General features: G+C 41.9%; 2 protein-coding genes across 6 annotated transcripts in view; both read right to left on the bottom strand.

The window, feature by feature from the left end:
- The window catches only part of FADD (Fas associated via death domain), a 3,915-nt gene extending 3,047 nt beyond the window's left edge, over positions 1-868 (bottom strand). Inside the window, exon 1 of the mRNA XM_009500275.2 lies at positions 316-868. Coding sequence (XP_009498570.2) covers positions 316-616 — 301 coding nt within the window. The 5' untranslated portion in view covers positions 617-868. The remainder of the gene's footprint in view (positions 1-315) is intronic.
- An 11,660-nt stretch (positions 869-12,528) lies between these two features.
- Positions 12,529-95,825, bottom strand: ANO1 (anoctamin 1). 5 transcript variants are annotated; one of them, XM_064452893.1, is made up of 28 exons: positions 95,769-95,825; positions 60,418-60,596; positions 56,470-56,796; positions 54,090-54,188; positions 52,415-52,566; positions 51,010-51,064; positions 48,112-48,163; positions 45,374-45,439; positions 44,820-44,875; positions 43,246-43,287; positions 39,691-39,755; positions 38,998-39,132; positions 37,504-37,664; positions 33,718-33,800; positions 31,890-31,901; positions 31,021-31,092; positions 29,043-29,090; positions 27,839-27,913; positions 26,313-26,514; positions 25,472-25,583; positions 24,781-24,838; positions 24,570-24,670; positions 23,985-24,130; positions 22,352-22,504; positions 20,080-20,132; positions 18,205-18,389; positions 16,305-16,410; positions 12,529-15,287 (listed from the first exon to the last, which is right to left on the bottom strand). In XM_064452893.1, the coding sequence occupies exons 2-28, from the start codon at positions 60,523-60,525 to the stop codon at positions 15,027-15,029; spliced, it is 2,985 nt and encodes a 994-aa protein (XP_064308963.1). In that variant the 5' UTR covers positions 60,526-60,596; positions 95,769-95,825; the 3' UTR covers positions 12,529-15,026. The 5 variants fall into 5 exon arrangements, with proteins under 5 accessions (XP_064308963.1, XP_064308959.1, XP_064308960.1 ...); XM_064452889.1 differs by lacking the exon at positions 95,769-95,825 and adding an exon at positions 95,568-95,699; XM_064452890.1 differs by lacking the exons at positions 29,043-29,090; positions 95,769-95,825 and adding an exon at positions 95,568-95,699.
- Between the last annotated feature and the right edge of the window lie 37,739 nt (positions 95,826-133,564).

Below are 133,564 nucleotides of genomic sequence, written 5' to 3'. Positions count from 1 at the left end.
TGTCTGAAGAGCTGCTGGATATACTTAGAATCCAAGGTACATAGCAAGATTTCCAAGTGACCGTTTGATTAAAAAAGGGTAGAAATTTCTGCTCAGGAAAGCTGTTTGCAGCATATGCTGCCCTCATGGTACTCTTCCAGGGTACAACACAGTCCTGTGCAGCAGTTAGTAGCGGAAACACCCTTAGCAGCAGGCTCTGCTACAGCAGGCAACTGAGGGCAGCCGTGCTGTTTGCTCTAAGCGTACCCACAGCTAGAGAATGTGTACAGACTTACCGGGGGTGGGGGAATGGGATTAAAAAAATAATCCACTTACGTTTTTCATGCGGATCTGGTTGATCATCAGCAGAACTAACTTCCCTTCCCTCTGCGAACTGCTTTAGCAGCGAGATCAAATCTTCTCTTTTGATGCCCTCAAGCAAGCCTTCAAGAAACGACACGTTGTCGCTCGCAATCAGCTGCTGCTCGAGAAGGATGCTGAAGAGCTCCCCGCCGCTTTGGACAGCCTCAAGCTTCCTTTTCCCAATTTTGTCCCGGCAGAGAAACTTCAGGGAAGCAAGCTCATTGCCCGACAACCTCTGGGAGAACGAGTGCAGCAGACTCAAGAACGGGTCCATGGTGCCGAGGCCTACACCGCAACCCCCGCCGGGCCCGCGGCGAGGCGCAGGCCGCGCGGAAAGGCTGCCGGAGCCCCGTCCCCGCCCTCCGGGGCTGGGCTGCGTTCCTGCTTTCACAGAGCGACTTTCCGGGAGGCCGAGAGGGCGGGGAGGCGGGGGCAGACCGACCCGACCTGCCGCTCCCGGCGCCGCCACGATGGCGGACCGCTGGCCCTGGCCGCGACCCCGCCCGCGGCCCTGCCCTGCCCGGAAGTCACGTGACGGGGGCGGCGGGCCCGGCTTCCCGCCCTAAAATGGCGGCCGCGCCCGGAGGCCCGTCAGGGCAGAGCCCGACCTTCGCCCCCAGTTAGCCTGGTTTTAGGAACCGCGCAGTGCTCAAAAAACCCTGCGGAGGCGAATGGGCTTGTGATGCTGAGTAGAAAATGTGTGTGGGAGCCGAGCTCGGCACGGCCGGTCTTCTGGAGGAGGAGGGGGGCTGGGTCCCAGTGCTCAGCCTTGGCCAAGCCCTAAGTTGGGGGAACTGTAGGTTCCCCATTTAATACAGAATTACTGGGCTTCTTGAGAGCTTGTGTACCTACAAGGGTTACTTTTTGGGGTTTTTTGTTTGGTTGTGTTTTTTTTTTTGTGGAAGGGGAAAAGGAGAGCAGTACAGGCTGAACAGAACTGGCTCAACAAAGAGCAAGAAAGGCCACATCCTAGAAAGCTTTTGGTTGGAAGGGACTTTTAGAGGCCATCCAGTCCAACCCCCCTGCAGTGAGCAGCGACATCTTCAACTAGATCAAGTCGATCAGAGCCCTGTTCAACCTGACCTTGAGTGTTTCCAGGGATGGGGCCTCCGCATCAGGGCCCCCCTTCTCCAAAGACACTATCTCCATGGTGTCCGTCCTGGGCAGATGCCCAGGAAAATAGCCTTTGCCCTCCCTTTGTGGCCTTGGCGGCCACCCCACCTTTCGCTGGAAACATGGGGCTTGCAGCCTGGGCTTTATTCCTCACAAACACTAATCGTGACATAACTCCTGACCTTTAAAAGGGAAAAAAATAGGGCAAATGTTAAATCCCTGTATTTTAAAGGCAGTTTTTGTACAAGGTGAGAGTTTGTGACCTTTTATTAAATGGGAAAGTTCAAGTTCACTGCATTGCTTGTAGGCCCAAAGTTCAGAAGAAACATAATGGTTTTTCTTCACAGCATGTGTAGGTAGTTCAGAGATTTCCTTCTTCCTTCTGTGAACACTGGCATGTTGATTCCCCAAGCTACCGTGTTACTAAATTGTTTCTCGTACAGTCTTTGATTTATTATTGTTGCAACACACGAATAGACCTATGGTCCTTGTCATAGAAAGGTTGCCATCTCAGAAACGTGAGCCAGAACGTGTTACCATTTTCTGCATTTCCTTCTCCAGTCTCACATTCTGATGTGAGGAGCAACTCCTAATCCCAAAACATTTCTAAAACTCCTACAGGCACAAGCCCTTCTTAGATAAAACCCCTAGATTTTCAGCATTCTGTTTTAGTGTGTTACACAGAACTAGTCTTACACATGATCAAGAAAGCCAATATATGGAACTGGCTACGTGCATGGAGCCCATCTGTGCATCCACAGTGGTGGGCACAATGATACAAGAAGATACCTATTTCATACTGAATACAAGATTTGTTTCGCATATAATCCTCCCAAGTTATACAAACACTGGGCGACCTTGTCTCCTCCAAGTAAGCATTCCCTTCGAATTGTTTCCTTTGCTATAGTATTAGCAGTATTTTCTGTGATTTTTAACCATCTGGTTATTCACAATAGCTGGTAATTCACAATAAGTTTGAGACTTCCATCAGCTGCCTTTTTATTTTTTTTCCTCCCTTATGTTCCTCATCCAGGAAAGATGACAGGTCATCTGATCACCCCAGCCTTAAAAAGCAGCTAACGCACATATTCCAGTAAATAGTGAGAGGAACTGGCACTAAGAATTTGAGGTGGGATGAGATGTGCCTGAATTAAGAGGTCCATTTTCTTTCTGCAGCCCTGAATATACTTGAAACTGAAGGAGAGAACTTTAATAAGAATGCTAGTGTGATGCCAAGGAGAAATATATTTGCAGTGTGTGCATTAATTTAGAAAGCAGATATAAACCCTAGTAACAATATAAGTAAAAAATCCAGTTAAATAAAAAAAATCTCATTTTAATTTTGCTGAGGAAGATGACTCTACAAAACAAGAGGAACCAAATCACATGGTACAGTTTGTGCCTGGTGATGGCAGGCGGCCGAATTCAGAGACAAGTCTACGTGAAGAAAGTCTAAATAGTGTAATTTATACCTCTAGTCTCTATCCCTTGACATGGAATTAAAAGCAATATCAGCTGAGATTTTAATAGGTTTATAGGAACTTAGCGGTCAGATTCAGCAATGATATACAAGAAGGCGTGAACGTGATTCCATATATCAGTGTAATTCTAAGGGAGTCTAAGCTAGTAACAGACATGGAACTAAAAGAAACAAATCATAATTTAATTAAGATATAAATCATCACTTAAATGCTTTTAAACTCACTCCTGATGTCTAGCTTAGTGATTTAGTAGTCCCTTTTGTTATGTCTGAATCTGACCCGTTAACTCTACTTTTACACATTCACAGATGAAAATACCCAAGCAACTTGTTTTCCTCCAGTTATTTCCTTTGAAAGCAATTCACGGGGCTTTAGCACAGAAAATATTTGCCAAGGTCAACAGATCATAACCGCTCCACATCAGAATAAAACTTAATAGAAATGATTTATTAGGCCAGCTCAGATTTCAGTGGAAGTTTCCCAGAAATTTAAGTGCTATGAATGATCCAGTTCCTAAACAAATAGTTTAGAGGTTTCTTGAGGCAAGACGATTCCTTGCAAAATACTGCAGAGGGAGCTCGAAGCCTGGGAGTACTTCAAACTGAGCCTTTTGACTTCACGGTCTTCGCTGGAGGAGCAGGGCAAAGCGAGCCAAAAAAGATTCATTTCTGCCGAGCCTTCAGTGAGGTGTCGGTCGCCAGGACATTGAGGCAACAAACACCCATTTAGAGACTGCGAAGCGCGTGGGTGCCCTTTGCAGGGTCTGTGCACTGTCACGTTGCGTGAATAAACGTGGGGTGGCTGAAAGGTTGCTTGGGAGGGGTCCTGACTTATTAAACAGCTGCTTTAAAAAGCAGGATAGGAATCCATGTGTCCTGAATAGTAAATGTTTTGGTAAAATGTATGCGGCTGTACTGAACCACGGGTGCCTGAGATGAGCTGGCATGGAAACTCTGGAAGATGCTTTGTGTTTTCAGGCCAAGGCAACCTACATTTCTGGCTGTCTCCTCTTTGCTCTTGCAACGTACTCTGATCTGCTATGGGGCTGTGGAAATGTCTGACAGTTTCTGCAGGAGCTGCAATTCCTCTGGTGTAATCGGCTGTGCTATTAGTGCTCATTAACAAGTATACGAGTCACTGAGTGCACCTGTGATTACTGTTTTCTCTATTACTGTCATGCAACTTATTCTTGGTATGACAAATAGCTTTCTGTAAGCATTAATTGCTTGCTTTCTCAGCCAGCCCCTCTTCTCTAACAAGGGATGTGCTTGCAGCATGCTGTTGGCACACCAGAACTAATTTTAATCTAGCTATTTCCAATGCTGGTTGCAACATAGCTACTTCAGCACAGTACATGGCATGCTCAAAACAGAGATAGTAATGCAGATATTGAAAGACATCTCTCTCCTTTCTGAGGCCCACAGCAAGGGCTACACACAGGTAGAGTTTCTAGTGTTAATACATGTATTTTTCTTCTTTGCTTTTGTTCTGGGCTACATTCCTCCTGCTTTGCACATGCTTTGCTTACCTTCGATAAGTTTACAGCTTAAATCAGCGCTGTTAGTTCAGTCCTGCTGTATGAGGTTAAAGCTTGGCTCCCACGCTTTTAAGGTGCAAAGGATGGGCTTCTGTAGGAACTCCTGTCTGGTTTTACAGAGCAGAGAGAGGTGAAGGACTCAGATGATCAGGACTGTATCTTGATAGACTTGATGGTGTAGCTGCTTTAAATAATATGCAGGATGAAGAGATAGTCAATAGGTGTCTTCAGAGGCAGAAACGAGTCATGTCAAGGAGAGCGTGCTGGTCTACTGCTGTTTCTTTACAAGCTGCTTAATGGTACTTAATAGATTGGTTGGGCTGATGGTCAAGGGGAAGTAGAATTTTCAAAGGGGTATTTTTTCCTTTTTTTTCAGCAAGTGGAAGCAAAAAGGGGAATATCCATACAGTGGAGATGGCATCAAAATTGAAAGCCTTCCGTTGTAGTAAGAGAAATCTGTATGCTGAGGCACACCCTCCAGGTGGACCACGTGGTGCTTTCAAAAGCCCTGCAGCTAGAGAGGGGGGTGCTCTTGCCTCTTTTGGTAGAGGAATGAGAAACACAGTGGGATGCGGTTTCTAGTTGCCTGAGTTCACAGAAACTGGAGTATTTAAGAGCTACAGTATTTTTAAATGAAGCAGCTTTGATAACTTTTCTATCTTATCAGACAATTCAATAGCAAGTAACCCAGGGCGAACTGAAGATTCTCATCCCTGACAGTTCTGAGACACAGGTTGGACAAACTTCTTTGCATTGACTAGATATATTTAATCCTGTCTCAGTGCTGAGGAGTTATTTATTTGCTGAGGTCCACTCAATTGTACACTTCTGTTATTATAACTGCCATTCTGTCTCAAGGGATTAGGAACATCTCAGTTTTTTCTTTGTTGTCTTCAAGAGAAAAGCAGTATTAAAAAACTACAACCCCTTCCCTACTAGCTGAACTGGGCCGTAACAGGTTTTTTGTTTGCTTCCTTACTTCCTTGTGTTTTTTTACACGCATGGTGAATAAACTGATTTCCATACAATTTCTTAATACACTCATTCAGTGCCTCTCATTCATCATTTGCAAAATCCTAAAATGCACATTTTCAGCAAAGAAATGACAGTTTTTCCATTTTATTTTGTGAATGAATTGATCCGTCCTTGTTTCTTTTGTCAGATATTACCTCTGTTGCTATAACACCTGGCGTAGAAAGAAGTGCTCTAGTAAAGAAACTATTTGTGAAGAGACGTAGGCCCCTAGGAGAAAACCGTCTGTGACAAAAGGGCCTCCAAGAAATGTTAAATTATTGTGGGCTGAAAGAGAGACAATTAGAAGTGGAGTGTGGGAAAAGCAAATAAGTATTGAAAAGAAAGTGAACTCTGGCACAAATAGGTTGTATACAGATAAAAGATCTGGCCAAGTAACAACAACAACAAGCAATAAGTTGTTAACAGATGCTTGAACTTAATATTGAAACAGAAGAAGTGTTGATATAGTTGTGTTGATGTAGTTCTGTTTTGTTATTGTTGGCAGAAGAAGTTAGTTTAACTTTAGGGGAAGGGTAAATTGTAGACTTTTGTTTATTTTCTCCAGATAAAAACCTCTGACTTGACTTTTTACCTATTTTTGTAGTGAATTTTCATCATACCATGTAAGTCTGAAATCATTCAGACAAACATTTCACATGTCAATAAAGCTTTGTGTATATATTAGACCAGCACATTTCATTCCTCTCAACCATATTTATTACTTGAGCTCTGCAACATCAATTTTGCACTTGGAAAAACAGAAGAACAGAGAAAACAGAAAACGAGGGTTGTCTGCAGAGGAATGTCATTGTGAAATAAGCCAGGGAGGAAACAAAAAAACTCCTCAAATAGCAGTGAATGATCATTAGATCTCTTTTTGGGCCCTTTCCATTTCTATTCTATTCTGTCCTTGCTGGAACTAGGCTAAGGTGACCTGTAGAGCATCGGAAGTGTCTGCTCTCTGAGGGTTACCTTAGACTTGCCACATGAGGCAGCTGTTCTGAGCAATTGCCTCCTGAAGATAAACCTATGGCAGAATATGGTAGATGCCAAATCTCATGTTAACTTATGCCGAGGCACGTCCATCCACATTCCTGTCTTTGGTGGTGCCACACAGAGATACCGGCGTGGTCTGAAGGCAAAATATCTCCCTTAGGGTGGTCAAGAGCCACTGTACTTAAGTAATTTGTGAGTCCAACACTTGCTCCAACACACTGACTCCCAGATCCATCCTGGGGCCTGTACCTCACTGTGCAGGGGTGGGCTCTGCGACTGGTTGAGAACGAAGCAAATGAAGTTAAGACATGAGCTGGACATTGCTGTGCATCCAGGAAAATAATCCAGTGGTTCTGGTTGCCAGGCTTGAAAGCCAATACTGATTAATTTCTGAAGAGTATGTAGTTTTGTTCTTTATTTTTCTAAGCTGCTTATTGCCAGTTCCCAAGCCCAATAAAAACATGAAAAGGTAAATACTTACCATATTAAGATTTATTTTCATGGATGGAAAATAAATGGAGCTGTTTTTCTTCAGTCCCCTTCTTTGCATTGGAAAATAACAATATTCTGAGCAGCTATAAAAAAGTCTAGGGTAACTTAGAATTAATTGTTTTGCAGAAAATGGATCAAATTTGGCACAAGTTTGCACCACTTGGAAATGTTTCTTACAAGCAGGCGAATAGGTCTATACCACAGGACTTCATCCTCTCACCTAAGGAAAGGGTTTTCTTCCCCTTTCCTCACTGAGGACGGCAGCACTCGGTAGCCTGCTACACAGCATTGCAGTTGAAAAAGTAGCGGCAGGGATTGGTTTTTTTTTGTCTGTGAATATTCCAGCTCTAATCTCTTCTGCATGAACAGACTCTGCTTTGGACCTGGTGATCGTCACAGAAGTGGTGTGAAAAATGTAACCTTTTTCCCAGCCACGTCTCTGCACCCAGCCTGCAGAACGGTCTCGTCACAGACCAGAAAATATCTTGGGTAAATGTCTCCCAGAGCTACTAAAATTTCACTTTGATAAATATATATGAATGAGCCTGGCCACACTTGCTCGATTTCTGAGTTAAACTCAGGTGTTGTGAGCTCGCTACTGGAGACAGTGAGAAGGCAAGAGGTGGACACAGACACACACACACACAGACACACACCTTACGATGGCAGTGGCATTACCTATTAGAGGAAAGATAACTGGATTTTTGTTCTTCCCTTTGAGAATGTGCCAATACAGTGTTTTTCCAGCTGAGTCATTATGTCGCCGTCACTGAAGTTGGAAGGTGTAAGTTTTTTTTCAAATCCGATTAGAGAGGGAGTGCTTTGTCTGCTCGAACACAGTACGGTTATTATCCGGAGTGCTAATTTCCTTTTAAAACATGAATAGTTTTATGCAACCATTAAGTGACACAGGATATGACTAGGTTAGTTACTCATAGGGGTTTAGATATAGTAAATAACAAAGCAAATCTGGTTTCATCATGTCCCTCCCTTGATTCCTGGCCGGGTGAGGGAAGCAGTATTCTCTGCTCTCTAAAGAAACACTTTAATTTGAGCTAGTCCTCAGCGTTGTAGTCAGAACCAGTTACAAGTTAGTCTTAAGCCACAATTTGGAGTTCATTTACATATACAAAGACGGTGGAAAGTTGTTGCATTTGTTCCCAGAGATGAAAAGTCTATGAAAGAGCATGACTTACTGAGAGAAGAATGGATTAATATAACACTATATAGAGAGAATTTATATATTTTCCTTACAGTCTGTTTACTTTAGAAGAAGGAAGGAAGTCATACACACCACAGCTTTGTCTGCCTACCCTAAAAAAAAAATTCACGTACTGCATTTTCTTTTTTCTTGAGAAGCTCTTCTTCAGAGATACAACCAAAATTAAGTGACTTGCAATGTAAGATCAGACCCAAGCTCACCCTCTCTTGTCTCTCAAACATACACATAAACACAGGGCTTTGCTGTTATTCACTGATTTTGGAGCAAGGCTTTTTAAAGCAGAAGTAGCCTGTGTTACATCTTTGCCAAGTACCTGAACCTGGAAGTGGTTTACTGTCATTTCTTACCCACAAGACCCAGAGATGATTACCAGCTTAGCTCTACAGCTCTTTGGTGAGAGCTAAAAGACAAGCATCATAAAGATGCGGAGAAATTTGGTTTCAGAAGTAAAATTCAAACAGACAAAAGTGAAGATGTTCAGTAGGATTTCACAGCTGACTCTTGGTTTTACTTCTTTTGCTCTTTGAAGCCAGGAACAAGAGGCAGCAGAAATTCACATTGATTTACTCTAAGTACTTTCACTGTTCCTTCCCTCCTCCCAACTCCCTCCCACTGCCAACAGCACCTGAGTAGAGTAAAATACCTAAATAACTCTGTGTGTGGCCCAGAATCCACCAGGTCTTAGAGACCTGAGAGGTTGTGCAGTAAACCTGGAGTAGTCTAGCCTGCTAAGATTTATTACTTTCCCACTTAATGATTATTTACTTGTAATTACCTACCTTCTTTACCTACAGATATATTCTGAAGATTAATACATTAAGAAATGTGAGCTGCTCAGCTAATCGCGTGCTCCTGCCAGGACAGATGGGAATTCCATGCTCGTGAGCACCATGCCGGGATGACGCAACGCTGCCGTCTCGGTTCAAGGCAGGCAGCGCAGGCAGATCAGGCACTTACCTGCACATCAGCTTTGCGGCTTGAGAGGCTTACTGACTGCAGAACCGAAGCGCTTGTACCACCTGAGGCCTGACTTCAAAGTTGGAAGCTGTGTGGGAGTTTATAAATCATTCTGATCAACATTAAAAATAAGTGTTCCTAGAGGAACTGTTTATTTTTGGTTGCTGAGGATCACGGTATTATTTGCAACTCAGTACATCAGTGGAGAAAGCATAGTCACTGAGGCCTCACTGATGCTGGAGAGGCCTTCCCGTTCTTACTCCACTTTCATCCACTTCTTTCCAAAGGACCAAAGCCTTCCAGCTTTCAGCTGAACCAAGATCAACAGCATTGCACTGCTGGGCAGGATGAGATTGCGTACTGCTACAGGAACATTGGCAAAGGCTACCTGATAACCTACCTACAAGATGGCCTCACCTTAGGAAGTGATTTTCTTTCCAGAAAAACAACTCTGTGGCTGGTCTGCCAGCTAACTTGGAGCTGAGAACATCAGTTGAAAGCCTTTTCTTCCTCCTTTCCCTGTTTGCACCGTTTCCCTAGACTGTGTCTCATATTTCAGCTGGAGAAGATGGCCACTCTGTTTTCATTTAGAAGTAAAAACAGGGAGCAACCTTTTCTTCTGCTCTAAGAAAGATTGCTTAACTACCTGCATTTAACTCTTGCTCTGAAAAATGGACTTTGTTATGCTTTTAAGTTTGTTCAGCACAAGCACTCTGCTAAATATTTTGTGTTTTGATTCTTTTTCCCATGAGCATTGTGATGGATGCATTCCCCATTTTGGCATGAGTTTTGTCACGCAGGTGGTACTAAGCAAGACGAAAGCTATGACCTCAAAACCTTCAAACTTTTATAACTAAGCTCACATGGCCGTTGATTCTCTGAGCCCTTTACCTCGTGGAAACTAACACAATGGTGTGCAGACCTCTGCTACTTGCACAACTCTGCTACTTGCACAACTCATCTGTATCCGTATATTTTGGCTTTAGCTGACACTCTGGGTTCTAAAAGTACCATAGAGTAAGTGTCAAGAATTTTTATTGTAAGTGGAACCTTAATTCAATAAGCAACGCTTAGTCTCATGCAAAGTACGCTGTGGTCAAAGGGAGTCAAAGGAAATATTTTCTTTGGCTTCAGCTGGCCTCGCATCAGGCAGCATGCATGATTTGAAAAATTAAAGAAATAGCTTAAAATTAAAAAGAAGCCACATTGAGTTTCTTCTTCAGAAAGGCCTGTTGGGCTAAAAAAAAGAGGAGGTTAAGAAAACCTTGGTTTTTCTCTGCTGTACTAAAAATGGCATATTGCGTTTGGTCATGGAATAAATAGTACTCAAATGTGAAAAGAATTGAACCAGAGTTTGAATGGAATCCATATAAATTTTACGACGCAGTTTCTTCAGGGGCAAGAGGAAAGGAGTTGTTTACTCTGAAAACTTCGTGGGAAAATATAAATGGACTCAAGTGATCTACGAAACTTCATGAGAGTTCAGGCTCCTGAGGTAACAAGATGAAAAGTAAATTGTTTTGTTATTGCTTATTGGAAATCACAACAGCCAAAAAGATCATTAACAGCTCAGGACCAGAGAGCACTGAGGTTTTAAAAATAGAAATGTGCCTGTGCCTTGACTTGAGGCTTATTCACCCTTAAGCTATTTAAGACTGCAAAATATTTGTAAGACAGTATCTTAGAAACACAATGACATGGAAAGCCAGAAGATTCAGACTGGTACTGTCAACACAATACGGTGGGTATGATTTCCTCCTCAGATGCACCAACTGAAGTTGTGTCTTTGCCACACACTTTGGGCAGCGAAAAACAATCGGCGTGTTTTAGCAATGGCTCAGAAACGGTCTACACAGCCACTGCCAGCTGTAATCTTTCCTACTATTGTCTGCATTCGCTCTGGGACCGAGTAAACCAGTATAATGATTTTCCTGTTTAAGACATTGATACATTGGGTTTTCTTTTGTTGTTGTGTTTGGTTTTTTTTCTATTCCTTTGGTCAAAGTGGGGCTGGGAAATGGGGTTTCACACTTACAATTCTGTGGCAGAAGCATGCCCAAGAAGAGGTTGAATGCACGTCATGGAGATACTGTCAAATCAATACAGAATTCAGCTGTATTTCTACAAATACAAATATTGCTATCTTTTGCCAAACCTGGCCCATATGGTAGCTGTGAGTCACATCAAGGTATGTGCAGTTATTTCTTGGTCACTTCCAGATCCCTGCTTCTCTGTATTAACTTTTCTTTTTTTCCCCCTTTTTTCAAGGAATCCCTATTAGCATAATCCTGCCTCTAATTTGCTATTGGCAAAACAAAAACCTGTTTCTACTTGCATCATGTATATTAACAAAAACTTTCATGAAAAGTACCACAAGCGCAGTGCAAATCTCTTTCTGGAAGGCATTGTCTTATATTTAATGAGCTCGTATCTACTATTTTGTCTTTAAGAACTGACAAAACCAAACCAGTTACCAGCTAGGCAGTGATTGACCTGCTTCTGGTTTTCATATCCGTTATCTTGGAATGGAATTCCCACCTTCTAACTATGTTTCCATTAGTTAGAGCATTCATATTCTCTAGCTAGAAAGGGAGAATTGGTATGAAGCCTCATGCTTTGCCTTCTCACAGAACAGTTAAATGGAAGAAGGAGAAAGAATTGGAATTGGCAAGTCAGGTTCTGAGCCCAGCTTTGCTTGTACAGGTCCCACAAGGCAATAAAAACGTGACGTCCACAGTGTATCCATTCTGCCTCCTCAGCTAATTCCCTTCAGAGCTGAACTCCACAAGACACAGCTGAAGAAGGAATCCCTGAGTTTCATTCCTTTGGTTTTACCATTTCATTTTTTTTTCTTAATAATGAATACATTTTTCAGTTTAAATGAACAAAATAAATAGCATTTTTCCTCGTTATGAGCCTATTTCAGACGTCTTAGTGACAGCTCTTACACATTACGTTTTGTTAAATGCCTAAGACTAAAATCAGTAGAAAATTAAAGCTCCCAGGCTAAGATCCATCACTGAATATTCAGTGTCCATGGTGCAGCCATCTACATCTGTGCTAGAAGCCAAACCTCCCTTTGTACTCACAGAGACAGACGCATCTTAGGTGGGGTTCATTTAACCTCGAAGTGGGTGTCTAAAGCAGCTAGAACACAAGATTTACCTGCTATGTTGTTAGGAAGATGCATAAATGAATGCAGACAAACCTCAGTTCTGGCCTCTGCTGTCTGAGCGCACAAGAAGCACTGGGAAGGGCATCGCAGATCCAGTTTTAGGCAAACTGTAACAAAAATTACTGTATTTCTCAAATCTAATAGTACTTATAGTTGCACACTCAGAGCACAAGGAGGATTGGGAACAGAACCTGTCCCACAGGAGAAACTCTTGTATATTTAAGTTTATTTCAAATAAGTGTTCAAAGAAAAAAAAAAAAAAGAACTAAAACAGATTTAGTATATATTTGCTTTTCTTAAAAAAATTATTCCATGAAAGAGTTTTATAGTTATCTAAGTAGTAATACAGTTTTTATATACAAAATTCCATTTCAAACAATTTACTGTACAAAAGAAAGTATAAGCAACTGTTACTATTCCATGATTTCAGCAAATAATGAAAAATTCTGATAAGTGTGAGTTCAGGATATAGTTCTACCATTTACAGGAATGTCAGTATTAAGTTGGGAATACTTTCGGCTAAGTATTTACAGATGAGATTCCCTTCGAGGACGTTCCCTAAGATTTCTCTTCAGAACAGGTAGTTCCTGTTTGGCTTTCTCGTGGATCTTTTGGGCTACCGAGGAATGAGAGGAAGAACACTTTTTCAACAAGATGGACGGACAGAATTCTGCTTGATTTATTCCCACTCTCGGTCCTATTGCAATCAGTGGGCCTGAGCTGGTAAAACACCTACTACCGCACATAATGCTCATTGTGTGAATAAATCAGGCAGGATTTGGCCCTGCAGCAGTAAGCTATCATAAGTTACACATTTTAAAAATAGTGACATTCCTGCAAGTCAAAATACAACAGAAACAAGAGTTAACAAAATATAAGCCCTTTATTAATAAAAATCTTTGGTTGGATCAATATTTTAAATAAGCTTCAAGAATATTTGGTTAATACCATTTTCATTCTTCCACATAATTTCTTTTCTGGTACCTTCTTTGGACAGACTACAGAAAAATATCAAGTTTATCACATACTTTAAAACAAATAAATACATCAAAAGCTAAATATGGCAAATTTTTTTTTAAGTTCTAGCATCCATCTTTAAATTAGTTTGGCAAAGAAAAAAGGAAAAAAGAAATAACTAACTTCTCTTGAAAACAGTCTTTTGACGTTTGGTTTTGTAACAAACCATACAGTAGTTAGACTTTAAAGAAATCTTTCATTTTTGTTTTATTTTTCAGTTTTATATTTGTAATGCAAGTGCCATGGACAAGACAAAGCGATAAAAGAAATGAGGCTAATTGCACCAATATTATTTGGAAGTGCAGTTTATCATTTGACAGAGCAAAACTAAAATGTACTATTCTTAAAAAGAGTCGTAGTGATGGGATTGAGCTAGGCTTCGTAAGTATGGAATTTAGACTTATACTTTAAGGAAGCTCCTTGTACAAAAGATAAGAGTGTTTTAAGACAAAATAAAAGTCCTGTAACTAACTGAAGGTCTGGTCCTGTAGCCCCAGTGCAGGCAAAACTTCCACTGAAGACAGTAAGTGGGACATGGTTTGGATTTACTCCTCCAGCACAGCCTCTGGGAAATGCCATTCAACAGCAGAAAGTCTGCGGGAGCAACTGGCTGTGAAAAACGGGTGCAGACTCCTTTCTCCTGCAGAGGATAGAGGGCTACAGAGAAAAGCCTGGCTACGGAAGGGATGTGCTAAAACCATGGGAAAAAGGGAATTTCCTCAGCCACAACAGTGTCCGAGTACTAGGCAGGGCAGTGTGAGTCACTGTAGCTCTACATGTGCTCGTTAATTCAGACCATTTAACAAAATGCTCTGTGATCTTCTACCTGCTGGGAGGATCTCCGGAATTGTGCTGCTGCTGCCTGGTCGCGAGCGAGGAGCCGCTGGGCGACTGCTCAAACTCAGCTGATGCAGCCTGGGGCACCAAGTTAGCTTCATCCACATCAGTCGTTCACTCGTAAAAAAAGAACTTTTCCAGATTCACTTTTCTGATGTTTCTGAAGAGAGCAGCGCCCCGGTGAAGGTCTCGGGCACGCAGCAGATTGCCACAAGTGCCCCACGCACCTGTTTGACTCTCAAGCTCAGCGGGAGCTCTGCTTGTTTCAGAGCAGCAGGTTCAAACACAGACGTCTGCCAGCAGAGCTAAACCCTACTTGGAAAGCCAGTCAGTCTGGGAGGCTTTACGTGGTTTGTCTCCTGCCAAAAGGAATACCAGGGCACACTCTAAAGCTGATTTTGCATATACGTTATCTAGTTACCCCACAGACCTTCAAGCCTGGGGTTCCAAAAATATTTTACATTTAGTAGGATTATTATTACTTAAAATTTACCTTTATTTAGTTAGTTAATTAATAGGCTACGGTCAAATTCTCAGAGAATATCTCTATCAAGACGTACTAAGTATCTGCATTTATTAATGCACACCAACGTCAATAGTGTTATCTATCAATGAAATATAAAAATTCCCTGCATTACTGCTTGTGCAAAAGAAAAAAACAACATTATCAGAAATAGAATGTGGTCCTCCATGTTTGTAAGAAGAGCATTTCTCACAAAGATGGGAGCAAAATGGCAGCACATCCTTCAACATGCACCAGGTTGTCCATTGATCGAGTCCTGCCCTTTACGCGATGGCTTGTGTATCAGTGGAATGCCCCGACATACTCAACGCCCTCCTCTTCTATACGTCAAGAGGATACGAGTGGCAGGAAGACAAGCTCCCACTGTGGCTCCTGGAGAGTCGGGGGCTGTGATTGTTACAGTTTTCACCTTTTTTCTTGTCCTTGTCTTTCCAGGTTTCTAGCATTTGCAGCTTCCCTTGCTCTTCTCTCATGAAGACCTCCACCATGAGAACTTTCTCTTTATGAATCTGCTGACTAATGTCCTTGGGAATGTCTGGGATAATCCAGTCAACAAAGTCACTCATAAACATGACCAAGTTCTGAAAATAAAATTGTGAGAAAATGTCAGCAAGGTCAAATGAAAGGATGACTGTAGGGGAAGGGGCCATTTTGGTGTACTTAGGAAGGGAGAATGAAGAAAGGACAACATTTGAGTTGGGCTCAACTGCACGTCGCAAGCCTGATACTGAGCCACATTCACCTCAACTTCTTGTTCATGCTAGAAAGAGAGAAAAACGGCAGGCACAGATCTCTGATTTATGTAAAAATACTGTCACAGCCACTCAGAAATCCAAAGGAAATACTGCCACTGGGAAATGGCTTACTTATGAGTTTTTCATCAGAAAGGCAGAAGCAAATAGCAAGAGGTAAAATGATGAGAGTTGGTAAAATCGATTCCAATGAAAAGTTTGATTTAAAAACTTGATTCAACAAAAGGGAGGTCTTTCACAAAAAAGATACATATTTTGTCAAAAAAAAAAAAGGAATAAAAGTTTTGAAATAAGTTGTTTAGATAAGGCAGACTTAAGCCACTTGTGTCACAATAACCAGCATCACTGTTGTGATCAAATAATGCCATTATGTCATTTAGAATAAAATTACAAGATTTTGCCTTCTTGTTCAGATGCGATATAAACTCTAACTGGGATATTTTGGAAATTTAATTTCTTGGCTACGTCTAGAAATGAGTTTAGATTAAATTTATGCTGCTTCAGTGAATTCGTTGACGTCCAACTGGAGGCATCCGTGGGACCCAATTAGCATCAGCCTTGTGCTTTGCTGCTCACTAAGGTCATTAAGTTGCTTCTGCATCAAACCAGTTCAGGGAAACCCAGGGGATGAATTTTTCCACTGGGATATACCTGGGCCTCGGTGGGTGGGTGGGTGGAAGAAGGTGAATGAGGACGGGCAAATTTCTTTGCTTTTGCATGAACCAGCTGAGGAAGAAGGTATTTTCTTTGCCCTGATAACTTATTTCCAAAGGTGGTTTGCCTTACGTAGCTGAAGAAATACAGTAACTCTTTTCTTATATAAAAAGTGCCTGCAGAATAACCTACCTGGAAAACTATCACAAATGCTAATCTTGCTGCTAGGACAGCCCAGAAATCCTTTGAAATGTCATACTTGTTTTCAGACCAGGGGGGTTCTCGATAATCTTTGTATCTGCAAAACAAGACTCAGAGAATCAGTGAGCTCATTCAGAAAATTCATCACCATGAGGAATTAACACCCAACAGGGGAACAGTACCATCTGAAAGCAAGGTCGCTGTTACAGCATGACGCTGTATTAACCTCTCAGACGCAAGACACAGCTGAAAGCCTCCCACAGCCTTCAGGTTTTACTCATAATTAAAGGTCTTCAATCTTAATACCCTCTGATGAATACAAATAATATCAATTCTGCATAAAGACGGAGTAAACTACGCAGCTCAGATAACTTCTTTTCTGTTACCATTGGTAAAAAAAAACCCATATATTTTTCAGTCTAATTTTAAAGATGAAAATACTAATCTCAGCCCCACAGAGTGTGTTATGCTACGTGGTGATCTCCTTGTTCGTAATTAGGAAAAGGTCACAGCTAAATCTTGCCATACGGAGAGAAGGGGAGAATTTTGCCTTCGCTATGGCCTATGGAAAATCTATGAGCTGATCAACAATAACTTGTTAGAAATGGGACCAAGAAAAATACATTGAATTTAAACCCACAGCATCCTGTCATTATTTTGAAAGAATCAGGGTTCCATATTTTCAGATGATTTACAAATCCCTGGAATATGGAAGAAATTATGGGATGGGAAGAAGAAAGAGGCTGCGACTTGAAAGCAAATAAACCTGGCATTCTTGTATTGGACCATCAACACTTCTGTTCTGTAAATTCTCTGCTAAAAATGTGTTTGTCAACCTCATTTATCCTGTGCCCAAAGATCACCAGAAGGAAAGCAGGGGAAAGTAAAAGCAAGCAAAGATAATACATATGCAATTTTGTTGTTGTTGTTTTTTTCTTTCATCTCAAAGTGATTTTTCTGTTTAGCAGTCATTGCAGCAGATTAACTTGCACTATTCACATTTATAAAGAATATAAATTGAAAAATAATACAATTACAAAGGTGGGGTTTTTACTGGTCAGTTCGTGTAATTCTTCAGTATATGTATACCAAAGTCATCATTTTTTTTTCTCCCATGGACTCCTTGTTCTCTTCTTCCTCTCCTTAACCCCATTGTCCCCCTTTCAGCTGTGCTGGTCTAAGTGCTTCACTGTTATGTTTGGCTTTGGTCCCCAATTCTAAGAGTTAGAATATTTGTTTTGAAGGTGATGCATATCTAAAGGAAGCCTAGGCAAAGCAAGCATTTCAGCCCTGACCTAGATTGCTTCATAAGCAGAAATATGCAACAATAATCTTCAAAAATGAAAAGAATACGTCAAAATTGTTACAGGCACGCAGATTTCCTGTACAATGACACTTTAAGTAGGCCTTAACTTCCAGAGCAGATAAGGATGCTATCACTCTCATCAGGAATTGCTACAGAAACTACACAAAAAAGAGAGCTGAACTGTGAAGTCATGGTTATTATATCAAGAGCATGTGGTACAACAATATGACATCAGAGCAACATCATTTTGTTCCCTTAAAGCGTCATAGTGCTGTTTACCATTATTTATCTCTTTTCCTGAAAAAGGGAATATATAATAATAAAAATCTTTGCACGGGCAGATGCTGAATTTAACAACGCTAATCCCTATTTCCCAAAATAAGTGGTACTTCATATACAGGTTTTGTGGTTGCTTAATATGTAAGCCAAGATGTTCAAGGTGATGGATCCATCTGATATAAAAGGCCACCAAGGTGCTAAAGAGGTATTGAAAATACAACGGACCTGTCCCAGGAATGTAAAAATTGGTCCCACTCTTAGTCGGCTGTGAAAATATTTATAATTAGTTATCATTCAAGAGAGTACCTGCATATCTGAACCTCGTAGCCAAGATCCATGGGGTCGTTTGGAGCTGTTCCTGCTTGAAAATCGCTGACATTAAAAGAGGATAGTGTATGGTTCACGAAGCCATGCATGGTGCCATTCTCACTGTACATATACAGGTACACGAGGCGTGGAATGAAGTCGGATGTGAATGAGATCACAAATGCCTAAGCCATAAGAGTAAAGAGTGAGCGCAATATTCAGGCAGTGCTTAAGTTAATAATATATTTGAGTATGTCTTGCCCAAACAACTCGCGCAACTCGGGACTGCTTCAGGAAACTAGGGGGGAGGCTGCAGCCCACGGGGCCCTAAAGATGGAGCATTCACTGCTGCAACAAGGTAGTATTTACTGCTTACTCTTCGAAGTTGCAGAGTATTAGACGGAGTAGTTCCACGCCAGCTGAGATTTCTACGTGGTTAACCACTTGAACTCCCCAGAGAATGAAGTGGCCGTACCCCCCAGCACCAGAGGAAGGCAAAACACGGCGCTGTTTCCCCATCCCCCAGTCACAGCTTGTCCCTGATGCATTGTATGAGGTCCAATTGATGGATTTCCAAGTACTTTTCTGTTCTGCAAACAACTGACAGTGAATTGACTCTTTGAATTCTCATTGCATTGCAAATGGCCGTTATTTGTCTGTGTTTTTTCACTCCATCAAGATAAAAGGACGAGCAGACTGAGCCCAGTTTTATTTTTATGGTCTCAAAAATAGTGTTTTGTTTCATTATTTCAGAAGATTTTCTAAAAATGTCATGCAGAAAATGCAAGACAGCCAATTCGGCTGAGTTCTTCATAAATTTAGCCTTTCTCATTTATCATTATCATGAAACATTCTCACTGGCGTAAGTCTCACGTACATGCGGAACAAACACAGTACAAAATGTTTTACTTATTTTATGATAAAGAGGGGTAATACATAGATCAAAGAGGGAAAAATAACACTGGATAATGATGAAGAGAGACTACACGGAAGAAAAGAGGGGAAAAAAAAAAAAAAAGATAAATTATTTCCAAAGGAAAAGAGGAGAAATGGTAAAGACAAATTAAGGCAGCATACCAAATAACCAAAAGAATGGTTTGGCCATAGCACAACAGACACCTGTGGGCAAAACGACGGGACTTTCAGTCTGGTTAATGGTGAAAAACCTGAGAGGGCCCACGGATGCGTGGCCATAAGCGCTACGCAGCCCCTGTTTTGCTGCACTGCAAACATGTTTTCAGCTTGTCATTCAGCTTTTTTTCATCTTTCCCCAGGTGGGGTGCAACGAAGATGATCACTGTGGATGTCTATTCATATACAATATTAGATAAGTACATACATGAATATATTACGGCATGCTAAACTTTTCTAAGGGCTGGGCTGTTCACCGTTGAAGGAAACAAAAATATTTTCATGGATTTTTCAGAGGTATCTGAGCGAGAGCAGTGCAGTTCCAGGCCAGATTTTCACTGGAGGGACACTGAACTCTGATGAGCTGAACTAATTAGTCAACCCAGTTGACTACCAGACTCTAAATAGGTTTTAGCATTGAAATTAAAAAAATACATCATCTTAGTGATATTATTTCAAAAGAGCAAAAGTAAGCAGGTGTGACCTTAGTTGTTTGAAGGGCAAAACTGTTTCGTGAAAACATTCTGGAAAAAAGCAGCAACGACTACTTGCTATTTTATATTCTTGCTACTACGACCACAACTTTAAAATAAACAGTGCATCCAATTCTCTAATATTTTAGGAAATTTCTATATCATATGCTTTCACTTCATTTTAAGGGTTTTATGCTGAAATAAAACTAATGGAGCAGAATGGGAAAGCCAGCCTATGGAATTAAAATTTTATTCATGCCGAATTACTTACATTTATGATGACAGCAAGCTTTCCAATACCTCTGAGGATATTATACCAGATTCCTAAGGAAGGAGACAAACATGTAAATGCTGTTGCAGTCATTAAAACTAGATAAATTACACTTTTAGTTTACAGTGTTAGGAGCACTTATGACTCTGCCGAACTAGAATTGTATTTGAAATAAAAAAGAACAAATTATCAGAGACTAATTTAATGACCTGTAAGAAAAGGGAGCCCAACTCTGTCTCCCAAAGCTATGTTCAGGCACCTATTTTTTTTAAGTTTTAAGCTAAAAGGTTCTTTGAGGAAGAGGAAGGCAAGTGTGAGACAGAGGAGTGCCGGCATAGGCAGAAAAGAAAAAATATAACGAAATTTCATTCAAACTCCTCAAATGCTTGAGGAGAACAAGAAGGCTACAGATAAGGAGCTGGAACCTCCACACACGAGGTGCAGAACACACTGGTCTACCAGCTTTAAGGATCTGAAACTGTTTCTACACCTTCTCATCACTATTGATCCTACCTCAGTTTCAAGAAAGCAAAGCTCCGGTGGAGCCACTCGATAGGATTTCTCCATTTGCATCTGGAAACCACGTAGATACGGGTTTCCTCAGCATGGGCTCTGTGCGTACAAAACGTAACACCAACCAACCCCACACTGACTCAGGTTCAGCCCTCTGGATTTAGTCTGAGGATGAGGCGTGAAGTCCCACAGCTCTGCCCCTTCCTCATCTCCAGATCCCGTTCCTCATGGAAGGGCTTCTCTGAACTCCACATAAAAAGCGGGTTTAGCGTACGTGGTCGTGCACCCTCGTGCCTGGCCTCTCTAACAGTCCCTGGTCATTAGTGACAGCATGAAAATTTCTCCTTAGTTGAAGTACTCAAACTGCAAGATTCAGTCTTGATGGAAAAATCCAGGACTGCTACCAGATCCTCGCGGCTACAGCCCTGACAGGCCACTCTCCTATTCTGGGTCTGAGGAAGGAAGATGTAGGAGGATTTATGCAGGGTGACATCCCTGGAAGAAGCCTCCAGCCTGGCCAAATCCTTTGCTTGATAATTAACTCATACTTCATATAGCTTTGGTCTTCTGGCACAGCACACACAAGCCAGCCTGGTCAGAGTACGGCACTGAACTTCAGGAAAAGATATTACAGTATCAGTGGAAGCAGAGATAGGCTTTTGTTTGCTGCCTTTAGCAGGTGGGACCTTCTCCCTCTCCTGATTCTGCTGACGCCTGCCCTAAAAACTTGTCTGGTTTGCCTGTGGCCATCTCACAGTCTCTGACTTTGGGATGTCTCTGAAAGAAGTAGGGTACTTTCACCCACAAGAGTAGGATTGAATTGCAACAAATTGCAATTAACACACTTTCCAAAACAAACAAAACCCTTCAAAAAACCCACCACAACCAAAAAAACCAACAATACCCTCCCTAACATCTCCTCCAGCAACCTTAGCCCACAGCATCAAAGGAGCCAGCCACAAAACAACCCAAATACAATGCTGTGGTAAAGGCAATAGCACGACAAAATATGATGCGTTCTTCAAATCCAGGATGATCTTAGGCCACGAGGATGAGCCCAAGGAAAAACTCCGCTCACACAACACCAGAATGAACAGATCATAAACTTTCTCTGCTTTTGCTGACTGGCTCAGTAATATGAACAATTATTTGAATGACCTTTTTACTCCTAAGTAATGAACATTTGGGAGAAACCGCTTCCTCGTTACACACACCCATAGCTGTTAGACCCCCGCAGTAAGGGGAGGATGGTCTGTTGTCACCGTACAACCGCAGAGCCCAGTTCCAGCTAGATTCACTGCAACTTTCAAGCTTCACCCTTCTGAAGTTCATGCTGAGTAGGGACAAAGGGATACATTTACCTACAGACTTTTGAGTCTCCTCTCATTCCCAGGTTTATTTCTCCAGCCCAGTCCAGAGTTATGAAATGCAGAAATTTTTGCTTCTGCAAGAAAACTGCATTGCCAGGAAGGACTGTTGATGTGCAGAACCATGCAAGATATTTTGCTATTGTATTGATCATTTTGACTTGAAAAGTGATATTGTTTACTTAATAAAATATTAATCTGAATTTAAAGCTGTGGTCTTTCTATTTTAGAAGTATAGACTAAGTTATGACAGTTCACAGTTAAGCCACAGTCTAATGTTTTGAATTTTCCTATAAATATCTTCCTGTTAATGAAACTAACTCAGCATAATAATATCCTGCCATCAATCCAGGAATAAACACACAGGGATAACAATAGCAACGCGCACTCACCTATATCCTTTGCTCTGACTGCTACCGGTCTCCTCAGCTCAGTAACAAATTTTTTTGCATCTAGACGGATTTCAATGATGTTGTTCAACAAAGCAAACAAAGGCGCCAGCGGGAAGGATGCAACAAACAAAGTCACGAATCCAAACTGAATAACTGAAAAGAAAAAGCAACCATTTCAATGGCTGTGGTCAGCATTTATCGAATGCACGCATCATCTCGTCAGTGCCATACCCCAAATTCTAACAAAATGACACTTGCTGGGAGACGAAACCACATTTTCCGCATCAGGCATGGCTTGCCTGACCACTGCTCCATTTGGGCACTGGAGGGCCAGTTGCCCCTCTTGCAAAAGCCAGGGCTGTTGAGGCAAGGCAAAGTAACCAGAAGGACGGGGAAGCTCCTAAAACAATTTTGCCATGAGCAATGCTGGCACAGGAGTGGTCTGAAGAAGTGGGATTATGTTTTAAGGACATGTTTGAAGGGGAGCGACAGTGTTAGCTCTATATAACCTTGCCATGCTCCACCTTTTTATCCCTCGCTAAACTCCCTGAAAGCTTTCTCTTCTGAAGAATAGAAACTTATGGGCTTCAAAAAGGACACAACTGTTTCTCTGCCTTTATTGGGAATAACTTGCTTCCTACAACCTGGCATCCTACTTGCTTTTGTTTGATGAGGACATCACATCGATGTCTAACTGTACCACTTAGAGCTACGTCTTTCTCTTCCTCTTCTGATCTCACTAGCTGCATCTTATTTTTAGGAACTGACAGCATGACCTCGTAGTGTGTACCATTAAAATTCCATCTGTTTCAACTAATCTGAACATCGGATATTCTAATTTGCCTTTGCATTTTCTGGGCATGCCAATTTTCAGTATTAATACACTTCAGTATCCCTTACCACTATTTTTGGCTAGTCATTCCTTAAAACGCTCAATAAAGCTGCTCTTTTACAACAGATCCTTCAGGAATATCTGATACTGTAGCAAACAGCATTATGTCAAACAGTTCTCAGCCTTTCCAAGAGTGAAGGTAGGAAGAGAGATATAGTTGTACAGCCACAGCAATATAGAGCGGATATCCAGTGCTTAATTCCCATATCACTCACTTAACATAATACGTTACTTAAAAAAACCCCAAACATTATACGTGATCTGTCAGGTACAACCTGGTCTACAGGCACGTATGTCTCTCAGAAGATTTAGTCCCGATTTCAGAAAACGGGAACTATCTGGTGTGAGAATACGCAGTGGAAACTGTAAAATCTGAATTAAGTAACTTATTTCCAATGGAGGCCGCGACTGATAATATAAAACATGCCTCGCAATCTCAAATTTATGCCATTTAATAATTTGCATTTGAAACTTGACAGTGACAAGTCACATGGCTTGGAAGAAAATATCTAAAATATCACGCTAAAGTAAGGGCTCATGAACAGCAGAGAGCAAAATCCATCCCTAAAGCAGCCAGCAGCTGGCTGAAACATGCTACACTCTGAGACTATACACTTTAATAATTAAGTTATGTCTCATATCCACTCTCCACCGAATCCACGTTTCAAAAAAACCTCAGCTCTCTATCCCAATTAATCAGAATAAGTATGGTTTAAAATGCCTTCTTTCCACCGCACTCACTCATTTCCATATATTCAGGGGTAAGTCCAGCAAAAGGCTCCAGGTTATAGTCCACTTCATAACGCTGCTTTTTTTTCACATGCTCTTCATGGTCTAAAGAACGCCGACGCTTTAATTTCATGTACCGTATAAATTTCTTCATTTTTCTGGGGGAAGTGAAACGGTTCAGTTAGCATGCCATTCCGGTCGAGGTGTCCATTTTTCAGTTAATTTACATTAACAGACACGATAAGCTCCATACCTATTTTCATTAAAACTGTGCAAGAGCTACAATACGCTAAAAGTATCAGGGATCAGCATATACAGGTGCTGAAACACAGTTATGATTGAATCACCCGTTCAGTATTACACCCCTTGCTAACCTGTAGGAAGCAATAGACTTTCCAAAGACGTCTGCGTTGCTAGATACAGCTGCAGCGAGGATGCAGGTATTTCCAGTACAGCAGACACAGGCTCACTGCAAAAACCTTGCGGGTGGCCTACGAACCATGTTCTCGTCAAGGGGCAGTGGATACACAGTGTATTGCATGCATCGTAAAAAACCCACGTTTCAAAATAAACAAACAAACAAAAGAGGCTACTTACGGGATGCCAATCTCAAATAAATTGTTCTGAATCAGCTGCTTGCCCAACATGATAATACTGAGCTGGATACACAACTCCATTAGGCAACCGCCTGGAGCACACTAGGGTGGACAGAGGAAATGTCAGTCAGAACATCTGCTGCGTCCCTGTGGCAGGGGAAGATGGTGCTCCCAACCCAACGTGATCACAGACAGGGTGAAAACGCAATTACCTCTTCCATTCGGAAAGAATGGAAAATGTAGACGTAGTCTCCCGGGCGTCCAACAAATCTAGGGCACAATGGTTAGAATTATAAATTTCATATGTATTTAATACTTTTTATATTTGATTCCTGAAGTAATTTATGTCAAACTCCATGCCTTTGAGTGGAACCACCTAATGTTTAGTCCTGAAAAAGTGAATGAGAATAATTATCTTTGGTTTTGTTTTAGACAGTAAGTCCTGTTTACCGAGTAAACCACTCAGTAAAATGGCAAGTCTTCTGCCCTACAATATTATAGGCACATCTTGGCAGAAATCCTCTCACGTAATCCTCATTTCTGTTGCATTAGCCAGAACGTGCCACATGGAGTATTTATTTTAGCCTTGTGCTTTCATGCTGGTTGCAAGAAGAAAGATAATACTTGCTATGATGTAAAGAGCGGTAAATAGACAACGGTAAATATCTTGATGGGGGGCTGTGTCTGAATGCACAAAGTTATCAGAACATAATGACTTTAACAAATTTGAAACGGCAGAGTACCAGGTCCCCGCTTTACCCCATGAGGCTGAAGAGTTTTAGGGTCAATACTGAGGAGCTTTTAAACCAGATCTACTTTATCATTCAACTATGGTCTTAGCTCAGCTACAGCTGTCTCGTAAGCAGCAAGCTGAAACCCGGAACAGCCTTTTGCATTACCTACCGGCCTTTGAAGAAAGCGACGTAGAAAATGGGGGTGTAGGCATTGACAAATTTCAGCAGGAAAGCCTTAAAAATCAGCCGTTCTTCGAAATTCTTGTCAGTTTTTGGCACCTCTGGAACCAATGTGACATGGATAAGAAACATTAAGGAATGATCCTACCTGCAACGTTTCTAGATCTTATAAATGTGGACTTTGGACAACATCAGCCATCTTTTAAGCAAAGAGGTATATATTTATAGCAATATATATATATTAAAGCAATATGGCCTCACTGAGGCCAGTGCTCAATCTGCTCAGGGTCCCGCCGTTCAGATGTGTTACCACAGTAATTCCAATTTCATTCCCTATCTGGCTGACCTCCGTAACAATCACTTGCAGATGGACAAGAACTCCTCTGAAAAGATTTCTGGACCTTTTGTCATTGATGCTTTTTGGAAATTATTAAAAATTTATTTTTTTTTTTACAGTGGTTTCTTTTGCACTCACAATTTTATATTTCTTGACAAGCCTTACGCCAAATAAAAAATGGCAGAAAATGAAAGTAGTAATTGCGTGATATAAAAGAGTGAAGTTCAAGATTAGGTAAAGGAATTTCTGCTGTATCCCGTCTTTCTGTTGCCCTTACCCAGACTAGTGATTAGTACTACCACCGCTGAAAGAAAAACTTTAAAGCCAAATCCATGTGTGCTTTGATATGTTTAAGTAGCTCATTAGACCTTTAGCCGCACATTTGAATTTCCTGGGTTTGCTCACCAGTTTGAGGTTAACCATGCAAGCCAGTCATTTGGGTCCTCTCATTGAAAATCGCTCTAGCAAGTATCAGTTGAGGATTAAAACCTACCGATCTGAGTTAGCCACCTTGCGATGCAGCCATAGACTTCATCCAGGATGATGATGACAACCAAATTGATAATGACTGCGGTGGCAGTGACGGTGACCCTAACGCTTGACCGGCCTGAGGGTGTTGAGCTGATGGCCAGCGCCGCTGCAGTTGAGATCCTGTATATGATGACTCCAAACACTATAGCGAACGTCAGCCCAACCTGCGAGTAAGAATAGCGCAGCCTCTTATGAAAGATTTAACTATAAATACTTTGCGTGGGATTTAGCAATGACCTTAAAAATGTCATCCCTGGGCCACGTCCCAAGTCCACCCAATTCTGCATGAAGGCTCCCAATCACTTTGATGGACTGTGGGAAAAGATCCTCATTTGATCATCACATGAAAAAAATGATATAATGATGCCACCATCACATGCAAAAGTATTTTTTTAAAGGCACCTAAATGTAAACTACTTGCTTGTATTAAAAATATTAGTGGGCTTCCTTTCAGCCCTAACAGCAACACCGTGTACACACAGTATTTGCTTTATTATCAAAGAAGGGCAGGGTTGAAGCAGAGAGGAGTAGTTCAGCCTAAGTCTACACACAAGTTTTCAAGTACTCTACTAAGGCTTGTTATGCTGTCATAATCCTAAACTGAAATTAAGTCTGATTAAATCAACGCATTTCCTGCTATCATCGAGGTGCACAAAATCTTACTCAATCTTTCATTGCTTAAATAGAGGAATACTTTCAAAATGTGGTTCTTCTAAGGTACTTATTCTTCAGCTGAGAAGATTGGATTTACTGCATTTCCGTTCTCTGAAAACACAAATATTAAAAAAACCCAACCCCAAAACAGAATCCCTATCCCCAAAAACCAAATGAACCAAGTTAGTCTGGCGTATTCTACCTTTGGAAAGGTCTTAAGCTTTTTTTATCCATCTGCCAATCTGTTCCATGCCTTGAATTATTATTATTCCCTTCAAAATTTGTTTTAAATGCTGAAGCTTTATCAGCAAATGGGAGAAGGCTGTTCTCATCATTATTTTACCTTTGTCTTGAATTAAGTGCTCTGTTTGCAATTATCCTGTTACATGGTATAACCCCAAATTTGCCTGATTTATTAAAAATCTTTGCAATCAGGATTGCAATTGGCCACATCGTTTCTTTCAAGAAGATTTGGGATATGACAAATGAAGCTGTTCCCTACTTCCTGACTACTTTCTGAGAGGAATCCCTCTACTTTTACCACCCATCAATGGTGGTGGTAACTTCTGTTTGCCTGCCCTCGTTTTTCCCCTACCCTATTTAGGTATTCTTATTTCTTTACTGGAAAGAGACGGCAAACTAGAAATTCAAGCTCTTGAAAAGATTTTAGGTTATAAAACAATAAAATGCTTGAATATTTTTCACTGGGGAAAAGCTACTGCAAACCACATTAATCTGATAAAGTCTGTCACGGTTTCACTAACATTTCCCTCACTTCTGTTCTGTGCAATGACTCGGTAACATAAATTTCAGGTTCTGCCGGGTGATGCTTACCATGAAGATAATGCCAACAAAATTGGTGAAATAGGCTGGAAACCGATCCTTCCATGTCAGCTTTTCTTTATCTGTCTGAAATTTGGGAGGGGGAAAACGGGACATTTAATGAAGACGGAGCGTGTGATTTTGCATGAGACAAAAACAGAGAGGGAGGGGAAAAAAAAAAAAGGCTAGCAAATACACAACCAGTTAGAAGATGCAAAGAGACAGTGTTTACAGTTACAATTCCACACAGGCAAATTGTTTACTCCGTATCTAGGTTCAACTCAGTCAAGCGCCTGCACTGCGAGTATAAATAAACCAGATTTTTCTGTATACTTTTTGAAGGAAACATGCAAATAGGCTGTCATAAACCATGAAGTAAGATCTCTCCTACTGTTAAATATTTTCTTTTGCTTTCCTTAGAAATATTCTCCATCTTCCCCTCTCCCTCCCCAGTTAATATTTACAGCTTTGCAGTTGCACAACTGCTTCCACTGAAATACGGATTAAGTATGCTACCGAGTAACTCCAAGGTGAACGCACGGTTGACAGGGAAGGTCTCGTTTTGGTGTGTGATAAGACTTGAAATTCCTTCACTATGAGTGATCTTTAACTACCGGACTACCCACATGGTCTTCAACAGGCCACGCCAATAGGAGTTAAGATGCACACGTATAATAACTCTTTATAGGATTACCCTAAATCCAGTCAACCAGCCTGAATTTGGCTGTGAAAATTTCATTTAGCACAGTATTGCTCATCTAGAGTCTTTCATAAACTTTGATGCCGGGAATTGTTTCTAAACACCAGAAAATAAACAACAAAAGGTCATTATGGAAGATGACGCATATGTTATAATGGGCATAAAAATATTACTGAAATTCTATTTTTATGACATGCATGTTGTCTCAGGGAAGTGCAAGCAACTCTTTCAACACGTGCCCCATGCTCCACTGCAAAACGTAACACCAGTCCAGGATGGTAAATCTAAGATTAGCCATGCAGTGCCATTCCCAACGCATAGAAACCATGTCCCAAAGAGTGCTGAAGAAACAAGGGGAGGAGGGGGAAGAAACCCAGAACTGAATGTGAATATTAAACAGAGGTTCAACAGCCAAAAACAAATTGATTTGTGTCTTCCATAATTACTCATAATTTGAGTTTCTTCATAAGTTTGAATAAAAAGAACCAATTTCACCCCAGCCATGACTGTCTTAACTCTTTGTCTCCATTTGTTCGCTGTCTCTTCTGGAAAATACTGATGCTTCTGACGGCAGTCAAAGGAAACAAAAAAAGGATCGGGCAACATAGCATTACAAAGCACTGCTAAATTGATCTACATACTCTCTACTGACTCTGTGTACATAGCACTTTAGCCACAAGCGAATGCTCCGTTAGTTTGCTCAAGGCTTTGTGTTTCAGCTTTAGGTTAATAAAACATAACAACAACAAAAGACAAACCCTTGCCCCAAATCCTGTGGTAGATCAAGCAATCCTGCAAAGGATACTCCCTTTTTAATTCAGGATTGTGCCCTTCTTTTGCCTTTATGATGTGTAACATGTCCAAAGAGTTTTTTCTTTAATTAATTGGACTTCTTTTGAAAAAAATATGAGCAATTTCTGGTTTAGCTTTAGACATGTTTTCCTTCAAGATTTCCAAGTTGTCTTACAACAGTTGAATTTGATCTTTAACACTCTAGATCTCAATGAAAGATAATTACTGAGTATTTCAGAAAAAAACTCCTTTTCTCACGTTTCCCAAATTAGTAACATCCAAATTGAACACAGCCCAAAGCTCCCTTAACTGCTCAGCTTTCATACTCGGATATTTGGAGGCCACCGTTCATTAATTGTCCTATTACCCTACAGTCTGACACATTTAAGATCTGAATTTCTAATCTACCCAAAAGTACAGCAAGGCGCCGGTTTTTAGCAGGATAAAACGACGTCTTTATTCCAACATTGTTTATCCAGCCCATAAGAGGGCAGCAACCCAAATTCCTCTTGTTCTGCAAGGGATTTTAAAGCAGTGCTGCGAGTAAGGTATCGCACACGCACTGAACCACTTACACACCACATCCTATAGATCAACGGGAACGTACCACCGCATCCTATAGATCAACGGGAACGTACCACCGTCGGCTTTGTAGCACCACGGGCCCCAACGGTACTCAAGTATAAGCACATGACAGAAGCAGACACAGTCAGTTTGACGCCTGTCCAACCTACGTATGCTGTCTCTTAAAGCGTATTTAACGTTAATGCGGTTGTTGCAGTTGTATTTTCATAAGGTTTTCATAAAATTCCAATTTAGGGCATGGTTCCACGCTACTCTGCCACTGGCAACAGATACGGAAGAGGAATTTCTGTCGACGGATTTTGTTTATGCTGAAGCATTTACTTCTCTGCTTAAAAACACCGTCATACAGACGGCTGAATTCTTGCGGTTAAGGGGGAATAACCTCTGGTAGGGTGGAAACCAGCACGCGGGGGAGAAAAGGAGGTTTTTCAGGTCTGCTGCTGACAGACAGTAATAGGGAAGGAACGACAGCCGTCAGCGGAAGGGCAGGGGAGCTGCTCACAGGGACCGCACCGTCCATTGGCGAGACGCACGCACCCCGGGGACGACTGGCAGCACCGCTTTCGCGGCGATGTAAAGAGCAAGTTAAAAGCAGAAGCGAGCGCTACCTTATTCAGCGGAATAAAACGGAAGTTATGTTTTTAAAAGGCAGAAAGTTATTCTCAAAGCTGGAATTTGGCAAGGAAATTGGTGTTAGTACTCTTCATTAATGCTCTAGTAATATTTTTATTTACAAAAAAAAGTCTAGCAAGACAGAGAACCTCTCCTGAGAGGCTTTAGTTACTTATACTAGCACAGAAGAAGATGTTTTGTTACAGTTTTCTCAAACTTGATTCGTTAGCCTAACAGGAGCACCCCTTCAGTCGGGCTCAGTAAGCTTCCCTGAACCACAGTCCTGCATCTGATCACTGCAGATATTTCCAGACTTAATCCGGCCTTGTGCACAGGCATACGCGGAGTACCCCACGTATGCTAGGGCTGAAGACATCTGGAATTTAAACACAATGTGCAGTGACTCTATTTTTCACCTGTTTCTTAGTCTTGGGTCAGCGCCTGCTATAATGACCTTCTTACTCAAAGTTTTTATAAGTGAAACAAATGAATATTTTTACCTTACCTCTTTATGTTTGTGTTCTTTTCTCAGTGATTTTTCTAAAACTTTGGCTTCATATTCTGCTCTTGGATGATCCTGTGAAATAAGTCATATTTAATAAAAAGCAAAATTATTTCTTTTCTACATCAGCTACATATGAACTGTTTGCAGGTCGATTTCCTGATCATTTCCAAGTTTTCTAACTGATTTCTAATTCACTCAGTATGTCATTTACGTCAAATGATAGTCGACTATAATTAAAAAATGTTAAGTCCCGTATCATTCTGAGTTCTACAGCAGCAGCTGCAGAATGATCCGCACTCACTATCAGACACCCACATGCAACACTATGTAGATTAAATTTAATACATAAGAGTATACAGCACAACCTGTATTGGATTAAATTAGATTTCACATGACATTAACTGCAATTTTAGTGACCCTCAGCTCATGATGGGAACAGTTATCTGCTGTCAGTATGCGAAATACTTGGCTTTGGGATCCCAGAAAATTGTCACTTGGGTTTGCCTCTAATCCTGTCTTGACAGCATCCACCAATTACCCATGTGCCTTGAAGGAGAGGGCGTAGGAAACACTCAGAAGTAAGACAGTCAAAAGATTCAGAAAGATAGACAGATTCAGAATTCACGATAATTATGCATTCACAAAAGATTCAGAATTTACAGTTATGCATCGGATGGGAAACAGAACAGAGTTGAAAAAAGTCTGAACAAGTGGAGAGGGGGAGGGTGTAAAGGCAAAGCAATCAGTAGGAAATCTAAAGAAAATCTGATGCTCAAAAAAGAAGAGGTGGAGATCAAAAGATGACACTCATCAGTAGACATGTAATAAAAAAGGTAGGAGCAATTAAAAAAAAAAAATGTTTTCCAAACCTTGACTGCCTCCTTCAGGAAACCAGAAAAAAACACAAGAAAAAAAGAAAAAGAAAAAAAAAGACACAAAAATTTGATTACTGAACTGTTGCAAATCATATTGGATCGATATTTTAAAAATTACATGACACAAACATAGCTACAGTGGATGGCTAGACACTACCAGAGAAAATCAGTCTGCTCGTGCTCTAAAACATTTATTAACATTAGTCTAAGTCTTGTATGAACTAGGTGTCCCTAAGAACACTGGAAGATGAGACACTTGGGTTTTGCTATATCACTCGAAACCCTTAATCTTTAACATGATACCAGCTTAAGTTTTACCCAAATCAGAAACAGGAGAGGCTTAAATTCTTCACTAAACCCATCTGTCTAGTTGACTATACAAAACAAAGAATAAAAAATACTTTATTAACAGCTGCCATTTTAGCTGTGTGGAGCTCTGAATTCAGACACGAAGGGGACAGACATCGGAAAGATACAGTTAATCCTTTCTACTTTCATGTGCACTAACAAGAAGTTACCAAAAATAAAAGAGCAGTATAGTATCCAGGAAATAAAACCTTATATTCTCTCCCAGGAAAACAGGTATGATCTAGCAGAGCACACAGCATAGAGGCTGCTGGCGTAAGTGTGCCTACATATATTATGGAGGAGATGAACATATTAAGAGGAGATAATTCAAGCAGAACGATTTTGGGGGTGAGAGGAACAATAACCGTGCCAGGCTCACCGAGCTGCACAGTGTTAAACCCAGGGCCGGTGAGGTTTTTGTTTCACGTGAGCGCTATTTGTTGCGTATCTACTTACACCATCCATAGATACGACAGGGGTGGCCATACTTCTATAGCGACAGTAACAAAAAGCCAGCTGGCCGGCAAACAAGGCGGCGATCGCCTGTACAACCCGTGGGTCCTAGATCAGATCCTGCAGCGGGGTTTTTGCAGCAGGGCTTGTCACATACGATGGGAAAATGGAAGGGACCCGCACGCCTCCGCTGCCTCCGCACCGCAGTACAGTCCAGGGCAAGGCTGCCGGGCTGGGACTGTCTGGGGGTCTGGGAAGGTGTCTCCTTTTTTGTAAAGCGATAAAATTAAACACAAAAAGGTGGGATACACTCCTCAGCTGACTGAGGATTTTCTCTCCTTTCCTTCTGAAACTTCATTGATTTTTAAGACCATTTTTTATATAGATTCAGCCCTTTTCTCCTTCATGCTATTTAGCACATTTAGTGTAAACCAGACTAGGGATTATTTATTTTTTTTTCCATCGAAAATGAATGAAAAAAAAAGAAAAAAAAAAAGACCTCCACACTGTGTCCCTCCCAATACCCCAAGCCCACATGTCTGGCAATATTTTCTTAGGTATTTTCCAAGTCAGGGCTTGATCCTGCATCGTTAAAGTTAACAGGAATTTTTCAGTGCTTTTTTTACAGCACTGTAACTTTATCAACTTCAGTACATTCATTTCTGATTTACAGCAGCGTGAGATGAATGAAGTCCTTAGTTGTTAGCACCCTGACATCAGCCCAGGAGTAAGGTCTGAGCTGTATATTCCATGCCTACGCTGCTAGGTGTGACCCGACTACACACTTCAAAAAAACCTAGATTTTGTGGCTATACAATTATGTTTCTACGGCAACAAGACATACTAGTCATACCCTTGCTATAAAAACCACAAGTAGTTCATGCACAGGATTTTCCTTTCTTCTAAATGACGGAACCGCCCGAAGAGCAGTTCCCCATGAGGCAACGTCTACGGGCTCGGGGCAAGGAGCTATCAGTAACGCCACCGTGGAAGTCAAAGAGTAAGAACTGAAGCGACAAACCTCCTCCTCTTCAAACCCAGTCAGGTCCCACCTGTAGTTGAGGCGCATCTGTTTTCTCTTCCAGTGTTCCATAAAGGTGGCAGCTGAAACGAGAGTTTAACAATTATTTTGACATTTTACCAAAAAAAACCAAAGATAACTTTTTCAATTATCTCATCAACCTCTGGGATTGTCTTGGCCACGCTCCGCTTTGCCTTCTGAACGCCTGCAGGCTCTCACCTCCAAAGGTCTCAATAGGTACAATATTGTGTCATATACCAGGCCAGTTTAACTTCATTTTTGTTACCCTTTATTCAACAGTAATGTCTATCTGGGAAATCCTGATGAACAGTGCTCGGAGCCAACCTTTGTATCCAGACAAGCTAAAAGAAAGGGCATTTATTACCTCCACAGCTTCGTGTAGAAAGATGCTTACAGTTTTTTACGGGTTTTAAGAAAGTCAGACACCCAAACTTATTTAAATATTTGTATGTGCGACTGATGATACTGTTGGTCTTCGTTGCATATAATCCCATCCGTAAGTCCATACAAACCTGTGTTTTACCCCTATACAAAATATGAATGATTTAACTAGCCTTGTACTGATACTGGAGTTATCTCCCCAAAGATATCAAGATAAAGCATTTTTATATTGTTATAATTACATCTGTCTAGTGGCCGTAATAGTATGGTTAGCTCCGATCAGCACACCCAAACCTCAATACTCATGCCAGTGTGAAAGCTGCAGGTGGGCAGGCTGTTAAAGAGGAAGCCTTGAAGGGCTTTTATCAGTAGAAACTGCCATTTTCTTTTTTGATGGCGAAGACTTACAGAAAAGAAGCCTCGTTAAAGCAGTTCTCGAGTCCCAACGAACGATCCCGGTCTATCTGCATCTGAGACCGAGTGAGTTCTCAGGGGACATATTTAGGTGCTGGGAATACACCAGCGCTGTATAATAAGTAAGTGATTATGAAAGAGGCAAGTCTACCGAGAAATGGTGTTCCCAGGGGAGTTTCCCCGCAGTGAGTGCTCAAAACATTTGTATCCAGAAAAACGAGAGGCGGGAAGAGGGTAAGAAAGTTGAACAGAGAGGAAAGGACACCCTCATGACTGGAACCAGGCTACGATCGTGACATTCATTCGCCTTCCAAGCAAAACTCTCACGTCCATAACTTACAACTGAGCCCCTTTACAAGCCATAGGCTTCCCGTAAATGGGGATGGCCACGGCTGTATCTTAAGAGGGTTTGTGTCATGGTGCTGGAGTTGCCCCCCTCTCCCCCCCACCGGCAGTTCTTGTGCCGGGGTCTGCAGCTTCCACGTACAGCGAGAAATATGGAAAATGAACAAGACGTGGTTTCTTAGTGCTACTGGAAGTCCTTCCATGGCGCTGGCTTACAACAACGCAAAATGAAAGGCTGCATCTGAAGCATAGATGGCTCATTCAAAAGCCCTCGGCGAACGTGCCAGGTAGCGATGTACCGCCGCTTTGGCAAGCGGACCTGCATTTTCATATTTCATCTGGGCCCATAAGCATAAATGGAACTTAAAAACTCCCAGAGGTTACTGTCCAGATGATCTTATCTGGATTCTCTGACATTTTTAATGCCATTTAATACCAAACAGCACTGGGCCATGGTCCAGGTTTAACGCTGAACTTCTGACTGGGGCTCAGTTCAGTGCTGTAGCTGCTCCAGTGCTCATGTGAGTGGAGTTCTCCAGGATGTTACGATACCACCACCATACAAATGGTGTATACAAATTTGGCCACCTGGCCAAATGCTTGCTCACAATAATACCCATGAACTTGGGCTAATTTTCTTGCTATGCTAAGGATGCCCTGGGTCACCTGAGCAGGTCACTTGGGTCTGCCTCAACTCTGCAACTGCACACGAACATAATAAAACTTCTCATTACATGCAGAGGTGCTCACAAATGGCACTGGAGACTAAACGTGTGCCTACATTTAGAGATGGTAAATTTTTATTGATACTATTACCTTAACAAATAAAGTACTGGTTTCATTTTTTAAAAAATCATTTTGTGAAATCCTTTAGAAATGAAATTTGCAGTAATGCAAATTCAAAACTATGTGGAAAAAGTTCCAACTTTCCCAATTCAAAAAGACCTTTTTGAAACAACAATTATTTTATATGCTACTGTCCCACAATAAAATTTTATGTTGACTCTGAAGAACTGGAGGAATTTCACATCCTACTCCAAAACTATCTCAGATATTAAGGCATCTGTTATCTCAGGTAAAGAGCAAGCAAAGAGCATTACTTTTTGGACAACAGAGCATTATGTACCAAGATCCACATGAGGTTCACAATGATGGTAAATGAGGAGACCAAAACCGATACTTGACTCTCCACGTGAGAGAATCAGACTATTTAAAGTCTCTGGCACTGCGGGGTATATCACATTTCTCCCTATGTGCTACACGGCAAGATGATCTGTAAGACAGCGATCACTCCTGTCTGCTGTGAAGCTGGTGGAGTTCAACCTCCCCCGCTTCCCAGCTTTCCCTCCAAACCTGCAGTGCTCCTGACTCCCCGCTGATCCCAAAATCCTTCTTCAGGACTGTCCTTGCCCTATTCCTTACAGTACTTGATAATGAGCTCTTAGCATTGCATCTAAAACATCGCTATCTCAAATGGAGACCTTGGTCAAAAAGACACTGCTCTACACTGATTTACGTTGAATTGTATTAAAATCAGTTCAGATGAACGTTAATGTAAGAATGGTTCCTTACATACTAGCACAAATAAAAACATGGGCTTTGTTTTTTAGGATTAAATATAATCCAAACCAGGTTATTTGCTAACTCGCAACAAGGCATACAGGAGGGGCGAGCATCATCTTGTGCTGCTCTCACTGACACTGGGAGTATGTGGCTATCAAACTTCACAGCTGGGGGGAATAACGCACATTTCCCTATTCTCTGTAGCCTTTCTGTGTAGGGATCCCAGGTCCAAACAGGGGTTTTGGAGCCCATCAAGTCCCATTTATCTTAACAGGCCCTCCTGGCCTGTAGCAGGAACGAAGGGAGTCTCCTCCTCTCCAGCACCCGTGGCTGGTGCTGGGGTGCCCGAACAAGGAGGTCCCCATCCCTCCTCCAGGAGGGAGGAGAAAAGCCCTCGATAACCATTCCCGAAGACACTCTCACACAGATTTCATGAGCGGGTTAATATTTTTAACCAAGTTCTACAGATGTGCCAAGAAAGGTTAAGTGATGTGTTCAAAGCACAAGGGCAGTCAGCATCAGAAAAAATACCTATAATGCCGCTGCTCCTGCTTCATGGTCTACATGCATGATGTCTGCCTGCTGATAAACTTAATTGCGTCTCGGAGCACACTCAAGAATCAATCTTGGTTTGTCCTGAGATGCGAAAGGCCATTAGACTTCCCTGCAGAGCCCTCCCTGCGACCCCAGAGTGCATTAATACATTTCTTCTGCAATGTTCTAAAGTGGAAGCTGGCTCTGTAAATAGGTCTTTTTTTTTTTTTTTTTTGGCAAGCTGTGCAATCCCGTTAATGAAATTTTGACATACCACGCAGCAGTTTTATGACAGATGTTTAACAATTTCATTTGATATTCATCTTGAGCAACTTTTTGAATTTTAGCCTTCAGTCCAGAATATAAATTTGGGAGTGACAGTTTCATGGGAAAGAAAAAAAAGAAAGAAAGAGAAGTTCTTCATATAATTAACTGCCTGAGTATAAATATACTGCTTTATCTCTTCTGTTTCTTCCTGTTGTATTTTAAATAATTAAAAACTTAACATGAAGGCATACATCATCTTACCCCAGAGAGCCATGAAGACTGAGAAGAAGACAGTCGCAGGGTTATCAAACAGATGACTTGCGCGAGCAGTTGCGCAAGCGGAGCTCATCTTCCAGTAGCTGCATGTTCTGTCGCATAAGGGACACATGGTGATATTGTTTCTCTGGTCACACATTTCCATGCTGCAACGAAGCAACAAGACATGGAAAAAGCACGGTCAGTACGGCTCCATCTTCCATGCTGCAATGATCTTTTCTCCTCTGCAGAGCATCTGTCTCTGGTCTGTAGGACCATCAGTGCTCACAGTGCTTCCCAGCTCTTGCCCCAGCAAGCAGCTCTGTCCTTAACCTACACCATCGCAGGGGCCAAAATCCTCACGTGAGGCTGCTGTCCTGTCTCCCTCCATCCCCAGCCCTGCTTCCATTGCAGGGAATAAAAGACAGCATTATGAAAGGCATGAGGCTCTATGCTTTTTACTATAGGATCTTACAGTTTAAAAACAAAATTCAATTAAAAAATCATTCTTGTTTTGAAATACTAACTACAGCAATAGATAAGGTACAAGGGAAGTGCTGAGTATCAAGAGACTGGAGTTCAACCAATTCAACTTCTCTGCACTCCATCTGTGAAATAGCAACAGTGACCCTCCCTTTGACTTTCTTCTACTGTTGGAAGCAGTACAAAGCAACCTTAATGAACAGAAACAACAAAAAAAATCTATTTTCTGATATCCATTATCTGCTTTGTTCCTCAGTGCTCACGCTTGTTGTACAAACTATATAATTTTCATCTGCAGCTGATGACACATGCAGCATAAATAATGCCAAATCATAGGGCTTTAAAAAGATTATACTACAAAACTTATTAAAAAATTAAAAATAGTAGGACATCAAGATTTTGTTAATCCGACCACAACTACTTATTTTAGGCATGTATATTCTTGATTCATCTTTATGTTACACAATGCCCTCCTCAGCATTTTATGATGGGAAGCACTAAACCCTATCATTAGCAGTACTTTGTTGGTTTGTTTTAACATAATGATCTGAGTTAGGAAAAAAAAACCAACCCACCTAGGCAACTGGCCAAGAATTATTTTTAGTACATCAATGCAAACTCCACAAGTAATATCAACAATAAATGCTAATGATTTCGAAACGTGCTGAGGTTCTGCTGCCCACTCTCAGCCCTTGGTAGCACTCCATCGCTTACTGGAAGCAGAAATCGATGGACTGCACGCTCTCCCATCCGTGTGGAGGTGGCTTCATTTTAAGCACAGCTTCCAAAAGACGAAGCGTGTGGGGTGTGGGGAGGGAGAGCGGTGGGAGCCACGGCCAGCACAGACGGAGCGGGGTGTCGGGCTGCTGTGGCGCAGGGCGAGCCCTAGAAACTGGGAGCCACAGTTTCAGCTGTGCTCGCCCTAGGTATTAGTGACAAAACGCTTACAGAGAAAGGTAACATTTTGCTCTGAGTTTCTAGTTGCCTCCAATAATAGAATCTATTTATTTATTTTACCTTGGTATGTTCTCATCCACAGTTGCGCAGCCATATAGGAAAACGATAATCCCCACAACTGAAGCTGGGATAAGCATTTGTGTATAAACTCCCAGCCAGGCAAAATATAGCCCAATCTTCTCTCCGAAGTATTTTCTGAAATACATTTTAAAAAAAGAAATGAGAGAGAGAAATGTTTCCTATTTCTTAAAATATAACATGGCTAAAATTACCAATCGCAGCTGGATTAAGCATGGAGAAAGTAAGATCTGATGACCTGTGGGAATTTTTTTCTTCTCAGTGGACTCTCTTTCTCATGATGCTTGGAGTTAATCCAGAGATACAGGCACCATTAAAACAAGTCAGTCCAACTAGTAGTTTTCCCCCCCCCCGTTTCTGCTGTGTAAATTGGTATCTTTGGATCTTCTGTGAGCAAATCCTCTTAGAAAAGCACCTAATTTTCTCAGCTCTCACCACAAGCAAGCAAAATTCATTAAAAATATGTCCCCTGCAAGGTTTCACACTAGGTGGGATGCACCAGCGTGTTTCTAAACCCACAGAAAACTCCTTTTCCCCCAGTGAACTCTCCATTCTCCGGAGTCCCCCGGGGTGGCACCGAGGACAGTATCCCCACAGGGACGCCCGCACGAGCATCGCCGTGCGCAGCTCCAGCGCTGCCCCGTGGAAACACGACGTTAAGGGCTGAGCTCTCACCTCACCAGGTCGATTGGCTGGTATTTATAGAAGACTCCATAGCTCGCCCACTCCTCACACAGGAGCTGTAAAACACAAAGGCAAGGCGAAAGCTAAAGCACCGCACACGTGAGCATTTTCTCCTTTGGTCCCAGCAAACTGCAGAGCTCACGCTGTGGATCTGGCCCCAGCACTTAGTGGTTTCAACACCTAATCTGCCAATACACGCTGCCTGCATTAAGTATTAAAAACAAATTTGATGATTTGACATGCTATAATGCAATGACAAATTCTAGTACATTAAAAGGCTCTTCAGCAACTGGACCGATGGATAACTATAGCAGGGACAGGGAGAGTAGTCCTGATTTTATGATCCTTAGGAGGTATCTAGCAGAATGGATGTGAAAGATGAACATGCTTTGAGTTACGAGAAAGAAAAAAAAATAGAATAAACTGGTTTGTTTTCACTATAAGAAGCTATAATATTGAGCATCCAACAAGAGGTGCTGTGCAGACATGCCTCAAAAGCTGCGTTTTAGAGTTTCTCAGCTTTAAACTAAAAGAACATGATGATTTCCACTCATCCTTTTGGTTAGGATACGGGCCAAGGAAAACAATGATCCCCATTAGTGATTTATAGAACTGAATCCCTCACAAAAATAGGTTCCTCCGAGACCTTCAACTTATCCTTTCCTTTGTAAAATATATAAATAGCGCTTCTCTGATCTGATTTTTTTTTTTTTTTAAATTCAGTTCAGCTAACAGAGCGAGCAAGAAGTCAGCCTGTGTACAAAAAATACTAGAGAAGACGAAGTGTGTTCACTGTCCACCCCGCCATCACCTCCTCTGTGGGACAAGGGGAAGAGAAGCTTTACATCTGCTTGTGAAGTCAGGTCTCCCTTTACTGCTTCTCTCCCTGCTTCAGCCCAGTGACATGAACTCGGTAGCAGAATGTTCCTGGGCCGGCTTCTGATTTCTTTAATTTGTCTAGCAACAACATACTCATTTTCCTTTTTCCTCTTCTACTGCTCTCAAACGGAAGAGCATGAACTGATTACTGCTGAGGTATTTCTCTTCATTGAACATTGGGTAAAAAACAAAAAAAAAAGGCAGAAGATTTCGGAGCTCAGTTACACAAACCTCTGTCAGTGGGCTCAGCTGCAGAAGGAAACTGCAACGGGGAACCAAGACCTAAACCAGGTATCATTTCAGGGAGGGCACCGCTATTAATCTTCTTTATAGAAGAACAGACCAAACAGGATGTTATTGCTTAAATCTGTAGGCTATTTTGTCATGAGAAACTTGACATGCCAGCCTCCTACATCTCTCCAGTGAAATGCGGCAAAGCAAGGACAGGCAGGCTGGCGGCCCTGCTGCTGCCCCTGCCCACTCCTACTTCTCGCATCTATCACACACAAGTCGCACAGCGAGCAGCGTCTCTAGAGCAGCTTTGCAATTCTCCTGCCAAATCATTAACACAAACTTTCCAAGCTGAACTGCTGTACTTCTCATGCCAGTGGTTCAAGTCATTCAAAAAACACAGCTTCTTTACTTTTACAGAAATATGACCTCAAAAAATACAAATGGACTGTGGATTTCCCCCTCCACAACCCAAAATCATTCATCTTTATTGGTTTCCTTACAACAGTAAGAGCAGAAACAGAAACCTAAAGGCAGGCCTCTATTGTACAGCAACATTCTTGCAAATTTTATTTTATTTTGTTCTGCTTTAGGTTTCTTTCAGCCACATTTTCCAAACATTTAAAGCCAGCTGCCTATGTCTGGGAAACAATTAATGATTTGGGACACCTCAACATCCATGTGCACTAGCTAAGACCCTGCCTTTTATTATTTTATTTTTTTTTACTTCATTTTTACAAGCTAAGTTTGTGCTGGAAATCAGATTCCTTTTCTGTGATCTAAGCCAGTCAGGCATATCGGGAAAATACTAAGCTAAGGAGATTTTGCATCAGTGCCATGTTTCAGTTTCGTACAATACTTCAAACCAAATTTGTGTCTAAAGTACAAATGAATTATCTCATTTATCCTGACATTTATCAGCCTGATATTCAAAGCACAGCTTCAAAGACACAATTACAGGAGATCAGCGCACTAGCCCTAAATATTTACTTCATTTCTATGCCTCAAATCTTTAATTTTGTTGTTAAAAAAGGCACAAGCCTGGCCTAGCGCTGGATTAGATTAAAGAAAACTTCAAGAAACCAGAAGAGACATGCCAAAACATGCCAAAAGATTATTTGAGGGAACTGGAAGCCAAAAGCCAAGGTAAACATTTCCAAATACACAGTGAACTTGTGAAATGAGTGAATTTGTGAGGTTTGGAAAGTTAGTAATAAAGATGATAATCCAGACACTTAGAGAAAACATGGACTTTCATCCTATTTTTGGTCGAGCAATGTGTTGCTTAATAATGAAATGACAGGTATGTGGTATTTTTAACACAAATCAATGGGGGGGGGGAAACAACAGTCAGTGTCTTTTGATGAGCCATTTGCAGCTTAAGGCCCAGACCTTGAATTTTGAGTACCTATTTTTATTTGACCAACCTGAAGGGCTTTAGATCTGCTTTTCCTATGACCTGAATGTCCACAGCATTTCTTTGGAGATGTGACCATGAAAACAAACCGGAAAGGTGAAGTTTCAAGTCTGAAAGCCCAACGTGCACGGCACCCAGATTCAGTAGCTCCCCCTGAAAGGACTGGTCGTAACCTCTCTACTTCAGTTTTTGTCTGATACACAGAAAAATAGGACTATCTTTAGAGAAGTGTGATCAGGTCTATGTAGTAACTGCACTCTGAATTTAAGAAACCAACATTTATGCAAAAGGTGAAAAATTTGCTTTTTTCTTATGAAAAGTATTTCTTTAGAATAATTCCTACTTGTTTTACTACAACAAACAAATGTCTTTCAGTATACAGACAATTAAAACACAATTTAAGCCACAGACTTATGCGAAAAGTGATGCAATGCATCCGTATACATCCACAGGGCAGCTTCTGGCTGAACAGCGCACCTTAAAGCTTTGCTGAGAATGTCTCATTTCTGAGAAAATATCCAATCTTTATCTTTCCAAATGACTTTTATACTTAGGTTTTCAACTGCCTCCCCCCGCCCCAATTCTGATCCTCACACTCCAGATCAGCAGCACATTAATTCAGCAGAGGTTGCAGTGCTGAGACCAGAGCTCGCCACCGAGTGAAGCAGGAATTATGTCAGAATAGGACAGCAGAATACAACTGAGCATATTCTCATCAGAGCTGGCCTGAAATCACGTCATCTGAACTTTAGGAGTTATATGTGAATGCTGTCAATACTCTTACCAACACGGCAGGAAATGTATCTTTATCAAGCTTAGTAATTTCTACGTATCCATAGTCCATTCCACATTTGGGCAAATTTAAGCACTGGAAAGTACTTCTGTACTTCAGCTGTTTGGCATTTAGTGCCTTTTTGTGGTATTTTCTGTGAAATCTTGGCACACGTCCCGATTCCAACAGGTGACTCTTCAGCCTGGGACTCTCGTGAATATGTTAAACCCCCTTTATATCAACTTACTTTTCTGTCATTAGGTTCAACGTTTTCACCTTCATAGTCACCCTTTAAAAAAAGAAAATCTGCGTCATTCAGTGAGTCGCGCCCAGAGCTGCTATGCATCTTGCATACCCATGTATCCCACGCACTTAATGCATCAAAAACAGAAAAAGCAATCTGTAAAATAATGCTGTATTTTAGGAGATCATTTGTCATAGCACACTTTGTCTTCTGTCATCAGGCACATTAAGAAAGAGTAATAATGTCTGTCACTGGGGAAAAAGGAATGAATAAGTGATAAAGGTGGCCTAAAAATGTCAAGGGAAAGGATGCGGTATTGCCACGGTATTTGGGGTTCAGCTCAGTCCACTTGAAAGAGAAGAGACCAGCTGAGAGAGCTGATCTCTATCCAGACTCTCCAAACACTCAGGGCTGATTAGATTTGAAGTTTTAATTTGGGGCTATTTTTAAATACGATAAAGGAGTAAATTAAGACAATAACTTATATACAAGACTATCAGTAGCTGTCTAAAGATGCGAGACAAGCACATGCGGAGAAGTTTATTTAACCTTTCTGGATGTCTAAGCGATATCGCTGCAGTTTAAGAGTGCCTGACATTTATGATAAACATCAGGCAGATAAAGAGGTTGTTCTGGTCTCAGTTACACTGAGATAAAACACTCATGGTCCCATGTAAAAGCAGTGCAAGTGAGGGGAGCAGAAAACTGGGAAGACACGCTTCCATCTGCACATCTCCCGGCACCAGGCTCGACAGCCCTTGTATGCTGACGCAGCCGGTACATCGTGAGCACCACGACGGACACGTCCCCTCGACACCTGTCAAACCTTTCTGTAAGGGTCTAGCTAAGAGCGTGTGTTTGTCAGTTCTAGTCATACCTTGAACCTCGAAGTAAAAACGCCGTCAGCATCCAACTGCTGCGCACCTCTGGCAGGATGGGGATCCCCCGCTCAGCTAGGAATGCCACCACAATTCCCTATCTCTCTCTAATGCTCTCGATGAACACCATAATTGAACACACTCTTGACATCTTACTGAACTGCTCAAAAGCAGATTTCATCAGTAAGAAGGTCTGCAGTCACATCCCGTCCCACAAAATACATCATTTCCAACTCTTGCTTATGGTTTTTCCTCCAGTGGCAGCCAATTGCAGGGACACACAGCCACCGACACCTCCCTACTTGCAAGGGGGGATGCCAGGGAGATGTGGGTGATGTGAGACAGCCACTTGGTGCCCCAGGAGTAAATATGCCTCCCAGCACTGATGCCAGGGACCTCAGGAGCAGAAGGTCAGAAAGTAACAGAAGCATTTTGTTTGCTAAGCCACTGAAACAACTCTTCGAATGTTACGTTCAAATGTCACTTATGATCATCAAAGCTAGAACAGAGGTGGGGAGTTCATTAAAAGTGAGCGGAGTGATGGAAACAACCTGCAAAAGTCACTGCAGTCATGATACAAGTCAGCAGGAAGTCAGGATCCGAACACTTGTGCTTGGGACGATGCCGTTAATACGTAACACATTACGGATTTTTGGTGTCAGATAGTAGACTTGTAAAATATATTCCAAGATCACTTACATCGTGCAAAGGATATGCAGCACTGTAAACTCCATTGGCAAGCAGACTGGTGATCCCTTGAAAAATAAAGACAAAATAGTTATTTACAATTTCGAAGTTAGACAGTCTCACTTTATCTTCCTTCCTGGAGATTTCCCTCAAAATAACAGTCGTTTGGTCAGATAATGATTTTTCTGCCATCTCATTCCTTTCCATGTACTTTCATTTTTTATCATATAGGTTATTAAACATGACTCATTTTATGAAATGGAAAACTGCAGAGAGCAAGAGGAAGTCATATATATTTGAGAATCAAGAATTAGAAGCCAATGACTTGAAATTAGTCATTAAAATAAATTACATTTTCTGAAAAGTCAGTTTGATTTAAGGGCAAGCCTGCAGATTTGAAAGTGTGTAGCAGAAGGCTCGATCACAAGAAGAATATGGCTGGAATTGATGGCATTCGGGAACACGCATACGCACGCATCATCCACACAAAGTTTTGAATTTAGATTTCAGATTGATTAGAGAAATTGTAGGGAAAGCCTTTGCGAAGACCTTGGCGTAATACTTACCATATTTACCACATTTTCGTCTTTTATTTAAAAGGGTAGTTTCCTTCTTTCTTCCCTCTCCTTTCCCTGTTTACACATCCGTTTATTAGTGACATGCATGAGGCTGAAAGCAATTAATGCTTCATCTATATAATGTATGTGGCATAAGGGACTTTGGGGAGTCCTGCCTTCCCAGGCGCGGTATCGCTCCTTAGCTTGGGGCCAGAGTATGGAGGCGAGGGGGGGTGGGGAGGAGCTGACATGTAAGTTTGGAGGAGCACAATGGTGAGGGGCTCTTCGACACCGCAGCTCGCTGCACCGTTCCCTAAGGTCCCTTGGCTGGACCTGGGCCTTTGAGGGCTGTAGCACATTACTTTTCTAATGGTTTTCCTGCAGCTGCTGGCATTAATATAGCTGCTTCCAGTTATGGAGTATTACCCGTGTCTGATGGTGTCGTGCTATCTGTGAAGATACATTTGGGGATTCAATGAACCAGGCTTGGGTGCTGAATCAGAGCTAAGTCAAGTACTTGTCTTTGTGCAAGGCTAAGATGATTAATGCCAATGAAAAAAAAAAAAATCTGGCCAGTGGCATCATGGAGAATTTAAAAGGACTTAGAATAAGAAAAATTATGTGCTACAGTGTGCTCCGTGATGCCCATCGGTTCTTTGCTAAGAAGAGAGCGTGGGACTGGATTGGAAGGAACAGCGACTGTGAACCAGGAAACAGCTCACTGTAGGATCACCGAGACATTTTTGATTGTTCTTGAAATGAGGATTTTTCATTCATTAACATTGTTGAGATACTAATCACCTGCTGGAAGAACTGCTCCAGGAGTGCTCAGTATCCTGCAGTATCGTTAATTTTCAAAGTCCTTTTTAAGATTACACAGCACTATGAACTGTCTGCAGATGTCTCCATGCTTCTGGCAGAAACAACCAGTGAGCAGATAAATTCTTTTCCTAGGGCTGCGTGACCAACCCAAGAGCTACATAGCACCCTTCGACACACCGGGATTTAACACTGAAGAGAGATTCACATTTTCAAAAATGGGCAAAATAAACGACAGAGACTGCAGTGTTCGCTGGGCAGCTTTTTCCTGCCGGGCAGAAATGTTGCAGCATTATCAGTGTTTGCTCAAATCTGTTTGCAACCTGTGCTGGGTTGTAACCCAGCATTCCTGTGCTGGAACACAAAGGACCTGATTGAGTTATGCTGAGTATACCCACGGACAGGCTGGCCTAATGATATTTTTATTAGGTATACTGTGTGATCTTGCCAGTCTCTGGAACAAGAACGATCCAAGAACCCTAACATTTTACCTTCCTTTAGACTCTGCCCTATTTGACTAACCTCTAACGTGTGTTCCCATTTCTGGACTAAAAGAAGAAAAAAAAAAAGAGCAAAAAATAAATCAAGTGAGTAACCAACTCCAAGGCAAAAATTCAAACTGAGCTGTATGACCTTCCCCTTTCAAGAGTGCAAATACGTAATTTCCAGTGAAAATGATCCAGCATCAGACTCGAAAAGGTCCTGAAAGGCACAGATTAATTTGGATTTCCCATGCTACAGAGAAACAGTACTTCTGTTAATACTGGATGAACACCAAAATTTAGTGTATATAAGGACTGAACAATTGTACATTGTAGGTTGTTACTTCAACAGAAAAGTCAAAGCATGGAAATAATTTCTGGCATAATTATTCTCCTATTATTTGATGTATTTCTAAGCAGCTGATGGGTCAATATTGAACAGAACTACCTGTAATTCAAGTTCCCATTGTTGTTTTTTTTAACTGCTTGTAGGCAAATAAATGCGATTCCAACAGTTATCAAACATTTTCTCCCATGTTCATGCAGTTTTTCCTCACACAAATTTGTTTCTGTCGGTTGTCTGTGAAGAAGCTCGGATATGAGAAAATTCAGCTTTCTAGCTTACATAGTTCAGTTTACCATTAACTACTTGTTAACTATGGTCCCACAGTCAAGTATATCATGTCACATATGAAATAAAATATATAACTGCTGAACAGGAAAAGCTGCCAACAAATCCTTAAGGTGACCTGATTCGCAATTTTCGTTTACCTGTATTGTGAATTCAGTTCTTAGAACACAAGCCCTAGGCTGAAATCCTAAAACTACCAGCCCTGGCAGTATGAACTTCACTCCCACTGCCTTGCAACAACTGTTTTGAGGGCTAAGAGATGGGCTGGCTTTCAGTGCATGCCTTAGTCCTTGGCCATTTCACCAGGATAATCTCAGTTCCACTTAGGACGGTGTTTCGGGCAGCCATCAGTTAAGACCATTTCAGTCAAGCCATTGAAAAGCCACTCCACGATAAAAACGTGAGGTTACGGCTTTCAAAGAATGGGCCGATCCATAGCCTTGCACCGCAGTTATTGAAATTCATGGTAATACCCTCGTCCATTTCAGTGAGCGTTAGCACTGAACCAACGCAGAGCATGTTATTAGCCACTGGTTTATATCACATCCAGTCCTGCTGCAAAGGGCCTAACGAACATCTGCAGGGGCTACATGCTCACTTACCACTTAATTTAGAGTCGAATCTATAAATTCACGTTTGAAAACATTCCAAACAGCTACAATAATTAAATTAAATTTCCAAATAAAACAATTATATCCACACAAATCAAATTACAGAGCAGGGGAAAAACCTAAACTTCACAGCCAGTTACAACTTGCAGTTATTTTCAATACCTGAAAATGATATCGATCTTAAAGCTAAATGAAGTTCCTTACCCATGCTATATTTTGCTTTGGTACATGTCGTTCTTTTCAATATTTCATAAACCTACAGAAGCAAAATAAATGAAAGGAAAGGGTTACTTCAGATACTGCCAGTGAAAAGCACAATCTTTTTTGTGTACAGCTCAAATATTGGCAAACCCAAGATGCCGATGAAGTCATCGTTCTTCAATAAAAGTCATGGTATTCAGGAGAGCGCGGCTTAAAGATTTCCATGCCGAGTTATCCATAGTAGAGAGAGGCTTAACTAAATAGCCAGCTACCAAGATAATTGATCAGGGGAAAGAGGGTTACATTTAACTACTTGCATAACAGCAATGCTATTTTTGCTCATGTTAGACATCGATGAAAGACAGAAGCCCTCTTCTACGCAGACTAGGTGCTGTGCTGGGCCAGCTCCTCCCTCGCCTCCGATGGTGCGAGCTGCCTTCACCCCACGGACTTCAGCAGAGCTTCAGGCTCAAAATCAAAACATGCACACAGCACGCAGCCATTTATCAGAAACTGGACTAACTAACCCAGGCTGACCTTAAAATTTCTAAGCTTGCATGACCTCAGTGGCAGAACAGACTTATTTATTTTACAATTTATTGCATTTATTGTCAAATAACCTTTGCACATCTCACCATGCCGCCCGAGCGGTCAAGCCCCACGCTGCTCCCACGTAGCCCTGCTCTTAGGCAAGGCAAGCGCTAGGCCAGCGCAAGGCTGGCAGGGGAGCGGGCAGCAGAGCAAAACCATGGGCAAAAGCACGTGCTGCCCATTGCCTGGCCTGTCTGGGGAGTCACGGACCGGTTCCCTGGGGATGTTTGCAGATCCGTGTGCTAACTTGGCTGCCGCTTGCCCAGTTCGCAGAGGGAAGCGAGCAAGGGCATAGAAGGCAAGACCCACAGCTCATCTACCTGTTGTTGTCTTCTAACTCCAGAGAGATAAAGGGCTGTCACAGAGAGATTTCCAGTTATACAATGTGTTTGTTGGTTTTGGTTTTGTTTTTTCTTTTAATAAGTAAAAGTCTTTGGCTTAGTTTCTATTCATCAAAGAACCACAGGGAGTGACTAGATTCCTGTTCATTTTGTAGTAGGCAGAAGGGTCAATATTTGCACTATGGTTTAAAAATACATATAAGAGAGGCAGGAGAGAACTTTAAGAAACAAGAATACAAAGAGAAAAGCACACGGAGTTAAATGATGCTGGGAAACATTCAATATGTCTTGTAACCCTGGGTGATTTACAGGGATTTCAAACAAAGCAACATACTACCAGCATTATTGTTATATGCCCAGTGTTCCTTCAGTGGTTTAAACCCCCTCATCCCTCCTCTTCCTCCCAGCCTCTGCTATGAGCTCCTTTTGTTTCACTCCATTTTTCAGTTAGTCTTGCTCACCCTCTTGTCCTGTGGTGCCATTCTGCCTCGCTACCTTTCTCAGCTTGTTGTCATGAATTTTAACTCTTCATTTGCTCCCTGAAGTGTCTTGTACTTACAAGTTTTTTCACTATATATCTATTTTTAAAAGTCTACAAACAAAAGCTATGGGGTTTTTTTCAATCTCAAATTAAACATTTTATTGCAAATAAACCAATTCAGTGCTTGTCATTTTCTTTTCCATTTCTGTGCTGCTGCATCTGCCTTTCCTGGTCAAACTCACCTAGCCCTGATAACCTGCGCTCACATCAAATCAGTGCACTTCAAGCTACAGGGGAACTACATCATGGGGTCCACGCCCTGGAATTTCAAAGCAGGGAAGGGAAGTTAGATATCTTACACCCCTTATCACCGTAGCAATAAAAGACAGCTATAATTGCGATATAAGCTCTTTTTGAAACCACTTAGCATCCAAAAGCCTAATGTTAAATATAAGATAAAAGCACGCTCACAGTCACATTCCAACACACCGATTAGCAGCAGTGGAACGGGGCAAAGAGTCCATGCTATACTTTGAAATGTGTTGCAGCAAGTGCTGCTTGGCATGCTCCCTTCCAGCTGCCCTGGATGTCACATGAGCTGTCCTTTCAATTCCCCCTTCAGTGGCTACGGAGGCGGCTACGCCTTCTTCCCCACTCTATTTTGTGTTCTGTAAGTCACAAGGAAGCACTCAAATGTAGTTTGTGATATTGTATTCCTGTATTAGGCTTCATTTCTGTAAGGGAACTGCGGAAGTTTAAGTAGGAGAGGAAAAGTCCCACGCTAGCACTGAAGGGGTAGAGAGACCCTACAACATGAAGGCAGGAATGGCTCAGCCCAATCCCAGTGCTGCATACGTGAACATCACAGTTGTTAGTGTCAGAGAGACGAACAGACGCATAAACAGTCAGAACAAGATGCAATTTTCTGTCCTTGTTGCATTTGCTTCGTGTAAACTTTAATGTTAAATAAAAATAATAAATAATGTTAAATAAAAATAATAAACCTCAACGCTTTCAACATCAGTCTAGAGAATTGCCCCCAAAGACCTATAAATTGGAATATTTAATTGGAATTTGTCTTGGGAGATTTCCCAGCATTTTATAAAAAGAGCAATGTAGGGTTACAAGAAGGTAAATGAGTCACGGGGGTGCAGGTAGCTGGTGGCAGAACCAGCGGTAGAATCTAAATCTAATCCTTTCTGGTGATACATCTACTAAGAAAATGCGTCCCGGATTAACAGTGAACTACAAAAAAGATCCAAATTATTTTCCAAAATGCAGCAGCCTGTTAGCATCAAAGACTATTCATTATATAAGCTAAAGCTGGAAATGCTTTATTTATAATTTCAATAACTGATACCGCAGGCGATCCCTGGCATTTGGTTAAGAAAGGCAAACTCGCAACAGACGTACTCAAGCTGGCAAAGGGGCTATTAACACCATAACTAAGGCACCATCCACCATAAATTATTTATATGCAGTACTTACTATAGTGCTTCTCGTTTTGCTGTCAAAGAAGGAATCTCTGTCAGACAAATCAAATCTGTTAAAAGATTAGAAGGAAGCCCATTAGGCTAAAAAAAAAAAAAAGCCAGTAATTTCCTGCTCTTGTTGACCCCTTCAATATTTTCATTCTCCTGGGGATCTCTCATACCTGACATTAAAGAAAAGCTTGTAGAAACCTCATTAAAAAGAAAGTGCATCCCAACCCTCATATTTGAAAGAGGCCACTTACACGTTTCACTGGTTTTATATATTTATAGGTTTTTCCTGCACAAAAGAGACTGTTGATGCTCACTTAAGTTAAATTCCCAACCGCTGGCCTTGACTTTCTCCTAATAATCTTTTCATTTTGCCTGTACCTTAAACTCTTGCCTCCCTTATTCAGCAAAAGACACAGGTGGTCTCACTCTAAAAAGCCACCACTGCAAACAGCGTAAGGCACATCCGTGCCTGAGCTACAGAGCATCTTTTGGGCTTTCTCTGAGCCACCAGGCTCCTTTGCCTGGTGCATCCTACATGCAAATAAATATATAAATACATTTCCTGCGAGGCCAAGAACATGTCAAATGTCACATACATTGACCAGCCCAACTAACACACGCAACTCCAACGGTGTTCTGCATCCCGTGATTAAAAACTAAAAGCCCTGTATGTACAGTGAAGAAATCCTGCCCCAGGACTGTTATTCGTTCCAGCTGGCACATACATAAACACAGCCTTCAAAGCTTCTCCTCTGGGATGCTGGCCAAGGAAGAGCAGCAGCAAAGCAATCCACAGCAGTCGAAACTTTGGCTGGGCCCCACCTTATGATTTTTTCCTACACCCACGTTTACAGCTATTCTCACTGATCTGGAATCGATGGCAGAGCTACCACAGACCTCATAGCGTCTCCAAAGTCACGGACTGGTTGGCACTACGTGTGAGCTGCCCATACCAGATGAATGAAATTATTCTGAAATTTATCAACCCACATAGAATCATCTCTGGCTACCAATTTTATGGAGCATTTTATTTTACATGGAAAAGAGACTATTGTAAACCACATTATAAATCTTGTTTGGCAGCCTAATGTGTATAGTCATAGGCGGTTGATGTGTGTAGTCATATAGATACGCATTATATACCACATCATCAGCATGGGGATTTGACAGAGGGGCTCTGTAAAGCCTCATTCCTCAACAGTGAGCCAAAAAAAACCCAAAACCAAACAAAAAAACCAACCAAACAAAAAAACCCCAACGTAAATTTACTGCAAACTGGAAATATTCTCTACAGTAATCACTAACAAAGTGTTGGCATTCATTTTCCGTTTATTTTCCCTTTCACCTTTTGGTGCCTTAGGAAGGCTGGAACACGTTGACCTGGACATTTACAGAAAGCTTTCACTTACAGATGCTGTTTCTCTCTGGAGAAGGGGTAGGAGAGGCGCTTCACCGTCTGAGGTTTGTGTTCCGCTACTTTTGGCTGGATGGGCTCTGTGATTTTTTGAATGACAGAATTAATCTTTTTCAGAAGACCATGGGTCTGATTGATCTGATACATCTGAGTGGGCAAAGAGAAAAAACAGTAAAAGTTTATTGCTTTTTGGTTAACCATAGGAGAGAGTGAACTGTAAGGAATACACCATCAGTTGAGTAAATCTATCAGAATAAACTACCGAGCAGTATAGCTTACCTTCCTGAAGACTTTTGGAAACACATAAAGGGATAGGAAAGTCAGACCAAGACAAGCAGAGGAAGCCTATTGCTTTTCCTCTGAGCCAAGGCACGGCCCGTGTTTGATTCCAAATAAATCAGGCTGGGGTGTGCAGCAGAGAGATACTTGGCATTGGCTCCTGAGACACCTGCTCCTCTGGCATTTACTATTTTCCTGGTGCAAAGAAATGAAGGAGCTACAGACCCCCTGTGTAAAACAACAGGAGTAGTCTCCTCTCCCAGGGGGCGTTCCTAGGAATATTGTGCAGGTTTCAGGAGCGTCCCCTCTTCCATATAAAGGAACCAAAATACCTTCAATTGTCTATTGCAGTTCTGTAGCGCTAAACGGAGGATTACAGGCTTCCCCCTCTGAGCCACAAAACTTATGTGCAGATGCAGGGCAGGGCTCCCACTCCTAAAAGATGCTCAGCTGGAAATGAGGCTTTAGGGGTCTGAGGGTGTTCTCAGGCACATTGCTTCTCCCAGGCAATGCCTGCAGGCTTCAGTGGCCTCTTTAACACACACCCCACCACCCCCCCCAAAATGCTCAACCTAACTTTCCTTTTGTGGCAAAGCAGTTTAAAGTGCAGGATCACAACAGACTTTTTTATCTAATTGTGCTTCTGATTAAAATCGGTGGTAAGTGAGGCAATAATGAGGATTAATATGAAATCCAAACCAAAACTGTGGTTTTAGTGTTGTAATAAATGATGCTGGGCTTTGAGTCTGTCTCTTGCTCCATTATAGACTTCCCTCTGCAGTCTGGGACATGCACTTAGTATGTGTTTAAATATTAATCCATCTCTAAGCTATGCTCACTGAACAGGTAGCTATCTATCACAGATGATTTAGAATTGATGAAAATATACTGTCGTGTCTTTAATGATATTTCAAATATTCTGAAAGGTAATTTATTTTGTGGTAGTGTACTCCCAACTCCTGCTAATATGACTAACGATGTATTTAAAGAGTCACTAAACCCAGCGAGACTTCTGCACACAAATTGTTGCTCTTATGTTCGGTTTTAGCAGCCTAGCGTTTCGGGTGAGAAAAAACCTCCAAAACGCACACAAAAATTTCACCACCAATTGCAACCGTTTCTGTTGAAACACGCTGAGGGGATGAGGCATGGTACGAAGTCACTCGCATTGCGACCACATAGCGGTAGGAATTCTTGATTTCCATTCCTCCTTCCAGTTCTTCTTTCTGCTGTCCCAAGCAAGCAACTTTGTGACTCTCGTTTTCCGTGCAGATTAGTTAACTATTTTAAAAATGCTTGTGGGAAGGAAAGTCTACATTTGTAAGGTGCTCAGAGGTGAGCATATCTTTAAACTATGCCTTCCAGAGGAAAAAAAGAAAACGGGGACTCACCTTTTTCGTGGGCATCTTGAGCTTAAGAAATTCTGCCTCTCGACACAATACATTCCACGGTGCGTGTATTTTTACAAATCCAACCCCATGGATTTTAGTCTTAAATAAAAGCAAGAGAAAAGGTTACTGATGAGAGGAAATGAAGTCTTTTTCCACTTGTGTTTCATACATAGTTAAGGAACAGCCTATTACCACCGACATGCTAAATCTCGTTTGAGACAGCTGGTTTCTAACAACAGGACAATCACTGAACACCTCTCTGTGCTGAGCTGCTATAAAATGTGACTCAAAAATGCTATTGTCTTCCAGAACAATTACCACAAGGTTAAACAGATAAAAATTGTTTGGGAAATAAAAACTAATGGCTATGGACACAAATACAGACTAAGCCAGTTAAATTTGAAGCACAGGCATCCAGCCAAATGGTATGATTTCGTGAGTGCATTGCAATTAATGGAGCTGAGAAAGTCCCTGCTGCCTCCTAAGAGCTGCTCAGCATCTCAAAGGACCAGAACTGCGGTAAGAAAGAAGCAGCCTCAGGTACAGATGTGAATATCTACAATGTGTAGTGTTTTAATGGAATTAGGAAAACTGCTAGGAAGAATTCAACAGAAGAAAAGAAACAAAAATAAGAGAGATAAATGTTAATAATATTAGCAGTGTGCTTGCATCCCCCTAGTTCTCTGAGCTCTGTTCTAGATGGCTGGCCGTGGGGGTTTGCTGCTGGCACTCCCACATACACCTGTATTTACTCCCACGGCAGCAATCATTTCAAAGCCTTTGGACAAACGATACCAAGCTAGCAGGGACTCAGCAAACAGAAGAGAAAGAAACTTCAATGAACCTTTCTAATCTTGCTGCTGTGTCAGTTCAGGCAGTTATTATAACAACTAGCTTTCACGCAGCTATATTCCGCGCTGGCTTTCTAGAAATCGGTTACTCAGAAGACATAAATAACTGCCAGCCTTCCCATAAGGCATGGCTTCCAAACACCCTTTGGATTTACTTTACTGAAGAGAGTTTAAGTGACTTATTAAACATCAACTGTTTAAGAAACCTTTGCTCTTCTTGCAATTGGTAAAGCCTCCAACGCAACTTCGTGGCATGCTTTTCAAGCCCAAGTGTAGGTTTTTCCCCCTACGCTGATGTGCTGGATATGGGAGCTGATGTAAATCCCTGCGGCTTGCTTTCATCTCTGTACATTCCTGATCTGGTTTGGTATCTTGTACTGAAAGGACAGGGTTCTCTCTCTTTTATGGTGTCCTGGCTTGAACCCTGCGCCCTTCTGCATCATTTGAAATCATATTACATGTCACAGGGGGTCCTCCCATCTTGCAAATACTTGCAAATACACAGATACTTAAATCCAAGTATCTGTGACTTGGCACAGGCAAGCTTCCAGTTCACCACAACAACTTGCAGGTTTGATGGAAAGCAAATCTTATTTTCACCTGGGGGACAGAGAAGTGAAAGGGTCTTTTTTTGCATTATACCATGCAAAATATGTATTTTATTTTTTTGTAACGCCTGTAATTTGTGACTAGTAGGTGGCAGGTTTTTTTTTTTTAATACGCTGATCACAGGTCTAAGTGTTTACTCTCAACTTTTAGATCCTGTAAATAAAACCAGCATAAATGTTTACCCTCTGTCACAGGAGTTTCAGGCATATTGGTTGGATCAGTTAATTGTAATAGCTTTCTTTGAAATTAATACGGCTGTGCCTGTTTCTACTAATCACACACTGGCAGTACTTCACACACATCATTTTTTAAATAGTCTGATGGTCTTTTAATAGAATATACTGTTTTCAGGGTACAGGTGAAAGGCGTTACAAGCTGTACTGTTCATATCTAAGAATGGAAAGAGCAAACTGTAATACAGACCCACGTGCTCGAGCTAGAGCATGTACCAGAACCTCCTGAACGAATTTAATTCTCTTGAAGTCTATGCTGAGGTATAAAAATGTCACTGTCTGTATCAGGTATTTTTCATCAGAACTGGAATTACCAGTGGATCCAAGCCACAGCATACTATAAACCCACCAAACTGGGACTAGCGTTCAGAGCAATTTAAGCCTCACTTCTAGATAAGGCAACACATTAACAAGCTGTGTTGCAATAGTGGATGCGCCACAAGTCTTGGCCAAGAAAAGTAAGAAGCTTCACCTCATTGGGGGTACGAACAACACTGCAGCCCGTTCCTGTGAAGCAAATTAAATTGGTGGGCAAGGACGGCACTGCCAGAACTGAAATCAAATTCTGGAAGAGCTGAGCTTGTGTAACCTTGATCAGAGCCAGGTTCACAGGAAGGGCTCAGCATCTCCCAGGATTTGACCACCAGTTATCCTCTTTATCTTTAAGCATTTGAAATGGCTCCTTACATCCTCATCGCGTTCCAGTTCCAGACCAGCCTCCACAAGGTTCCCTTCGTATTCCTCCCTGCGAAATCTTTTGTCGTCTTCATGGTAATCCACGTGAGGTTCACTTTCCCCCATTTCCAGCTGCACTCCCTTCCCGGGAAGTGGCTGGTCTTGCTTGGTGCTTCGGGCACTTGAATCATTGTGATGAACTCTCCTGGCGAGTGTCTTCCCTGCTGAGGACTTCTTGTAATGATAAACTAGGATGTAGTCTACTTTTCTCTTGCCATCTCTGAAGTAGAGTCCATATTTGCAGTCAGCATCTGGATTTTTGGATAGGGAATTTAATAACTGGAAGCAGGGAATGGGGGTATGGAGAGGAGAGAGGAGAAAGACCATGAGTACACACACTAACACAGACACCAGACAGACCATATCCTTGTACCAAGGGCTCCTTCTTGCCTGGAGCACACAATGACCCATCTCCAAAGAGCAGACATACCGGAGGAGTCCCCGCATGCTACTTACTCAAAACAATTTTGCAAGTTAACACCTGCAATTTTACTGATAGACAGCTGGGATTTTATTGGCCAGAAATAAATAGATGAAATGACTGGGATTTAATCTAATTACCAGCAGACTAGTTCGTAAGTCAGCTACTTGGTGGATTTGGTTTTCTCCTTTGGGGGTTAATCGCCACTAAGATCATCTGTCCTTTTCCACCCAAGACATCTGCGTTTCAATTCTGACAAACAGATTAATATCATGTGCAAACACTTCTCACTTCTCTTATCTATCATTGCAAGTTCGTATCATCTGAGAAAGAGATCATCTTAGATACAGACTGAAGGGAGCCAGCTGGTCAGGAAGCGTGGCCAAAAATGCAGAGAGACTGTCGCCAGGGAAGCGGGTTCACTGCTTACTGAGTTCGTCACTTTTTTTCCCCCCCACTTATAAAACCTGTGTTGCTTTGCAATCTGATGGTGGCAAAGGCTTTATTCTCATTTTGAATTAACACTGTGTTAAGGGTTGCAAGATGCAAGTCTTAAAACACAATTCCATTTCCAAGCATTTATTTGAAAACTGCATGGGGCAACTGTGGAAGCATACAAAAGCACTAACAATTATTCATTTCTACTTTCAGTAGTACTTCTCCTGCATAAATCACAAGTCTGCCCTTGGAAATGCACAGACCATTTAAAAAAAAATGAAAATTCACGAGTAACTTGCATTTGTTTTTACAGAAAATACTCATCACAGGAAAGGCTTTTCAGGGACCGGGTACATTTTCTGGCTTTTAATTTTACAGAAGAACATTAAGCCTCCCTGTAGGGAAAAGGACTTGAGCTCCAAATGATAGCAACTGGCTATCAGTTGCAAATCATATCGGTCAAACCCCATTTGGGACGTGTACACCTTCTGCTTGCTTCATACATAAAACCGTGAATGTAAGTTATTTGCAAACAGCTGTTCCTAAGACAGTCCAATTTTTAAACCCCAGATGAAAAGAGCAACCTCTGACCTTACAGTACAGTATGTTAGAGCCAATACACCCAAAACTTCAGTCAATATTACACAGATTTGCGTATGTCTCTGAACATCGTTTTGGGGAGGGCAGGACCCAGCTATTGTAACTATAAACCAATGCCTTTAAGGGACAGTCTGTCCTTCCTTTTTTGCCTCGGGGAGATTTTTACTCAGACAACAAATTCAAGCAGCAAACCCCATCTTCCTGGGCTCGCAGGGAGGAGGAGGTGCACTGAAGAAGTAATTAGCCAAGCGCGATCAGATGAGCGCATAGCAGTAACACACAGCAAGGAGGACTGGCAGCCAGCACGAAGCCCGAGATGCCAGGGAGTACATGGAGCAGCCGTCTGCCGAGGTGGGGATGCCTGAACATTCACTGCTTTCCCAAGCCTGACTTGACCACATCTGCCCAGGGCCAGCTTGGCTGCAGGTCCCCATCTCCCCAGTCCCTTGCAGCTTTGCTCCATACCTGCCTTTGCTATCTGTTTCTCTCTCCTTTTCTTTCAGGGTCCCACCTTTCTTTTCCATTTAACCTAAACCCTTTGCTCCAAATATATAAATATATCATAAAATAAAACAGCATTTGCTGCTACCGTGGAACTCACTCTTTGTCCCATTTCCTCCTTCCCCTGTTCTGCATCTGATTTAGCCACAGCAATAACACATTGTTTAGGGCACAGGCTGCTCATGTTTGTGCCCTATCTAGAGATCCCTATTTAGTTCTTAAGCATAACTATAATATAGAAGACCATTAATAACTATTACTTTCCGATTGCTTCGTGATTAACGACATGCACCTGTGAACTCAGAACAGTTCTTTAGAGCAAGCTGAGTCTGCCTGTGGCAGGCAACTCAGTTACGCAAATTTCTATAGAAACAAAATATTAAGAATAACTAACTGGATTTTCAGGATAAAATGCCTCTTCCAAGTAAATAGTTGTTGTAAACAAGCTAGAGGTACACTGCGATTTCTTTTAAGCTAACTAATTGTATTTAATTTTTAAAGATGTGATGATCCTATTAATTAATTAAACATCAATTTCTGAAAAACTAGGCTGAACCGACGGATGTTCAGGTAAGTGCAGGGAGATAAAAGGAGATAAAAGAGGCAGAAGGCTCAGAGCCCAGCCGCTTCCTACCCTCGTTGGACTGACTTTATGAGGGACAGCAATTGGTTGGTCTGACCTGGAGACTAATAAATAAAGGAAACAGGCAGGACTGAAGATGGCTCTCAAAGGTGACCACAGTGAGTGCTTGGGGAGCTCAGGGAGATCAGTACGTCCTGGCCACAGCTCCTCTTCTCCTGGAGCATGCCTTGGGAGGAGAAAAGCAGCACTGAAAATCCCTAGTTTCTCTGTTTCTTTGAGGCACTGCCACCGGGAAGGGATGGGTCACACTGCAGAAATTGAATGAGAGCTTCTTCCCATTTCTTTGACCTTTCCTGTTGAAAAGCTGACTCACTGATAATTTAGGAGAAGGTGCTGCACTGTGGATACTAAAGCCTCAATAAGTTTATTAATATATGGGAATAGCTATATCCCACTGCGAAAGGGATGCAGCCAAAAGGCTCCAAGAAGGCTGTTGGTCCTATTTTAAAGAAAGAAATAGATTCTTTTAAGGATGTGGTATTAATGCTGAAAGGAGCTCATAGGCCACATCCTTTCTCGCAGCGCTGCTATGCTGAAATAGAGAGCAAGCTGTGTTGACTTAGACCATGTAAGGCTTGTGTCCCTTCAGTTGCAAATGAGACACAGAAAAGACATTTCAGTTTTACCACAGCAGGAGGGATGTTTACCCTGTGCCAGAATTATTCGTCCATGCTCCATCCTAATTAAGCACAAGCACAATGAATCAAGGATTGCTTTTCCTGGTCCATCTTTCCCCAGCGAGATCTGTTACGTAGCCTGCTCCACCTCGACTCCTTCACCTGAATAAACTCCTTTTCATGTGTTTATGACATAACCAACTCCTAATCCTGTTGGGTATTCATATTACTAACTTCCGTTAAAATCGGTGTTAAAGAATTTAACCAAGGCACAATTAATGACACTGGAAATCTAACCTCTATTGTGTGCTACAGAATATTAGTTTAACGTTACCTGTGTTAACAACAGCTTTTGCATGAAATTTTATACATTTTTTCCTGTTCTGCTCCATATGGGCGATGAGATTTGAGGGCTGCCACAGCCTTATTGCCAGATTGATTACTCTGAGAATAACCAACCCCTTTTTATGCTACAGATCAAAGAAGGATCCCTTGCTTCCCTTCTTCACATCAAAGAACAGACATCACTAAATCAGCATTTACTGTGGCTTGTCTCAGCACCCCTGAGAAAGGGAGGGAGAGGATTTCAGAGCATCCTGGGAATGGAAAGAATGAGAAATAAGCTAATGGGTAAAGCACAGTACGCCAGTTATGACACATCTGGCAAGTCCTTTACTCACTGTACTCTCATGCTGGTCATATCCTATATCCTCAATAGCTCGGATGTTGATAATATGGATCCCCTTCTCCTCAGCAGGTAGACAGGAGTATTTCTTGTTCACCCTCATTCCTGTCTCTTTTGGAGCCTCGTTGAGATCTTCTGGCAGAAAATCCACCCCATGAAATTCACTGTCTGCGTCTGAAAAGAAAAGGAACAATTTCAAGACACTTTAATCCCAACACTTGCTCCTCCCAGAGCCACCCAAGCTGAAACACATCCTGTTCCTGCCGCCTTCTGCCAATGAGCCCTTGTGCAGGGCTCCCACCCTCCTCTGTGCCTCCCTTCTCAGCTTTCCCACAGCCCTCTTCAGTCCTACCTAGGTCTCCTCCTCCTCCAGAGGAGTGCTCAGTTAACTTCTTTTCTGCACTGCTCTCTCAGGATGTATTTACTGTATGGTCTCAAAGAACGATCATATTTCTTGGCAAGAGAGGAAAAGGGAAAAAAAAATAGTCTGAGAATTAGCTAGTGACTGTAGATGGCATGGTGTTTTCCCCCTTTTTCAGCAGGCATTTTCTCCTTCAGCAAGCACTTGCTCACACTGCAAAACTAAATAGTGGGCTTCCCCTCAAGTACCTATGTACTGCACCTGAATTACTGAACCATTCTTATTTAAGTAGTCTGGAAAATCTGAGGCTCTCGCCTTCTCAACCTGCCAGATCTGCTTCCAGTTATTAAGTATATATATAGATGGGCTAAAGGATTTAATGTAAAAATTTCACTACGAACTGAGCAACCAGATAATTGATAAAATGCAAACTAGTGTTTGCATATGTGCATTTATGCAAGCAATAGAAGGCAAAGTTTTCCAAAGTCTGATTAATTTTGACATTGAAGTAAAATACTGCAGCATTATGGCCTTTTTTTTTAAACCACACAGGAGCAGGATTTGCTTTTCTAAAGAGTCACGATAAAGCAAGAATTTTAGAATTTAGCCTTGAATGGATACTAACTCTCCCAAAAAACCCCAAAACAACAACAAAAACACGCAGAGGAGCACGCTCTAATAGCAACTATATTACAACAGTCTGTTGCTGCAACTAGTTCAACACACTGTCTCTTGGTCAGATAGCAGCAGAAATTGTACAGAATTAGTCCATTGGGAAAAATACTTCCCTCCTGCCTAGAGCTGCCACTAAGCCTATGATGAGGTGAGGACAGATATCACATTTTAATTAGCTATGTTTTAACCTCAGAGCATGTTACTCCTCTTCACCAAACTACCCGTCTGCATTTGGTTGAACTTCAGGGAGGATGTGGAAGGAAGAGACAGGGAAAATCTCATTCCCCAACAAGTTTGCAGATGACATGAAACTGAGGAGCTGCAGGGTAAGGCTGTCACTTCAAGGGATCTCAACAGGCTGGAAAAATGGCCTTAGAACAGCCTCATGAAACTCAAAGGCAAAATTAAGTCCTGCACTTGGACAGGCTAGTCTCAAGGACAAGCACAAACTGGGCATGGACTGGACAGGAAGTAGCTCTGCAGAAACAGACCTGAGGGTCCCAGGGGACAGGTTCAAAGGGAGTGATCATCTTGAGTGGCGAAGGATAGCTGCATACTGGACTCCCTTAGTAAGAAAGCAAAGACAGCAGGTCTAGGGAAGAGATTTTCTCCTTTATTTGACACTTGCCAGGCCACTGCTAGAGTGCTGTGTCCAGTTTTGGCTCCCCAGCACAAGGAGGACATTGACAAACTTGAGCAAGTCTAGTGGAGGACCATCAAGATGGTCAAGGGGCTTGAGCGCACAAGGAGAGGCTGAGAGACCTGTGCTTATGCAGCCCAAAGGAGAGGAGGCAAATGATGGGGTCCCATTCCTGCCTTCAGCAACCTACTGACAAGGTACAGACACAGCAGAGCCAGACTCTTCTCATAGATGCACAGCAAAAGGATGGGAGGCTACAGACACAAGTTGCAACAAAGGAAATTATGGCCAGATGTTAAAAAAAAAAAATAAATCTCAATTCTTTAACAACAAGGGTCATCATATGATGGGGAAAGGGCCCTGTGAAGCTACAAATCTCCATTCATCCCTGGAGATGGTCAGAGCTCGACTGCACATGGCCCCAAGCAACCTGACCCAGCTTCAGTGCTGGGAGGGCACTGCATGTACATGCGATCCAGGTTCTTTCTGGCGACATGGAGGAGTTAGCATGGACAAAAACCTGCAACAGCAGAGCAGGAAGGTGTGGCCAAGGCCCTGGCACATTTCTCGAGCTTATCAGAGTAAAATCAACATCATTAGTATGAAAGTAATGCTTCTCTGGAATTAGTAGTCATGCTTCGCTGGAACTCACAAACACAATGAGTTTGTGGATCTTCATTTCAGTTCCTATATTGGGGAAAATCGCTGCCCCAAATGGCCCTCGACAAGCTGCCCACTTTCCTAGGAACTGCCATGCTCATTAACACCATCACCTCTGCACAAAATCTGGGCAGCAATTATCCTCACGTATCTCATGCGCACAGCACGTAACGCCCACATCTCTCCAGATCTGTGCTGCTGCTCTTGGCTTTTCTTTAAAATTCTCAAATAGTTATCTCAGAAAAGATGCCACACTTGTGGCGTGGGGCAGCCTCCTCAAACTCAGTAAATCACTTGAATAACAATTTGTAATAGTCAAGGAAGTTTTTATGGGGTGGTATAAAGAGGCAGCCAAGAAGTCAGCTGTCTCATGGGAGCGACTAGCATGTTTTAACAATTCCCTACACATGGTTGGTCTCTTTTTCCCAGCACACGCATGCATATGCACACACACTCCCTGAACACACAGGAACTGATACAAATGCCATCAGCTGCAGAATCCTATGCGCTCAAGCTTTTAGCCTATAGCTGTAAAAATCCTCAAAGAATAATACAACAACTTTTGGAACTTCATAAGCATAACAACTTGCATTTTTATTTGGAAGAATGCCTGAAACAACTTTCTAGAAACAATAGCTTATGTGCTGCAAAAGTCCTCACTCCTTTTTCCTCCTTTCATGCATGTATTAAAAAACCCTAGCTACTTCAGCAGATTACAGAGCATATTAGAAGAGAAGCACCTTTTACTGACTATGAATCTCTGTATTTTGTGTATCTCATAATGAACCTGTGAACTGAAAAGTCCTAGTTCGGAAGTTACAGTTAGGATGGAATATGTTTAGAGCAGAAAATTGCAAGCTTCACTGAGTCCAAACGAGCTCCCTGTGCTCTGGAGCTGCACTTCTGAGCAGCGTTTGTGAAGCCCACAGTACAGAGCAAGGAGACCTGCTCGAATGATTCAGTACTATTGTGCAAGCCCAAACAATCACCCGCCCCCAAGCATGTATTTACATTTCTGTTTACACATCAGTAGCCTGGCATTATCGGAAAGAACAAATGCTTAAGGTAGGCAATGAATCATACAATTTTGGTTTAGTATGACTGCTGGAAAAGATGTGAAATGTGAGAACTTTATTGATACAATCTTAATTACAAGAAGTTTGATTTCTGTACTTAAAGATGATGTCAGGATTTAATACTAAGTAAAGCCATCCAAACCACTTTGGTAATTGCAAACGCACAGGGATTATGACTAGTTCACTTACGCTGATTTGGCAGAAGCCAAAGCATTCTGTTGCAGAACACAAAATATCTTTTTATATGGAATATAGTATTTTAAAGACTTAAAGATGTGAATCTCTATGTTGTGTTAATCATATTAAACAAGGACAATAATTTAATCTCAAAATAAATTCATGTGCAGAATTATTTATGGCAAGATAGTGGATGTCATTTGAAGAGCACAAAGCACATTAATGCCCTAATTCAGCTAGAGTCACATCTTAATCTCTTTGTTGGGAGCTGAAGGAGAGTATTGTGAAAACTGCTAGCTTTGCTGCCTTCTAACTTTGACTAACCCACTCTCTTCTATTTACTAACCAGAAAACACTGCAATAAAGCCTTGAAGAAGCGCTCCACATATTTCAACATAGCCATATAAGCAATCAGCCCTTTCTCCTCCATATCAACAGCTGACGTTGTTCAGGAACCCACAGATTTTGAGACAGCAGAAGTTCTTAATGCTCCTGGAACATAGACTCAAACCGTCCTGATCCTTCTTTTACACTTTATTATGTATTGCTTTGTCATTTCCCAGTGTTTGCTATGAATCGCAGAACACCCCACCAAGTGTACAATATCTAGTTGTACACTTTAAAGTATTCCTTGCCTGTCTCAAAACATCCACGTTCTGTAAGAGTGCAGAACTCTCAAAAGCATTTGATACCAATTTCAATCCCATCTGTGAGCCAGGTTTGAGAAAGTATTTGGTGAATGTCAGACGTGTGTAGAACTTCTACCTTTCTTAGCACAGGTGCTGCCAGGTAGGTCCTGTATTTGCTGTTAATAACCCTGTATTCTTCGTAGCTGGTATAAAAGAACAGGCTTTTAGGCAGCACTTGTGTTTAGGAACAGCTCCTGAACAGTATGTGACCATACAGGTATCTTAACAACTGCCCCTTTTTTGTTAGGAGTGAGGTAACACGGGAGAGCGAGAAAAAGACGACATAGAAACAGATGTTTGCAGCAGCTCTCAAGCCACCTTTGTGCTCTGTGGGAGTTTTCCCAGAGATCGTGGGATGCTGCGGATTGCACTGAGTCACCAGCTGCAATTCAGAGCACGGAGATGCTACAATGACCTTGCAAACTGCAATGAAGTTAGAGATACCTTTGCCATTCTGAAATGATTTCTCTGTGAGAGGCATCACGTACAATGAGCTCTGTGCCATTTCCAGTACAAAATAAGCAAGCACTATATTCATCTTAAGTAGATAAACTTACAGAAATCAGATAGGTGAGAGCATGAGGACAGGACCTGGTGAATTAAAAGATCAGAAGAGACAAGTGCAGTGTAAGGAGGGACTGTGCACGTCTTGTGTCTCTGCACCAGTTACTTCTCACCCTGAATCTCCAGTGAGTCTCTCACTCTGAACAATATGGGAAATGAGAGTAAGTTCATAAAAACCCCCCTTAAGCTTGCAGACATCTGTGCCTTTGTTCAAACTGTAGTTGCAGCTATAAAAGTCCTCAAACTCTTCTTGCAAAAATTAACACTGATTAATTAACGATAAATTTTTCACCACAGAAATTTGGCACACTGTCCTGTAACCTCTACTCGTTTAGAAAATGCTTCTTCATTGGACTTCGGTGACCAGGTGAACCAGAACTGAAAATCTGCTCTCAAAATGGGTGTATTTTCTCCATTACTAGCCTCAGACTCTATCAACTAACTTATTAATATTATAGTCATAAACACATATAACACTGAACTTTCAGGCAAAAATTAATTTTTTCATTAAAAGAAATGGAAAATTGCATTCACACAGTGCAGTTTTTACAGAAGCATTCTGTACTAGTTCTAAAATGAGCATCATCAAGTCAGCATGAGTATCATATAAACAAACGAACAACTGTTTCACTGCTCAACCTGAATCTAATAACTTCACTGAAGCTGGCTTCTCTTATCTCCCCTTGTTTTCTTTTTTAGGGAGTATGTTTAAGAAGGTGGCTAGAACAGAAGAGTCATAAAGACATCTGTGTTAGCTGTCCCAGTTGTTCTGAACAACGAAGAGGCAGGAGAGTTACAACACATTCTTATCTTTTTGCCTTATAAAAGTTGTGATAGAATTCAGCATGAAACACTAAGAATCACGCAGAATAAGTTCCCTGAGTGAATCATTTTAGAGAAGCCATAAAGCCAGTTCTTCACAAAAGCTTCTGAAATACTAGCATATGGGGCTTAGATTCCTTAAACTGAAGATACTTGTCTCATACAAATTAACAAGTAAGTGTGTTGCACACAGGTCCCAGAACAGGCAGTGACCCTGCTGCAACAGGAAGGAAGCATATTAAAGAAGTCATGAGCACACACGCACATATATGTTAAAAAAACCCAACACGCACACATATATAAATATAGGTTGTATGTTTTGTTTATACAATGCTCTTTCTGCAGAAGAAATCCTAGTGTCTGCAATATGTCGGATAGTTTTTGGATTTGGGGCTTTTTTTAAAAAAAACTTTGATAGATACTGAGAGAAAACGCCTTAGTGTGGTTTTGCTTACTATATATTGCCCCCTAGCAGCAGAATCTTCCTTCAGCACATTCTTACCCATTTCTTTACTTCCTGTATCTTCCAAATTCAAAGCTACAGGTTAATCCTTGGGCTAAGAAAAAAAATAAATAAATTTTTAAAATCATTCTCACAAGCAACTCACCTATCACTTCCTCTTCTTTTTTGTTTTGGGTCCCCCACCCCTGTCCCAATATATTAAAGGGTTGTTAGATTTGGAGCCCGAAATCCCTGCTTCATCCTCGGGAAAAATAAGGCAAGGCAAATGTCAAGGAAGCCTCAGTATGCCACCCCACCAGCGCGTCTCATTCCTGACCTATGGGTCATTCCTCCTGGCCCGCGAAGCTCTGCCACGGGAATGCCAGCGAGGATACCCGCCGCTGGCAAAGAGGGGAGTTCTTTTTTGGGACGCTGACACCTGTTTACGAGGGACTGGCCTGAAACCAAGAGCCCGGTCAGGAACTGCAGTGCTCTCCAAGGAGCACTCGTACATGTCCTGAACTTTTGTTCTGTTCAAAGTCCAGAAGTTAAGCACTGATTAGATCCACATCTGTGATCATTCGATTTAAATTTTCCCTCGCCTCTCCAGCTGCGAACAGCCAGATGTTGCCTCTAGGAGCACTACTTGTGTAGATGTAGGAGCTTGCACTGATACCATTGACTGGCCTGGCAGGGAAAGGGCTGCTGTAAAAGGCAACCGACCTACCCCCAGGCGAGATCAATGCTTTCAGGGATGTTGGCACCTTCTGTCCACCCCCCTGCAGGGAGGTGACTCTTTGCCCCCTTGATCTCCTGTAGCACCATGCAAAGGAGGACACCCTGGAACTCACCCATCTCCTTTAATTTTGCATTTATTTTAAAACTTGGCCGTAGCCTAGGTCTGTACAGAGCATTACCTTAATGAAGCAAATAGGAGGTTACGATCCAATCCATTAAAAAAAAAGAAAAAGATCGAACGGTGAAATAAAACTTGGATTCCAAGGCCAGTTTCCTTTACAGAATTGAAATACTTTTAAAGCAGGACAATCTTCATATAGCTGACGCCATCAACTTTGTTAGCCCTTCGTATTACGCTGAATGGCAGAGCCCATTCAGAGACTTTCTGTCCAGTACTTGGGAGTCTGAAAACCAAATCCTGTCACATGGGTGGAGAAAATTCAGCTCCTGGCAGGATTATTTGAAACATCAGCTTGTATAGCTTTATTTCTCAGTACTGGCTTATTAACGGTGGGTCTCTAGAGTGGGGCTGCAGATTTCCTGGAAGGCTGTCTACAGCTTTAAAGTTATTGATCTATTATTATCAGCAACATGTTAAAAGAAGGTTAGAAGGACACCCAACTATGACATCATTCCTATTTCTGCCCTTCTATTTTTGTTTTTAAAGATTCATTTACCCTGTTTGCAGTATGTAGCCCTAGGTTTGAACACATCTAATCTGACACAACCTGTGAGAAAATGAAATCTAAAACCCAAAAGCAAATTACATAAAAACCCTAATGACAGTGAAATTAACATTTGGGTTGAAATGGCATTTGTAACAGCACATAAAGGTCCAGCAAACACAAATTCTACCATAACAAGACTCATACTGCCTGTTTATTTAGACCCTGGAAAACCCTGCATTTTATAAAAACACACAAAGATTCCCCCCACCCCTAAGACAAATTGCACACACACCCCCACCCAATAACTATTTAATGGTCTATTAAGTATGTCTGTTTTCAGACACATCTCTAAAATACTTAAATCAAGCACCCTTCTTCTATCAGACACTGGATTTCAGATCTGCTTCTGTTTCTATTCCACAAAAAGCAGCATTAAAGCCAGGCTTAAGTCCATTGCAGATTGTTCTTTGCCAACTGTAACTGGTTTTACCGATTATTTCTATGTTCCTGTAATTTGATAGTACGTCATAGCAAAATAGACAAAATAAGCAAAATTCTGCTCCTAGTTACTTTGCTACACACACAGAATAATTCTTGCAATTTTTTTTTGCATTTTATATCAGCTTTAATGAGAGCAGAAGCACTGGCATGATTCACTAGGATTCATCTAAAGGCTGTAATCCTTTTTCTTATGCAAGTTACTGCTGACTTCCAAACGCGTACTGATGACTCTCTGAATGCACTCTGCAATGCCATATCCTGAGTTACCATGTATTGTGGGAACAAGAGGATGGACTAGATATGGAAGATCCACTGAGTCTGTGCTCTAGGAATCCTGTTAGTTATGCTCTGAAGGGTTATAATGCTAATGATTTTTGCTTGTATGTTCCAAGGGAAGGCAGTTGTTACCAATGCGAGCAGTAAGATGCAAGGAAAGAAATACTCAGAAAGAGATTATGGGGAGAATATTGGTATGCACTGGGGCAATGGATACCTAAACTTTCACAGCAGCTTTTGAAGATATCTAAATACATTTAAAATATTAAATATATTTTCCTTTACCAGGCTATTACAAATAGCTCCTTATACCAATCACACAAAAATGAAGACCCAAAGATTATCAGTTTTACTGTTAAAATATCAGCTGCTGGCTGCAATCTGGGGCTGAGGTTGTAGCATATACTTACGGGCAAAGCTGCTCTTCATCCAAGAGGTTTCCCTTTTAAAGTCCTAATCTTGAAACTCATTTAAACTTGCATGCATCAAAGACACAAGGGCATTCAGACTGCATAGACTTAGGCAGATGTCTTGGAAGGTTTTGCTAACCTTATAAAGATGTTTTTGACTACAGTCACCACGTTCAGTAACTGCAGCTCTTCTACGTTGGCACTGAAAGAGCCAGTCACTCTGGGTGGGGTCGGGTTTTGCAGAGCTCCAACTTCTGTATGTTCTTTGGGTGTGCCACAGCAGGTGGAGGTGATTTGATAGCGAGGTGGTGGTAGGTGGTATTCACCCAAGGTCCCTGGGCAGCCTCTAGCTCTGTGCTATTTGAGGAAATAAAATCAAAATCCTGCACCAGCAAAAGCTTAGTTCTAGCAAGTTTTCTTCATACCTTTGCAGTTTTAACTTGGATGCGGAACAGCATTGCTGTGTGACAATAAACTGCTAAGTTCCACTGGCAATTGAAACAGTATCTCTCTCTCCCTGAGCAGATGGATGCAAATCAAAGTGTAAAACCTCTATTAACTCTTGTCTAGCCATGGGACGCCATTCCCTGCATTCCCCAGTCATAATGAACTAAGTTGACGCATACCAGATGCAGAAGACCTAAGAAGTGGCTATGCAACCCGCAGCCTCCCCTTGTTTGTAAGAGCGAGCTGAGATCTGACTGCTGCAAAGAGGCTGGTGCTCTGGGAAGGTGCTACGTGCCAGCCCAACCCAACCCAGCCAGCTAGCTTGCCTTGTGCCAGAGGGTGCAGAAACACATGCTATAGGAAAATAAGATACTCCTGCTTAGGATTCCTGGTGGTTCCATCTTGGGTGGCAAAATTCTTGGAGCAGAAAACTAGGCTGTCAGCAAAGCCAGCTTCCCTTCAGTGCCAGCAAGAGGAAGGACTGGGCCAGTGCCTTGGTAAAGCATTTTGAGACCCCCCAGATGAAAGGCACACTTGAAATGTTTGAGTAGAGATAGACATTCTTTGTAGTTTGGCCTTCGGCAGCGAAACTGATAACGACAGCAGCACCAAGCCCAGGCTCACCAAGTCTGTTCCTTAAAGAGCTTCTGACAGTCTTTACTAACAAGATGGTAACAGGGGACAGACTTAACTAAAAAGCCTGGATTATCCAAAGGCACGCTGGTCAATCCACATTTAGTACCGAAGACGAAAGAAGAGGAAATTGCCACGAAATTGCTGTCAACTGTAAAATGGAAAGAAGCAGAGTGGGGAGGGCTCTGTGGTTGCTGCAGGTGGTCAAAGGCAACTGGGCCGAAATCTCTGTCCAGATTTCCAGGTTTCATTCCTACCTTGCTCTTGTTTCTTCTGCAGCAGTACCTTTCCAAAAGGAGCTCAGAATCCATGCCAAAAGTATGGCCTTTAAAGAAGCAGATTTCTGCATCAAGGCAGTCGTTCCACAGCCAGCATGTAGGCACTTAACACTGCCACACACACCCAGAAAAACCCCAACCCAATGAGGTCATCTCACGACAACCTGAGACACACATATTTTGAAAGATCATTGTGTTCAACCTGTCTATGAACAAGGACATCTTGGCAAAATCAAAGAGATGTCCTCCAAAAAAAAGGATTTTTTTTCTAATCATTAAGATGATTGTGTATGACTCTAAGGCACTAATGACACCAGAAATAAAGGGCAACTATAGTCCAGTATTTTATGTCAAAAGGTGTGAGACCGATAGCGAAAGGGAGAGCCCTTTCTGTCTTATTCATTATTCTTTGAGAAATCATCCCCAGAAGGAGACTGACAACTACAAGCATCACCAGGTGGGCATTACTCCTCCTATGACACACTCTCAATACTCTCTTTCTAGTACTAGGCATAAATCCTGGTCCCTTGAGAAAACAATTCTGAGCACCATAAACATATGACCCACCAAAACAAAAACCAGAAATTATAGTTTCAAACAGTATGTCTCTTTAGTAGCCAAATATTCTGTTAATTCCCAAATTGTATGGTATTTGTGTCGAATGGTATTGGTCGCTCCTGGACCGTACAATGTAAGGCTCCACCAAAAGATGTTTTTAGCAGTTTTTTTAAAAAATTGTTTCTACAGCTCTGAGACTTTAGAAAAATACAACTATGAAGCAGACCAAAATGCATCACCCCCACGTGTTCGGTGATGGTCTGCCTGAAGATAATCTGGGTAAGAAAGGAAACAGCAACTCCTGCCAGGAGCAAGCATTTGACATCAATGCAGATAGAGAGAAAGAGAGAAAACGCTATTTGTTTTCATATTTCCTGAGAAAGACATTGAAGATGTTGTAACCTTGTTATTTATAGAGGGCCAAGGTTTCATCCTAGAATTTAGAAGAGGAATTTATTTTCCTCTAAAATGTGATTAAGTTTATAAGCTTAAGATAAGGTTTTATTATGTTTTTCTGTTTTGCTTCGCAGAATAATATTTCACTTGCTGTCTTCTTTTTTTTTGAAAAGAAAAATGTTCTGTTCATTTATCTGGTAAATGTTTATCAGTTCAGTAAAAAAAACCTAAACAATGGAATAAAATGGAATTAAACTTTAATATATTGCTTATCTTCAAGCATGGAAACACTTAGAAAAACAATACTCTGCAGGAAAAAAAATTCTTTTTTTTTACCAAAATATTTAGAAAAGTAATTTCTTTGGATACTGTCCCTTAGTATATCTGTTATTCCATAAACTTTTTCAAAATATATTGTAAACAGCTATTTCCAAACTTTATCGCTTTTTAATAACGCATACTCTATGTTGGTTGGTTAGTTCAACCAGTTTACAAAACACATGATGCATTTTTGCCAGCTAGGTTTCTAGTCTCATGAATAGTCTCTATGTATTTTTTTCTTTTTTCAGATATTTGAGCTCTTCAGAAATTACCTTGAAGTGATTGCTTTTAAACCTGCAATAAATTTATTACAGATTAAGAGAAGGAAAAGTTCTTCTCCCTGATCACAGTAATGATGTCAATACTGGTATTTAAAGGAATAGAGGGCAACTAGGTAAATATAAATGAAGGTGGTGTAACTCTGACTGTTTTCAAATTAATTGGAGATAGCTTGCCAGTAACGCCCTTGAACCATTTGCTTTACTAACCTTTTGGATGTCTGGAACCCATAGCTGTTGCTTTTTTTTATTATAACTGGCTATGTATTGGAGATATTCTGTGATGTGATGCGATCGAGCAACAGTGGTTACGGTGGAACAGGTGTCATAGTGCTGGACCAGCTATTGCACAATGCATTAATTTGAGAGACATAAGATATTTAAAATATTTGAACCTGTTGCAGTGGTTGAAAAAAAATTCCATGGGGTATAAGTTTTTATTTTCACACTGTCACTCTCCGGCCCAACTCAAGATCAAAGCACCCTTCCACCAGCTGCTTGGTAAAGACATAGAGAGGGGCAGGCACCTCAACGGCACCAGGGCATCGCCCGCAGCCAGCCCCCAAGCGAATGCACACACGTGGCCCTGTTCACCTCCTTCGCATGATAAAAACAAGAGAACCTTCCAAGTGATGTGAATTTGTTTCTTGCCAATACGGCAGCCATAGAGGAACAGTAGCGATGCTTGGGATAGAATGTGCGTGCCATCCTTTTCCCTGGCTCCGTAGCCTGTAAGAGACCATATACAGGCGGGAGCGTGGTGTGTGCAAATTTGGTGGGGGGCTTGGTTAGGGAAAGCTGTGTCAGACCTCCTCCCTGAGGAACAGCTTCCATCCAAGCACCTCCTCCAGCAGCGGCGAAGAGAGCAGGGTAGAGTATAGGCCGTTTGTCCACCACTAATACATTCACAAGGGATATTAGTGCCCCCAAAGAGTGGATAGCGAGTGCACCTCTACAAATAGCTACACATATTTAACATGAAGAAATATTTCATAATTGCCACACATTTAATGTTTCTGAATCTATTTATTTTCTTTACCTATTTAAAACACCAGCATGATTTTTGTTTATATGAAACCAAGACTTCTTTCCTGATAATTTTTGTCTCTAACTATACTCCTTCAAAAAGTACTTAATACTCAGATCAACAGTTTATATTCCTTATTCTATCCCTACCTGCAGTCTGGTCCTTGCCTGTGAAGCCCTCGTGACTGAAGGCAGGAAGGTGGTGAATGCCACCACAGCACAGCTCTGACGAAGCAGTCCAACAGGGTGCTTCGAGGAAACTTCCGAGAACACAGAAAGTCATCTTGAATAACATCCCGCAAGTGTACATCACAAAACTGTGTTTTGTGGAAGGCTGGATGCCCTAATGGTACTGAAACTTGGAGCAAGTATATAAACGTAGGTATGACTTGACTCAGCCCAAAGCTTTTGGCATGCCAGTTCTCACAAGGAGAAAATATCTACAGGCCAACGCTGTCACCCCTGAACGTGATGTTCCAGCAGAAAAAAAAACCTGCCTCATCGCACCTACTCCAGCCTGCGTACCAATTCATGCAGTGCCCTACCGGGATCTCCCTGGACAAGAAAATATCAAGTGCTTTCTCTGCTAATCTTTCCACTTGCTAATCAGGCTCTTAGAAGGGACTCAGCCTGTGACCTTTTAAACAAGATTTAAGAAGCCAAGCACCAAAGTCAGCCAATTGTAGAAAAAAATCTGTATCTGAAATGCTGTTTTTTATAGTAAAACAATTAGTTGCCGGTTTGACAGAAAGGGACATGTTTGCTGATATCGAGGCTTTTTAGCATTTGTATCCTGTTTGGCTTCTCTCCTTACGCCTATTTATTTGGGAAATTTACAGCGTGATTCCCAGAGGTTCAGATGGCGTATCGCTTACCCACTTCAATAAACAATCTGGAGTACTATTTAAATATGGAAACGCTTAGTAGCAGCGCAACCAAAGTGACTGGTTGTGCTGCTGCTATGCCTTAGGAAAAAAAAGACGTGGTAGAAAAGGGATGATCTTGTGCAGACAGCCATTTATCTTTCATTAATCCACCAGCATCACTGGGGCACATCACACAGCTGTAAGATTTACAAATTGCAAGACTCAGTTCAGCAGATAAAAACTTCCCCCCAGCAATGGCCTTTCGGAACTCTGCCCTTCTGAATGGAGCCTTGTTACTCCATCATCAGGAACCAAATCGGATACACTGGTTGCATCCTCGTGGGTCGCAGTCCTCAAGAGTGCATCGGCTGGCTTTTTAAGCTGGGATGCCAGGCTTCTGCAATCCTAAAACACATCGATATCCCCACCACCGGCACGAGGTCTGTCCTGTCCTTGAGCTGGATTCTCTTTCTTCTGGTTTGGGGAAGGAAATTATTGGTTTTACCATTTACTGACAGTTCTGCCTTCTCCTTACTTTGTAGGTACCAAAGACAAGGCTGTTTCTGCTCAAGCCCCAGTGACAATAAATTTCTCAAACTTTTCTTCTATAATGCTATGACTTGATGTGAAATATAGCCACATACAATGCGGTAAGCCGCAGCTGACCAAACATTTCTTCAGATTTCTAAATCCAATCTCTTGCCTAAACTCCTACACAAAACCCCTCTCGGAAACTGAACTTGCTATCCACAATGAGGACGTGTGATTCCCTCTGCTGAGAGAGGTGAGGGTGACTAGCTGGGAATCTTCTGAGTTTTTATACTACTGCCTCATGATCCTCACCTCCAAAAAACCAGCTGAGGTTTTTCTTGCTCAACCTCTAGAAAACCTCATCAGCTCCTCTCTCACATGTCAGTTAAGGGACAACCTTGTAAACCTCTTCTTCCTTGTAAACCCAGCAGAAATTGGTTTTACCATAGGTAACAAGTTCAAGTTGCTGGATTGCTCAAGCCCCCTCATGATGGTGTGAGAAACTGTTAATGCAACACTCCTCTGCCCCCACAGCCACCTGCATCTTGTTCTTGGGAGACCCCTTCTGTTGAGAACTTCTAGTCACTACCGGTAGCAGAGGTGCTCTCAAGAGCAGAATAGCAGAAAAGCGTCAACCCAACGTGCAGCTGACACCTTATGAGCAAACTGCACACCCACTGCCCGTTCACCCTGTGCCCAAAGGCAATGGGACTTCTCAATTTCAAGGAACACCCACAAAAATATCTTTCCTATGACTGTAATTCCTTTACAAGCCCATCAGGGCTCTCAGTGGTTTCTGCTCTAATGCAGGCTGTTCCCAATCTTCTCCAGACGTATCACATGGTTGCTCCGTCTAGCACTGCAGAATACTTCAGGATTCCTTCTTTATATGTCAGTTGATCACAGTACAACTATCCCTTTGTGATTCATAGCTCAGAAAAAGGCAAATGACAATATAGGGTACTTCCAGTAAAGGTGAAAGAGCAACAGCAGCGTTACTCCGGGATATTGCCTCCAGTACTCATCACCCCCTATATCAGAAACACAAAATTTAAACAGATGCAGAATGACTGAAGGGGCAGTAGCAGTGATGGAGGGAGAAGCTTGTCTTTCTAGAAGACAATAAAAGAACTAGAAAATTACCCCTTTGTTACCCTGTTTTCCCCCCAGTTGGGTGGTCAAGAAGCCAAAGGACAATGAAGAACAAAGTGCACGTTGTGACTACATTAACGTTTAAAACACTCAAAGACTATCATTAGAGATGAGGCTTCAGATCAGAGGCATGAGGTTTGTATCAGAGCAATGGAGGCAAAAATTTAAATAAATAAATAAAATCAAACTATTTTTATAATGGTACTTGAGAAATTTATGAATGGGATTCTGTGATGTGGTTGCCCGAAATAGCAAAGATTTGGACATGATGACCCAGGAGTTCCTGAAAGCAGCTGGCACGGAGGCCATGCATGCACAGGGGGTTTCCCACTATTTCCTTTCCCCTTCTCTAAGACGGACTTTTCCCGCCGAGTTACAAACAAATCTCAGCATTAACATAGGGCACCTCAGAATAGGACAAGGATAATGGATATTCCCCCACAAACAACAAGTGTACCTAGAAACCCAAATGGAAGTTGGCAAACCCTGTTGGCCAAATGCCTCTCTTCCACTATTTTCTTCTAAGACATATTTTCCTGGATTTCTTTTCATTTTTGTTGCTCTCCTCTCGGCTTTAGGCTGTACAATACACACTTATATTGCAAAAAGATGCTCAAAACTGGATAAAGTACTCCAGGTCAGGCTTTTCTAGCCCTGAGCAGAATTACTACATGATTTATTGCATATGCCAACATGTTCCCTACAACATAAGATATTGTGGATTTATGTTTAGTTTATGACTCCTAGACCCTTTTCTGAGGAACTGCTATTTAACCAGTTCATTATTCTTACCCAGGCCAAGTATTTTGCACTTGTCTGGTTCTCATCCCAAGCCATGGGAGCACATCCTTCTCCAGGAAGATAAGCAGAAGACTAGTTTAACAATGTCAGATTTAAGGCTGTTAGTACCAGAGCCAAAACTCCACAGTCCCATAACACAAAATGCTGAAGGGTGAATACACTCACTTTATTGGTTCAAGTTTCAAGACATTTTTGGTGGGGCAATTTGGCATCTGCAGGCTTTATTTTAGATCTATGACCAACTGTCCTGCCCCAGCCAACCTAAAGGTGGCACAGAGGAATAGAGCTACCGTTAACTCATTTGGTGCTTTGAGGAATTTGATAGAAATGCAAAGCATACGTGCCCATACTCAAAGGAAATCAAACCAGTACTTTTGAGTGACCTGGCAGAACACAGATACAATATCTAAAATTGTGGAAGCAGGGCAAAAATTTGTTTTTGACATAATAAAACTTCAGTTTATAGATACTGGATGAGATTTTCCCTGTAAACACAAGAGTACATCTGATGCAAAATCAGAAAGAGAACTTATGGTAACACATAGACTAATAATACTGAAAAACAATCAGCGCACCAGAACAGATAATAATGAGAAATGAACACTGAAGGAAACTTTGATGTACTTAGATAACTGTGGTACTTTAGAACTGGATTCAGTTCAAACATTTAAAACATCTCAGTCAGAGATCTACGTTTCAGATTGAGAATGTGTTGATGCACAACTAGATTTTAAAATAAATACATGGTGGAGCAGAACACGGACATGGATTAGAAAAAAACCAAAACAACCCTCTTCAGTTAAAACTCTGGTTCAAACAGCTTTAAAACCACTTCTCCTTCACATAAGCTAAATCCAAATGCAAAATTTTACTGAAGTAATTCTTTATAATTCAGTTTGCAGCCTGGATTGGCCAAGATGTGTGTTGACTCAGTGCAATTTGAGTCATGGGTACAACCCGGGTCAGACTGCTAGCTTCTGCTCTGACCACTTGACTACAGGGCCTTCTTTATAAAGAAACTGAAAACAAGTACCACACTAAGGGCAAAGCACATCAATCCTGACTGAGGAAAACACAAACCTGTGCATATTTATACAGGTCATTTGTCTTGCTGGTGCTAAGCTAAGATCTCCCAGGCTGGATAGGTCCAGTCCATTACTGACTAACTTGCAGGACCGAGTTGAAAAGGTATTTCCAAAAGCATCAGCGTTCCAGTAGTAACAAGGGTGAGGAATAACAACACAAAGCAAATGAACAGAGTTTTGGAGTAATTCAAGCTTCTCTAATCACACTATTTCTTCTTATACTCCCATATCCAGTAAAATATTTTTCTATAACACCCTTCGCCAGAAAGTCACCTGAGACAAAACTAAAAAGACATTTTAAGTTTTTCTAAGACTGCAACTGAATGAAATAAGTGAACAGAAAAGCCATCGCAGGGAGAAAAAAAAAATATCCAGCAGCAACAGCCATCAATCCCTCCATTTACACAACAAATAACGTCCATGTGATACACTTCATTCTCACTCCCAGCAGCCAAGCCACGGAAAGTGGAATTTCTCGCTGTTATGATGCAACTTTGATGGCCTCAGGTGTCACCAAAAAACCCCATATGATAATTTTCAATATACCATGAAAATTCTGAAAACGGTATTAACAACACAAAATAATTTCCCCCCACATTACCCATCTACATTTCCTATATTCTTAAATTCAGAATTCCTATGAAAACCCGAGCTGGGGGCACAGGGAGCACAACTGGAACACACCCATGAGCTCCACAAAAAAAAAAGTAAAGATACATTTTTAAAACACCCTATGTATAAACTACAAAACAGCATGTGCTGTCAGGATTACCCTTCATGAACAATATGTGCCAGCATCTATTGGACTGTTTATGAAATTTGCCATTAAATCGAAGCACTTCAGAGCATGGAGAAGAGCCTGTCTTGCTCACCCGTCGCCAGGAGTGGTTTTAATTAAATTGCTGAAGGGGGACCAAGCGAGCGTGCAACAGCTCCAGGGACAAGCGTAACACATGAGCAGACCCAGCCTTTCGAATGGGATGGCTCATGTGCCCTAAGTTACATCTCTGGCTCCATGAACCACAGCTTTTCAAAGTCAAGCAAATCAACGAGTGGCTGTCATTAACGCAGCCAACCTTAAGGACATCTGACACGAGGGCATGGAGTGGGGCATCAAAGGGGAGACAGGGCGGCCTCAGTTGCAAGCATGCATGGGCTTACTGCCACCAAAGTGTCCCTACGCGTTTCCATCATGTTATTTTCAAAACAGCTGCTGCCTGCTGGCACTGCCGAAGTGTTTAATTACACGGAGTAAGGGTTGCAAGCCCGCCGCCGCTCCTGCCTGCACGCTGAGCTGTCAGCACGGCCACCAACATGGGCACCCTCTCTCCCCAGGTGACAGGACGCAGACCGTGGTGGTCACCTGCAAGGTGGGTCCCTCCTTGCGCCTCCGCGACTTACTGCTGGAGCCCATCCCTTGACCTCAGCGAAGCTTTGGTGCCTGTCTTCCAACGCCATGTTTCTGAAGCCACCCAGACAAGCAGCATATGAAATTTGAACACAAACCACTACCAACATTAGTTTAACACACCCTTTCCTTAAGGGGCAAATGAGTTGACTCTCATTTTATTTTCAGGGTGCAATAGCTGCTGGTACCAAGGAAAACAGGGGTGGAAATACTTTTCCAAAGCCCTTTCCAAAACATTTGCATCTACATGCTGGATGATGGACCACGTCTGCACGCTGCACGACACTGGGAGCAGACCAGGGGTTTCACATTTCAGAACCAGTTAGGAGTCAAACATTATCCAGTGAAGGGGCAGCCCATATTCCCCTTCAAACAATTACCATCCTACTGGAGTTACAGCGAGTGGGAAAACACTAATATTAGGGCTTAGAAATCCTACAGTTCATAAATCTTACTGTCCAAATTCATTATTTAAATGCATAAATCTGGCAAGACAGCATGCATCTTCCCCTCTTCCCTAACACAGGGTTACTGCATCCCATGCTCCAAACTCCCAGGCACCAATTCCTGCTCACACAACAGTTTTAAAGAAAAGAAATAATATCACAGTGCCTCCTATGTTTATAACTGTAGCTTTAATAACATTCCACCCCCCTTCTAATTTTGATTTCAGGCTCCCTTTTTGGCCTGTTCTCAGTGACAGCCTCTCACAGATGTTTCCACACTGTAATACATACTTTGGTGACTATCAATTTCACTTACTCCAGACAGATTTTTACTTGATGGTTGCCCCCCAGCCAAAAAAATAAGAGCCAACAGTCTACACGTTATTCCTTCATAAAGTATTATGAAGAAAGTTTAAAGGATAAGCTTCTCGTCAGTGCTCTCAGAAAGGTTTAGTATAGCAGCAGGATTTAGACAGCCCCATGCACACCCATCTGTTTACTTTTATCTGGACTTTTTGATTGGATTTAAGTTTTACATGCACCGAGTAAGGAATGACAGGATCATCATTTTAAGCTGTAAGATTATTGCATAAATTAGGGTGGAATGAAATAATGCTACCAAGTCCAAGGAAAGTGAAGGCTGCTTCTAGAAGGCTCATCAATGATTGATTGAGAGTTTAAGCAAGAGAACGGTGAGAATGGAGCAAAATCTCCTGATGAGCTAAAGATGGTGTTGCTGCAAGATCCCTGCTTCTAAAACCACAGACAATGGAAAGCAAAACGCTTTATTGGTGTGAGGGCTCACAAATGCTGCAGGTATAATCCTCATGGTCCAAGTTAACAATTTTACTGTACAAATTCAGTGAGGCAAGATGGATCTTCTCCTCTTTTTTTAACAGAGAGTTCCTTGATCTTACACTGCACATTCCCGCTGCTGGAAACCATCACTAAAATACAGAAAACACAAAGTAAAACACTTGTTCACGCAAACTTTGGCAAACTTTTGCTGGTGGTGTCTTATATACCACCTGATGCAAAGAGCTTACTGGATTCAAGAAGGGCGTTTTACAAAAACAGCCTTTCAAACAACACTTAACCACCCAACCTGGAACTCAGATGTTTTGAACCTGAAAGAAAATTCTTCGGGGCAAATTATCCTCTCTCTGTTTGGGCTAAGACTTCTTGCCCCCTTCTTGGAGGAGGTTGTGGGACACACCTGGAGGCACACTGTGACTTGGAGGAGCTTCAGCCTATGGGAACGTGACGGTTTCCCATGGCAAATTTCTGTTCTATCCAAACTTGGTGAGTAAATATTCCAACGTCTCATCTATCGATCATGCCACAGATTTACAACAAATCAGTCTGTGTACGATGGGAAGCTAGAAAAGACAGAGCATCACCTAAATTTATCCACTTTCAGAGGCTTTTAAAAAAATAAATTCCCAGGTGCAGCCTCTCTGGATGGCCCTTATGCTCCCACATTGGTCCCAAGAGGACTCTTGTGTTTCTTCTGGTTCTGAGTCCTCCATCCCAAACAAGCCAGGCCCAGAAGGCGGTGAGCCGCTGCTGCCGCACAGCTGCCTGGCTCTGCCTCTGACTCACCGCTCCTCCCCAACGCCCTCTGACCGTGGGAAGCAATGGGAGATGAGGGCACTCAGCACCTCTCAGGGTGCTCAGCCTTGGGATGTATTCGGTGCTGTGGGAGCGTAGCCGGATGCAGAGAGACAGCAAAGCACCAGCTGCCTGCACCAAGCATGCTCAGGCATTGGTTAACTAACCAACTGTTTCTTTTTTGGAGACCCCAATGTTTAAATCTCCTTTTGGTCACAAGTACTGTTCAGATAATCTATGTTTTTAGATATCCGATCCACAGTTGAACACCCAAATGGCTTGGGAGTCTGCTCAGTCATGCCAGGGAAGGCTTAGGGCTTACAGGGACCCGAGGGCTGCGACTGACTCCACCAGCACCACTCTCTGCGTGCACTCTCAGGTGCTCACCTGACCAAAGAACAACATGCATCCAGAAAGAAAAAGAAAAGAAAAAAAGGAAAAAGACTGTATTCTTCCACATGAACCTTGGGGACAGCTTGGGAGTATCATCTCTTTCCTGCATATGGGTACCCAGTAACCCCCGAGCTCCCACCCTGCTCCGGGGGATGCATCGTGTGGTGGAGGGATGGGAGTGGGGACACGTCTTCCACAGCCAATGAACTGTCACTCCGACAGCAGCCAGCTGCTCTCTGCATCCATTGCATCCTTCCCAAATATAACCAGCTACTTACCCCAAATCCCTGAACTTAACAAATAGCCAAGGCACTGTTTTTTTGGTATGAAAAAGGGAAAGTGTCCAGAAAAAAAACCACAAACCAAACAAACAGAAAAAGAACAGACACAAAATTAAACAATCTACCTTAAAATAAACTCCACAGTATTATCTGTCTCATGTCAAAAATTATTAGGGAATAAAAGTGACAGACTGTCTACTAAGATACATCCCATGTCCGAGTGACATCCCTAAAACTTGTCAGAGATTTCCCTCTGTGGATGTGTCTGCTCATCCTTAGTGCCCACACGTGTCACATTGCTGTATATTCTTGTACAGTGGAAGCACTCGACTTATTTGTTGAAGGGAAAGAACACTTTTTCCCCACCTAATTTTACTCTGCCGATGCGACAGGTCTTTTCCTGTTCTATGTGAGGAACAGACAAACTCGACTAAAACCAGACTCCACATAATTATTTTTCCTTAAAAATAAAATCAATAAACCTGGCAAATATGAAGAGAAATGGAACTGATCTATCAAAGGACTGTAAACGGATTTTCCTTCACTGCACATTCTTCACATTAAGAAATTACTACTGGTCAATATTAAAACCAGACAAATTACGTGGTGCTTTGGTGAAAGAGAGGATAAAACAACTCATGTGGACAAGTTACAGGAATGGATAATCGAGATGTTGCCTCAGTCCAGACAGCAATTAGCTTTTGGGAACTCGGTGTCTGCCCTCCAGCCTTCGCTGAATGTTGCAAGTAGGGCCTCTACATAACATATCAAATCAAAACTGAACCACCAGGCTTGGCCAGCTTTGGGGGTTGTTTGAAAACTGGACTTCAACCACAGCTTTGATGTGGCTGTGGACTGGGCACATTCCCATGAAGTTTTAATTCTTAATAAAGCTGTAGAAGGGTAGTGCAGGGACACTAGGAGAGCTCAGGAGAAAAGTTCTGTCATGGGGCTAATGCAGAAAGGGTTTTCTATGTGGTGGCAACACACTGTATAACCAAAATCATTCAGAGATATTATAAAATATTTGCAGTTGAATAACTGTATTTTTTTCTTAGAAGAAACTTTAAATGAAAATTAAACCTAGCAAATAAAGCAATTATTGAACTGCTTTATTTGCAATTCAATAGCAGTGTTGAAATAGAAAGCGTACAGATAACAGGAAGGAGAAAAGAGCAAGAGAAACGCGTCACACTGAAAGGTGCGCCCCGGGGGTGCAGTTACACAGAAGTTTAAGTGAGTGGAAGCAAGTGCAAGTTGTGTGTCAGAAACCTGTCTGCATCACACCAGCTTGACAGATGGAGAGAAAGATCTTATGTGTTTAACCTTGGTAACAGCAAATTAAGCACAACATTTCCTTTTGTTTCTTCATCTATTTGTTGCCAGGGGATTTTTTAAACTCTCTTTTCCATACTGCAAATATCTACTGGTATCTTCGTTTAACTCAATGCAGCTGGAGTGATGTGAAGGTAACGGGACAACAGCAAAGCGTTGCTTACGCAATGCTGTGATGAATCCATAGCCAGAGGACACCCTGCCTTCCCAGCCTGTTCCTCAGAGTATCCCAACACCAACACACCGTTGCTTCACAGGACTGTATCATCCAGTTTTAGAGCTGGTATTGAGTCAACCGGAAGAGAAAAGTGCCTTCAGATTACAAATTAAAATCTCTGGCCTTCCCTAAGGTAGCGCAGGAGGTAGTTCATGGCTGAACCCTAAGAGACCCCCAAGGTCACGGAGGGTCTCAACTTCTAATATGGTTTAGATTAAAATCCTATCTGTCTCCACAACTTCGATGGAATTTTTGTTTTCTGCGTCAAGGCCGAAAGCAATGAACTAAAACAAAGAACTTGACACATATGGTCTCCAATATACAAACAACTGACTGTATCCATAGGAAATTAGAGAACAAACTGAAGTAACTCTAAAAAAATGAATTCCTACTTTTGTAATAAAGGCCACATGGTCCACCCAAGTGAGCGCAGAACTGGAGAGGCGTAACTGATTAGTTTTAACCAAACACTACTATTGATTTCATCCGTGACTACACGCATTTTCCCTTCACCTCAAGACACACCCGTGTCTCGGTCAATGGGAACTGCAGGGTTCACCTTCTCACTTAGCAAAGCATTTGCAGAATTAATTATTGAGCACTTGATTAAATCAAACAGTGAATGAACTTACTCCCAAGTAGGAGTTCATGAAAATCACAAAGCAAAAACACCACCATTGCCCGGATTTCTGTGGTTGAATTTTGACCTCTTATCTGTACTCACTGGAACAATTCTGGTCTGGGTTACACACAAACTTATTATGTACACCAAAGTTAAATAGAGCTCAACAAAGCAGAATATTAATAGAAATGCCATTCAGAAGTTAGATATTACAAACACCTTTTGTGAGATTTTATCACCATTACATCAGACTCCGGATTCTGCCCTAATTTGGTAATAAAATGAAATTCTGAACCCCATCTTACAAATACCGCAAACCCAAACTCGACCTTGCCTCCATCATTATTAGCAAAAATTCACCAAACAACAATGCTGGCATTGTAAGTTCATGCAATGAATAGTACTTGCAAAGGTTTTGGATGCAAGCTGAAAACCCACTTAGTTAAGAATATTTTATTGTGGAAAGGATGTGGAAACAGAAAATAAGTTAAAATGATAAAAAGACCTGAATAGAAACCCCATGGTTATAAATGGAACGGTTGCTGTAAGCAGATAGTTCTGTACATCCACATCTGTTCCAGTTCAAAGCAGTTCATGTGAACCAGGGGAAGAAACTATTTTTTTGTTTAGCTTCACTGCTGCAAACCTATCTGCATTCAGGCCAGGGCAGAGAGTAGGAAAAAGGAGAAACCACCGTCAGTGTACTGGCTCAACTCGTGTTTCAGTGAGATTTCAGCTGACATCTCTTCTTGCCTTTCCCCATTTCCCCCCAATATCAAAACACATTTAGAAAAGAGCGGCAACATTTGCAAATACTTCTGGCAATTAAAGTTGTTTGTTTTTGCTAAAATCAAGGCATCTGTAGCTTAACAAAAGCTCTGTTTTTTGTTCCTCTACTCACAGATAGTTTCTGTTTCACAACTGTCCCTTCTGGGGCCACTTTGATGATAACGTGGGAAAAGCAGGCAGAACAGCCAAACGGGGAAATAAATATATAAAAATAACAAGACGGCTCCAGGACTCATTCAGGTTCCAGAGGAGCTCAGATTTCCTGCCTGTGGATAGCTGAAACACTTTCCCTACCCAGTTTGGTCCCTGCTTCTGTAATATCCTCTTTTCTCCTTCTTTTGAGTCTTAAAAATAAATTAAAAAAAAAAAAAAAGAGTGAAAAAGAAAGCGGCTGCAAAACAGACATGGTGCAAAGAAACAGGAAGAGCAATGGTACCAAACTTGGGAAAGGGTAAAAGCTGGAATTAGTTCCCTGTTGTGGTCTGACAGCAATACCAAACTGCAGAGGGGGGACAATCCCCTGCAATAACCTGGTTTTGAGAAATCATTATTTTCCTACTTACATTATTAAACGACAGCCCATATACACCCTTCACGCAGCGCATGAGATTTAAATGCCTTTTTTTAAAAAAAAAAAAAACAAAAACCAAAACATGTTAGGTTGTTCACGTGGAGGTTGAAATATGTTTGCTAGGGTCCCCAGTTGTATTTGCCACCTGCAAAACATGAAAGCTTCCCGCAATCGAGTCTCCGCAGGCAGCTCCTGCTACTGACAGACAACGTGCTCCAGTCAGTCAATACAGAGTAATTGCTGGACTGAAATCAATCGCAGGCTCCCAGAACTGCTTTGACTGGATTTTACTTTAAAGATTTAGTGCCGTGACTGGTGAGATGCTGAACTCCTCAACTACCATGTGCTTCGCTTCCAGAATGAAGATGGATGGCAAAATCTCCGCTGAATTCCAGAGCGGAGCTCATGAGAAGCTACCTGAAGCTCAAAGATCCTCCACTTCATCTAAACAGGTATTAAAACCTCTTAAATAGACGCACAAATAAAGGACCAGGACTCGATTGTGAAATACTGTTCACGGTTGGTGGGGGAAACACCATGGAGGGTGGGAAGCGTGCTGCAGGTTTCCCTTGAAAAGACAGAGGCGCGGAAGCTGTCGGGATGTACAGGAGGGTCTCGTGCCCAGTCGCCCACTTCCCACCAAAACTAGGGCTATTTGTATGCTTAAGTGCTTTACTGGACGAGGGCCAGAGGGCACAGCGAATTGCAGGATACAGCCCCGATGAGCTATTTTGAGAAAATATATTGAAGAGAAAGAGAAAAGGGAAAGCTTTCATTAATTTATATTATCAAGACAACAAAGATCTTGTTTTGGAAACAAGAATCTGGCTCTTAACTGAAAGCTTGTTAGCAAAATACTACAAGGAGAAAGTTTAAAAATTAATTCATCTGCCATTTAGAAACTGTTAGCTTTAAAAGGCTGAGATTTGTTTTATATGCCTCTGGTATGTAACAGAATCTCCAAAATCTAAACCAAAACCTGTTTCTGCTCTTCCACTGGTAGCCGTATTTTTTTATCATCCCACTACTCACTTATTTTGTCAGATGGACTTAAATGGTTAAAAACACTTTATTGCAACGCACCCAAGGCAAGTCATTACAGCAGTGTACAAATGGTACTGGCGAGCTCAACTTCGCTTGCAGCCGATGGCCTGACATTACTTATAGCCTGTTGCCTGTAAGTAGGCTACTTATAGCCCACTTATAACCAGGTTCATTCTCAAATAAAAATGATCAGCTGCAATTTTTAAAAAATAAGCTGTTCCATTTAGGCCAGATTTTCCAGTGTGATGACACGCAGCGGTCCCCTGCAAAGGTACACAGCAGAGTGGATAAGCACAGCCTGACAGTCTAAACTCCACTTCTTAACTACGGAGCACCTACAACAATTTTACCCTGTTTAATTTGGGGCAGATACACGCCGGTCTGCTTTTTCCACTCGCACCTACACAATGCATGTGGTCGTATCCTGGACAAGTATTATCTTCTCTCAGCTAAATCCATTTCAAGTGAACTGAAAAGACAATTCTTGTTTTCTGTTACCTGTCAAACCCATAAATTCAACATATCGTTCTTGCCGTATAACAAAAGTTCTGCGACAGCACATGAACGCAATGCAAAAGGAGTTGATGGGCTCTCCCGATGGCTCACTGAAGTTTATGAAGTCCTTTAATATCAGTGGGTAAAGAAATACTTTGCACTTCTAAAGCATGTGCAGAAGGGCTAGGACACGATTTCTGTGTTCAGCCTTTGCCTCTCAACACGGCTTCCCACCACGTGAGCTAAAGGAGGGTCTCCTGCATACAGTTGTGCAGAAACAGGATCTGTTCCTATTCTGAGAGCCCATCATCTTACGTCCCAGGGCACGTGGAGTAAAATATTTCTACAAGGTGACTGAATTTGAAATACAAATCTGTAGCATAGAAATAGTTGTCTCCGTTAGCTGAAGTACATCCTCGCAATGTCCCTTAGGTTGTTCTCTCATGCCTTTTAGCCGGTCTCAGCTATCTGCCAAATGGATTATTGTCAGCAATTGGGAAGATGAAATAACATTTCAAATCTACATCCCTGTCTATGTCAACACTAAACCCTGGAAGACTGTTCAGGGACAAATTGGTGGAGCCTGCAGACACGACCCTACTAGTACAGTGCTGATACCCGTATCCCCAGAAACCTGTGACAACGTATTCTGGACTAAATACTGTCCCTGCCTACTTACAGAAGACTCTGATTTAACTCAAAGGAACGGCAAACATGGATCCAGGGGGGAAAGTTATTGTTCTTGAAGCTTTAATTCCTTTTAATGAGCTCGACATTTAGAAGCGAGGCACAGAAAACTTCTGCAATACCCTACACAGCAGTTCTCAGAGAAGCAGTCGCTTTCAGCAGGTAATCCAACAGTAAGAATAGCTGAGGATGAAGGTAAACAAGCATGGTTACTAATGAGAAGAGGAAGAAGGGAAGGAAGCAAAGCTACCCATAAGAAGCAAACCAGACATGGTGCACAGGAAAATATGAAAAATGTATGTATTGGCAAGATCAGAAAAGATACATGGATTGTGCGTGGAAAAATCTTATGTTTTCTTCCACTATGTACAAGGTCATACGATATATACCAATACAGTACACAGATTTTTAGTAGAGCTGAACTGAATGCATTTAATTATTTGAAATGAAAGTTAAGGATTATTCAATTCACGCCCTCTGTACAATCAGTGATGCTGATGAAAAAAACGGAATATGTTGACACACTCACTCTGCGTGATTCTGTTAGCAAGCCCGCTTCTCCCGCAGGACACAAAGTCAGTCCTATTAGCCATACCTGAATACACAGGTACGTGTACGCACAGAGCCCCAGACAGCACGAATTCGTACTGAGCAGTATGTCTGATCAGGTGTCTTTCCTATTTAACATACATTATAACATACAGATGTGCTGCTTAGCAACAGAGAGGTACTCCCAAGATATGTTCTGGGAATTAAAATGATGCTCAGCATGTTTTAGGTCAGATCAAATTTCTGATGAGTAAATAAAATTATAGCAGGTTCTGGTACCGTTGTACAGAGGGGCCTTAAATTTTAGTAGGCAATCACCACGGAAAGGAGACCATTTCCTAGAAATCCCAATAACATTAATTTATTTTCAGATCTATTTGATTCCAGTTTATGATTGGTTTGGGGCACTTGATCACCAGCATGATGAATTGACTATGTGCCCTAGGAGACTAAATTTGTTGAAGTATGTTGCTTGACCTGATTAAATGAAGGTAACTGTTGCTTTGGATGTTGGTCTCATCAACCTTAGGGGTACTGCAAGAGGAATAATTAACTGGAGTCTCACTCGGGTTTTATTATCTTAGTGATAAACTAACCTTAAAAATCCACTCTTTATTTATTTTTTAACTCTGCAGAGCTGCAAGGTCTTACCAGCTTGGAAGAAGACACCGAAAGCGGCAGCAGGCAGCCTTTCACCTCCATGCTGCCTGTTTCACGCGTGAGACCCCTGCGGCCCAACCCCAGAGCCAGACCTTTCCCTCCACGAGCCCCAGGCTGCAACTCCTACACCTGGCTGAAAACCTGGAAAAAGCCTGGCTCCACATCCTTAGTTTGTGACTCAGGCTCATTTCTGTTTATACTCTTGTGAGCTGAAGAATGACGATGACTAGTAGCTATATAGATAAATAAAGTATATTAAGTCACAGGAAGTAAAAATGGAAAACCATTAATTTATTTTTAGAATACTGTTCTTGCCATTCATCAGAAAAAGAACATTCAAAAGTATGTAGCAAGATACAAGCATCTGGACGAGGTTTGCTGACCACATACCAACATTCAGGCTACACACAGAGAACCATTTGCCTTCTTTAGACCAGTCTCAGACTCTGTGCCAGGAACACGGGATAGACAATAATGTAGTAGTTTCCACTAGTGAGCCTTGGGAAAGGGTGCTTTCACCACATATCCTACAGCTGCTTTGACGTGGTCTGCTTCGTCTTATCCTTTCAGTAGTCCTATAGATGATCTCTCCCTTCAGATACATCGTGGCACCAGCTGGCTCTTCCTAGAAAGGTTGGACTAGATGATCCCTGAGGTCCCTTCCAACCTGGGATTCTGTGGTACAACCCAAACTGCTATAAACACGCCTTCCATCAACAGTGTCCATACCAGGTTAAACACAAGGGAAAAGGCCTCGAGCTCTAGATCAGCTTCTCCATACAAACAGACCATGCCAACGCTAGCCAAAACCAAATAGGTGATTTAATACAGAGCTGGATGTTCAACCCCCAAGAACATAGCAGCAAGTGCAGTACGCCCACACGTCCCTTCTTTTTCCTCCTCTTGCTGGGCTGCCAAAATAGCATGCATCCATCAGTAGAAAACCTTTCCGGGACAATAGCACCGCAACACACTGTGATGAATGTAATGATATTTGCATAAAAGCTTCCATCTTTTGCAGTCTGCAGTAGATTTCTTCTGGGCAATCATACCACAGGCATAAAGTCACACCATATTTTGAATCTTTGCCTGCCAAAATCCAGGAAGAATTGCAAAGCACGTTCATTGACATATCTTGCGGTACATCGTCAGCCAAGATGCTATAGTACAAATGATCAGACATAAATACAGAATAGGTTTTTCTTTGACTGTTAATGCTGTGCTGGACACATTTCTGCCACTTTCCTTACTTCAAAGCAGTAAAAAACTAAAACTTTGAGTGATGCTTAGCCTTGAAACTTCCACCTTGGCTCTTGCTCCTCTTCTTCAGGACAACCATAAAAATTCTTTTTAACATGATATTGTGGGAGAGTTTTAAAATGTATTCAGAGGACTCTGCGTTCGTTACTTCTACCTCTATGATGTCACTGAACTCAGTATCTGCTCACTTTTCCTATTCACTTTTTAAAAATGCATCTTGAATCCACACTGGAAATGTAATTTAGCTGCCAACCTTTCCCTTTTTTTACTAACCGAGTGCTGTGAAATGTGTTTCTCTCTCCCTGGACAAATTTTTTTCTTCGTGAACCTCACTTACCAACACACAGATCCCTACTGCATATTCCAAGTTTGTTCTGCAAGCAGGACATCAGCTGACATCAATGAAGATGTACAAGAGGCGACAAATATTTGCAGCGTGTTTAGAAAACAAAGGGTTTTTTTCTCATTTTAGTACATACTCATCAAGTTGCTCCCCACACAGGACACAAATAGAGGGAGAGGTAAGACAGCAGGACTGGGAGCCAGGAATACATAACTTGTAATCACTGATGTCATGATGTAAGTTAAATAATTGATAAGATATAAAAAGAGTGGTTAATGCCTGCAAACCACTTAGCCTTTTCATAACAGATTTCAGACTTTAAAACTCCCTCGGAGCACTTGCAGTCATGTGCAAAATATCATGGGTGTTTGTGTCAGTTTTAAAAAACAAAATAAAAAAGGTTCTATTTTTCAGAGCTGCAGTCTGAAAGGAAATTTTGGTGGCTTTATATATTATTAATACATCACTCATAGGACTAAGGATGTACATCCAGGTCCTAGCACAGATACAGAGCTGCCAAGAATAAATCAGATACGCAGATAAGGTAGGCAGGCAAAGATACTGAAGAGGGACGGCACTGGATCTAGCGTTACTATCTTTTTATCAGTTCAAATCTGGAAATAGTTTCCGTAATGGCTGGAAGGACAGACCGACAGTAGAAGGTTCAAAGATGTGAGCTGTGGGAGTCTGAAGAACAGAGAAAACACTGGCATGTGGGCCAGCCACAGAGGAGCGGCACCGACGCTCCGGGGACAGGACACTGGAAGCAACAAAGCAAGCGGCGGCGGCAGAGCACGCAGTGCGGCACAAAGAAACAGAACAAACGAGAAGCAAGGATGTACGCGGGGACACGGGTCAGCTGTCTGCAAATAAAGGCTATAGGATACAGGGAGGTTAGAGGACAGGGAGAAGGGCTGGCCCTCCCACCAGGATGTAGTACTACTTTCAGAAATAGAGGGATGAGGGATACAAATCAAAGGCTAAACCAAATAAATAAAAATCCATTTCCCTCGAGGGCATGTGGGCTAGCCTCTGAAGCAGCGGCGGTGACTAATGCAGCCCAGCACAAGGAGCTTTGCTTCCTGCGCATTCAGAGCCTCCCAAGCGAGGCAGCCATCGCAGTATCTTCTAAAAGGCCGTTATTTACCATAAATTACCTCGCAGCGACAATGGACACACCACTAACTTTTTACTCTTCAAAGTACCGGAAAAGAGCTGTGCAGTTACTCACATTACTCCATTACTTAGATCTAACAGCTGGCACAAGATGACTTAGCACCACTGAAAGTAACGCCGTGATAGGGTCCCAGCGAGGCACGGAGGCTGCCAACTCCTGAAAACCTGTCATTTGTAAAACCCAGCTTGGGGTTTGTACCTATGACAGAACTGCGAGTCCTGCCACAGCCTCAAGTTTGGGAGCAAACATGGGTGAGGTCGGGAAGGTGAGGATTCCCATACCAGCACGCTTTGTCCCAAGATAAACTGCTTTTGTAGTCTCTGAAAGTAAGCAGAACTATTTCATGCCACTATTGCTAACTTGGCCTGTACAATAACATACGGGGATGTGCGCGGAAGTACTTTTCCAGATTGCCTGAAAACGCTTGCAAGAAATAAAAGAAACAGTGGCTTCTGTTCATGGAGCTCATCAGTCCAATGGTTTACCTATATGGTGACCAACAACTCCATACAGGATGAACGTTTGGTAACTTCGGTACTTCTCCCCATCATCTTGCCGAAGGACAATGCCAAGGACTTCGGACTGGCCCTCCTCTGAAGCCTGCTCAGTGCTTTTGGCTCGCACAGGTCTCCCTGTGCTGACTGCCCTCTGCAGCCAATGAAGATATAGCAGAGGATTTAGCCTTTCGATGGTACAGTGCAAAGACTCACAAGCACCTTCATAATACAGAGCAGGGTACTGAGCTCTAACGGCACCGCTTTCCCGAGAAGTCACAAACCTTGCTGTACAGTGTGGTACAGCCATATATTTAGCACTATGCTCTCAGTGAGAACAGCTTCTCCCCCCTTTGCCTCCTGCAGCAGTCTCTGGTCAGGAGCGTATCAGAGGGCGTCTTGCGGAGGACCCAGCTGCGTAAGATGCCAAGCATGACCCAGTGTATCCCCACTAAAACGGGGCAGAGAGGAGCAAACTTAGCATTTGTCAGCCTTTCACACAGTAAAGTCCTGAGGTTTGTCATGCCTGTTGCAGTCCCTTCCTTTCTTCCGTTTCCCCAAAGTGATCCTAATTTAAAGCAAGCCTTATTTTCCAACCACAACACATCCCCAAGCATTTCCTTTTCTCAAAATCGCCAGAATCCAAAGGGTGTAATTAAAGTCAAAAGGGACATTTTTCCCTTCCTGATGCCAATAAATACTGCTAATTCCCAGGGTTACTCTCCTGCCTTCTGTTTTGGCATGCTGCTTTTACCCCATATTTCATGTCATACCCATACAACCGCAGCGCGTAGCCACAGAGCTACACGTACCTTCCCAGCGCATCCACCCCATCTGACTCGGCGATGCCCCATTTCCCACCACCTCAATGCTCCGTACGAGCTCTCAGTGACTGACAAACTGCCCTGCTTGCTGTCAGCCTTGCACAGGACCGGGCACGCTTCCTGCAGCTATTCGGCTGACCGAGGTGCAAGCAGTCCAGCACAAAGCCAGAGCTGCGGCTTCGGCTGCGTACGTGCTCATCCACAGAAATTAATAAGTTATTACTACAAATTAAAATATTAAGTTAATGATGTGCGTGACTGCAAGTTACAGAGCTGGAAAAGAAGTCCTAATTAAATCAATATAGTTATTAGTCCCTTGTCATCTCTGATTAATTATTAGCTTAATATGCTTCATCATTTTCACTGTTAATGGAGAGAGCTGCAGCGCTACCACGGGAAGCAGGGGAAGACATATGAGAAACCTACGGAGCCGTGCTGGAAGTCCCACCTCTGGATTGAACAATGCCTTCCAGAGAAAACAGGGAAAATATTTTATTCCCTGGGGTGATAGTCAGACAACATTTATGTAGGTGACAAAAAACTCTCATGGTTTTCAAAGGGGCCAGGTGTCTGCTCAGGGAGTTTTTGATTGCTGAAATCTAAGGGGCAAAGTCTTGACTCCTAATCCTGTGCTTAGTCCTGAGCACTCGTCCCAATGCCTCTAAGCCTTTCTCTGAAGTGACAGGATATCATCGCCGTCCTTTCAGGAGCCAACATGCCAGTACCTTTCCCCAGAGCCCACCCCAATTCTGACCCTCGCCCCGCCTTCATTAGATGCACTTGTTACCCCAGAGCACAAGAAAGGAATCTGCATAAAACAAGCTGGCAGCCATCAGCTGCGATGTCTGGGTCCTCAGGGCACAGATGTAGCTGAGGACACCTGTCCTCTCATGCCACCGAAAGAGCCAAAAATAATGTACTGAGGTCACTTTTTTCCTTGCTAGCGAAAAGTAAAAGAGTACTTTGGATGTAGGTAAGTGGTAGGATTCACCCAGAGCTCAGGGGAGCACAGGCTCCCCTTCGTTCTCCTCTCTTCTATCATCCTCTCACTAACCCTAACTCCTTGCAACAAGCCATTTCCTTAGCTGTCTGCAGGAGGGTTTTTTGAGTATAAAGGCCATGTAAAAACATCAAGGATGGGTGTCCCCACGTCTCTCCAGCAATAATGCAAAAGTTACCACAGAACTGGGTAGGATTTGTACCGCAATACATGATCCACTATGTAATTAGCAGTTTCATCTTACAAACAGCTTTTACAAACATGCTCTTTTTGATAGGTTATCAATAGAAACACAAACATGCACTTCCGAGAACAAAACTGCTCCTTGAACTCACTAATGAAGCCCGTACGCAGCGTCTGTGCCGCAATTCGGTAAATTAAACAGAGAACGTCGCCCTAAAATACTGTGTGAAGTTTCTCACAGATAAAGAGCCACTCCAATGATTTCTCAGGACTCACCCTATCGCCGTGATTACCTCATGATAAACTGCCACCTGCCCCGCGAGTAATGCTAGAGCTCTCTAGTGCCATTTTATCATTCAGTCCTCCTACTGATACCTCTGTTAACGTACTGCGATAGCCCTTCAGCTTCCCGTGCTTTACTCGCTTTTCTTTTCAGTTTTGGAAAGTTCGAGCTCCTTCTTATTATAATAAATAAGTTAACGTGGGACAATCAGTGGCATACAGAAACCCTGTCCCCCAGTATTTAGAGATAAAGCCCAGCTGTTTTGTGTCAGGCATTAAAGAAACAGTTTTCATTCTGAGTGCTCTGGCTAGCCTACGGCTTGATGAGCGTATTTCTTTTAGAAATGGGCTGAACTCCAGTGAAATATTTGGCCATTTAATGAGTAGACTCTAGGATAACGGTTTTCGTGGGAATCCAAAAAGAAGGAGTAAAGAAAAGGGCTCCCCGTCCTATTCTTAGCTGCAAACAGTTAGATTTGGAATTTTGATTGTAAAGCATGGAATTTATAAATGGTGCCATGCTAAATTTACTTCATTTGTATACAATTCAGCGGGATAATCGAGCGTGTTCCAGCACGTTCCTGGTTAGCATCTCAGTTCTAGCTTTATTGTCTCCACACTGGTAGAAAAATGCCTTCAGTAAATAGCGCTTGTAAAAAGCTTGTGTTCCGATGCGTGCGCGTGAAGGCTTTATATAAATGCCTATGTGGGTGCACACGCATGCACGCAGACACCGAGCTGTGATTTATTTCTAGAGGGAAGCCAAGGAAATTCCCACCCCCTACCATTTAAACGATCTGCTCTTTGGCTCTAAACATTCTGTAACTTCTCAGCCAAGGAATGTATTTTCCCCCTTCCAATATATGTAATTTATTTTGCTGCACACATTAGTTAATGATACAGAGATACATGATTTAGCCAGTTCCGTAAAAACATTACTGACATTCTGAGACAGACCCGTTTCATTCCGTAACACCTTTTTTTTTTTTGCTCCTCATTTTCCGCGGCATGGGGCGAATTAACAGCAATCATCAACTCAAGAATTTATCCCGTATACTTTGTACTCCGGTAATTTTTCATAATTAGATTGGCTTCCCAGGGTTAGACAAGCTTTTAATTACTATAGTAATGTAGGTAAAGAGGACTCTACACTATTTTACGTTTTCGGGGGGGGTGGGGGGGTGGGAAGATGGGAGACAGCTATTCTATTTCATAGTACTTTGCGGAGATTATTCCTGTATTTTTTAAAAAATAGCGGAGGAAACGCCAACAGTGAGTGCCCCACTGGGGCGCTCGGGTGGGGGGCGCAGCCGCCCGCACCCCCCGCTCCCCCGGCGGGGAGAAGCGCACCCCGGGAGCCCCCCGCACCGGCCCCGCACCTCCCCCGCCGCGGCAGGACTTACGCGGTCCCCAGGGCGCCGCGGGCGGCAGCCTGCGCAGGTGGATCTCATCCTTATCCATCTCCCAGCCGAGCCCCGCAGCCCGCCTGCCACTTGGTACCAAACTCAACTTGCCAGGATCCCTCCTCCTCCTCCTCCTCCTCCCTCTCCTCCCTCCTCTCCCTCCCCCCTCCCCCGGTCTGTTGCCGGGGAGGGCGCGCTCACCCGGCGAGCGGCCCCGCGCAGCGCCCCGCCGCCCCCCGGCAGGGCTTTAAATAAGGGCGGCGGCGCGGCCCGGCCGGAGCGCGGCCCTCGGCGGGGCGCCGGCCCGCCCTCCTCCTCCTCCTCCTCGGGGAGCCGGCCCTCCCCGTGACCACCCCCCCTTCCCCCCCCGCGGCCGCCGCCCCCGCGCACGCTGCGCGGGGCTCCGCGCCTACCTGCGGCCCCGGCCCCGCGGGGCTGCCCTGACCTTGGGCGCCCGAGCGACGGCGGCAGCTGCCGGGGGGGGGCAGCGCCCCCAGGAAAGGTCAGCGCGCCCTGCGCGCCCGCTGGGGGGGCGGGGGGACACGCGACACACCGCGGAGGGGACGGGGAGGGGGGGACGGGACACACACAGACACCGCGGAGGGAACGGGGACACCACGGAGCACCCGTGGAGGAGACAGGGAGGGGGGACACACCACGGAGCACCCGTGGAGGTGGGGGACACACCGTGGAGCGCCCACGGAGATGGCGGGGGACACAGCCTGCTGAGCCCCCCCCCCCCGCCCGCGGTCCCTGAAGTGAAGGCGATTTAACCGTTCCCCCCCCCCCCCCCCCCCCCCCATTTCCTATTTTTTAAATGGATGCTAAAAGCTCCCCCGCACTTTCTCGGTTTAACAGAAGTAAAAGAAGGAAAAAAAAAAATAGGAAAAGCGCGTCTTGGGCCACCACCAAAGCGAAGCCGCTGTTCGTGGCTGCAGGTGATAACACCACCCGTCACCCAAGGGACAGGCTGGACCCCCCCAGCCCAGCTGCCCCCCAGCTTTCCCACCACCCCACCTTGACATTCACCTCCAGCCACAGAAAAACAGCCAGAGCCCCGTTTCCCAGGGAGGCTGTGCCCACCCGGCTGCCTTCGCCCCCCCCCAGGTCTGGTCCATGTGGGATGCTCTGAGCATCGCTGTACACACCAACAAATTTGGGCCCTCACAGAATATCCCAGGTTACCTTTTCATTACTTTTTTTTAAAAATGTGAAGTGTAAAAAGCTCTGCCACTCGCTTTTTACACCTCCAGCTGGATGGCTGCGGTATTTGCACAGGATTTTGAACAGGATTCCAGGCTTATTCATCTCCATGGACTTAAACCCCTCCTCAGTGCCCTGCGGGGATTCCCCGGTCTTCTACAAACCTGCTGCCTGATCCCCTGCTGCGCAGCAGAAACCCACTTTGGCAAAACTGACTCAGATTTATCTGCGCCATTCTCTGGCTGCCTTCTCTTTAAAAATCTAAGACAAGCACTTAACCCTCAAAAATGCAAAGGCAGAAGCGTGCGAGGGTTCTGCCAGAGGAAACAGGCTCAGCAGGCTTCCCGACCTCTGGCAGGCAGCCCCCAGGTCCCCCGCCACCGCTGTACGAGGGCAAGCTCCTCACACCACCCAGCTCCCACTGCACCCAGGCCCTTCCCAGTCCCCTAGCACCCACAGAAGGGACATCACCAAGTGGCAGCTTGCTGGTGGTACTCACCCCTGGCTACAATGAAGCTGTGCTGAGCTACAGCAGGTGGGGCTGAGCCACCTCCTCTCCCCCTGCCCAGAAAATGGTACCCAGCACAATCGAGGGGTAGATGGCTCCCCACTGCACTGCTCCCGCTTAGGTCATGGTCCTAATTCCACCCTCAGCTCTTCTTTGTTACCAAAAGGATATCAGGTTATGGCTCAGATATCTCTGTGGGACTGTATTTTTTAAATTGTAATAACATCTTTCCTGGTTTGGTTGGAGATTTGACACATGGGATAGAAAACACATGGAGATAAATATATAAACAAGGGAATTTAGGTATATAGACTTTTCTTTCATGAATATAAGCCCTAGAGGCTTTGAAACCGAGTCAGGGTGCGTTCAAGCTACATTTCATATCTTCTTACTCCTTTTTAACTTAAGTGCTTTTTTTGTAACAGTATGGATTTTGACTATTTTTAAAATGCACATTTAGTTTATTATTAGCAGAAGAGCAGGCAAGTAGATCGCGTTGAACTGAAGCTTCGCTTACCAGCTTGCTTAACCAGGGATCAAAGGCACTTGGGAGCATGCTCTTTTTCCTTCGCCTAAAATGAATTTATTTTGGATGGAGGTCTGCGACAGAACCAAATGTGGGCACAAGACCAACATATATATTTGTTTTATGAATGTGAAACACAAGGAAATCTGGAAGTCCTGCTGGATTCCAGTATCCCATCTTGTAATGGTCACAAGCTCTGTGAGCTGCTGCCGACTGCAGCTGGGGCAGGAACCGAGCCCGACATGGGCACAGGGCAGGGACAGCACATGCCCTCATCAATGGGCAGGTTTTCTGCAGGTAGTTCCCTCCTGAAAGCCCAGCCAGAGGCAGGCCAACTGATTGGTGACATCATTTTGTCACAAGCTGTAGGATGTTTTAGCCTAACAAGCAGGATTTCAAAAGTTAAACTTGTATTCCAGCTCCACACATGGAAAAAAGCTAACATTACAACCTCATTTCAGGTGTTTAAGTGTTAATGGGTAATTATTTATTTTTAAAGTGTCCTGAAAATTAAAATACATTAATCACCCAGTATTATTTTAGAAGGTCCTGGGCTGACATGGCCCAGATTTGAGTGGAAATGGAAAAAAATCTCAGTGTACTGTGAGAGGTGAGAGCTGTGCTCCACCCCGTAGTACTGAGAGGCAGGGCCACGAGCTTCCTTCCCACTCCCCTAGTGAGCTCCAGCAGATCCCTCAGCTGTTTTAGAGAAGCCTATTGTTGGAAATAGCTATAAAGATAACAGGAACATCATGCGTCTGGACAGAAGCTGCCTGACCTCCATCACTCTGTGCTGCTGCCACACGCTGTTTCATTTACCCTTCAATATTCCCTGGGCTCCTCCCTGTGCATGCGTATGGACTTTGGAATTAGACCAAAAGGCTGGACCACTCTTGCACCTGAAGTGGCAGAACTGAGCGGTGGGACTTCTCAGACTCTCACCGCACACAAGGGTGGAGGAAATACGATTTGTCTTTTCAAGAGCCCCATGAGCTAAAATAGGCCGTTGAGCTGATAGAAAGCAGAGACTCCAGCTACAGTTTTCTTCCTTAGCATGCAATAAACCCAGTGTGCCATCTCAACGGATACTTGTGAGAAGAACGGTAAAGGGACAGAGAATCTACTGTCTGTGCAATAAAACAAAAATGCTTTTGCAACAGCTAGGAAGGAGACAGTGCTGCTTGGCATCCACACCTATAGTAAGTGCACTTGCTGGAAATATTTATAGTCTGCTCCTGCAAAATATTGTGTACCTTTATAACAATAAAAATGCAGTTCTCAGCTCCGGAGCTCTCAGCTCAGATCTGGAGCTGAGCAAAGGCTCTGGGTGTTCAGGGTGCTCCTGCTCTGGGGCAATGCCTGCGTGACGCGCCGGCCCCACCATCCCAAAAGGCAGAACAAACCAACTGGCCCAACAAGCACCTCTGCGCCTTGCAGTTGCCTCTGAACTATTTTTATGAAGTCTTTTACACTTTTGAGGGGCACGCAGTGAAGGCAGGGATACGCTCCAGCTCTCCTTTCGGCTGGGGCTTCCGGAGATAAGAGCCCATATCCCTGGCAGCCACCCGAAACGGCATGAACACAATCACATGATGGTGAAACAAACCCTGGCCATGGCTATGACAGCAGCGTCCCCCTGCCTCCTCGCCTTCGGCACTACACACAACATACTCCCTGGCTGCCATTGATGCACATGCAAAATAAGTTAATGGGTATGTTGCATATGAGGTGGGGAATCAGGCTCCAGAGAGCCCTAAAAACAAAATCACAGGCAATGTGGGAAAGATAAGCAGGGAATGATAAGTCACGAAATAAAAACTAAGGCATACCCAGAGAAATCAGCAGACCTACGGGTACAGAGCATGGTTACATTTTCACACGATAGAAGCAAAGTCAGAAGCACAGGTTTGGTTTTTTGTTTTTTTAACAAGGGATGAGAAACATTTATGAAAAATAGGTCCAGAGGTGTCTACTGTACAAAGTAGTCTGGCTATAATTTTCAGCTCAGTAAGCTCTTAAGCCTCTGGTTGTTGGAAAGGCATTTGTGGGGAAGGATGTTCTGTTTCTTATCTCCTTTCCTTGCTGCTTACCACTGACAGACACAGGGTCCTGGACTAGATGGACCTCAGAGCATGGCAAGTCCTTTGGCTGCATAACACTTAGCATTTATATAGAGCTCATGTACCCAAGGCACAGAATATTTTATTTGTTATGAACTCATTTAGGTCGAGTGTAGTTCTGGGTTGGAATTATTAAGCAGATGCTGCTAAAAACATTATTTCATCAGTGCTACAATCTTGCAAGAGCTTCTGTGCACACTTATATTAAATATTACTTCTGTGAGCAGTCTCTGCTTTTTTTTTTTGAGATCTAATATTTTGCCTAAGTTGAGTGAGAAAAATGACACTGTAAATAGTAATGTCTAATATACGCTCAAAGTTGAAGGCAGTTTAAGGACTGAATCAAACAGCGTCTACAGTGAAAAACACCCACTACTTTGCAGGTCTCTGCCTGTGCCAATGGCAGCAGCAGGTTGGGTGTCACCACACAGTCCCAAAATTAAGAATAGGTATTTAGGATGACTGATGTTTCACAAATTTAGCCACTGTAAGAGAAACGAAAAACAAAGTCCCACATAAAAGCAGAAAAAAGTTAGAAGGCAACCCCCCCTGCTTCTGCTTGTGTGAAGCCCACTCCCTTTCTCATGTCCTCGTGAAAGGCTTTCACTAGTTGCTGTTAGCCTCTATGGATATGCGCAGGGTTTTCCCATTAATGCCGCTGAACTTTCCAAGTTTCAGGTTACAAAAGTTAGAGGAACCTCCCACTTCTTCCCTCTGCAATTTACAGTTGGAAGTAACACCGCCCGAGAGCCCAGCCAGGCCTTTGAAATTAAATTAGAAGATGCTGTAAACTGTTCACAGGAACAGCAAGAGAGAAGATTTGACTCAGACCATGTGAGTCACAGTTGGTCTCCGATTCTCCCTTTGCTACTGATGGAAGGAAATTATGACAGCCACGGCTAGCCCAGCTGCACTGGCCAGAGGGGTGGGGGAGTGAAACTGAGCCCACTCCAGGGTTGGGCTTTTTTAACCCTCTGTCTTTGGATCCAGTCCCCCTCTCTATCCCAAAGGAGATTCAACTGGACTCAAGCTACTGCTGATCTGAGTTTCCCTGACTCATTTTTATGAGATTGCCATCATCAGTTTCAAGCTTCTGCAGGAATCTGGTGCTGTGCTTAGAATTACCTTTGCATTTAGAAAAGTTTTTCCTAATCTCAATCCCTTCTTTCTATAGGGCGAGTCTATCAGTCCATGGCGATTTCCATTAGACATGAACGTGTATGCTCCCTTCTCTTTGATCTGTGTGGCTAACGGTTAGCAGCAGCTATTGATTACCTGCTTGAACTGAAGCTTCAGATAACCAGGATAGTTAGAAGAGTTTTCCTATACCTGTGTTCTTTTTTATTGGTCTACAGCCCAAAGCAAAAACCAGCCCAGTGTTTCCATGTGCAAACTGCAGCTGCGTGCTGTGACCTGCCTCTGTACCTTTGGTCTTAAGCAATGAAGTTGAAAAAAAGGAAATTGCTTACCAGGAATAACTCTTACAGCTTTACTGCCCCTTGAATCATACAGAGGAAACAAGGGTGAAGTATTTATTTACTTGTGACTCAACTTGACATTCTTTGCATTGATAGGAACCAGCATCCCCCTTGACACACTTTTAGTCTAGGTGTTTACTGTAACTTATTTTTTGAACCTGCAGTGGTTGCACAATTTATAAAAGCAGCAGCAAAGCCTTTTCTTATAAGGTAAAAAGAGACACTAACAGGGTGACTCAAACTAATACCCTTTAAGTGGCTTGGATACCAGAAGACTGTAACCCAAGCACTACAAGACATCTACAGGGCAGAGACAGCAGGAATAGCATCCTGCACAGAATGGCAGCCCACTAAGAGACAAGTTTTTAAATACTTCCTTAACAGTAATGGGAGTTTTGCCATAAGCAGCAATGGTTTTCACATGCCAGGACCTAAGTACTTTCATATCCTCATTAGTTATCAGCAGATATGCCACTGCAACAGCTCAAGATTTGATATCTACTGGAGAAGAGGCTCTGAAAAGCTCAGAGATTCAACCACGCTTCCAGATGGATCTACTAGTTCTTCTAGCCCCTCCATATGGCTACCTGCCCCCAGCAGAACAGCTATCACACCTACAGCCCCAAACCATGGTATTGCACTCCACAGCCACCCTACCGCCTAGGCAGCCAGGAGCCCAGACTGACCTCTCTTCCCTGCATCCAGTCCAGATACCACAAATGAAGAAGCCAAAAGCCTTTTTATGCCCTGGTGCCTGCTCAGGGATCCCTCCCTTCCCACAGCTCCCATCTCCCCGCAGGGAACCTCCACTCAGGTGTTTCCAGTTGGCATCATGGGCACAGGTGGGAAGATGCTGAGGCCTCTGTTAACTCTGTCCAGGCTGCTGTCATTTCTGGTGTCTGGGATCCTGTCAGTGCGTTTTATGCAGTGGTAGCTGACAAGGTAAGGCCATAATTTTACAAATGTTAGGACTTGTGTAAATGAGTGAAGATCTGACGTTATAACAGTACCAGATTGTAGTATAACAGCAGAGAACCTGTGGCACTAATATTTGGGTAATATTGCTCATGATGAGATGTCTGCTTTTTCAGAATTTAATTACTATAGTGCAGACCTCAGTGGTCTACATACAGCAATTACCTCCCAGGTAATATACAAAGATTATGGACATCAGATATTAGTGGTGAACTTACACCTGTGACTCTCACTGAATTGTAGGTTTAAATTCTATGCTTTCATATACTCAGCTGCGACTTCTGGTAACAGGTGTTTGCTAGTTTTTTGGTGTGTTTGCTTTTTTAAAAAAAGTCTGGTTACATTATCTATTTTAATATCCACTATTTATCTCCAAGGTGTTTGTGATTTAAACATGTGAATCATGAATTTAGTCGGGACCTCTGTGAAGACTCCCTGGAAACAAGGGAACAATGAACCCAGCATCCAGCCCAGGGCTGTGAGTCACTAACAAGTTCAGAGAGATTCACCAATATTTTCCAAAACATGGATATCCAAGGACCTGCATGAGAAACTTTGAGGGTGACAAGCTGGTTAAAGAAATAGTTCTGTTCACGTTTCCAGCCTCAAATATCTGTTGTTCTGCAGGACAGGTATTGAAAGAAAAAAAATTTTGAAGAATGTTTTGATATGCAACCATCCACCTGGGGCAGGGTACGTGGGTCTTAGCGAGACAGAGCATCGCCTGCAGTGGATGAGTGCTGAACGTGGTAATCGGATATAGTTGTATGCTCATGTATATATTGTGGGATATCAAATGGATCCAAGAACAAATATAGGCATTTTTACATTGTGCTTTGATTCTATATAACTAAAATAATGCAGCAGTGATCGCTTCCTGGTCAGGCTGAACATTATGTACTTTTCAGCAATGTCTCTGTAAATATAGTTAGCTTGCCTGTATCCAGCTGGGTAATTAAGAGTAACAAAGCCATGTCGGTTGTTATCGTACACAAATGCACCAGCAAAATGTGTTGCTTACAGCACACCCCTACATTTTAGAAGCAAGTGACTGACAGTGGTTCCGGTGTGTTCCCGCAGCCCAGGTCTCTGCTTTCTTCAAAGCATCACCCGTGTAGGTCAGGGTGGGAAGTCAGGCAAAGCAGGAAGGGATGACAAAACCAAGGTGAAGCCAAAGCTATAACTGGGCTAGGCTGAGTGGCAAGAGGAGAGGGCTGGAAAAGAAGGGATAAAAATGTTTGTTAAAAAAGAGTTGGTAAACTCGTGGTGTCTTATTCAGCGTGACTAAGCCAAGGCAGAACTTCTCCGATTAGCTGTTGCCACATGTCAGGGTAAGTGTGACATCCAGGCCATTTCTTCAGCTTTCATGTCACCTTCTCCACCTAATCTTAATAAATCTCTTTAATTGCACCACTTGGGAGTTAATCTGTCATTTGAGAATTTTTTGTAGCTCACCCTCGAGACTGTCAGACAGACATCTATCTGCCAGAAGAGAAGAAAGCGTGTTTCACTACTACCTTTGTTAGGTCTGGATTCCAAGGGGTACCAGATTAAGGAGTTTTCTTTCAGAGATGAGCTGCCTTTCAGGGGAACTCAAATCTCAGCAGCTTCATACTGACCACAGAGGAAAACAGATTTTAAGGGGTTTTAGGAAGTTCTGTGTGTATTGTTTATGTAGATCAAAGGGGGAAATAGATACATTCACACAAATTTCTGGTGATTCATATTCTTCTCAAAATCAGCTCTTGAATATTCCCTTTCAAAACACAGGACCTTCAAGAGCTCTTAAAATTTGCTGGATTCTTGTGTTGTGCTGGGATGGTTGCCACCCACCCAACCCGTGCCTGGTCACTGTTCTTCCAATAACTTGATGCTGTAGTCCGGTAGTTCTTTTTCAGCTGCTGGGTTGCTGACATGCTTCGTCCTATGCTCCTAAGTTACAACAGATGCAATTTTCTGCCATTAACCAGGACCACAGTAAAATATGTGCTTGGCAACGTGCCCACTGACCCATGTTGGTTCTGGGACCGAAAACCACAGTGTTTTTTCTCCCATTCTGTGTGTCTGCACAAGAATAAGGGGGAGATCTGGTCATTAGTTACCACATCTGTAACTTTTTTTTTTTTCTTTGGCTAATCAGCTATTCCAATGATAAATTGAAACCAAGAGGCTTATACTCAGTTCTTTTATCTTAACAGCAGGTTGAATTCCTATGGGAAGATACCAACACATGTACCGAAGATGAGGATATCAGCAGCTATGAGGTGATGTACTCAGCACAGGGTCTGATAGGGGATCAGGGACGCAGTTAGAGACCTTCCAGTGGCAAAGTCTGCTCTAACTCCTTTTTGACATGTATAATCTGCACACCCAACAACCTTAAAATAATGTACCTGAAAACAAGTCCTCAGATACTTTTCACCACCAGATCATAAAAGGTATTTTTAAATTATTGATTATATGCATGGGAACAATAAACCTGAACAGAATAAAGAGAAGAAATCTCAATGAATATTTGTTTAAATACTTTAAAAAATACACTTACTATAAACTTATAAATACCTTTAATTTATCAGTGGTTTTGGTAACAACTGGAAATACATAAAAACAATTCTGAAAAACTACCAGCTAAAAATCTGTTTTCAGTCCTCTTTTGAAAAGCTTTTTTTCCTCTGTCATAATTTTATGCCTTTATCACGTATAGTTATTTAAGTTCTCCATTAATCTTGTGCCTTAAAAGACTCAGACACAATTGGTCTTTATCATGTTCTTTTAAACACAAGGGGGCACCAACAAGCTAGTGGAGCAGGACAGAAACCACACGCAGAAAAAACTGCTACAACTCTTGATACTCTTCTCAAGTGAGACGGATTTTGAAAATAAAAGAAAGCAATGCAGTGCTTTATCATTCCTTCATCTGAAATGGCTGGGAAATTAATCCCTGGCATGTACATGTTATGCTGCCTCATTTCATTGACTAGCTAGAATTTGGATTATTTCTGGCCGCAGAAGGTTCTCTTGGAAGGTGGAATCCTGTTTCCTTGGTTTTATAAAGAGGGAATCCAGCTTCTAGGTAAAAAATTACCAAATATCCCCCAAAATGCAAAGGTAAGCCAAAAGACCATTAGCTTTTTTAAAAAAAAAAACATAGAAATATCAGTGATGTTTGTGTTACTCAAAATTCCCCTCTCTTTTCAATTTCTTTGTATTTCCATAATAAAGCAGACTGAAAATGAAGACTTGAAATATAAATTAAGATATGAAAGTTCTTAATGTCGCATGATCACGTCTATTGAAATATGGGTATCTGCACATACAGACAAGAGGAATTTGCCCCAGTGCTGAGGGGGAGCACGAGACCCAACACCGCGTAAATCCCGAGAGCAGAGCTGTGATGTGATGGAGGGGCAACCTAAGCTCTGCTTGCTCACCTTTTTAACTGCTGCATTTCTGCTGTGATTTCTAGTCCCGGTGCAAGATCCTGTGTCAGGTTGTAAGGTTACATATGTGAAAGATCAGTTGCTAGTCATTTTCCCACTGTTGCCTATAAAAGATAGCTGAATTCAAGGGAACATGGTGTTTTCATGCAATGAATGAAAGCAAGTTGCTTTTGGGACTTCAGTGAATGGTTTTGAGAGTGTACTTTTCTTTCTAACTTTTCCATTTTTTCTCTTCATTGACTTCAGACACTGCAGGTTTCCTCCCTAGGTGTTTCCTGCTTTCTTAGGTGCACTCTCATTCTTCCTGGATTTTTTATGCTCTTCTAATTCTCAAGGTAATTATCCGTCTAGCCCTTCCCTTTCCCAGCCTAAATAAACATTGGTAGCAGTAGTTTTCAAAGGAATTAACTCTTTCCAGGTGAACGTGAGGTCTCAAAGGGGACTCCCCTAACTGAGAGCTCATTTAGGTGGGACCCTTAAGACAGCAGGTAACAATCACAAGGAGGAAATATGTTTTTTTCAAGTGCTAAACTATTTTCACTCATTTAAAATCACAGCTGAGCCCTGCACAACCTGGTATAGAGTTAAAATGGCTTAGCAATGTAGTCATACCACACACGGGACGATTATGCCATTCATATGATGATGATCCAAGTATGAAGGTTTCAAGCTTCTGTTATTCTGCTTGGGAAAATGGTTCTACAATGACACAGATCTCATTGTTAAGATTTTCCTGATAATTTACCATGTTTGGACCTGCACAGAACTGCTTTTCCCATTCTGTGTTCATATAGGTTACGAACTGCCTGTTCACTGTTGTGTTCGTCTGTCTGCCACATTTAGGAAGGATTTATTAGTGGATTTAAATTAATGAAACCTGCAGATGTGATGACCTCTATTATTGATTTATCTGTCCCAGAACAAAGATAGAGGTGGTTGTGCAGAACCAAAGGCAGAAGGTCTCTGGGGAGGCTGGGGAGACGAGGAGCAGGGCACTGCTGGATTCAAAGTCCCTCTGCATTAATTGCATGCGGGGATAACCTTGACTGCCATGTAACTACAGCTGTTAAGTTTCTTTCCTCAGATACCCTCCAATGTGTAGACATGAAAACACAATTTCTTGTAGCCATGAAAATGTAGTTTCTTATTTCTTACCTATTTAAAGTAGGTAGAATTGCTAATTAATGTTTTCCAGATTGAGAAAATTCTTTTTGGCTTTGTAAATACATATATGTGTTGAGGATGTAATGTATTCTTTCAATTCATCATAAAGTCAGAAGTATCCTGTGACTTAAAAATGGTTTTGTGGATAAAACACACAAGAGGGACTCAAGAGATATGAAATCTTTTCGCACCATTAACTACCTTGCTTGTGAAGATGAGTCAGCTAACTTGTCTGTGCTTTAGCTCTCACGTGTGACTGTTTATCTCGTACACTACAGACAGCAGGCCCAGGTACTAGGGAGAAAAAAGACCATCACTCCTGCAAACCTCAGACTGAAGCCCAGCTTTTCCAACCTTAGCAACGGTGGCTTCTAACCGCACTTACCAGCCCTTGAAATCAGGGAAGTCTCTGGCTTAATAAAGTTTGTAGGTGTGTGAGAGGGGCTTTTTCTTCAGTCACTTAGTCTTAAATGGTGGGATGGAGTAGAGGAGAGGAGCAGGTCAGTTTAGGAGTGTCCAGCTGTTGCCTAAGCCAATTTTTTCTCCCTTTCTTTCCACTTCATTCCAGAAACACTAGCGGGTTTGCTTGCATTATGCCATATGTCTCCAACTATGTTTACGATACAGGCATTTTTGGTGGGTGTGTGCTAGTAGCAGTGTTAATTCCTGCACTTGCAAAAGCTCAGGTTTTGCTTTTGCTGAATTGCACAACATCGCTTCAAGCAGAACTGTTCTCGTCTTACGCTGCTGGGACGTGTGACAGTCAACTCGTTCTCTACAGTTGCCAATGGAACAGCATCACCTGATGCTTTTTTTCAGGGCTTCAGTAATCAATATTCACTGACATCCTCGTGTTTTGCTTACTTTTCATGAGGCATTATTCCTACAGTTGCTTTCACATTTACCTCCTCTTTTTCCCTTAGACAAATATATTTGATTCATTTTGCCTTCCTTTCATTTAAGTCCTTTCCCTCTTTTATCTACAGATATTTTACATGTGTACCCTGGACTTCTGGGATGCCTTTGATAGATGCCTTACATTAAACATGACCACAGCATCCATCTCTGCAGTGTATCCAAACAATATACAATACAAGTGACAACACCAGGGAAGCTAGCCAAGGACACCAGAGCAATCTCTATCATTGCAAAAACTGTCCTGGAATTTTTAACATTCACATAAAACATCTGTTTCTCATCCATGCATGGTACTTAATATATCTTGTTCAGACTTATGAATCAACTCTTTGGGGATTTGGATACATTGTTTTAGGGAAGCAAGGTAGTCCGTACATGATAATGAAATTATATGGAGATTAAGGCTTCATATGAATAAATTTCAGTGGCAACACTGGCTTAATCCGTCCCTCTGCCTGTACATGCTGGGCCTTTTATTGCTGCACTCACTCCTCCCCCTGCATTCTGGCTCTGCAAGCGTACAAAAAACTACTCAGGTAACAAAACTGAAGGGGCGGGAAGGGGGGTTGTTTTCAGTTGAATCAGTTCCGCAGACCATTTCACAACAAGACAGCGCACATGCTGGTGATGGTCCAGAGCAGGAGGCAGCTCTGAAAAGCAGAAAGAACTAAGGGCTACTTACAACATCCTAAATAACCATGCTGCTGAATGTGGTGCTGAGAGTCTGAAACGGAATCCATCATAGAAAAGTTAGAAAATGCCCCATTGTGAATACTGAAACTTCTGCCATCATGGATGTCAGGTCTGATGACATTTCTGTTCAGGCAGCAATGCAAACTTCCCAAACTTTATTTTACTCACTATGTCAACTATGACATGTGATGTTTCAATCAACCTGAAACAAAGTGTTCTTTCCAAAGCATGGAACTTTCCTGCAGACAGGAAATTCTTTTATTAACCAACCAAGTAGAAATCAAGTCAAATGATGAATGCAACCTGGGTTTGTTGCTGTTATATTTAAATTTCCACTCAAGACAATTGAAAAAATAGAAAGACGCCCTTGACGTGGTAGAGATAATGCTGCCAAAGAACAGCACCTTAACCTTTCCAAACCCCAAAACTCAAACTCGGAATTAAAGCTTTCCAGCCACAGTACTCTTTCAAATCTGTGCTGTGCATGTTTGCTGCAGACTTCCTCTTTGGTTTGCATACTGAATTTGTATTGACGATAAAAGGAACTTTGACCTGAAAAGCTGAATTATATTCATGAGCTCTAGAGCTGCAGGCTAAAAGGAGTCAATGTTTCCTGAATACATTTGATATGCGCAAACCTCAAAAGCGGTTAGAGATCTCTGATATACTAGGTAACAAAATATGCCAGGGAATCAGAAAAAGATAACTAACCTGAGTACAGAAATGCACAGAGCTCACGGAGCTCATACATGTCCATCCGTACATTCATTCATCCCTCGTCCCCACTTTCTACCCTCTGGATTTGGCACCAGTGCACTGAATTCCATTTCCAGTGACAGAGGCAATAGTTGCCTCCTCTCCAAGTGGCTCTGTTTCAGTGGCACGCCACGCTACAAACGAAATGAGGTAGTAACAACCATGTACTCCTTGCCCTAAAAGAACGAGGCTGTGAAAAAAAGGAGGTGCTGGTGGTTGTTTCAGCATTCTGAGGGCGTGTAGGTTTGCTGATACTCAACATCAGACACTCAGCTGATGAGAAAAACTTGACCTGGCAGAACTATACCAGCATCACCTTCAGCATTGCAAAGTTTTAAAAATTACAATACCTCTTCTGATTTTTGTCAGGATTGAGGAAGACACCCTTTCATCCTAAATGCACTTCATTGTCCTTGTTTCTGGGGAGTGAAAACCCAGTGACTCAAATTTTCTGTTCAGAACATAAAGCAAACTAGTAGCAGGGAGTAAAATCCCAAGGATGTGTTTCATCTGTTTTGGCCCAGGTGTGATGCCAAGAAAACCTCCAGCAAGGCGAGGGGGTAGCCGGCGCTGGATAGGGCTGGCATCACAACCAGGAGAGGCCGAGGTAGCTCTGTTAAATAGCTACTGGACTTGCAGGGTAAGAAAAGCGGAGGGAAGAAAAATGTTTCATGAGAACAACATGGTCTGAATCTGTTTCCTTTCTCTGGTGTAATTAAAAGCAACTCTGGTTAAGTCAATAAAGTTACAATGGCAAGTGGGAATAGTGACAAATGTTTGGTCATTAAAGAACTTCAGGATGATGTCAGACAACATAATGTTTAAGTTTTGATAAGAGGCTAAAGCAGTACTTTGAGAGTCGTCTAGTGGAGGGCTTAAGTATCTGTACATATATTATTAGCATTCATTTTATGATTACCAAGATGTTATTGTACCAGATGTATATTTATAAATACCACCAGATTCACTACAGCACCAGCTTTATTCCTGTGGTAAATATTGACATGTTTGTCTTAGAAAATGATCTCTTTCACTTGGGCGTCTTTAACCAGTTCCGCTTTCTGTCATTCTCTGGAATTGATTTTTGCATGTTTACTCTTTCTGAACTGTGTGTACAATCCTTGCATAAATGCCACAATTTGGGTGACACGTTGTTCATCTCTCAAGCTTCGTTAAAAAGTGTTTCGAAAAGTAAGAAGTGGAGGTTTCTATAAAACTGCCAGAGAATCGTAGCCAGTTTTTTTTTTTTTAAGAGGTTGAAGAAACTTGGAAATGGGCAGGAAAAGTTTAAATGTGTTTTCTTTAACAGTTTGAAACATCGTATTTCATGTTGCTATTATAAACAGTGAGATGCCCTATTACCTTATTTGGTTAAAAAAGCAGACAAGCTATATGCAGTGGGTATTCTGCCTTAAAGACCTTTTTTCACAACAATTATTAATTACAGTGCATGATAGCTGGCATACCATATTGGTGCTACTGAGCTGAGAGGCCAAATATTGAAAGTTTCTGTTTGAAGGTTCAGTTCATAACCCTTCTGTTTGGATTAAGAGCAGAATGTTTGTGTGAATTTTTCTGCAAAAAGTTGAGCTTCCAATGTTTAATGGAAGTGGTATTATAACACAGGCCATGTCTCCAAAGTCATCTGAAAATGAACAGCAAAACAGTTTTAAATGCAAACATAAGTTTCATAAACTTTGGTTTATTTGACTTTTTTTAATGAGGAGATGAATTTTGCAGCTGACAAAGTAGAAATTAGACAGTATTATGTTCAACAAGCATTCTGTTCTCAGGTTTTTTAAGCTTCATAACCAAGATTTCTATTTATCTTAGATTATGCAACATTCAGTGACTGGAAGTCTAGGCTGTGTAAGAGTTTTCACATTGCTCTGCATCCCATTTTCCAGGTTAGTTATCTGTTGCAACCTATGCCTAAACATAGATGTAGCATTTAAAAGCTCTGCCCTGGTCTACAGTGTTCAGACATGAATTACCACATAACTTCCCAACACATTAATGGCATTTATTCAAGAGGAAGAAGTTGAGCTCACAAGACACAGGTCGATGCTTGCCCATGTGTTGGGTGGCAAGTCTGGTTTCCAGAGGTGTTTAATTACAAAAAGTATGTCTGTCTTTATATGAAGATATTGTAAATGTTTTAAATGTAAAAGTGGAATAAAAGAAACAATTGTGGAAGATTGAGGAGAGAGAATTTGCTCAACAAGGCTTTGCTCATCCAAGATTCATATAGAGCACAGTGTTTGAGGTGGTGTGAAAATCCATGAGCATGACATTCACATGAGTTTTGCAGCACAAAATGAGGGGTCTGCCTGTACAAATGCGCTATGAAAGGAGAAAATTCCCAGTCTTCAGACCCCTGCACTAAGGCACTGGCATCTGAGCTTTACTCCCTTTTTTCCCCTCACAGGTGATCTGGGATCACACCAAATACCATACAGAGAAGAGCCATTCTGGCATGCGCTGACCAAGAGAAAGCCTGTGTCTTCCCTTGAAAGTCGTAGGTGTTTTGCTGGTTTGGGTATGGGATCAAGTCTGCCAAGAGGTTGTTAATACTTGACGTTACCTGGCTCTGTAAGTGCCTGTGTTACTACCAGGCAAGTAATTGAAGACTGTTAAGAAAAACAGCAAAAACCTTGAAAGTGAAATAGAAATTTTTGAAAATTTTAAATTGAGCATTGTTTTTCCATATTCAATTACAGTAACAAAGGGAGTTCAATGATTTTAACTTGCTTTGCTTTAATTGTTCTTGCCTACTTACAGGCATGAGAAAACATGTCTATAACATGAACCTCCAGATTAACTATTAGTGTAAATTTGAAGTCTAAACTCTGAGCTAAATGCAAGAACTTAAGAGTGGTTTCGTTTCATTTCAGAAAGATTTTACAGTTTTGTTTCTAAAAATAAGGGTCAGCAAAATGTAATTATTTTATGTGGGTGATGTGTAGTACAGGAGCTAATCCCGTCCTTGCTAAATTTTAACACAAAGGACAGTAGGAATATTTAATCCAGGCGCAAAATCTGAAGCGTGGGAGCATTTTCCTCTAGGATTTGTGCCCATTACATTATAAGACTCAATCCAAATTGCCTATCCAAATCCCTTGAGATCTCTGGCTTGCTCGCTGGGGCAGGCATCAGAGAATATAATTAATGGAGCGCCTCACTGGTGTGTTTCCCTTCGCTCAGCAATGGGCTGGCAAAGCCGCTCTCTCTTGTTCCTCCTTAGTCCTCAAAGAAGGCATAAAGCAGTACCTAACCCAGCATGTCCCTCGCTTGGGAGAGAATTTCACTTAGTTAATTTCAGTTAAAAGACTCCTGAATTGCTGCCTGTTTGTCAGCTTTTCCAATAGCTGTTCTTGTATGCAGCGAAAGAGTCCTGTGGGAAATGTAACACCAGGAGTCACCAAATTCTCACCCTTGTGTGAAAACTGGAAGACTTAAAGGGCAAATACCAAACAAAATATTAGATTGTGCTTCTGCTTTGAATGTCTGGAAAAGCCTCAGCTTCTCGCTGTGTGTGTGTGGAATCACTCTTCATCAATTAGCAGCAGATTTTACCATTTGCTGTTACTGCCAAATCTGAACAACCAGTAAAACTAAAATATTGAGCTGGAATCTGTCCGTACCTTGCACGTAATCAGCAGAATGGCCTATTACATATATGAATACACTTCACATTAATAGAGTTCCAGGTGTTAATGAGATTAAGAAATATCACTGAAGGCATTGGGCAGACTGGTGAAATCTGTTGTTTCTTGTGAGGATGTGCAATTAGAGAATGAAGATTCTCTATTAAGAATTAATCCAGTCTCATTCTTAGGTCTCAGACTGAGATTGCCAGGTCTGCAGAGGAAGGAAAAAACTTAATAACATTCAGCCCGATGCAATATGAGCTGTTACAGTCCCTTAGCTGAGGAAAATTACAACTGAAATTTAGTGGAGTGAATAAAACCTTCTAGACGCAAAACTAAGGTACCCCAAAACTCACAACATATACTCAGAATTAAATCCACAAAGTGGGGCTGTTTTCCAAGATAGTATTTACTCAGCACCTGTCTCTAACCCTCATTATGCAAAATCCAAACCTCATAAAATAGAAATATAATCAGGATAAGCAGATAGCATTTTTCTTTGCTTCTCTTGGTTTGGACTATGCATTTCCAGCAAGATGGTCTTAAATTTTTCATATACACAACAGCTGCTCCAGAATTAATAGAGAAGGGAATAGCTGAATGGAAATAAAATATTACAAGTGAGTAAAGCTAACGAAGACAATTCTGAGTAAGTTTTGTCAGCAGTGTTTCTGGCTTCTGAGAATATGAAGGGTCTTGTTCCTGGGATGTCAAGTCACAGCAGGGGAGTTGCCGAAAATAAAACATAATTTAAGAATAAATATAAATCCTATCTAGTTTAGAAGGACTCGTCATAGGGTAACAGTTTCCCACAGGCTCGAATATGGTTAAGGAAATGGTCCTTCTAAGGACATTTCCGTTCTGGAGGAATCCCCCTTCAAAACTTCAACATGCTATTACAGAGTCACTATCTCCAGCTGCCAAAAAGAGTCCTATGAGAAAATGACTACCCTGACATTTCCTTCTGAGGTCTCTTCTTTCTCATTTTACTTCTGGAGAGCTTCTGCCTGGGAGTGTGAGTCAGTGGTAGTAGTGGGATTCATCACGTCATAGGCTTTGATCTAGCATATAGAAATACATCTTCCCAGGGGGAGAAAAGTGTGCAGTGGAGTATGTTTTATAACATACACACATGCTCACCGACATGCATATAAAGGCACACAGAGCTATGTATGCAAATGAGAGAAAGTTCAACATCCAAGACATGTTCCCTGCACTTTGTTTGGAAGATTGTGACATTTAGGATGGTCATGAGCTCCTTTGGAAATCACCAGGAGCTGGGGTGACATGCAAAGAAGATTTTCTCTCTACGTAGGTGAATTTTACCTTCATTGTAGAGAGCTCCACCACACCAGGGGAGCACCTCCTGCATCACTTCACCCAAAGATGTTTTCGCATGTTATTCACAACAATTGATATGTAGGAGTTGCTTTTGAGAGTCCAGAAGCATTTCTAAAGAAAACACATGGGTTGCAGGAAACGGTGCATACGAAGGACTTGCATTACACTGTAATGAGGTCTGAATTAAAGTAATTGAATTTATATGAAGTAGTTCTAAAATATGATCACTATTCAGAGTGAAACTGTAAGAAACACGGCCTTTTTTGTACACAGACTATTATGCTCGTCTCAAAGTGCTAGTCTATGGGAGTTTCCATGTCTTGATTCTCAAAGGAATCCTAAAAGTACAGCAAAAGTTGCAGGAAAAAGAAGAGCAGGGTGGTACTCTGAGGACCCAATTTCTGTTACTCGCGTAATGTATGACCTTTGGTATCTCTCTGTGCCTATATCTTTTTCTATTCTTGGTCTGCTTAGATTGTACTTTCTCAAAAAGACTAATCATATTCAAACATTATCATTACTATATTTCAATAAAACTATTATTAATTTTAAAAAAATAAAGAGTTGGGGGACCAACGGGAGCTTTGGACCAGGACTCAATAAAACTGAGTTCACTTCTGAGGCCCAGCACAGAGCTCCTATGTGAATTTAAACATGCCTTTCCCTGTGCTTCCATTCACTGTCTGTAAAATAGTTTTGCTTCCTTTCTGTCTTGCCTACTTGTATCATAATTCTGTAGTACATGGACATCTTCCAAAACACACGTATCTACATACAGCACCCAGCACAATGGAACCTCAGGCAATGTCTCTGGCATAAGACAGTATTACATCTACTGATTCAGATCAAGTTTTGCCTGGCGTTGAAGAGCTGCTATATATGCCACAATGATTCACACTTTTTTCCAAGCCTGGAAGACAAATCAGCTTTAGAATTCAGAATCAAGTTCAGATTATTTGTGAGGTTCATCAACTCTTCTAAACTTTTTTGTAAGCCTGGCTCTTTAGATAGTGAGAAAATACAAAAATAGATTAAGCTTATCTAGTTTTACATTTTGCTCTAAGAACTTTATATAGCTCAGATCTTCACTTTACATCAATTACAGATAGAATTACAAATCTGAATTTGTTACTAAAGTTAAAATGTATTAACATGGTCAGAACTGTTGCCCAAGTATGGACTCTTGTATTTAATCCTTATTGTTTGGTCTTAAAGTTGGCACCATCATTATTATAGATGCACCAACATAGACACAAGGAGATATTGGCATTGTGTCTTTTTTTAAATCATCCCATAAATACAGAAGTATTTACCCCCAGTCGATCCTATTGCTCATAAACAGAACTTGGGATTCAACAAAGCTAATAGCAAACTGCTATACAAAAAAATTAAGTTTGAAGCTTAGGTGGCAGTTATTGTTTCCTCTTCTCCGTATTTACTGTGCCTTAGAAATTGCCCTTCTCTTCCCACTGCAGAGAGACCTCCTTTTAAATGCGTTTCCCTAAGGAAATGAATATGTGTATCTACTTAATTTAAAAAGTCTGAATATAACTGTGTTTTGGAAATTTTTTAATCTGATGATGAGCTGCAGTCCTTCTCACTATGCTGCAGACACCATACCAAAACAAACAAAGCATTTGGTAACACTCTTTGCTCTCCAAGTGGATTTGCACTCCTCGGAGGACTAATGCACTAAAGCAGAAGGCATAAACATAGGCTACGGACATCTTTGGTGAGAGTTGAAGGATTTCAGCTGAGTCACACCAGGGATAAACGTACTGGGGCAAATTCAACTCCCTCCCTTCCTGTGGGCATTTCAGTTACTAACTAGAGGTGCCAAGTAACTTCTCCTCTAAGAGTCTACAAGACATGACACTTGGACCATATCTGCTGTCAGAAGGGGACATTTGTTTTACTTATTTCACATACAAATGACTCTGCAGTATAATTTTCACTCTTTATGGGAAATAACTGCTCCAAAATGCAGACAGTAAAAAAAGAAACCTGTATTTTCAGGCAACTATTCTTAAACCCAGCCTAGCATCCTTTCTGCTCACTACTCACTGTTTTGCTTCTGTGAACTGCAGCCAGCTCCACATTCAACAGGAAACTAAAGAAATCTTGGGGTTTTGTTTGGGTTGGGTTTTTTTTTTTAATAGACCTACTATTAAAATGGAAAAAAAATTCTAGGAGAACACATAAAACTCTTTTAGTGTGGCACAGTGAATATGCCCTCTTTCGGCTGACCAGATCATTTTCAGAGAGGATCAACACCTCTTCCACTACAAAAGGTTCAGTCAGATCCTTCTACCCCTCAGCAGATGTCTGAGCTTCATTTTTTATTTGGATGGGATGTGGTATCACCAGAAATTGGGGCATCTGTTTTAGCCCATTGAAGAATGGGGGATTTTACTCTCTGCTTCAGTAGGATCAAGATTTCATACATTTTAAACCAAAGTAAAGGTGCTGAGCCATCTTCATAGAAGGATACTATTGAGCAAAAGGAGCTAGAGGCTGGTATATAGTAACTGCTGAGAGCAGATAAATGGTGAACAGCTGAAATGCACCTATATTTATATTAATCTTAGTTCGTTGAAGACGATGGGGAGTTTTTCCTTAAAATAAAAGACAGGGCATGACCAGCTGGGAGTAGGACCAGCTTAGTAGCTGCATTTTAGCTGATCTAGAAAATGAGTGGGTATCTTTCATATCACAAGGTGAAATACACAGACCTTGGTTCAATCATTGCCAAGTATGAAACTCCTTAAATATCACTTCATACTACTTTCCTCTAAACTGCATGTGACAATTTGATGAGGAGCTGAAGAAAAAGTAAAGAGGAGTATATTTAAGAGATTAAACCGGGGAAGAAACTTGCCTATGGCTAAGTTTATTGGAAAAGATTCAGCTAGCTTATTAAATACTCCAAAGGTTTCCCTTTGCTGAGTTGCATGGGGAGTTTTGCTGGGGAGCATTTTAAGCCCATAGCCCTTGGAAAGACTTTCTGAAAACTGAGTGTTAAAGCTGGCATGGCACTAATAATCAGGTAGCGGCTGAAAAGTACACAGCAGCAGAAAATGCAGCCAGAAGGATCTGGATTCACTTCATGACTTGGTTACTTGTAAAGCAATGTATATGCCATACCTCATCTCTCTCTGTAGATTGGTAATAATATGCATCAATATCACCCCACTGTCTGCTGGGCAAGTAAATTGCATTACACAAAATTGAGTAGGAATTATTTTTCATTATACGTATTTCTATGGAGAGAGAAGGGCAAAGAAAAAAAAACTCTATCTGAATTACAGATCAGGAGAGCCGAAAAACCCCAGGGATTATTTCTCTACTGTCTGTGTCTTACATAATGAAAAATAGACCATCTATTTAAAAGAAATGGGAGATATTATGTGGGAATTAACAGCGAGAAAGTATTTAAACTCCCTCAAAATAATATTCAGTGTGTTGTTATTATTGCTTCATGTTAATCCTTCAAAATATATTCTATTCTCCAACTTCTCAAATTAAATGGATTTATTAACAGCCTTTAGGCTTAGAAAATCATAGGTTTTTATATGCTGTGTGAACTATGCTGCAGTAAGAGTGTACACTGTTGTCATGTGTATTATTCAAACTCCTTTACAAATGTGAATCTGAATTATAACACAAAGTCTCTTCTTATACTTGATTTCCCTGTCTGTGATACGATCCTTTTGTTTAAAGATGGCAGGATATATATTTTATCCAACCCTGCAACCACCCCACTACTATTTTAGACGATGTAAATAGGAAAAGAAACTGCTTATATACCTTTGGGTACATCCCAGGTCCATCTTTATTCTTATGCAGGCTTGAAAATAAATACTTAATATCTAATTTTTTAAATAAATAGATCTACTGATATACACATTCAACACATGCATGTAATGTGCTATTCATTCTTGAAATAAGTAAAACATTCACTTCAGATAAAGAATACTTCCAGCTTATCTTTCTGTTATAAGTAGTGTTCTTTTAAGCATAAAATATTTGCTCTAAGTTGCCAGCATTCCTGTAAAACTTTTTTTTTTTTAACTGGGGCTGCCCATAAGCACTATCACATTTCAAATAGTATTTAATCATGATTATTTGTAACTATTCTGAAATATCTTTCAGAATGGCTCCTCAGCATGGACTGTAATAGAATAATACAAATTGAAGGGAAATGCTTATCTTTAAAAGAGTGAGAAGCTGGTAAACTGTGCCGTTTTGAAGCTTTCTATAGGCTGAACTAGTATATTGAATTAGATCATCTTACTGAACATGTGCTGCACACAGCTACCCACACATATGCATGTCTGGGTGCTCCTGCCATTGTCAGACCAAATCCTGGCACTTCCAGGTGTTCACAAGTTCCCAGCCTAAATATTCTTGTAAAGTGGTTTGCCTTTGATGAAACAGTAATTAACCTCTATTTCATCCTTACCTTCATTTTAACAACACCTTCTAGGTCACTCTTGACAAGTGGAGCTACTGGAAGCTCTCTTATGGCACAGAAGGGCTGTGGCTGCACTATGGAGCGGCATCCCCTAATCTGGCTATCCTGGGGTGCACCCAGCCTTGGCCTCAGCCCCACAGGGGCACACGCAAGCTGATGGCATCAATGCCTTCAGCAGCTGGGAACTGATGTTGCAATGAAGGAAGCAGACAGCAGATGACCAGATGAAAGTTTCAAAAGATAAGGAGCATGTGTTACAGGGCAAAGGTGCTCTTGTACCTACCTGACACACTGTCTGCAGCCCAGCTTGGCACAAACTTCATCCCTATATGATCAAGTTTCAAAACCCCATCAGGCCTGGTGCTGTTTTCTTCAGGGCCTGTTGTTGATTTTATTAAAGCCAAGAAGAAGTTGTTTTTTCAAGAACAGGCAGAACATCCCAACTCCTTTGCAACGTTCTCCTTTCATTTCTGAAGCATGCCCTGTGCAGTGACTTTAAAACCCAGGTAATTCTGATTCACCAATCAATATCAGTCATATAATACCAACACATGGGAATAATTTTCTACACCTGAAATTAAATTGAAAAGTATTTAGGACATATATTTGGGATATAGGGTTGTGACATTTTTCCTAGCTTACTGCTGCAGACTTAGATAAAAAGTCTCCTACTAAAACCCTATGAAGATGCCTAATTCTTCTTCATAATTTGCTTTGTATAAAGAACAAATATAATTAGTCCGTTGTGCTTTTCCTCAAACTTAAATCCAGTGCTGGATAAAATCAGATTTACCACAGGTTCCATTTTGATTATCTCAGAAGAATACTTCCTTTCATCCTTTCCATTTTTCTGATTATACACAAAAATTGTCATCAAAAAAACACATTAGTAATGAGTCAAACTTAAATAGATTTAGCACCATTCACTTCATACTTGTTTGAGTAACTTTTCCCTGGAATTCACACTGCAGATCTCATGAGACTTTTCCATCATATTGACATTTCCTTGCCCAGCTGGGTCAGAAACACTGTGCTAAATGTTCTTGTGCTACTTAGAGCCTTCACTAACACCAAGCAATGCACAGGCATGCAAACAATAAACACAAACAAGCTTAAAGACTTGCTGAAATCCACAAAAATTAAGTACATTCGGTTAAATCTTGGGCCACAGTTTGTCATATCCATTTAATCAAAGACTAACATAGTTGTCTTGTTACTACAAGAAACAGACATAATTTGAAAGCCTTTACTTAACTTTCATTCAGTCCTTATTAAGAGTTGTAAACAAAGAACAAATTAATGAAATGATTGAGGAATTGAATTAAAAGGATTGTTTAGAATAACACCTAAATAAGTAGTAAAGTCCACAATTACTTTTTACCTTATATATATGTCAACATGCCAACAGACGTTATAATCCTTTCAATATTGCTAGCACTTCCAGGCGAACATTTCACTGCTAATGCTGGGGTGTTTTTAACTTTCTAATATAACCTACTTGGATTCTAAGGCAATAAGCTCAGGGAACTTAATTTTCTCTTTATGGAGAATTCACTTTCTGATTGAGACTCCAATGCTTGGATGCAGCACAGCAAAGTTGTGGCTTGCCTAGAGTTAAGCTAGACTGAAGTCATGTGCTGCTGCAGATCTAATAAAAAAGCCTTGGGAACTTCAAAGACAACTCAAGGGGAAATTATGTGTCCTAAAGGGAAAACAACTTCCTCTTTTTATTATAAGTACTCTAATAATGTCAAATTCTATCACAGGTTCTTTTAAGATGTCATATACATAGGGGTCAGTGAAAGTTTTGCAACCGTTTGTTTATTTTGCAAGTATTAACTTCAGCACTATACTGTGTACGATTATCTCTATCAAGTATGTCATACTTGATAACCATTGGTTAAGCAGAGGTACCAGTTTAAGTGTCTTTTCTAAATATTATGTTGATGACGAATATGATTTATTTATAACATTTTAGATGTTTTTCCTGTTTCTGAATTGGAAAATGCTTTCTACAGGTATGTTTGCAATATGTTCTCTAGCACTAAATTCAATTAAGCATAGGTTTATTTACTATTGCAATCAGTGCATAAAAATGAAAGTGTTACTTGCAGGGATACTAACAGCAGGGTACAACGATCTAGATGAACACTGCTCAGAGGCTGGGAGGTTTATTTGATTTCTCCAAAGGAATCTGTTGAGAAAACAGGATATTATTTGCATAATGTATCAAAATGACTGTTGGTTTTCCTTTATGAATGCACAACAAACTTCCTGCCACAGATAATATCCTAGCAACTCTTTGTGGTAACTGAGACACCATTACAGCAACAGAAATATTTACAGTATGTTTTTATGGCACATTAAGTCTCAGCTATTTAAAAAGCTGGAGGAATTGTTCTGTATTTCTAAAAATGGATGCTAAGAGTAAGCCCTTAAAACTATGTGTAATTTCGAATCCAATTGTTTCTTTTTATATTAGATGCAGGGTGAGTTTGGAGGAAAATTTATAAGAGACGTGGTATTTCCTGTCATTATATATTGGTCAATGTTTGCAATACATTTTCAGCAGTGTTGTAATTTTTTGTTAGAAAAAGATTAGAGAGGGTAGAGAAAGACTAGCAATGTGGCAAAGTTCCACATTTACTAAGTAAATTATGTCATGAATATAAATTTATGAAAATATCAACAGAAAGCTGGCATAAGACATCATTGTTCTGACAAGGGGGGAAAATCCTTATTTTAATATTCAAATATTCAATTTTCGATTTATCCAAAACCAGATTTATTTAAGGATTTGTTTATGAATAATGGCATATTATTCATAGTGCATATATATAATGTATTGCATAGTCTTGATTTATACACAGGTTTAATTTTGAAATTTGCTATTCTGTAGAAAATCTACATGAATGTGAAACTCTTAAATGAACTACCAAAGAAGTATGACAGTAAAAGGCCAGTTTCTGAACTGCCTTTACACTATGGGGTCGATTACTCATATGACCCATTCCATGACAGTCAGTGGAACTTCATGGGCGAGGAACTTCCTGAGGCCCCTTCCTGAAGAAAGTATTTGCTGTAGAAGGATGATTAGGTAAATGCGTAAGTATCTCCTGAATAACATTTGTTCATACGCATGCTGAAATCTTTTCCATGACACCTTGCCGCAGAAAGTGGATATGTAACCAGTTTAAAGCTGCATTAAATGGGTATGCAAAACCAGTCTGAAATTCAAGATCCACTTGTATTTCACGAAAACACTTTTCTTTAGGTGCAGATATGGGTGCTTCATTGTTTTTCTTGTGTTCAAATAAAACATAAATGAAGACGTACACCCCTATTTACTGTGAATGAGCTCTTGTGTAGGCATTTCACTGACTACAGACAGGGTATTTCTAAGACCGGATGATACCCCTTTGGAGAGCACCACATTAAGAATCCAGCATGGCAACCATTTATATATTTATGCTTTTATGGCATTATCATTGAATGAATTTAATTATTTATTTGCTTAATGACCCAAGTCAGGAAAACATGTGTTCAGGGTACCCTGTCATCAATCATTTTCTTAACTTTAAACATATGCTAGATCCCCATGAAGCTGACAAATCCATTAGGCCACTTTGAAAACCGTAACTTTTGAACAATTAAGAGAAGTGGGATGTAGTTGTGAAGAGTGTTATAACTTAATCTTCCATTCCTTGAGATACAAAAGCCAAGATTAGGCAAGTCAGATTACGATTTTTAGCAAATGGAGTATAAACACAGCATGCTTAGCTACCACTATAACCAGGATGTGTAAGAATTTTGCATTTTTCTGTGAATACAGGAATCTGTGTGGAGCTTTGCTTAATTTGTTTCATTAACTTAGTCAGGAAATATGATATAGTACTTAGGAACGTAAACACTCTGACTTATGAGTTTGTTGCTATACAAGTAAAGGGCTCTTTTCTCAAAGTCATGGCAGACATGAGCATACACAAAGATATTCTGCATAGCAGAGAAGGCCACCCACAAAGTTATGTGAATTTAATTTTTGATTCGCATTCCTCTTCTCCCATAAAAGCCAAGGTGGGCCACGGCTGTTTTCCCATAAAGTGCTGAGAACGCTCAATCCAAGTCATTAGGGCCTTAAACACAGAACATACCCCCCCACATACCTCCCACCCCCGATAAGATCCTCTTTTTGTACATACAACAGAGTAGCAAATTCCCCAGAGGAAACACTCACTCTGAGGGAAACATTGCAAGGATGTTATCCTCATGCATTTTAAAAGAAATTTCCTGGCTGCCATCAGACCTGGTTCCTAATGCCAACCAAAGGACCCGCCACAAGACATACCACTGCTAGAGAAAAAGCATTTTGGTTCTTGGCACCTATGTTTTACAGCTGCTAAGCATGCACTGTGGGTGGTCGGAGCCATTGGTTTCTCTTCTGCAGCCGACAAGAGACAGCAAGGAAGATAACAGCGAAGGGAAAGGAGAGAGAGTCACAGAATGGAAGCTCTAATCTGAGACATGTGGAGCCAGATTCTCTGGAGATACAAATTAACTTGTCTCTGGTTATGTCAATTAATGATTTTGATGTCTTGTAAAAGTGCATTTTATGTCGTGAAGAATGAAGGTGCAAAATTAACCCCTAAAAGCAAATTTCTATGGAGTACGTTCTTCATCTTCCACTTCCACTTCGGGACAAGCAGAAAACAAATCAAGAATAGCATTGGTATATTTTCTTAACATAGGCTAAAAATCTGTCCCTGCTCCTTTATTGTTATTTTTTGTTGTATTTATCTGAAATTTGAACAGACGCTCCTGCTTTGTATGATCAGCGAGTGACATTTCTGGGGTATACAGAGTCAGTAACCTTTTTGTGTGAGTGTTTTTAAATATATGCAAAGCAGTTTCTGGCATTCCAAATATGTGTATACATATTCATTGTCAGGTCATTTCTTCCTGAAGTTACTACTGGCTTCTAACAAAAATCCCAGAAAAGGGCCTGCTGTAATTCTCTGCAAATATCACTGTTTTAGGAAGGTGAAATTGGAAACTAGGATATTCCTCACTTGGAAGGAGTTGGAAACGACTTAAGCTCAGCAGATCTGCCTTAATTCTGTCTACGTTTTTTCCCAAAAGCAAAGGGAAGATATGCTTTCCTGTATCTTGACGATGTTGGTGCTTGCTTTGCAGCAGACAGCAAATATACAGATAAATTTTGCAATTTATTGCAGGCAAAATTAATTTCTCTGTTCCTCCGTTTCTTTACTGGAAAAAATGAGACCTTTCAGGGAAAGCCTGTGCTTCTAAAGGAAGGTGTGAGTTCAACATAGACAGATGTATCCACAGCGGCTTTAATCTGTCTAACATGGATGATAATGGGTAGAAGTGAAGATGAAGAAGTTGTCCAGAGAGGTTTTCAAGACCCAAGAGGATAAAGCCCTGAGCAACTAGGTCCGACCTCATAGTTTGACCCTGTTTTGAGCTGGAGCTTGGATGGGAGATCTCCTGGGGTCCCTTCCAGCCTCAATTATCCTGTGGCTTCATGATCCCATGTGGGAGCACCGATGGCAGCACAGAAAACGGCACACCTGCCTGCCCAGAGCTGCTGATACAGTCATTGCTCCCTTTTGCCTTCTACAAAATGGTTGACACCACCAGCAGTCCCTACTCACTGACTAATGACGTTAAGGATTATCTCTCCACTGTCCTCTTATGCTTCTCTCAGTGGCAGGTATGGAGATGAGAGCCTTTGACTCTGCTCTGTCCTGCCTGCAGGACATCCTGAGAGTCCCCAGGGGAGTGAGTCAGGGTCAGTCCTGACTGTGTGGGGGCTCTGCAGCCTTTCTGAGGGCACCTTCACACTCAGTCTGGGCGACCCACACCCTGTAGTGCCCTAAGGCTTTCCAAAGCACTCTAGAAGGCAATGTCACATGAAATGTACCACTTTTCCTACCATGTCTCTTCAGAAACCCCAGCCCTGGCAAGCCCTGTGGTCCTCCTATTCACATGACATTCAGGAGCGTGAGCCAGCAGCGTGCAACCTGCACTTGGAGGTGGCAGTAGTGCAACAACATGGAGCAGGCAGGAACCCTTTACATTATGTTTGCAGGAAAACATTTTTGGAAAGGCCATGCTTACCAGCCTCATCTCTGCAGAGTTCACTGACCAGAGGGGCCAAGCAGCAGATGGAAACCAAATGCAGCAGCTGTCCCTTCCCCTGAGGGACATAGATGGCCCTGACTTTGCAGGGCTTCTGCCTTCAAGGGAGCAGAGCTGCCCGGGATGATGCAGATGGTGGCCCTGGGAGTCAAGTGCATGGTGTGTAAGTTCAAAGAACCTTATCCAGCAGCAGCCTCATGGGCCTGCAAGTGCTTGTCAGATGTGTGCTGTGCTGCAGGGCCCGGGAAGTGGCCTTAGGCAGCTTTGAAAGGCAGAGCCTGATCACTCCTGGGTCAGGAGGCAACGGGCAGGAAGCCCAGAAATAGATGTCCTACTGTCCACAGGCCTTGAAGTCCTTTCCTATCCAAAAGTTTGCTGCTCGAGCACTGGCTATCTCATTCTGTATACTCATTACTCCTGACTGATGGATATCCAGAGCAGAGTGGTTTGAGCTCTCTGGCAGCAATGTGAAGCCAACAAACCTGATACTGTCCCGAGCAGCCAACCCTATTCATGTCTTGGAAGGAAAAAGAGGATACTACAAATCACTCATCAAATATTGTGTCAGTTTGTCCCTCACAAGGAGGAATATGGAAACAAACTACTAAAACGAAAATCACCAACTATATGCTACCAAAACTCCAGCCCTTGGGCAGACATTTATTATTCTGACTTACTGAGGGCAAGGGCTTCATTCAGTTGCTCACACACCAATGTCTCATCCCATTTGACACTCCCCAGCCTAGCTAAGGTATTCACATGCTAGAAGACTTACAGAACACTCCTGGAGTTCCAGGCAGAGGCCAGACAGGATACTTTAGAGCATCTAAGATGGCACCAGAAGACTGTAGGCATCAAGATCTAGGTCTTTGCATTGACCTTCACTCAGGACTAAAAAAAATCCACCCTGTCAGACAGCACACAGTGATGGGCACCGTATGGGAGCACGGACAGAGAGGTGGATCCCTCTTTGTGTGTATATAATTTTTCCCAGGCATGCTTGTGATCAAGTCCAAACTTCTCCTTATCATCACCTTGTTAGAGCAACTGCTAATTTACCATAGCGAGATCTGAAGTTTCCCTGTGTAACATGAAGTTGGCTTCCTATGGGAACTTGTGTGATCTCCAGGAGTTAACATCCTGAGGCTGAACTAGTTTTAGCACCTCTTTATTGGGTGGGTAAATATTTACATCAAATTGTCCAGAGTTTAGCATAACAACTTCAATTCTTCCTGGCAAGAAAGTCAGCACAGGTCACTTTGTCAATGACAAGGCTTCTAGATAATTAAACAACACTCACTGGCCACTAATTTATATGCATTATAACTCAGACTTAAGAACCTAAATAGACCAATAGAGTAAACTTCACAGACACTAAACACCTATTTGCTGTGACACTATTTACATTTGGGACTACAGAGAGCAGTAAATCAAAGGAGGACTTTAGAAGAGGAAGAAGAGAGAACAGTCTTCCTTTTCCCAATATTAATATTTAATATCCTTTCAGGCATAGCAATATTTAATGCAATTGCTAGAAATGCATTTAGCATGGAAATTTTAGATAAGGATTTGAATGATCAAATAAAGAATGCTGCTGAAAAACACACCTTCAACTTTCTTTTAAAGTACCCAGAAGTGTAGGCAGAAGTACACTAATGTTTTTTCCATATATGACACACAAATAGCCTTTTAAAACTCCCTCCTATCGCATGCGCTGAGCTTCTGTGTATGGATTGCAGCACGTGGACCCTGGGCTTTCAAAATCTTCTTGGCCTGGAGATGTCACAGTCTAGGCTCAGATCCCTGGCAAGTGTCTGTCACGCCTACAGCGCACTATGACCCGATAGTCTGGCTGCTTTTGATCAGCGCTAAACCTAGCCCTGGGCACACGTCTGTTCCTTATTAGACCTGAGAAATACACCTGATACGCCCTTGTGGTCTTCCTGCAGCCCTTACTCTGGGCCTAGCTCAGAAGCTTCAAAAAACATTTTGAACCCACTTTGCAGCAAAGGATAACTTGATTTACCAATACCTATGCTTCTAAATTCTGTTCTTGTGGAAAGAAGACCTGGAAATATCTTCAGGGGTATTGTCAAGCAAGCCTGATGACAGCTGGTCTACCTCCCTGGTGGCCTGATATTACCCTATATTCCAGTAACAATGTAGACATCAGGCAGCTGCAGCAGTCGAGCCTCAGCTGGTGACCAACAAATGGAAGTCCAGACTTCTGCATGGGTTTGTGAAAAGGATGGCAGCAGTGGGTGTACATACGGGTAATAACAGTTACACACAAAATCATGTTCCAACAATGCATAAAAGAGAGTAAAAAGAAAGGAAAATATCACAGTGGCAATAAACTAGAAAATGAGCTAAAAATGTTGTAACTGCTTTTTCTGGCATAGTGACAGGGCCTACTGTGAGATTCCAGTGCCTGGTGTGAAAAGAAGCATAAAAATGTATTAGAAGTGATTGTTCGTGTGGCAGAAAATTAATACCACAAAATTATTTCCAAGAGTGCTATGATTTCTCCTCTGTTTGCAGGAAATAAGTTGAAGGGCATAAAGAATACAAAGAATGTTCTATCAAAAAGGTACTCTCCACAAAACTAGGATAGAACAATCCCATCTGGATAAACAAAAAGTTTGGGGTTTGGAGTATTTTTTTGTAAAACTAATTGTGAACCTTGAAAACAGTGAAGCTGAACAGGCAAAAAGTACAGCTGGAATTCCAGGGGTCATTCATCTCTGCCATGGGGAAATAAATAAATCAATTTCTGTTAATGTTCTTGGGTTTTAATCCCTGGTGCTAAAATTTTGTAACCATTTTAAATTTTTGTTATATGATTTTAATCAAACAAATTTAAATTATGTAATTTATAACCATAACATGTATGGAAAAATCATTTCCCATTCCTTTTTCTCCATGCAATATTCAAATCAATGTAAGGGTTTCTTTTTGCTTTGAACCTGGTACTTCTGCATTTCACAAGATGTTTTACTTCAGGAAAATGATCATGAGGAAGATAAATTACATTCTTCATTGCTTTTGTATTTCCTTAGTTGTTGTATCTTTTACTCCTTTTGGCAACAAATCAAAACCATGAAAGGTGTCTTCCAGTTTCAAGCAGAGAGTTTTATATATGCCTTATCACACCATTTAATCAGCAGTGGTAGTGATTTCTCAGCTTTTCTTGGCCGTTCTTTCAGTCGTTTTTTAGTTTTCCCAAACATAACAAGGTACAATTAGCGCTAGTATTCAACCATTATCCACACCATTTTTCAAATGGGAAGTCTTTGATACATTTTACAGTACAGGAGATCTGTCGATTAATAAAGTTGGCTAAAAATGCAAAAATTATCCTTAGTTCTAAGTGTTATCTTTTAACATCCTACCTGGTACTGTGTAAATGTATTGCTTAAGGCTGCGGTGCATTTTCTTTTTGGGCACATAAGAACTGATGGTACAAGGCCGGTTGGATTTCTCATGGCAGCAGACTCATCAGCATATTTAATGCCTCTCAAGGCATTGAGAGATAGCTCAGTGCCTTTCAGGGCAGAAGCGGTGGTGCTTCCTCTTAATGCCAGAGAAGTTTTCAGTATCATAAATAAGAGACCCTATCTCCCACCCTGAAAATTAAATATATTTGCAAACAAGTTCTATCAGATCAGATGCATTAAGAGGCAGTCCCTTAGTTCGCCCCATGGGCGTCGGCATATGTGGTGCTCTGTCACACAAACCAAGGCTCCAGCAAGTCGTGTTGCCTCCTACCAAGTGCTGCTGTTGCTCACTGCTTCCCATATTAGGCAGGGCAGCCATGATAAACTGTCCTGCTCTTGGACTGTTCTTGTAAAGACAATGTCCTGATGTTTTTTAAGATCTGTATTGCTACTGGATTTGTGTACTTCTGTTTATATACATTTTAGATTCAAAGGTCTCCCCTGCGCTGGAATACATCCAGTCTCACAAGCGAGGTCACATCAGGGATAGTTTTCTTTGACAGCTTCTTAGGGAAAGACGTTTTATGCATTTTCTGTACTGAGCCCTGGGCTACAATTTGTCATTAGAAGAATCTTTGATGGGAGCTACTAGATGTTGTAAACATGCAAATAAAAGTAAATAGTTTGGAACCCTAGGCATGTTATGGTATAAGACCATGTAGTTATCTAATACTTTCCCATATCGGGAGCTGCAGTGGTAACAAGTCACTCTTCTACCCCAGACTGTTGTGCCACACAGTCCAGAAAGCTTTTACAGAGTCCTTGTAATCTAAATATAATAGCCTGATTACAGGGTGCTTGTGATCTAAATATAAAAGCTTGATCACAGGGTGCTTGTAATCTAAATAGAAAATAAAGGACAATGCTAAAATATTGACTGTTCAGTGTGAAAATGGAGAAATAGAGGGGCGCTATCAGTCATCGGGTCCTGATGCCAGCTCTCAGACACCTTGACATTTTTAGGCTTTGTAAGTGATGTGAAAAATAAGTACAACAAATTGATGTTGAGCATGACTACGGTATCAAGAACAAAGGCAGTGGCAGTCGCACTAAGCTGGAAGGTGGGAAGTAGGAGCTTCTCAGGCACATGCTGGAAGATTGGTTGGAGGTACAGTAGGAGGAATAGAATAAAAAAGAATTTTCCACTGGTAAAAGCTAAAGGAGGACAAGATTTCAAGAACAATAATTATCACATCGGTGAAGGCTGACAGATTAAGGAAAAGAAATAAATGCTGGAAATAATTATTAGCTACGGTAAAATCATTACAACCATTGCACATCACTGCAACCATCTTCTGATCTTTGATAATCCATGTGATGATTCCCCAAGAAAGTGGGTCTTATAGCACCCAGTCTATTCAGATGACTGAAGCATTAAGGTTTTCCCAATACTCTGACAGATACCATTATGCTCAGGTCAAATATCTGTTTAAAAATTAAAAAATGCAGCGCCACAATTGTCTGTTTTCAGAACTTGAACCTCAAGCCTGGATGTCCTGCAGCCAGCCAAGGAGCGGGAGCACTGGGAATCTCCTGGCACTGTGCTGGAGACTTAGAGGCAATGTGGGACAAAGGAATTGCAAACTCACTAGAAAATACTGTCCCCTAAGTTATATCATCTGATGTTGAGCCATGGGTATTTTATTCTCTCTAATAAAATTATGGATTTGAAGGGACAGCTTTGTTAAGTTAGTGTCATAAAGAGTCCACACAAACTGAGACTATGAATTTTTCACAGGAATTGAATTCCCACTAAAGAAATCTTCCTTGAAGCTGCTCATTTTCCATGTGAACTAGGCATAACTGTGGCAATCATTTTCTTTCTTCTGCTAAGGAAACTGAAGTCACCAAAACAGTCAAAAAACCTACTCTGCTAATAGATAGGTTAGCATTTATATAGAGTCTCCTTGCAATTTACTTCTCAAAACAAATTCACTAGTAGATGAAAAGGTTGATAACACTCTTTGGAATATGAATCATACATTTGTCTTTTCCTCTTTGGTGTTGCCTTTGGTGAAATAATATATGCAGAAAATAAATGCATCTTCTCGAGATGGAAGATACATTAAGTGCTGGAGCTGGTTTCATCTGTATTGGGCTAGAGATAAAGCAGGGGCTGTTGCCTCTGCACTGACATTGCTGGGAAGGGCACTTCCCCATGTACCTTACAAGCAATAGCTGTGGCCACACAACCCCTGCTCAGATCAAACATTCAGTAATGCAAATGCCCAGCACTGTGCCCAACATCAGAACAGTATTACTGGCAAAAAAGCTGCATTCCTTTTTTTTTAATAAGGTCATATGCTCTTTAGCTTTTGAAATTTTGGAGTACAGTCTTGAGTGAAAGGAATTAAAATGAAAGAAAGATATGACTCCCAGTGCTGCCATGTACAGCAGTACCAGAGGCTTAAATACAGCTTTCCTTATTATTTCTTTATTCATTGCCTTTGGAAATGAGGTAAATTGCTCTAGAGTTTGAGGAGCAGCTTCTGACTGCACTTTAAAATGCTGCATGATCTAAACATAGCTACATAGAATCATAGAATCATTAAGGTTGGAAAAGACCTCTAGGATCATCAAGTCCAGTTGCTAACCCAACACACCAGGCCTCCTAAAACATGTCCCAAACTGCCATGTCTACATGGCTTTTGAACACCCCCAGGGATGGTCACTCCCCCACCTCTCTGGGCAGCCTGTGCCAGTGCCTGACCACTCTTGCAGTGAAGACATTTTCCCTAATACCCAATCTAAACCTCCTCTGGTGCAACATGAGGCCATTTCATCTCATCCTATCACTGGTGACTTGGGAGAAGAGACCAACCCCCACCTCACCACAACCTCCTTTCAGGCGGTTGCAGAGAGCGATAAGGCCTCCCCTCAGCCTCCTCTTCTCCAGGCTAAACCCCCCCAGCCCCCTCAGCCGCCCCCCAGCACACTTGTTCTCCAGACCCTGCCCCAGCTCCGCTGCCCTTCTCTGGACACGCTCCAGCACCTCAAGGTCCTGCTTGTCCCGAGGGGCCCAAACCTGAGCCCAGCATTCGAGGTGGGGCCTCACCAGTGCCAAGCACAGGGGCACCATCCCTGCCCCGCTCCTGCTGGCCACACTATTCCTGATACAAGCCCGGGTGCTGTTGGCCTCCTTGGCCATCTGGGCACACTGCTGGCTCATGCTCAACTGGCAAATATCTGCATATATCTATGCAGATATATAGATCTAGACATAGATTTGTAGAGTACCTGCATATATCCAAACTAGATATCTTACATTTAAATAATATAATCTCTACAGTGCAAAAACAAGTGCTTGGATTGTACTATTTTAATTCAAAGTGGTGGTTTTCAGCCCTCTTGTTTAATGACTTTGTAATGGCCTGGTGTAGATCACATTACTGCTAGATTTTTTCTGATGCTAACTCACATTTTACTTTGCTCAGTTTTTCCTGGCCAAACCAGATTGGGCTTTAATTTATTTAGTGTTTGAAATGTTAATAAGCACCAGCCTGGAATAACTTAAACTATTATTTTCTAAGACATTCAGATTTGTCACTGAAAGGAAAGCAGTAGAGTGACCATGTCCCAAACAGCTTTAAGGCTAAACCAAAAGCAATACTACAAATACGTATGTCAAGGACTTGTGGGTTTTTTTACCATTCCTTTATCCACCCCACAGACATTTCTTTCTGTTCCAGCCATGCTCCTCTGTAACATTCTCCCAACATTTATGCAAATCGGGTAAATACAGTTTCTGCCTTTGATGGGATTGCTCCTGTGCCTCAGGTTCCTACATGCTTATCTCTTAGTGGTTTGAATTAATGGCATGTGAACACATCAATCCAGAAAGCTGTTCTAACAATACGTGTTGCTTAATGACAGTGTTACAGAATCAGACCAAGAGCAGAACTGTATGAAAACTGGAATAATTTGCTAGATCAAAGAAAAGGTCACATGGAAATGCCAGACAAGTGTGTTCTTCTTAAAGGACTTTCTGGTGAAGGAAATTTAAGGCTTCTGAAGCCCACCTGAAATGTGGCCCAAGGACCACCAAAGAACATTGTCAGGCACATAGCTTCTGTGACCGGAAAAACCAGGCTGAGTCTCAAAGGAAGCAAGGGTCTGTCATGCATCTCAAGACTAGGAATTAACAAAAAATAGTTAATTAAAAATAGCTGTTCTCAGAGACACATGCCTCAAATCTCAACATAAAGAGTATCTGGTGATGAGAAGCCTCAGAGAGACTCTTTGCCTTCTGCCTATGCAATTGTCACACAAGGAAGAAGTCTGTGATCTTGCAAAAATTTCTCTGCTTTTCTATGACTTTGCAGCTTTTTTTATGACAACGAAGAAATTTATTTGATTACGTGAGGACTAATTAGACTGCAAGAAATGCTCTGACAATGAACATTTCTCAGACGTGAAGTGCCATAAAAAGAGAGAGCGCCTTATTTTAACAATTTATTTGCAAAGGAAATGGGTGAAGACCCAAAAGGCCTGGCATGATATTTACTGGCCCAGCAGGCGATCTGTAAGTATATGAGTACAAGCAGAATCTCAGATTCTATTGTTCTTTCCAGTATGACATATAAACCAAATTTTCCAAAACAAAGAGGGCAATAACCCTCGTCTTGAATTTCCTATCACTGAAATAAGCAGATTTCAGCTGTTCTCAGCTTCACCAGGCTGAACTGAAATAGAACAGTCCCATCTGTAATTATAAATTCATAAATCACTCATCCAAATTGTGTGTTTTTTGTAACTCAAGGTAGGCAGGATGTGTTATACTAACTTACAAATCCAATCCATGACCTCCTGTGTTTTGAGAACAGGGCCAAAGATGGAGCTAGAAAGTGAGTGTCTTGATGTTACAAGACACACTGAGAATTTGAGAAATACAGTTTGGAAAGCATTGCAGAGTGGCAGCCATGCACAGGAAATTTGATATGTAACAGATTTAGAACAGTTATAAGGAACAACTTCCTTTATGATGACGTCTAGGAAGTCATTTATCATCTCACAGAGGAGTCTGGCACCTTAAAGTGTTTATCTAAGGAAAGGAAATGAACCCCTGTCATCTAATAGAAACAGTATTTGATCCATT

This window comes from Phalacrocorax carbo, chromosome 5, assembly GCF_963921805.1.
Source record: "Phalacrocorax carbo chromosome 5, bPhaCar2.1, whole genome shotgun sequence".
Classification (NCBI taxonomy): Eukaryota; Metazoa; Chordata; class Aves; order Suliformes; family Phalacrocoracidae; genus Phalacrocorax; species Phalacrocorax carbo.
The sequence above is the reverse complement of the archived record's forward strand: the minus strand, read 5'-3'. Positions and strand labels throughout refer to the sequence as shown.

Excerpts from the sequence above, each read along its gene's own strand:
- ANO1 (XM_064452889.1), bottom strand. The coding sequence starts at position 95,625 with ATGGATAAGGATGAGATCCACCTGCGCAGGCTGCCGCCCGCGGCGCCC. Across the intron at positions 27,914-29,042 it reads CGAACAAATGGAGACAAAGA|ACAGATAAAGAAAAGCTGAC; the intron begins GTTAAGACAGTC and ends CCCAAATTTCAG. Across the intron at positions 26,515-27,838 it reads TTGTTGGCATTATCTTCATG|GTTGGGCTGACGTTCGCTAT; the intron begins GTAAGCATCACC and ends TCTTACTCGCAG.